We start from the raw sequence: 144,179 nt of genomic DNA, 5'->3' as shown, positions 1-144,179 counted from the left end.
TCTCAAATAAATAAATAAAGTCTTTTTTTTTTAAGTTACCTGCATAACAGAGTAACCTTTGTTTTCCAAACATCTTCTCTGCCTTCCAGTAAATGGCCTTGCTCCGTCCCTCAGATCTCTATTCCTTTCCTTAGCTCAGGATGTTATATAAGCCTCAATTACCTGGCTGCCTTTGGGTCTCATATTTTTATGGGGCTCCCCTAAGTATGAACTTTGTTTGTTTTTTTCCTGTTAATCTGTCTTATATCAATTTAATTATTAGACCGGCCAAAGAACCTAGAAGGGAAGCAGGGCTCATAAAGTGCTTCTTGCTGGGGGATCTTAAAACAAAAAATAGCAACACGTTTGCTCCTTTGCCCTTTTGTAAGTGAGAAAATTGTAGTACACATAAGGTAGAGTTGTTCTCAAGGTCTCAAAAGCCTTAACAAAGCTCAAATGTGGCCTCTCTAGTCCTTGATGTGTAATCTCTAAAACCTTTACTTCTATGTATCCAAAGTAAATTCCGAAGGGCTATTAGTAAACTGGTCCCTTAGTTGACTAGTTAAGTGAAATTTTTATTTCTAGAGTCATTTACCAAAGGGTGATGCTAATCATTAGAAGTAAGACTAAGGATGACATGCAAAGTCTCAGTGTAGCAACTGGATACAATTTAAATTGAAATACCAGCCTATTTTAGCAATGGAACAAGGATGAGAAACAGCACTCCTTTAATCACAACATTGTCATCATTCTTTACAGCTGGGACTGTTCTCGTCTCTACTCTAAACCACACCCAGAACGTAGTCAACCTAAAATGTTTGCTTCTCTCCTTCCCATCTTGCACGTTAATATGGGCCAGCTGCCTTTGACAAACACAGCTTTCGAATAACCACGAGAGGGCTACAGGTTTGTAAAATAAGCAAATAAATAAGGCTCCAAGTAGTAGATAACTCACAAACATTTGATATTTGACTTTGGAACTCTGAGGCATATACATTAAGAAATGCTTATATCCCCACAGGCTTACTCTGTTTCTGAATCAGTACCTACTCTGTAGAGCCCAGGTGTCAGCTTTTCAGGGTCCCCCTGAGAAACAAAGAGGAGACCAAACAAGAAGAAACCAAACCCTTAAGGACTGACAGTATAGACCAGGATCTGGAATTACACAGAATCTTTATACGTGTCTGGAACCCCTAGACTGGTGATATAAATCATCATCCTGTATCAGATGCGTGGAAACTCAGCCGGCCATTAAAGCTCAATCTGGACCTCAAAGGGCAAAGGTCCATCTTTCAATAAGGATTTCAGGGAATATTTAGAAACAAGCCATAGTTCCGAACTTGGAAATACACCGATGCTCAGAGTTAGAATGGAGGTCATCAGCCATACAGGCAAATTCACACATGCTGGCCATCAGCGTTTCTAGTTAGTACATTCTATTGCACTCACTACAACTAAATTAGTTGTAGGGCAATTCCAAATGACTGTGAACATGTGTGTTTTTCTATACATTTGACTGAGTATGTTGTACCTAGCTCAACAGCACACAGTACTTAAAATCAGATTACAGATTTCACCTCTGGGAGAAGTAAGTGAACACTTTTATCAATATAATACAATGACCAATCACAGAAGATCCACAATATACATACAACACCCTGGACAACAATGAGTCCACTCTCTGGAATCAAGAAACTGTACACCAAGGGTGCCTGGCTGCCTCAGTGAGTGGAGCATGCAACTCTCGATCTCAGGGTCATGGGTTCAAGCCCCACTTTGGGCATAGAGCTTACTTAAAAAAGAAAAAGAAACTGTACACCAGAAACTCAAATGGCCTTCAACTGGTAAAAAGGAAAAACTATCTGTGGTATGTCCATGCCATGAAATACTGCTCAGCAGTAGAAAGGAACAAATTATATGGGAACAAACTACATCTAACAACATAGATGAAGATCAAATTCATTAGACTAAATGAAAGAAATTAGACGCAAAGAAAAAGCTATATACTGTATGATTTCATTTACATGACATTCTGACAAAGGCAAAACTATAGGGATAGAGTGCTTTTCAGGGTTTAAGGTTACAGGGGAGTTGACTATTAGTTACAAAGGATAGCACAAAGGCATTGGGGAGGGAGTGATGGAACTGTTTTGTTTCCTGCTGGTGGTGGTTACATGACTCCTTGCACTTGCAAAACTCATAGAATACTATACCCCCAAAAGTGAATTTTCCTGTATGGATATTAAAAATTAGATAACAAGCGTAAAAGCTTCAGTATTTCTTAGGTCAGAGAGAACTCAAACTCTTGCTGATCACTTCAAGAACTTTGCTTCAATGTCACCTCTTCAATAAAGCCTTCCCATACTTCTCTATGTTCTCTTAACGTTCTAATTCTCTCTTCTTCCCCCCCATCCCAACTTTCTTCTTTAAGGAAATAAACATTATTCATATAGCTCAAGCCCATATGTTAAAGGATCCCTCTCTCCCCAGGGATAACCTCCATCTGAGACGTTTGTATAGTTCTACTACATAATTATGTACCAACAACTTTTATATTTGGAAAGGTTTACAAAATCTCTTCACATTAATAGTTATTAATACTAATATTACTATTATTTTGCAATTCGCTTTTTTCATCCACCACTGCTTTGAAGATGATCTATTCATTTTTAACTGCTGCAGAGTATTTCACTGTAGGAATATGCCCATATACTCATTCACTGTATTCTTGACAGATATTTAAGCCATTTCCATGCTCCAGGTTACATATTTATCTGTTCTGTCTCCTCTTTCTGCAAGACAATGAGCAACTCCAGGGCAAAAACCATCCTAAATCCCTGTTCCTCTCCCTAATTTCCATCACACCAGAGAATCAAGGCACATACAATGTGTGTAATAAGCACTCCATAAAAATGTGTTGAATGAATAAATGATGACAAAATATTTCAAATCTTGCGCTCTCTACTCACTTTTCCATAGTGTAAGATTTGAGGGGCAACTGATTCAATTCTCACTATCAAGTCCTTTAAATATTCCTATGTCCAAACAGACATCTATGAAACAAATCACAATTTTCCTACTTTCTCACTAGAGGATCTCAAAGCACTATACAAACCGCGATTTTCTCCACTGACATTTGTCCCCTCAATGTGCCTCAAGGTCAGTTCGGAGCAGTATTCAAAGCTTGAATACCCTTTACCGGTAGCTGGAAAAGGCCGGAAACCAGAGTCTGGATATAAGTAACAATAACAATCTACTATTCCCAGGTCTTTTTTTCCTCCAGGATTTGGTTTTTCTTTCATGGGTCCGCGTTTGTGCTCTAAGTCTGCTCACCTGTGTAGTTTAAGCCTCCGACATTAAACTGCGCGCCTTTAGCAGGTCTTAAGCCACCCAGTGCCCTTTCCCCCCACGACTCCACTCTCTCTCATACTACTAAGTAGATCTAATGCTGTTTGATCTCATCTCCAATTCTTTGCCGTTTAAGAAGCTGTGTAGCCTTGACGTACAAGACAAATACACGCTGTAGCTCTGGGCTTTCAAAATCATCTATCATCATCTTGCCTTTGGACGTGACCAGTACATTATGTGTTTCAGAGAAATTAATCTGGTGTTTAGGAGGAGAAAGGCATTTCAAAATCATTCGGCGTGCAGAACCTTCCTGCAGACCTGCTGAGGCATTTTCGACGCCTTTCGCCCCTGCTCAGCAAGCCTCAAACTTGACCTTCGAGAGGATTTCAAGGATAGTACCTTCCTCCCTTTCCCTCTCCTGTTCCAAGAGCGCGCGCAGGCCTCCTTCTGAGAAACAGCTGCCCCGGACCAGAGCTCGGAGGACTGCACGTCTAGGCGCGCGGACGCGGCGGGGAAACCGCAGGAGGCGCAGGCGCAAGGCGGGGGTCGGTGGGTGGGGGTTTGAGGCGGGGGAAGAAGGGGCGGGGGGTGCAGGACAAGCGGGAGGGAGGAGGAAGATCATCTGCATATGCATGAGGCACCCAGCACTGCCCTCTTCCCCGGCAGCTGCTCGGGCGGGAGAGGAGGAGGGAGGGGACGTGGAGCGGAGGAAAGAGATACCAGCGAGGCGGCAAGAGCAACCGCTAAGGCGAACGCAGGTTTGGAGAACGGAAGAGGTGATTTGCATGGCGCCTGGTGATTGGATGATGGCCGGAGGCTGGGCCTGAGAGGCGGCTGCTGAATGGTTTAACGGAGGAAATTACAGGATTCATTTGGCTAAAGAAAGCCCAAGAGGGCCCGGTCTGCGTAATATGAAGCTTGGCCGCGAGGGGGCGCGATGTCCCATCTTTGTTCCTGTTATAAGGCTCCTTTTCTCTCTTCCCCACCCCCTCCGTCCCTGCCCCCACCCCCCACACACAGACACACGCAGAAAGTGCAGAGAAACCCTGTGATCCAGTCAACTGGCTCTGCCCCGTCTATTAAGAAAGATGAACACTCCTTTCTCTTCCATCTCCTTCATGGGAGACCACTTTTCATTTCAGATTATCACATCAATAAATATTCTTCCAGGAATAAAAAAGGCACTTTGCCAAAAGATAAGAGAATATATATGAAATGTGTGGATTATAGAGAAAGACAATACATGTAGGCAGGGGAATAGGCACACATATGTAAATACGCACATAATCACCCTGAGAACACAAAATACGGTGGGGGTGGGGGCACAGCCAGACAGGACACCCGGAGAGAACACGCATCACTCACAAGGTGCTCACGGGCTGTACACGCTCGCCCACACGCTGAGGCACACACCCACTGACCAGCACACCACCACCACCACCACTACACACACACATACATACATGCACACCCCTCAAAAAAGGCATCCAAGTAAATTCACACGCAGTGGAAAGACTGCCGAGAAAATATGGGAGAAGAATTTAAATGGTTCATTCCCCCCTCCAAAAAATACTCAAGCAGAATGATTCTATTTGCATAATACTAATATACGCAGGACGGCGACAGGAGCGAAAAAAATGGCTCCATTTGAGGCACACACCAGATAATGCGTGTATACACACACACAGACACGCACACGCACGCGCTACTGTGGGCGGGACACACCCACAGCCTGTGTCCTCCGCCCACGGGCACAAGCAGAGGACAGATGCCATCAGCTGCCATCAGTACAGTTTTCCAGAAAACACTAACGTGAGAAAAACGTAAAGAAACCCACCCTGCTAAGCCACAGAAGAACCGTTAGTGAACCCAGGTTTTCTAAACACACACACACACACACACACACACACACACACACACATGCTTGTCAGACAGGAGAGTTAGGTTCAGAGAAATAATGGATGCACAATAGATAACTGAGAGCTAGAGTATGTCATCAGCTTAAACAATACTTTGAAATTACTTCAGCCTGAAGATGGCTTTCTGGGATGCTCCTGAAAAATCATACCTAAGAAAAATAAAACATTTTCATTTATTCTCCTTTTTATTCTCCCCCCCCCCTTTCCTTCGTATTTTTTAAGACAGGGAAGAGGGAGAATTCCCCTTCCCCAGAGAAGGGTAGCCCTGTTTTTGTTTTGCAAGCTCAAGAGATTTCCAGTTGATTTCCCTGGGAGGAAGGTGCTAGGGAGAGGTCTTTCCCGCAGCCTCCCAGCCAGACGGCACCACAAAAGGCATTATTACACATTCCAAATAACAAGGGCTGTCTATATATTTACAAATCTGTTCAAATATTTAACCTCTTAACTTGCTAAATATCCCCCTCTCCTCCCTTTCTTTCCCTCTTGCGCTCTCCCCTCTCTCCCCTTCTGCCCTCTCTCCTCCTTTTCCTTTCTCCTTCTAAAAGGGGCGGGAGCGAGAAGTGCCCTTCTGGGGTCCAAAATGTGACCAGGGGCGCTGGGCTTTACCTGACCCTATTTGAATGCCAATTTCGTTTCAGGCAATTGCTTCTTTGCCAGCCAAAAATTGGTTTTGAATCACCAGGGCTACCTTTTTTAAAGAAGCTTTGATGTTGCCTCTGTTTTTAAACTGCCCCCGAAAGGCATCTTCCTAAATGGGAGGGATTTTCCTGACACTTTGGAGTTGCAGGTGCCCCTAATCCACGATGTTTTCCTCAGAGTTGCACCTTTGGCCCGTCAAGGGACGAACAAGAGGGGCAGCTGCATAAGTGAGGACCTTCTAAAGACAGCCAGGGAGTTTCGGCAGCGTTTTGGCAACCCAACCAAGGCCAGAGGTGAGGCACATGCCTATTGCAGTAACCAATTTGTAATGCCACCGTTGAAAATTTCTTACTGCACAAATCTTTCTTCATTGGGCTAATAAACTCATTCTGAGGGCCAATGTAAAATGTGAAGATATTTAGCAGTGGGCCTTTAAGGCAGCAAAAGCGCTACATTCATCCAAAATTGAGGTGTACTCACTTTGATGCCTAAAGGGAAAAGAAAAGTTGTGGATGGGTTTTGCGGGAAAGGAGCAGGTGAACCTCTAAGGGCATTGAGGCTGCCCACTCCCTAACTCTCCGGGCAGGTGACCTGGGTGGGCTTCACTCCGAAGGACCCACAAGCACCCTTCCCCTGGGGTGTTCCAGCCTCTCCCAGGACTTTGCTGTGACACAACTTAAGGTGCCCTGAAGGAGCTTCCCGCACCATTCTGGGGTTTTCTTTTTCGGAAAGAATTGCAAGGCAAATCCGCAGCCTCTAAAGTTGACACAGAAAAGGACACTTCCTCTCGTCACGTTTCCTCTGGCCTCAAATAATAACTTTAGTTATGTATTTATTTGTTGCGGGGTAATGCAAACAGTGAAACTGCAGTTCGGCCAGATAATGAGATGTGTGTCTCCAAGTCATATTTGTTCAGTTGACCATAATATTTCAACTCCCACCATCTTCAGATGTTTGTTCTTCTCTGAGGCGGACTGCCCACCAGTGGCCAGAGAGCGCTTTAGAAAATCCAGCCCTCACCTCGGACCCTAGCCTTCCACACACTCAATTTGGGGATACACTCTCAGCGTCCAGGAACTCCTCTCCTCCGGGCATGTGGCCGGCGCTGACTCTCCCGAGGTGCTGGAACGCGCCTGTCCGCGTGATAATGGCCTTTGTCCGCAGCTGTTGGGGCTGGCGTGCCGCGCCAGGAGCGCTAAGAGCCACCCAAACCTTGGGCAAGGGCGGTGGGGGGCCGGGGCAGTAGGGAAGAGGGAGTAGCTAACATATATGTTTAAAGAGGTTTCCTAAGAACTTTTATAGATGTCAAATAAGAGAAGGAAGGAAGACTGAGTTTTTAAAAAAAAGTATATTTACTCTTTCTGCCACACCAGACCTGGAGGAAAACGTTGGCACTGGATTGTTATGCGATGTATTCTGTAAAATGCCATTTATTTGCATGACTGTGTGACGGTCAGGACATTTCTCTTCTATTGCACAAACCCCTTAGGAAAACTGCGGGCAGTTTAAGAGTTTTCTAGTTCTTCCTGATCGGAAAAGATATTCATCCAGAGACATTATCTAAATTTGCGAAAGAATGAAGGCTGCTTGTCATGCGTCCTTCGTCTCGAGTAATATGTGCCACCCAATTAGAAGCAATTTAAGCAATCAAGGCCGGTATGAGAGAAGGGGGTGTTAAAAATAGGTTTTCTATAGCCTCAGAACTCTAATTCGGAAGAAAATCTAAAATTACATATGTATCGTTTCTTTATATAAAATAAATATATAATCCAAGTGTCTCCTGTTTGCTCTTCTTTTTTCCTCCATGGTCCCTCCCCCATCGCCTGCCTTCCTTTTGGGAATTTGTAACAGAAGTGAAATGTAAAGCTCCGATAAAGCAAAGAGATTAGGGTCCCTAAAAAGTCTCTGAGACCAACGCGAGGATTTGGGTGGGGCTTGGCCCAGCTTTTCCCGGGCTTCTCGTCATGTATCAAGCGCCCTTGGCAGTGGTCGCTATCTGAGTTCCGTCCGTGGTGGGCGGAAAATCTCAAAAGTAATGCCCAGATATGGAGGGACCCCATTCCTGGAATCGAGTTGTATGACCTCCCCGGGTTCCCGGGAAGGGGGGGCGGTCAAGGATGGCAGCCTAAGGCGGTAGACTCTGGTCACTTGAGTTAAATCAGGATAGCTGCTAACACATACATTCACCTTGGAGCTTAGGGGAACAGAAAAAAGGGCAAAGAGGCTGTGTTTGGGGGAAAGAGGTAAATAAAAACAGGTGCATGTTTCCAAACAGAACGGGAAAAGTAGAAATCAAAAAAATGTAAAGCAAAACAGAACAAAACAAAACGACCCCAAGCAATGTCCCCAGGCAGAAGCAAGAATGCAAAACTCGGGGGCCCCACTTCTCACCCATTTCCGGAGTTCCCACTAGACAAGCGCCAGCGCCGGGAGGCCTGGACCAGAGGCCGAGGGCCAGAGTGGCTGACTCCCGCGCTTCTCCCCCCACCCAACCGAGCCTGCCCTTCCATCAGTGCAATTTGAGAAACAACTGTATCCTCCCCAGCTCTCCTCAGAGAGCTAAAGAAAGCCGGTCCGGAAATGGACCCAAGTTGGCAGAACTTTCAGGAAGCGAAAGGCCAGTGCCTCTGCTTCCTGCAGGCGCTAGGTCCTGAGCCTTTGGTTCCTTTGGCCAGGAGGGCTGCAGTTCTCTGAAAGTGACTTGTGCTCAAAGCCAACTTGAACCCTGAAAGCCCTTGGCAGGACAGGGAGCGTGGGGAGGAGTCTGCACTGAACCCAGCTCTGGGCTCAGAGTGGCAGGGTGCACATCCAGGGAGGCAGGAAGTTGCCTCTGCACTCCGTGAACAGACACCAGCTGTCTCCAGGGGGCTGACAGCCTCCGGAGTGGGAATTAATCACCTGGCAGTAACCCACTTCAGAACCCAGTCTTCTGGAAGGAGCTTAAGGTCAAAACAATATTCCTTCCCCAAAGCCTCTAAGGGTGGAGGATGAGTATCGAGGTGGGGACGGTGCTCTCAGATGTGCCACTGTTGTTTAGAGACAATAGCAGTTAAAGAGGAGGCAGCAATGCCTCAACAGGACAAGCTGAGCATCAACATCTGGGTTTCTCAGAATGTGAGCCCCAGGCCAACTGGCACAAGGAAGGCAGATGCCAGGGCGCCTCTCCAGCCTCCCACGATTCTTCACAGAAGGTTCTCAGACACAGCTATGATAGGATTGCAATGTTAAAATCCTTCCTAATAGCACCTAATTTATTTCCTATTTGTTCTGCTTGTTTGTATCTGATTCATGCACTGAAACCATTTGATTTTTAACAAATTGATCAATTTAACAATTCAAAAAGTATTTATTTTCAAGTAATCTTCCCTGGAAAACAGTGTTGAAATTTCATGAATTTAAAGCTTCATGAAAGTTTTCATGAAAACTTCATGAAAATTAATTGCACCCAAAATTTTTTGAAAAAATACTGTATTTTTACACAACTGAGTTAGAAAGAGGTGACATGTTAAAAATGAGTAAATAATAAAAATATTTATCCCAATGAGGTTTTGATTTAATAAATACAGATGTAAGCATTTTTTAATTTAATTCCTCCTTTTGTTACATAATGCCCTAATATTTTGGGGTAGAGATCAGAATAGATATTATTATTATTTTAAGATTTTACTTATTTATTTGAAAGAGCACAAGTGGGCTGAGGGACAGACGGAGAAGCAGACTCCTGCTGACCAGAGAGCCTGACGCAGGGCTCAGGCTCGATCCCCAGACTCCAAGATCATGACCTGAGCCAAAGGCAGATGCTTAACCGACTGAGCCACCCAGGAACCCCCAGAAGAGATATTATTGACAAACAACAGTACCCTCTTAAAAGTTAAATTTGTCCTTTAAATCTACTCTTTTCATTTAGCAGTTTGAAAGTTTAACACACATGTATATTTTTAGAACATAATATAACCTATTCTCTGTTATAAACTAGTGGGTGAATATAACTCTTTTCTCCTTACTAGATCTCAGCTTTGTTAATTTTGGAGATTGAACTAAATAATCTACAGTTCAAAAATTATAGTTGTTTTTTTTTTTAAGATTTTATTTATTTGAGAGAGAGAGAGAGAAAAACAGAGAGAGAGAGAAGCATGAGCAATAGGGAGGTAGAAGAGGAGGGAGAAGCAGACTCTCCGCTGAGCAGGGAGCCTGATGCCGTGCTCAATCCCAGGACCCTGATATCAGGACCCCAGCCAAAGGCAGATGCTTAACCGGCTGAGCCACCCAGACACACCCCCAAAATTATAGTCTATATAATATTTATTTCAATGTATTTTACAGTTACATAAAGACATTATTAATAAACATTTTTCTGGCTATTTTATACAGTAAGTCTGTATTTTAACTGTCTATGTAATACTCTGTTTTAACCGTCTGGGAGGACTGTCTAACCTGATCCATTGCCCCATAACAGTCCAAGGGAATACAGGATGGATTATAAAGGATTGTGCATCTTGATGCATATATCCACTTTTCTGTAAATGAGGTCATATCTCACTAGATTCCTAAAGAGTCATGATTCAGAAAAGCTTAAGAACCACTGATCTATACTGGAAGCATCTGTAGGCAAAAACACAACAAACCCAGCAATCATTTCATTTGCATTCCCTTGCATGGATGAAAGGGTTAGTTCTTAAAGTAATTTAAGGGCACCAAATGCTATGTGAACTTGTACAATAGCACTCCATCTAGTTGTAGAAAATGAAGATCTCAGGAATGGTGTTATCTATAAGAATTTCATGACCCTAAATAGAGCTTAAATTTTTCCTCCGGCTATTATTGAAGTTAGTGAATTAATACCTTTGATAATTTTAGAACCTTCTCTGGAAGACAGCTAGTTCATTTCAGTGATTATGAATCAAGAACTATGTGGAGGGGTGCCTGGCTGGCTCAGCTGGAGGAGCATGGGACTCTTGATCTTGGGGTCCTGAGTTCAAGCCCCTCATTGGGGGTAGAAATTACTAAAAAATAAATAAATTTTTAAAAAGAGAGAAATATGTAGAGACTATACTAATAGTGTCCTTGAAGTTGTCTTTTTCTCCAGTAATAATCTTTTCTCAGTTCTCTTCCTCTTCTCCCTCCAGTCCCTCTTCTTTTCCCAATACCCAGTCCCCACCTAGGCCCATTCTTCCAGGCTGACCCAAACTTATTTAGTCTGAGCAACATTTTCAGAAATCAGCAGCAGCAGATTACAATGAACAATTTTTTTTTCAATTTGGCCCAAGTCTATGAAATTAATTTCCATTTCGACAATCACAAGACTTTGCTTGGAAATATCAGTGACTGCACAAGCCATAGACAGATCAAGTGTAGGTGCTCAATCATCTGAATGGGGTTGGGTTATGTTTTCAATTGGAACAAGGTATTAAGTGATTAAACTGTGCCAGCAGACATAACACTTTTATCAAGCCCTTTTCTTTCCAAGCAGCACGAGGATAGTCAATCCCTGGTTCTGAAATTCTCTAAGGAAAACTTGGAATGCTTTAAAGAAATCATGTTTGCAATTAAAGCACTGGCATTTTTTTTTTCCATCACAGAATAAAGGCTGAATACCATTTTGGAAACTTTACCTTTCTTTTTATTTCAATAAGCTGCTTAAGATCCTCTTGCATTCATTGACGGGATTTTTGGCCCCATTCTGCTGCACTAGTCCACAACCATTTAATTATTAAATGTTAACAGATTACAAGTGATTTAACAAAGGCACATTTAGAATTCCAGATACCATTATCTTGATTCCTACCACAGCTAGCATTCATACAATACAGAAGATCAAATACCAATTTGGGCACCATATTTTGCCTGCCTTTTTGTAGACAGAGTTAGAACACTAGTATGTCTTTATTTTATTCCTATCAGCATACCTGGCACATGGATGGGAGAAGGAGTTAATTAATAAATGAATGAATGAATATGCAGGGTACTCAGTGTCTATAGACTATTTGAATCATGGGAGAAGTGGCAGCTTTTTAGTAATTCCTAGGATATTTCCTATAAGTGCTCTTAAATGAAAAATACAAAATGAACACAATAAAATACTAAATACATATAATAAATCTGAAATAAAATTAAGCAGTCCATTATCATAAAATTATTTTTAAAAGTCTTCCAACTGATGGAAATGGGAGAAGTTAAAATGAAACTTCCTTGGGAAGGCCAAGAGATTATTGTGTCAGGCATCGTTCTTAGGGTTGTGTGGATTATCTCATTCAATCTCCCAGGAAAATCCTCTGAGACATGGACTATTTTGACCATTTTACAGGTGAGGAAATCAAGGCAAGAGATTTGACTCACTACTCCACATCGTATGATGCTGATGACTGCTATACGGTGAAGCCAAGTTTCAAATGGAGGCAGTCTGGTTCTAGATAGAGCTCTTAGCCATTTAGGTGGTACCTTCACACAAAAGTGTTAAACTGATGGTCACATAATTTGTTGAAAGACATATAAGAACATGGGAATTAAAGAAATATTCAGGGGCGCCTGGGTGGCTCAATTGGTTGGGCGGCTGCCTTGGGCTCAGGTCATGATCCTGGAGTCCTGGGATCGAGCCCCGCATCGGGCTCCCTGCTCCGCGGGAAGCCTGTTTCTCCCTTTCCCACTCCCCCTGCTTGTGTTCCCTCTCTCGCTGTCTCTCTCTCTCTCTGTCAATTAAATGAATAAATAAAATCTAAAAAAAAAAAAGAAATATTCAGAAAAATTGCAGGTGCTTCAAAGAATCCAAAGATTATACTCATTTCTAATGGCAAATAAATAAATAGGCAGCACAGCATGAACTGTAGGGTCAGGGGAGCTGGGTTCATATCTCTAAGTCCTCATTTTTTGGCTGTGAGACCCTGGGCCAGTTACCTAACCTCTCTGAGCATCAGTTCTTCAACTATAAATTGGCAATAAAAATACCAACCTCATGGAATTGTAATGATTAAATATAATGGATACAAAGAACTTTCTATAAAATAAGTATATAGTAAATATCAGTTATTATGTGTGACATAGATTATAAGATTGAATTGTATCCTAATTTCAGCATTGACTCTATTTTGAAAATTGAAATGCCAATTTTCAGTTGAGTTAGGCTCCTCTAGCTACTTCCACAACATCCCCACTGTTTTTCCCAATTTGATATCGTCAGAGAATGTTTCCGTCACAATTAACATGAAACCAATGTTATGCTCTTTGTGTTTCAGAGATAAACTTGCAAACAATCTCCCTGCCCCCACCAAAAGTACTGTCTTTGAAGTATTAAGAATATATAATCTGGAGGGATGCCTGGATGGCTTAGTCGGTTAAGTGTCTGCCTTAGGCTTGGGTTGTGATTCTGGGGTCCTAGGATCGAGTCCCACATCAGGCTCCTTGCTCAACAGGAAGCCTGCTTCTCCCTCTGCCTGCTGCTCCCCCTGCTTGTGCTCTCTCTCCCTCTGACAAATAAATAAAATATTTAAAAAAAATATATCTAACTTCAGGAGAAGGCCTGAAATATGAGGAAGATGTGTGCAGGGGCATAAGGGAGCTTGAAATGAGGAGACAGACTTTTTAATCTGGTCATTAATTTTCCTGTAAGAAGAGCTCTCTCTGCTAATAACATATTTTTAAATTATATGTATTTAATTATATACTTATTTTTACAAATTTTTATCAAGGTAAAAGATAATATATGGTTAAAAATAGTAACATAGATTGACTTATGATGAAAAGGAAGTGTCCTGCCCTTTCTATACTTTCATTATAGCCCTTCATAAAGAATCATTTTAAATGTTTTCCATTGTTTCTGATTTTCTTTTTTTCTGGTGATTACTACCATCTTGCTAAATATTATGTTTATACACCTATTTGTTTATTAATTTTGGACAATGTCATAAACTTCCTGCCATGGTTTCGAAATGCAGATATAGGTTACCTGTATGTACCACTTCCCATATATTTTCCCAATATAGTTTCCTCACCACTTTTTACTTTCTACATTGTTTGTCTTTTTAATTTTAAATAATATATTTCACATGTGTGTCTTGATGCAACAACCTCAGGTAATATCCTTTGATTTCGCACTTTAGCTCTCCTCCCATCTCTCACCACCCAAAGAGTATTTTTTGTATTTTCTGTTTATCTTAGCAAATTTGATGACATTACATTCTGCTTTTTAAATTCACAAAATTGTTTATGTACCTTTTTATAAGTTAAATATAAAGTTGAAAATCAATAAAGTTTTACAATGTGACAATGTAAATATTATTATTTATTGCACAACTGTAGTATTTTCTCTTGTACAGCCTTTTTGTTTTTCCTGGAGTTTCCTATTGCCTTTCTTTTCCCTGAATTCTCTTTGTTGCCTCCATAAATTTTGATAGAATCAAACCTCTGAAGTTTATTTATCTAAAACCTCCCCCCATGAGCTCTCCTTTTCTGCTCCAATTTTGACAAATAGCTCTCCAAGCTATCTCTACAACTGATAGGCTGAGACATCCCTTCATTATTTTCCTGGGTGATAGCCAATATTTTCTGCATTGTATCTATTGTCATTTTTTTTTAAGATTTATTTATTTGAGAGAGAGAGAGAGAGAGCACACACACGTGTGCATGGGGTGGGGAGGGGCAGAGGGAGAGAGAGAATCTCAAGCAGACTCCCCAGTGAGCAAGGAGCCTGATGTAGGGCTCCATCTCACAACCCTGAGATCATGACCTGAGCCAAAATCAAGAGTCTGATGCTTAACCGACTGAGCCACACAGACACCTGTCATGTCATATTTTATTTATTTAATTAATTAGTTTATTTATTTATTTTGTGAAGAATTCTAGGTTTAAAATATTTTCCTTCAGAAAATTTAAGACACTGATCTACTATCTTTTGCTATGGTTGATATGAAGACCAATTGAATCTGACTCTTTCTGTTGTAAAAGTTCAGGCACCCCTGCCTCCAGGAAACTTTTAGTCTTCTCTTTATCCTTAGTGTTCTGTACATTTAAATAATGGATTGAATATGGGTCTGCATTTATTCACTGTTCTGAGCATTGAATGGATACCTTCAAGCTGAGTACTCATGGTCTTCAACTCTATTTCCTCTCTTTAGTTGTCTTTTTTCTGTTTCTAAAATTCCTATTAGCTTTTAAGACTAATTTTTTCTCTCTTGCATGTCCTTTATATTTTCCATTTACCTTTCTACTTTTCTTTTGAAATTTAATTTTATTCTTCAGTCATTCAATTGTATTTTAGTCTGATAATCACATTTTTTTAAATTTTATTTTGTTAGTTACCATACAATACATCATTAGTTTTTGATGTAGTGATCCATGATTCATTGTTTTCGTATAACATCCAGTGCTCCATGCAGTACATGCCCTCCTTAATACCCATCACTGGGCTAACTCATCCCCCCACTCTCCTCCCCTCTAAAACCCTGTTTGTTTCTCAGAATCCTGATAATCACATTTTTAAATGCAAGGAGCACTTACCCCATCTATAATCTTTTTTTTTTTCACCCCATTCTTATTTTATTGATGTTTATGCGTTCTTTTATGGGTTTTTTTTTCTGTTTTTGTTGTTCCTGAACAATCCATTTCCTTCAAGGTACTGTCATCTCTGTGTCTGTTTCTCTCTTTTTATGACTTTTTCTGGGCCTCTCTCATTCATAATGGTGGCTCTTCTCAAATGATTAGAGATGCTTGGTATCTGCTTATAAATAGGAAATAGTAAAATGGCTGACTGGTTGCTCTCTGAACATGGGTAGCGTCTTATTTACAGGCAGTTCGATTAATAAAATGTAACTTGGAAGCTGGCCATTTTATTGAAGAACACATACTTGTCATAACTCACAGGTCTTTGTTCTGTAGTATCACTGGCAGCACAAGTTCCCTGGATCCACTTTGACAATTTCTCTATAGAGAAGGACTTTCATTATATTGCAAAATGATACAATTGCCTATGCTCTACATATTGGAGTGGGGGCATTGATGATTTCACATATAATCAATTAAATGTCTGTTTTTAGTCACACATCTCACCTTCATCCTCCCTCACACCTACTTCCGAGTTCTGGGCCTTTCAGGGTTCCACAGGGCAGTCTGGACCCCTCTTTGCCTGTAGTCACCTCTGCATATTCTAGGTAGTGGCTGCTTCCTCCCTGGTTCATTAGTTACCATTCTTCCATCTATTTTTCAACTTCTAGAACTTTTACAAAATCTCTCTTTCGTAGATTCTTCTTATGTTCTTTTATACATTTAAACGTGGCTTTCTATAATTTATTAATGTTTTAGGAGGGTCAGACTGCCATGTTGAATCAGAAGCTTATGTTTAAAAAATTTAAAAACCTTTTTATATTGTTCACACTTTACTTATTTCAGACATCTGATCTATTGCTTTTTATTGGGCAGTTTGTAATCAATCATGAACCTGAGTTTAATTTACAGTATAAATTAGATAGTTCTAAGGCACAGCCTTGGATAATTTGAATGACCAAACATAACTCTTTTCTTTTGCAAACTCTGCTTCAAAATGTGAAATGGATATAAAATACTTATTTCCAGGGAGTCCTATGTTAGCGTTAAGAGCCTAGAAAAAACAGTGCTCACTTCAGCAGCACATATACTAAAACTGGAACAATACAGAGATTAGCATGGAGATACTCTTAACTATAGAGAACTGAGGGTTGGTGGAGTGAGGTGGGTGGTGAATGGGTTAAATGGGTGATGGGTAGGGGCGCCTGGGTGGCTCAGTTGTTAAGCATCTGCCTTTGGCTCAGGTCATGATCCCAGGGTCCTGGGACTGAGCCCCGCATCAGGTTCCCTGCTCAGCGGGAAGCCTGCTTCTCCCTCTCCCACTTCCCCTGCTTGTGTTCCCTCTCTCGCTGTCTCTCTGTCAAATAAATAAATAAAATCTTTTTGGGTATTAAGGAAGGTACTTGTTTTGAGCACTGGGTGTTACATGTAAGTGATGAATCACTAAATTCTACTCCTGAAACCAGTATTACACTATATGTTAACTAAGTAGAATTTAAACAAAAATCTGGAACAAACAAAAAAGAGCCTAGAAAAAACAATCTTGGATTTTTTGATATTTATACCACATATCTTTTCAAAAGCTACTTGAACTAGAAAATCCTATTTGTAGCAAAAGCATACACACCAACAGTTGGCATTCCATTAGTAGTTCTATGTTTGCTTACCAAGAAACACAGAATGTTAGATCCTTCCTTAAAAGTACCTTCAGTACCAGGGTGCCTGGGTGGCTCAGTTAGTTAAGGGTCTGCCTTTGGCTCAGGTCATGATCCTAGGGTCCTGGGATGGAGCCCCATGTCCGGCTCCCTGCTCAGTGGGGAGCTTGCTTCTCCCTTGCCCTCTCTCCCCACTTGTGCTCTCTCTCTCTCTCAAATAAAATCTTTAAAAAAAACCTTTCAGGGCGCCTGGGTGGCTCAGTCGTTAAGCGTCTGCCTTCGGCTCAGGTCATGATCCCAGGGTCCTGGGATCGAGCCCCGCATCGGGCTCCCTGATCCATGGGAAGGCTGCTTCTCCCTCTCCCACTCCCCCTGCTCTTTCGCTGTGTCTCTCTCTGTCAAATAAATAAATAAAATCTTTTAAAAAAATAAAATAAATAAAATTAAAAAATTAAAAAAACCTTTCAGTACCATCACAATGGTCACAACATTGTATTTAATCCTGCAAATGATACACATTACTTGACCCTCATTCATCTATTCATCTTATAGATCAGCTCCAAAGTGGCTGTGGTCATGTCTTTCACCACTGTATCTCCAGGGCCTAGCATAGCTCTTGCACAATGTGGTCAATTGACAAACACGTGTTGAGTAAATGCTGAATGAACTATGTGTCCAAACAAGGTTCTGAAACTGACAATCAGGTTTGGGAAATTAGATGTAGTAAGATATATTAGGAATAAGAGTCTGCAGTGTGTGATAAATGTCACAGGGGTCACCTGTGCAAGTGCGATAATAGACATTTAAAAGAGGGAAAGATTGCTTTAAGCCAGGATGATTACAATATATAGCAGAGAATGAGGGATAGGATTTTGATAGGTAGAAATGAGAAGGGCCTTTACATGGCATAAAGAGTTTAAGTCAAAATAATATCCAGCTTATAAAGTGTTAGCACTCATTCAATGTATTTAACTTAAAAACAAAAGCCTCACTTACAGAATTCAAAAATAACAGTTTCATAAGCACTGAGGGCAAATCAGGTTTTCTTTCTTAGATCAATTCTATAAAGTTATTGAATGGACATTTAGACATTATCATCTTGGTATACAAACCACATTCTTACAGCAAGGTTAAAGACCATATCTGCTTGGCTTTGGAGCTGAATTAAAATATAATACTAATTCACTATGCAAATAGCCTTACTTAGAGTTGATTGTCTGCTTAGGAAATAAAGACAAATATCTTTCATTCCTGATTATGTTACTAAGTTTTAGCAATTTCCACTTGCAGTTCTTAGATTTTCTTGATGAAAACAGAATGTCTGGATATTTTAACGTTCTGTTTACAAATATCCAGGTGCTCACACTTTAATCAAATAAACCACAAGGTAGATTAGGCAGAACTAAATGAATCTGGCTAATATTCCCCAACTGAGCACAAACAGGGAGAGACTGTGACACTCGGGGTGAGCTGATGCACAGACTTAGCAGAGTTTTATCTGGGCCACCTTTTGAAGGAGAGTTGGGAGTCACCATCAATTCCAATTTTCCTAATAAAGCAGTATCTCAAAAGAGACAAGGATAGGGTGGGTACCTGGGTGGCTCAGTCGGTTAAGTGTCTGACTTCGACTCAGGTCATGATCTCAGGGTCCTGAGACTGAGCCCTATATCAGGCTCCCTGCTCAGTAGGGGGTCTGCTTCTCCCTCTTCCTTGGCCCCTCCTCCTGCCCACCCCCAAATAAATAAATAAAATCTTAAAAAAAAAAAAGACAAGGATACACATGACTATTTGGAGAAAAAATGTAATTGAGTAAAGAAAAGGAGGAAATAATGATAACAAATGATAAAATGGTAATAAGAGTCAAGCACTCTAAGTTCTTTACATGTATTAGTTCACTTAAAGAGAAAACACAGAAGTAGGAAGCTAGGGAGATAATTTATTTTCCTAGAAAGTCTGATCTTAAAATGACATACAGTATTTCCACTGTTATCCTTGAGGAAGTATGATGAATGGGACTCTACCTTACCATACTGTGGCTCTGAAGTCTTGGATCTTGTCAGAAATCAGTTTTGCTTCATATTTTAGGTGATAAAAAAGGCACTCACATGGGTATTCACTGGAAACTCCACCAAGATAGCCAGATAGGGAGAAATGCTTAGTGCCTTTCAATTTGGGGGTGCTGGGCACTCAAATTAATTATATTAATAAATCTCAATGCAAATTCTAGATTTCTTAAGTCTAAAAACTGGAGTTTCATTTTGTTTTTAAAATTTATTTATAAGCTATATCCTAACATGTTAAGTCCTCTTCTAAAAGGACGCATCATAATTTTAAATAGAATGAATGATCAAAAGCACAGTAGTAAAAGCACACTGGTGAGATAGGAGTCTTGGAAACGTGGATTCTAATCTCATCTCTGGCAAGAATCACCTGGGTAACAAAATAGACCATGGTTTTCTGGACATCTAATGTTGCCAGAAACTTACAAACTAGAAACCTGCTGAATGCCACCACCACCTACACCCCACCGATGCCAAACTGATTATGTCTTTGAACTGACTTTTTTGCATTTAGCTTTGTTCTGATCTAAGATTATATTCTCCTCAGTGAACTGGCTGAGCTCTACAACTCTAATTCTAAAGAAATGAAATGTGCCATTCACAGCCATCACATGGAGGAGCCATGTACTATTCAGGACATCCCAGGGGTGTAAATCAATTTTAAAAGGCAGAATTATACACGTGCTTTAGTGGAACCCCATATTACAAGTCAATATCTAAACTACGTGGTCATTTTAAATTTCAAAGATTATGCCTTATTTTTCCTATTTTACATGAGCAGGGCTTACTGGTGCTCTAAAACATGCAAATCAAAGTCCAGCAAAATAATGCAAGCTAATGGCAAAGCAGAAAGAAATCTTTAAAACCTGCTTTTACAAAGTTTTGACCTCTCTTACAAGCACCAACTTTCTAAACATCAGTCTCTGTCTCAAAGGGACTAAAAGGTCACTTCCTCATTTTGCAGTGTCTAAGCCACCTTGCCCACACTTATGACACTTATTTTGCACTCCCCACATGCCTATGCCCATCCAGACACTAAATTAAGTGACCAGTAGTGGTTTTTTAGACCAACAGTTTTTTTTAAATTCTGGCAAAGCCAAGTAACAACGGAAGGCTGCTTTGGAGTTAGCAGCATTGCCAAAATTACACCCATGTGTAAGCACCACTTTTGTGGTGCGCAGGTCTCCAAAACAGCAGCTCTGCTTCTGCTAGCAATGGACTGTCTCTAGGCAGGAACATTCAGAGCCCCTACGTGTAAAGGAGCAACACCTCGAAAGATTATGAAAGCATTTGCAGGCTGTGCATAGTACTAAAAGCTCCGCTGAATCGTTCCACTGCTGCTCTAGTCAGTAACAAATTGAAGCACTTTATAAAATTTGTAGCTCTTCAATAATTTTGAATCACCTTAAAGTGCTCATGCTCCAAACCATAAAGTCTTTCTTAACCACTGCAAATGTATAAAAGGTACATCATCAAAATGACAGTAATCAACTCCTTCAATTTTAGGTGTGAAATTGTTCTGTGTTTTTTCTTCTTGTTTTTGTTTTCACCAAGTGCCAAAAAAAAAAAAGGTCATAAGGACACAATGTGCAAAATATTCATTTTTCAATAGCACCAAGTAATCAAACTCCTAAAAATTTCTGAGATGAAGAAATATTTGATTTTAGATAAGATACCCTATGGTAGGGGGGTGTGTGTGTGTGAGAGAGAGAGAGAGAGAGAGAGCTGTCCAGGATCCTAATGAACTGAAAGAGGTCATTCATAGGCACAAAAATTGCTGATGCAATTTGGGAATGCCCTTGAAATAAGATGTACCAGGTTGCCAGGGAAAGTAAGCGAAGGGAAGGCAAAGGAAGTGAATTAAGGCACTTTACAGTGTCTAAGTTTCTTTTTGAGTTAAAATAAATTTCTTGTGGCTTAAACCACTAACTGAACAGCACTAAAATATTGTCATGTCGACACAATTTTCTAATTTGCTTTTTTCTTTAAATTACTGAATTGATCCCATTCGGATTAGGTCCTTTCAGGTAATGAGTTATCAAGCCTCGTCCAGACTTGTTTACAACCAAACCAAATAAAACCAAACCATTAGTTTCTAAATGAAGGTGTTAGATAACGTAATAATGTCTTTCATTTCCTAGGATAGCTGGAAATTAGAAACATTCTATGACCAGTTTTAGTACAACTCAAATTTAGCTCACTTGAAGGCATTCATAAAAATTAATACATGCTTACAAATTTGACGCTGGGTGACACACATCTCTCGCAGCTCTACCCACCCTAGTTGGTAGAACTAGTCACATGGCCCCGCCTAACTGCAAAAGAGCTGGGAAGTATGAGGGAACATTCACATATTTGTTAAGCAGTAAACATCTCTGTCATGGGTTCTACCCAAAAGAGCAGTGCACCCCACTAAGTTTTTAAATCATACCATGTACTCGCACAAAGCTTATTCTCAAGTCTAAGGTATAATTTTTTTCAAACATAACATAGATTGAACCTTATTTCCTCTTCCTATATTTGAATAGTTGGTGAAACTAGGGGCAGATTTCTTCTCCTCCAACAATAACTCAAATTCCTTTTTTTTCCCTCTTTAAGATTTGAGAGAGAGAGAGAGTGCGCACGCACCCGCGCACACACACAGAAGCGGGAAAAGGGGCAGAGGGAGAGAGAGAGAATTCCAAGCAGACTCCGCACTTAGCACAGAGTCCAACGCAGGGCTCGAGCTCATGACCCTGAGATCATGACCTGAGCTGAAATCAAGAGTCAGACACTTAACCGACTGAGCCACCCAGGCGCCCCAAGAACTCAAATTCTTAAGGGACGAACACAAACAAGCTCTTAAGTCCCAGTGTGCAATGGACTGAACCAAATTCATCTGTTGAAATCCCAACCCCCAATGTGATAGTTATTAGGGTGAGGCCTTTAACAGGAGATTAGGTCATGGGATGGAGCCCACCTGAACGGATCTGTGCCCTTTTAAAAGAGACCCCAGAGATTTCTCTATCCCTTTCCATCACAGGAGGACGAAGTGAAAAGATAGCTGTCTACAACCTGGAAGAGGGCCCTCATCCGAACCCAACCATGCCAACACTCTGATCTGAACTTTTAGCCTACAGAACCATGAGAAATCAATTTCTATTGTTTATATGTAAGCCACCTAGTCTATAGTATTCTGTTATAGCAGCTTAAAAGGACTAAGACACAGTGGGAAAGAAACATCTCTAGCTGGAGACTGTGCTATCTTCTCAATGCAAGTAGGCTACTTACTATACACACCAACAGTGAAGAAGGGGGATGAACTTGTTCCAGTAGCCTGTTGGCCCAGAGAAAATGTGGCCCTTCCTGATCTAATCAGGGAAAGAGAAACAGTCTTCAGCACATCAGCAGGACGGACACCCAAGAGAGACAGTCCTCAGTTCCTATTTTTATGAGCCTAGCCTTGACTGTTACCTAGAAGCTGACTTGACTAAACCCAATCTACTATTTCTATGAAAATATACAGCTCAAAAGCTAACAACACACATTTCATATATGGCATTGGGAACTTAATTTAAGGGACATTTCAATGATTGAAGAAAATTTTCTTACAAAGCGGCATCTGGTTTTGGGCCTAGGTGCCCAAAATAGGATCAAGAGGGGACATTTACCAAGCCAAAAATCACGCATTTTTTTTTTTTTTTAAAATCAAAAGAGAAAGCATTGATTTTACAAGGCTAACCCACTTGATGGAGAATAGACTGAGGTAGTTAAACTGTTCTCTGTGTGTTTCCATGTGAACTGGTGTGAACCTAAGAATGTATTAAGGGAACAGTTATTATACAATTGCAAAGAGCTCCAGGGGTTTTCAACTAGGGGAAGGCTGCCTTCCTACAAGGCAGCTGGAAATGTGTAAAAGTGCTTTGTTTTTGCTTTTTAGTTACCCCATTTTTAAGTGGGGGGCCTCAGGTGGCAATAGTGAATGTAGAGTCAGGGAACAAAATATCTTGCAGTGTATGCAACAATCCTACAATAAAGCATTTCTTGCTAAAAATACTAAGTGAGAAATACTGAGCTAAACAAATACAAATACAAAAAACTTAAGATAAAGGTAGAAAAGCACTGACTCTTTATATTCCTCTTTCGATGAGGCAAGAGCTCTCCCTATCATATACCCAGAGAAATGCAGATTAGTCTGAAAAAGGAGATAAAATACATCAAGAAGTTGGAGGAACTTGACACAAAGGTAACATCTCAAGTTAGTTTTTATTCAGATATTTAAAAAGTACTTGACCCCTTCTTCCTCTTTAACAATGCAGTACTTAAAGGCTTCAGGTGGGCATCCATGGGGGGTGGTGGGGAGATGGCACTGCGATGGTTGTCAACATATAGAGATGGAATATGAAAAAAAACATCATTGTAAATGAATGTCCGCATATTTGCACAAGCATGTGTGTGTGTACGTGCAATCAGACTTATCTATTCCATAGTTCTGTCCACTGAGAAAGTGTGGGAACAAGGATGATCCAAAAGCAATCAACACACATGAATGCTCAATTCATGGTGTCTAATTATCATTCTCCACTAAAAGAAAACTGGGTTTCTTAGAGAAATGATTGATTCCAGAGTAAGAAAAGTGCAAGAGGAGTCTGGAATACTTTGCGGTGCCAGAAAATAAGTAAGATCTCAGAGAACAATGGAGACATGTCCAAAGGTCATAGAAGCCAGCTTGAAGGAACTTCCACCAGCATTATCTGGGACAATATGAGCACCACAATAAATAACAATAGTAACAGGTTATGACCCATTTAATAAACATGAGTCTATATGATTTAAGTTAATTAACTGTACATTTGGTGAGGACCAAGATATTTACATTTTTTCAAAGTACCTCTCCACAAAATACTTATTACAAAGAGATTAAAAAAAAAAAAATCTTCAGAGTGGCATAAAGTGAACAATAATTGTGTGCCAGCTGATAGGATACAATGAGAAAAGCAAGATGTCACTTATGTGATAATCCTCCCAAAGTTGAATAACCTGAATTTACTCATAAAAATCAGAAAAAGCCAAACTGAGGGTCATCCTAGAAAATAACCCGCCTAAAATCTTCAAAACGGTTAAGGCCATGAAAACCAAGAAAAGATTTAAAAGCTTTTTCAGACTGAAGAGCCTGACAACTAAATTGAGTGAAATTCTATACTGGATTACATAAAGGATATTATCAACAAAATTGGCAAATCCTGACTGTGGTTTAAAATTTAGATAGAAGTTATGTATCAATATCAAATTTCTGATTTTGATTGTTATACTCTGATTATATAGAAGGTCTTTCGCAAGAAAACACTATAGGATTAGAGAGTGAAAGGGCATTTTGTGAGCAACTTACTATCAAATAGTTCAGCAAATTAAAAACAAAAAAAGTCCTTTGTAATGTATTTGAAACAGATGTAAATTTAAGATAGTTTTAGGGTGTCTGGGTGGTTCAATCGGTTAAACATCTGACTCTTGATCTTGGCTCAAGTTTTGAGTTCAAGATCTGTGTGGAGCCTACTTACAAATTAAGATAGTTTTAAAATAACTAAAGTAATAATAATCATTTTTTTTAAGGGCTTGTTATAAATCAGGCTGTCTGCTAAACCCTAGAGAGATAGTAGTGGGGCGGGGAACCCTCAGTTCTTGCCACCCAGTCCTTATATATAGTCTGGCAGCAAAAACAAGAGTTGAACAAGTAATTAAAGTGCAAGAAAGGAAGCTGTTCAACTGTAGATTGAAGAAAGCCCACCCCCTCCCTGCCAAGAAGGTGATCTTTATGCTAAGGATGTAATGATGCATAGGTTTAGTTGGATGATGGGTGAATGAGTACGAGTTTGTGTGCTGTGGGGCGAGGGGATTTTAGACTTCGGCAATAGGGTATCAGTGGTATGATAAAGCTGTGTAAAAACTAGACATGCCAAGAAATTGATTATTTATGGTATCCACCATCAATATGATAGGCCTGTAAAGTGCAGATACCAATAGTTTAAGCTCCTCAATAAATTATTAAAATGAACCAAGGTAGGGCGCCTGGGTGGCTCAGTCGTTAAGCGTCTGCCTTCAGCTCAGGTCATGATCCCAGGGTCCTGGGATCGAGTCCCACATCGGGCTCCCTGCTCGGCAAGAAGCCTGCTTCTCCCTCTCCCATTCCCCCTGCTTGTGCTCCTGCTCCCGCTATCTCTCTATCAAATAAATAAATAAAATCTTTAAAAAAAAATAAAATGAACCAAGGTATCATTCCTGTTAAAATTTGTAAAGGGACTGAATTTTGAAAGAAAAAGTATGCTATAACACCTTGAATTTAAGTAGCTACTTCCTAAAAGAAATTCAACATATTCTCATTTACTAGTCAATTTTTTTTTTTTTTAAGATTTTATTTATTTGAGAGAGAGAGACACAGCGAGAGAGGGAACACAAGCAGGGGAAGTGGGAGAGGAAGAAGCAGGCTTCCCGCGGAGCAGGGAGCCCAATGCGGGGGCTCGATCCCAGGACCCTGCGATCATGACCTGAGCCGAAGGCAGACACTTAACGACTGAGCCACCCAGGCGCCGCTACTAGTCAATTTTTAAAACATTATTAAAAAGAAGTGGTTTACCATTACTGTTTTATACTTGGGGAAACTGAGGCAAATGACTTGCACAAAACGCACATAAATCTTAAGGTGGTAGTGCCAGGACTACATCATTCATTTTTAAACGCCCATCCCAATGCTTTTTAAATTTACTTGCATTGAAAAAAAATCAAGCATGTTCTTGTGGCATGAAAAAGAGGAAAATATTTTACATTCTTTTCATTATATAAACAGAAATATACTTACAAAGACTAGTACTGAGTACAAATACAGAATTATTTTATTTCATCAGTGTCAATTTGATCATTTTTCCCACTATTACCTATTTCTCTTCCGTCCCAGCCTTTACTTTTTGGTGACTATTCTAGAGACTTCAGACCTTTCCCTTAGCAATTCATTCTCAAACATAAATGAGCTACTTCTTTTTTTTTTTCTTTTTTTTTTTTTATTTATTTGACAGAGAGAGACACAGCAAGAGAGGGAACACAAGCAGGGGGAGTGGGGGAGAGAGAAGCAGGCTTCCCGCAGAGCAAGGAGCCCGATGCGGGGCTCGATCCCAGGACCCTGAGATCATGACCTGAGCCGAAGGCAGACGCTTAACGACTGAGCCACCCAGGCGCCCTGAGCTCCTACTTCAATGATTCTTAACCTTCTTAGTCACAAATCTCTTGAGAATTTGATGAATATTACGAACCACTTTCTCTTCCAAATGTTCACACACAGAAATATTTTAATGAAATCTTGAGTTTGCTAAGCTATTTTAACGTTTACTTCCCTTTTTCATGGTCATTTGTGTACCCCCTGATGATGAACCCCTCATCTTCTATGTCTCAGTCACTGATTTATTTTCATGACAACCCTGAATACCCTGGAAGGTACTGTGACCCTCATAATACTGCAGAGGAAAGTAGGCCCTATCAAGTAGTATAAATACGCTGGGATTTGAATCCATGTGTCTTCCTTCCCTAGATCCTTCCACTTACATATTCTTACCTATAGAATAGCCCTCAAAAGTCACCCAACTAAATCTAGAGTCCTATGTTTAGCCTTCATCTGTCCAATCAGCTTTCTCCACATGCCAAATCTTTTGACCATTTTCCCACTCGAGGAAAAATCAAGCCTACCAAAGCTGCCAAACCTCTCAGGAGGTTTATAAAATTATTTTAATAGCATCCTCTTGCTAAGTGGTCTCTGAAGGCAGCTTCCTAAAAACCAGCCCAGCTTTTAGGGCCACTGCAAACTATTTTTAAAAGTTCCCCCAGTGAGGAATGGTTCCTTTGTCCAAAGCTTCTGTTTGTAACTCCCAGGATAATGATAAACAGCAATGTGGCTCGTCTTGGCTTTCTAAATTCTCAGCCTCCTTCTTCTGGCTGGTTTACCTCTTTGGTGACAATGTATCCTCATCTCTAGAACCAATTCTGTGCCTTTCATCCTCTCGCAGTATTAAAGGAACTATACGGTAGCCAGAGTTTTGGAACTGATTACACGTAACAAACTCAGGCAGGTGAAAACACTACCTCAACTAAGCAGTTCCTTTTTAAAGATTTGTAGTCTAAATTTGAAATAAACTTTTACCTTCTTGTACTTATACACATCAGCAGGCAGATGGACAAATTATTGTTGTCATTTCTTTGATTGATTGATTGGTTATTGGAGCAGAAGGGAGAAATGAATTGAAGTCTCATTAGATGAATTAAAAATGGGCAGATTCAGGTTTTGTGGGTTCTGAAGCATAAATAATTTGAGGGAATTCTCTTTAAGAAAAATATGTAATTATGTATACAGAATTAGGTTAAAAAGTGAATAGCTACTTACAATGAAAAAAATCACATCACAATTATTAAAACACTGAAAATAACAACTATGTCACAAAATCCAGAAAAACAACTATTTTTATTAAATGACGTATCTCTGGCCCAGCATCTCATGACATGATGCTGGATGAGTGAGTCAGCACAGTGGGAGTTAGAAGCCATGCTTTACTTGGATGGCCAACAATAACTACTCATGGAAGTGACAGAAAACCACATAAATATACCCCACTAAACTTGAATGACAAAGATCTGTAACTCAACTTCCCTTTAGCTGGATGCCCCATACACTTCAACACCATCCAACATCAGGAGCAGCGCAACCAGGGGTTAGTGTGAGTTTGAGTCAGCCATCTTAAACTGTGCATTTTGCAGAAAATATTAAAATTGAAGAGATCCAGGAAAATAGCTGCTACAACTTTCTTCATTTTGCCTACTAGCCAATAATTATCTTCATTTGAGATTATCACATGGTCTTTGCCTTGGCACTGAATGTGCAAAAAGATATTCTGCTGTAGAACCACCTCTCCCCTCTCTGCAGCACACAACTCATCCCTTCTTCCACTGTCCCTAATCTAAACTCCCACCTCTAGGCTGTTCTAGCTTTGTCTCTGTCTCTGGATATGTGTATGCTTCATACATTTAGTGTTTTCTGCTTTGTGTTCCATTAGCAGCTACAAAGATAAAAGAGATTAAGGCAAGGGATTCGAGATAAACCGTATCTTTCTTTTCCCTTGGTAGACTATTTTTCCCCTCTCATCTTACAAATAAGGAATCCTACTAAAATCAAGTTTATAATTCAGATTTGCAGACCTCTCTAAAAACAGTGGTTTAAATAATGGTTCATAATGTTGCCCCCATATCTGTGATTGGTGAATATATCTTTCTTTCAATATTATTCCAATTACTAAGTTTGAAATTTCTACCTTGATTACTCTTAACATTAAGAGTATTGGTAACTCTTAACATCTTGATTTTCTTAACATTCAGCTGATTGAACCACACAAACTCCCAACTTCCAAGACAGCTTTTGTCCTTCATAAAGTTTTCCCTAAAAATCAAATACACATTAATCTTTAATAAAGTACTTATCATACTGTATGGCAATCATGTCTCTCAACTAGATCAGGAGCCACTTCAAGGCAAAGATGATCTTGTTCACATGTATACGCACAGCACACATTATAGTGGCCAACAGTAACCACCAAATGTTTGCTGGGCAAACTAATGCATATTTGAATGGAGGATACACATCACTTAAACATACATTTAATGTACAAAGGTACAGCTATCAACAAGAGCACTTGAAACTTCACCTTGCTTTTTAAATGTACTACCATACAATGTAATAGCAGTTGTAGAAGCTGATGAAGGTTTAAATTATTTCCAGATAAAAGGTCAATGGAATTTACAACTTTTATAAATCTAGGAACAAAAAACCCCAGCTCACTCCACCCTAAAACATAAAAACCCATGATTAACCTTTTTGGGTTCCATTATGGACAGATTCCCACCACTTTCTGAATGCACTGCCCTGGGGTGCCAAATGAAGGTGCCTCCATTTTCCACCTCACTGGTAAGAAAGAATTGATGAAAGAATTCTTCTCTTGAACTTCGGAAGATCCTGGAATTTCCTTTCACCACTGGATGGATGTGAGATGAGACTGTGGGAACTCCCACTTTATTTGGCTCTTCTGCTTTTATTTCCTTTGCTGAAGGGTGCCGGAAAGGATCAGATACCTATCTGTCTAGATACCTATCTAGACTCTTAAACCAGATAAAAGTACACGTAAGAGAAATACCATAAAGCAATAGTATTTTAGTGCTACGAAGCAGGAATATAAATTTTCTGAAAGTTTTCAGGAAATGAACTGATAAAGGCCGTGGCTCTCAGGTTTTTTTTTTAAATTCCAAGGACTAATAATCGACTTTTATTATGATTGTATAGTAGTAGACCAAATCTACTTATTAGTGTCATTTCAAAGCAAAAGATATTTTAACATCACAAACTCTAGAAACAATCTTAGAATAAAGAACCTTAAAATTATATCATGAAGGGCGCCTGGGTGGCTCAGTTGGTTGGGCGACTGCCTTCGGCTCAGGTCATGATCCTGGAGTCCCGGGATCGAGTCCCGCATCGGGCTCCCTGCTCGGCAGGGAGTCTGCTTCTCCCTCTGACTCTCCCCCCTCTCATGTGCTCTCTCTCTCTCATTCTCTCTCTCTCAAATAAATAAATAAAATCTTAAAAAAAAAAAAAAAAATTATATCATGAAGAATATAATACATTGTCCTATTCTCCTTATCTTGCTACACAAGAATAAACACTCCATTGCATTCAGAAACCTAACTATGAGCTCCATTCTTACTCAGCATTCCTGCAGTCTAAGATTTGTATAACTTTAATAAACTGTAAACTTCATGTATTTTTTAAAATAAACTGCAAAGATAGTACAGAGAGCTCTATATGCTCCATACCCAGTTGTTCCTTTTATTAATATCCTATATTATTATGGCACATTTATCATAACTAATGAACCAATACTGATACATTATTATCTAAAGTCCATTCTTTGCTCAGATTTCCTTAGTTTTTACCTAATGCCCTTTTTTCTCTCCCAGGATCCGATCTAGGATACAACATTTACATCTACTTATTATATCTCCTCAGTCTCCTCCTCTTGGCTCTAACAGTTTCTCAGAATTTCCTTCTTTTTGATATTCTTGAAAGTTCTAAGAACCATTGGTCAGGTATTTTATAAAATGTCCTTCAATTGGGACCTCTTTCTGATGTTTTTCTCATGATTATACATACTGGTGTTATTGGTTCTGGGGAGGAGCCAGTGGAAAAGTGCCATTCTCATTACATCATATTAAAGGTACATCATATCATTAACATAATTTACTGACGTTAACCTTGATCACTTTGTTAGGATGAGGTTTATCAGGTTTCTTCACTGTAAAATTAGCTTTCCCCCCTCCTTTCCATCCGTACTGTACCCTTTGTAATGAAGTCACTATGCGTGTATTACTATGATTACTATGTTGAGTCTTCCATTGAACATATACACTGATGTGTTTATTTATTCTACTATTGATGGACACCTGGGCTGTTTCCAGTCTAGGGCTATTATGAATAAAGCTGCTATGAATATTCTTAAGTCTTTCTGTGAATATATTTTTATTTCTCTTGGGTGAACATTTAAGGGTAGAATTGTTGGGTTGTCAGGCAGGTGTATTCTTAGTTTTATAAAAAAAAACCTAGTAGAACTTTTAACAAAGTGACTGTATAATTTCCAGTGTGCCTGTAGCACAAAGTATGGGAGTTCCAGTTGCTTCATATCCTTGTCACCATTTAGTGGTGTCAGAAGCTTTTTTGTTTTTTGTTTTTTTAAGTAGGCTCCACGTCCAGTGTGGAGCCCAACGCGGGGCTTGAGCTCATGACCCTGAGATCAAGAACTGAGCTGAGATCAAGAGTTGGACGCTTAGCCAACTGAGCCACCCAGAGTTTTTAATTTTAGCCATTCCAGTAGGTATACAGCAGTATCTCATTGTGGTTTAAATTTGCATTCCCCTGATGACAAACGATATTGAGTGATACATATTTTAAAATACTATGTGGAGCAGCTTGCGCGGCGGGAGGAGCGGCAGCGGCCAGGCAGCCCAGCTTCGCAAAGGCTCTCAGCGCCCTGGGGCCCGTAGGCACACGGCATGCGCCCGCCCCGCCACCACGATGCCCAGGAGGAAGGTCAGCTCCGCCGAGGGGGTGGCGAAGGAGGAGCCCGAGGAGGTCGGCGAGGTTGTCAGCTAAACCTGCTCCTGCAAAAGTGGAAACGAAGCCAAAAAAGGCAGCAGGAAAGGATAAATCTTCAGACAAAAAAGTGCCAACAAAGGGGAAAAGGGGAACAAAGGGAAAACAGGCTTTAGTGGCTAACCAAGAAACGAAAGAAGACTTACCCGCAGAAAACGGAGAAACTAAAAATGAGGAGAGTCCAGCCTCTGATGAAGCAGGAGAGAAAGAAGCCAAGTCTGATTAATACCATAAACCATGTCTTATCAGTGGTCCCTGTCGCCCTTCTTGTACAATACAGAGAAATATTTTTATCAACTATTTTGTAAATGCAAGTTTTTTAGTAGCTCTAGAAACATTAAGAAGGGGGGAATCCCACCTCATCCCATTTTTTAAGTGTAAATGCTTTTTTTTTTAAGAGGTGAAATCATTTGCTGGTTGTTTATTTTTTGGTACAACCAGGAAACAGTGGGATATTGAATGTGGGAGGCTTTGCTTGTCTTGGGTGTCAGCTCAACATTCCATAGATGGGGTAGTTTTTATATCCTATAATACCAAGCATACTAAATGGCAATTTAGAGTCAGTCGTGCATTTACTATGTCTTGAATATTTTAAATTACTTCTATTCCCATGTTGTTTTTGGTAGAATTGTTTCCTAAAGAAAACCACTCCTAGATCTTGGCTCTCCCGGTCAGAATTCTTGTGCACTCTGTAACATCTTGGTCGTGGTAGTCCAGTTTTCCTAATAACTCTGTGAATGTGCTGTGCAAGATTGAGAATTTGAATATGTAGTGTATATGATATTAAATTGTGAATTAATGGGACTTAACAATGTAACAGTGTATCAGCATTTGAAGATCTTGGTACTTGATATGCTGTTAAGGAAAATTTGCCTCCAAATTTTAAGCTGGAAGGTCACTGGAGTAACTTTTAGAAAAGAATCACAACTACATGGTTTTTTTAGATTTTCGGTATGTGTGTTAAGAATTGTGTACAAATTGAAATGTCTGTACTGATCCTCAAAACAACCAATAAAAACTCAATTAAGAAAGAAAGAAAAAAATAATAAAAATACTATGTGAATGGAAGGCTGTCTCTGAACAGACTCTTCGTGGGGAACAGAAAGTCTCTAATAAAAAATTAAAACCCAGAATTTGGGGCCTGCTACTTCCAGCCACAGTGAAATTAATAGGGATCAGATGCACTCTATCTTACAGAACTATTCAAAGGGCAGCACAGGACCATAATCCCTGAAAGAAAAAAATTATGAGTGAACTCTGCTCCAGCTTACTGACTGAAGCACTCAAGCCACAGCACAGGGAAGAAGAACCAAACCCAAACCCACTGATCTCCCTGAGTTGAGAATCTAGTGAGGAAAAGGCAACTAAAAATCAGGGAAGAGTATCAGAAAGGAGAGTTGCAGAGGGGGAACTCTAGAGATTGGCAGAGAGTTCTTTCATGTTTTCAGCTGAGTTCTGATGAATGGATGCATTTGAGGAAATTACCCAATGTTGGGGGAAAGAACCACCAGAAAGGAACAGGCAGACAATCCTTGGGACTCAAATGGGTGGGGATAGTTCCTGTTCCCAGGAGTCAAAGTGGGTATTGGTAGAGTATTCAGAAGGGTGTTTCCCCAGTAGTGGGTAAAAATTAGCACCAACTTAAAGGCTGCTCTTGTCTTAACAGCAAGCCTCAAAAGAAAACTGTCTCCTAGGTGTCCTAGGAACTTAGCTACATTCCAGAACAAAGCCCAGGAATATTTAAAGAAATACAAAAATATCCAATACCCAACAAGGCAAAATTCAGTGTTTGCCATCCAAAGATTTTCAGGAAGGCAAACAATTAGAAAATATGAACCAAAATAAGAAAACTCTATCAACAGACACAAGTTCCAAAGTGAGACAGAAGATAAAATTAATTGGGGCACCTGGGTGGCTCACTCTGTTAAGCATCCGACTCTTAATCTCAGCTCAGGTCTTGATCTCAGGGTCATGAGTTCAAGCCCTGTACCGGGATCCACGCTGGGCGTGGGAACCTACGTGAAAAAAAATTACTAGACCAACACATTGAATCAATTATTATAAACTTATATTCTTTATGTTCAAGACAGTAAAGTGTAAACCTGTTAAGAAGAGACATGTAGGAAATATAAAAGACCCAAATTGAACTTCCAGAGATTAAAAAAAGGTCCGAGGTTAAAAATACACTGGATCAGTATAGATTAGAAACTACAAAAAAAAATTAGATTAGAAACTACAAAAAAAAGTTAGTGAACTTCAAGACATAGCCATAAAAGCTATACAAAATAAACACAGAGAGGAAAAATCACCTAAACAAAACCAAACTGTGTTAATGAGTTGTGAAAAGAATTAAAAAAAAAAAAAAGACAAACATGTTTATTGCTTTACAATCAGCAACAAATATAGCTTAATAATTATAAACATGGTACTTCTAAGTGGTACTCAAATGAAGTGACAAGACCAGAAAGTGCTCTTCCACTTAAAATGTGAAAACTAAACTCCACTCCTTCTGCCAAGAATTTAACACTCTCAAGTAAAATCAATACTTAAGAGGCAAAGGAAACTATTCTCAAATTTATTACATATGTCTGATCACATAATTGAAAAACTCTTTTATGCATGATCTAGATAGTGCTAGTACTTAACATTTTATTGAACAGTCCTAACTTTTAAGAACTTAGCACTCTTTTCTTTCAACATATTCTTCTGCAAAAGAGCTGTCTAAAAAATTATAAAATCCAACAATGCATTGCAACTGCATTTCTACTTTTCTCAAGATGGAAAAATTAGTCTTTAACTTGACCTGAGATAAAAACCTAGTGATCTAAGAACCTCAACAAATTCAGTATAGGAAATTTAAGAAAATTATAAGAAGGACCATCATATTAAAACTGCTAGAGGTTGAGTACTTTATCATCTGCTTTGTGGTCAACTGTTAAGTGTCTATTTAAATTTCTTGCCCACTTCTTTATTTTTTTTTTTTTTTGGTAGTTGTTTATATATCCTGAACACCAAATATTTTATCTCAACCTATGACATGTCTATTTTCTCAACAGGTTTTTTGATGAGAAATTTTTAATCTCTATGAAATCTATTTTATCATTAAAACAAATTTTATGATTATTGCTTACATACTAAGAAACTTTTGCCCACCCCTAAAATTACCAAACTGTTATGATTTTCTCTAAAAACTATATGGTTTTAGCTTTTACAAAGAGGTGTATGGTATCTCTCGAATTAAATTTTGTGTGTAGTTTGAGGTACTACATACTACAAATGGAAGGACTGAGGTTCATTTTCTAAAATGTGGATATCTCATTGTTCTAGTGCCAAGAGTTGAAATGACTCTGCTTTCTCCATTACTGTAAAATTTCACTACTAAATTAAAAAAGCTTTTAATGATTAAAGTTTGTTAAATAAAATTTTGGTTTATTCCTATAATTCAGTTTTTTTCTCTGATGTTGATATTCAGTTTCAACAGACTGTTCAGTTGCCAGACTATTAACTTTAGACATAAGCCACTTAACCAAAACTGGTACGTGGACTAGAAATTTAAACATGTGGAAAAAAGTTACATTTCATGCTCTGAGGAAATATTAAAAATAGAAAAAGTAAATATACACATAAACACACAATCACAGTAATTCCTGTAACTTATCATTGCTCCTTATTTAAAGTAATTCTACTAACATAGTTTCATTTGTTTTAGTCTTTTGGAATTTTCTACTCATAAATATAAACTGTTTCACTAGAATTACAGAAAGAAAAATGCATTCCAAATAAAATAGATGTTAAAGCAAATTTTCATACAGCACTATTTAAAAAAATACATTCTTTCATTTTTAATACTTCAGCAGTGGGTACACTTGATTTACTCAAACTGTGTTAGAATATTTAAAATTTTGATAAGATGCTATTAATCAAATTTGTCCTCAGCCATGTTACCCTCTGCATAATTACCTTTGTGTAACAGATTATCTGACAGATTAAAGAACTGGTGGGTAAAATCTGTCTGCCAAATGGACACATCATATTGCTCTAGGGTCCTGCAATTCATTTGAAATCCTTTGAGTCTTTAAAAGTTCTACTGAAATAAAATGTAAACATGTTTGAATTAAGTTAAAAAGCACTTGACAGAAAAACTATAACCAGCGGACTCAGGAGATTATGTTTCTTACATGCTTTACTGTTCATTAGCAAACAAGCAGCATTTAAATTCAATGCCTATAATCCTTTATGTACAATACACCAATCTGAAAAGGGGAATATATAATACTGTCCATCTTTTCAAAAATTTCATTAGTGAGCTCACAAATAGCAAAGTCCAAACAATCTGGGTGTTTTGTCAACCAATGAACTACTAAGAAAACTGCTAATAAGAAAAAAGAAAAACAAACACTATGATAGGTCTTACTTCCTGCAAGTCATTACTCAGAAATTACTTTTTCAGTGAGCCTTTTTCTCTCCATGCTCTCCTTAAAATTTTAACTTTATCCCTACCCTGCAACTTCATATTCTTTCTCCCTTCCCTGATTCCTCCTCACCCTCCCCACTCATTAGATCTTATCACTATCTAACATATCCTACATGTGACTCATTCATTTTGCTTCATTCCCGCACAGAACTCTAAGCTCCTTGAGGGAAGGGATTTTGATGTTTTGTTCACTGCTGTATGTAGAGCAGTTTCTGGAATATTGTAGGTACTCAATAAAGATTTACTGAATAATTAAAGGAGTACAAAGCAAAATATTCCTGGAGAAAACACTCTTTGTGAGTGTTTTCAAGGAACGGTAAGTGAATGCCCTCTAACGTGATCTGTGACCATTCCTAAAGCCAAAAATTGCTATTCATTTTTCTCATGCTAACAAAAAGAGAAATCGATACCAGCTGTAGAAATATATAGCTATACATTTAATGTAAATTCCTTATTTTATTTTATTTTATGATAAAACTGAGGTCAATAGTGATAATTCAGTTCTATTTCATTCGTATAGGTTGAACGCCTAGTTAAGTGCAAAAAAATAGCTACCTGAAGGCAGTAATGGGATGTTTCCTGATTGTTAAATTAACATTCTTTCCACAAAATGACGCTGCTTCTTCATTTAAGACAATGAATAGTCTTTTGCCAAGTGGAAGAAAGGAGGGGAGTAACCACATATAGGGAGTTATAAGGGGGAAAAAAAGCAAAGAACAACAACGAACTAGAAAAATACACATTCTCTGAATCATTGAAGGTAAGCCCATCCAACATAATAGTTTGTAGCTAAATAAAGGAGTTCAATTTTAACAGAAGACAAACGTATGGACAGGCTGTATTTGGTTTTTCTTTTTTCTTAGGAAGAAAAAAAAGTAAAATGTTTACCATTTTATTTTTTTTTTTTTTTTTTAAGATTTTATTTATTTATTTGACAGAGAGAGACACAGCGAGAGAGGGAACACAAGCAGGGGGAGTGGGAGAGGGAGAAGCAGGCTTCCCGCTGAGCAGGGAGACCAATGCGGGGCTCAATTCCAAGACTCTGGGATCATGACCTGAGCTGAAGGCAGATGCTTAACGACTGAGCCACCCAGGCGCCCCAAAATGTTTACCATTTTAAAGGAGAGAAAGGTTGACATTAGCTTTGTGATCATCCTTAGCGTCCATGTCAGAGTTTTCATGGCATATAACCAGCTCAGTTATGAACCCAGGGTACAGACATAATGAGACAAGTAGGAGTTAAAAGATATTGTAGAAATATCTGAGATACTGGGTTCATGGTCTAGGATCATAAATGTGTTCAAATCTGATTCTTTAAGTCACCTAAAGGTCTGTGAAAATGCAGGATGATCCACATTCAAAAATCACTTAGTTTTGTTTTGGTGAATAGAGCCATATACCATGATAGACCATTTTCAATTATGAGATGGCTCAGAAAGTGTGTTTGAATTCAGAGAATGTTGAGACCCTATGCTTTTCAGTACTGAGAATTTAATCTTTCATTTGAAAGAATAAAATTTATCCAGTGAAGTTCCAAGTATAGATTTCATAATGAATTCTACTTATTGCTTCCTGGACCTATCAATTCCATTAATGGATGAATATCTGTTCTGAATCATAACTCAAGAAGAAATGTCACTATTTTACCAATGATATTTATATCAGAAACAATAAGACAATGAGCCCATTCTGCTTGGATGCGTTGGTCATTTATGCATAGCAATTGAAATTCTGGGGAAAATGCCAAAGATAATCAAAATGCATACGGATATTAAGATAAAATTATATGCTTTTCATTTCAGACATATCAATGGGGGTAGAAGGGAGAATACAGCTCTGATTTTTATAGTGCAATGGGCAGGGGGTGGGCGGGGAGGAATCAACAAATTGTCAAATGCAATTCCACAAATCATAAGGAAGCAAGATTATAAGGATTCCTAGTTAATTTAATAGAAATATAAAATAACTGACCTATGAAGCATTTCTATTGACTAGAGCCCAATATTAAAAAATATAAGAATTCTACTGGCCTAATTAAGAATATTAAAATATTATTAGGAATCATTTTGGATATATGTGTGTATACACACACACACACACATATATATATACACATATTTATAAATTATGTTGTACACCTAAAACAAATACTTCAATTATATCTCTATTAAAAAAATGTTATTTGGTTTACATAAAGTATAAACCCTTTACACTCAGGAACAGAATTTGTGTACAGAGACAAGATGCTTAAATAAACCAGTAGTTATAACCATCACTCTCTTCAAATTTGTTTAGAAAGGCTAAAAGAACCTAAATCAAACCCATTACTTAAGTTAATGTGCAGTTTGCACAAGTTCACAGTATACTTAGGGAGAATTCAAGTCTAAAAAGAGTGAATCAAGAGTATTTTAGAAATGCATGTTACTTCATCCAATAATAAATTCTAAGCCTTCTCTCCACCCCACCCCACCCACCAGATTACTCCACAGTACAATCTTTGAAACTCAAAATAATAAATTATAGTTTTTAAAATGTTGCTCTTTAATAAAAATGGTTTTAAGTATCAGGTGAGGTTCTTTTCAAGTCCAACATGTGAGAACGTTCACATACAAAATAAATGTCATACTTTCCTATAATCTTGTTAAAAGATACTTATTTTAGTGGATGCTGCTATCTCAAGATGTATTTGGAATGTTTCTTTTGGAAATACACATGAACTATCATTAGGCTATATTAACAATTCATATCAGCCGAAGAGTTTTATCCAACTTAAGCACTTATTACTCATATTTAAACATGTCAGCTAATTCCAAAATATTTAATCTATACCAAAAGACAGGAACTTGTCTGTATTGCGATTATTCAAATGAATGTGAACCACAAGCCTCAAAAGTAAGTCCAAAAGACCTTCAAAATTGCTTTCAATAGTGACAATAGCACTGAAACAATAGCACTAATATACAGCCTCTCAAGAACATTCTATGGAAGAACGTTTATCTATAAATTCTACTACTTGTTTAGAAAAGAAAACAAACCTTATTTATCTCTTATATTCATTCACCTTAAAAACTGAAAACTCTTAATTTTGGGTTTTACATAAACAAAGCATCAAAAAAATTTTTACTTTTTTTCATTTCCTATGAATTTATCGTTCAAATTACCTCAATTTCATTCTGTAAAAGAAAATATTAACATTTCTTATTCTAAACACTAATACTTAAAACAAATCCTATTTAACATGTGTTTAAATTATTCCTGTAGATTTGGTTAGTGGGAAAGGTTCTGATGTTTGAAAATGACAGAAAAAGAATTTTAATTTGGGAGAAATCACCCAAGTATTTTTAAAATTTTAACAGTCTCACACATAGGCAATGCAAATAAATTGCTTGATCTGATGAACTTTCAAAATGTATTTTAATCTCATTCCAAAAAGAAAGAAAATTTCTAGATACAAACACATCTCAATCACATTTAATATACATTCAGCAACTTAAAATATTATAAGGATCCAGTATTTTCACCTTTTATAATCTCAATATATTATATATTTAATATATAATATATATACAATACATACAGGTAGTCAGCAGGATTAAAGTAATTTTTTTAAAGTCTGATCAATATTGATAAATATCTTTAGACTATTAAAAGAACTGTATTTAGGATCACAGAATAAAATAAAATATGGGAGTTCCAAGCCTATTAGCAAGATTGCAAATGTTCATATAGCCAATCATTTTAAAAGATCCCTCAAGTTGGATAGAATACATTTTAAAACAATACTCTTGCTACTCTCAAGCAGCAGTACTTGTAGATATTAAGCATGTACATCTCCATTAAATTTAAAATTACTATGCAGCTTTCTTTACTGTAATATACAGTAGCTATTTCTTCCTTTCTGTTGGATTTTGCTATTGTTGTTTGAAGAGTGACTAATATATTACCAACAGAAGTGACTCTAGCTCCTTTCCCTCCCCGAAAGCATGGCTCAGTCTGAAGATTGTTCTACAGGCAGCCACTAGGAATATTGACAGTACCTTTATACCATTAAGAGCAATCAATCAATAACTGGAGTCATCTGAGAAGTTTCAAAGACTGCTAGAGGTTTCTGTAAACCAAGGTAATCAAAAGTATTACCCCTGTAGATAGCCCTCTCACATCAGTTAAAACAAGGAGTTAAAATTCCAATGCCACAGTATAGCAGTTAATAATCTACTCTGTAATTTTAAATATTATACCATTGATTCACCCTGAGAACACAGAGGAAGCATTTAAAACAAGATATTCTGATATGTTTCTTTCCTTTGTATTTGCTTTCTTCTGGTTTCCAACAGCCCTTCAAGGGCACAAATATTTCAATTCAAAGTGTGACTTGGATATCCTTTTTTGTTAACTGAGATTCATGCCACAGTCAGATACTGGTGATAGAAAAGCCCAAAAAGGCTTGTAGAAAAGAGACAAGCAGCAATCCACCAGGTCAGAAAAGACAGAAGTCCTCGAAAAAGGAGAGGAGTGAAAATATTTTTTAAGCTGCTCAGTGCCACTGTTATTTGTGTAACAGTTACCTTCATCTTCCCATCAGATGGTAATTCAGAGTAAACAGAGTTGGAGGGTAGACTATTATCCACTGGTAAGGTAGAGATAGATTCTGGATAAATCCCCCAGGAATGATTACCTAGAAAATTCAAGACAAAAGTAAAGCTTGAAGACTAACTAATTCCAAGACCTCTAATTAAAAAAAAAAAAAAAATCTTTAACTTATACTTGAAATTAAGAAAAAGAAGTTTAGTGGCATACAGATTATTTCACGTTGAAAATAAAGTAAAATAACCTTTTGATTAGACTACAACCTGGTCTTACCAGTAAAAGTACACTTAAAAGTCTAATTTACTTTTAATTAACTGCACTAAAATCTGGTAAAATAATAAAAATTTTTTTCCTTGTATAAAACATTAATCAACTACCTCTACTGGAGTGACAGGGACAAACTCAGTAACTTCTTAGAAATCTTTTCTACCTCTAGAATATCAGAATAAATTTCTTTCTCAGAAACTATCTATGATTTCAATGTGAGAGACTATTAATAGCTTCCAGAAAGTTTTTCATCGTATATTTTCCTATGTTGGATAGGATATGAGTCACATAATTTATAATTGAGCTACTTCTTTATGTTCCATAGATTCCTAAAGGCCATTTACATCTATCATCAGCTCTATAGTATCTACGAAGCCCACCCAAATAATACTTTTAGTTCCTTTGGGCTTCTTAAACCCCCACACTGGCTGACCGCCTGATCTAAGCAAAGGGAAATAATCAATACAATAATGGATAGTTCTCGAATAATACCACACAGGAACTTGATAGTTTAGTGAACAGACTTATAGGAGAACTTTGTTCTTCCGCTGAGAAATCTTTATCCTATCAATATCTAAAGCAGAACTCACTAAAGGATCCTGGATTCATGTAAGTATACAACTACCTTATAAAAACTGAAATGTTAGGCACTAACAAAATCTTCCATCATCTCCTTACAACACAAAGTAACTAAGTGCTCATTCAAGTTTCTCAGTAAATCTGGGAATTAATCTTTAGCAAACAATTCTTGTAAGTAAAGCACATTATAAAACTATACGAATCTGAAGATGATGAATCAACTTTTAAAAGTTTCCCGTGTCAAAATTTTAAAGAAAACAATTTTAAGAAGCATATTTCTTTGTAGGTAACAAAAAGCATTATTAATTATAGGCAGAAAGTAAAACAACACATTTCCCAGTTGCCAGGGCAAGCCTACCTAGTGTTTTCAAAAGCAGAGTTGTGTGAAGCAGCATTACCAGAGGTGCCACATACTGCAGGGCAATGACACAAAGGTAATAAAAGACTCGAGCCACCTGCAACCAACAACATTCTTAAGTGTCTAATACGGCTGACATATTATGAGTGAATTAAACTTTCATATAATTGTCAAAATGAATTGCTTAAGAGATAAGTAATCCCATCATGGGAAGGAAGCTAAACGCTATTAAGTTTGCACTTCATTATAAATGCCCCCAAACTGACTTCAGAAAGGCTCAGTTTAAAGATAAGTTTTTTTTGTTTGTTTTTTAAAGATTTTATTTATTTATTTGACAGAGAGAGACACAACGAGAGAGAGAACACAAGCAAGGGCAGTGGGAGAGGGAGAAGCAGGCTTCCCGCGGAGCAGGGAGCCCGATGCGGGGCTCGGTCCCAGGACCCTGGGATCATGACCTGAGCCGAAGGCAGACGCTTAATGACTGAGCCACCCAGGCACCCCTGAAGATAAGTTTTAAATGTGGAAATATTAAACTCCTTGAAAATAGTTCTTAAGTGGTTAATATAAATTGGAGAAAATAATCCCTTAAATTTAAATGGTATATTCACTTACATTTCAAATATAAAACAAAATGCTAGGATCTCTAGACAGACACCAAAAACATCAAGCTAAATAAAAATAACAGACTGAGTCATAAAACCCTCATAAATAAAAACATCAAGTCCCCATTCTATATAAACACATACCACTAAAATTTGAGGTAAAATTATCATAGAGAGAACGAAAATATGTTAAAAAAAAAAAAAAAAAAAAAAAAAAACCAACTGTCTGAATCTTGATGAATACCCTGACTATGAAAGAAAGTGAAAAACAGAGCACTCAACACCAAATTTCTATAAAAAAAACCATGATCCGGTTATACAGATCCAGTTAACTATAATGGTGGATGGATTCCTAGCCCTTTCCTTCTCTGGAATTCCCATTAAGTTAAATATTTACATTTCATCTTTAAATACTTGGAATAATGTTACACGGAATTAATTTAGCCACTAGAACTAGTATTTCCTACCCCATAAGTCTTAAAGGCTAGACAGTAACATATTGTAATGTCTTCCAAATCAAATGGGGGTCCCATTTAGCAATAGTAGATATACCACAGCATTGCAACCCAAACTGTATGATACTTCAAGTACTAAGGCAGGAAGAGGACTTGAGACTCTTTCTTCCCTTAGCACCAAAATCAGATTGAGGTCTCTTCAGTATCTGTCAATTTAAGATTATGCCATATATTTAATGGCAAGAGTACTGTGGGATAAAATTACTATTAAGGTAAATTAAATGCTTTGTTTTCTTACAATACAGTGCTTGCTAGTCTTCGTTGTGACTACAGTACGAAACTTACCATTTTCTGTAGCTCAACTGTACTTATTCGCCCTGCTTCTTTCTTCATCTGATCCACACATTTCTGGGCTAAGTTTAAGTAAGCTTGCAGGTGACTGCGCATCATGGCCAACCGCAAAGCACACAGCAGGATTATTAACCAGAGTCGCAGAGTATCGAATGTAGCTTCTGTCATTCTACAGATCAAGAAGTTGACATGGTGCTCTCAAAGACCAAAATTAGCATGCTAGTTATGTGTGTCAGTGTTCACCACATAAAATATAGGATATCTACACTTAATTACAGTTGGAGATATAAAACAAAAGTATCCCACTTATACTACAGGCTTACCTATATATAATAATTTGACTTGTATAACAGACCTAGACAGATAAACATATCATGAAAGTATAGTAGTAACAGATATGTATCTACAAGAAAACTGCAGGAAGTACCTGGGATCCTCTTCGCTATCTACCCTCCTCCATGGAAAAAAAACTGGTTGTGAAATGAAGAGAAAAGATGGGTGCTCTTAAACTGGAGAATAAGAGAAAGAAGGAAACTACAGAAGACTGCCTGGGGAACTATCAAGTCAACAACCCATGCCTAGAGTTTTGTCTGATTATATAGATATTTGAACAGGATCTCTCACTCTGCTGACTTCCTGATTGGGATCATAGGAAAACCAGAAATTCTGATATATTATGGAGAAATCAGATGTCTCAGATTCCTCTCCAACAAGTCATTTAACCTATGTGCTCGAGCTGGCTCAGTTGTGAGCAATTCCTCAAGACTAAGATGAGGATTCCAGGTAGAAGGTATACTCTTATGATGTTTTTTTCAGTTGACTGGAGAGGGCTCCTTAAAGGACTTTAGAAAGAAGAGGTAATTTCTGATGTCCGGTGATTACCGTAACATAATAAAATTAAAAAAAAAAAAAAAAGACCATGGTTTCTCCTTTGATAAAAGGTAACACTGTGAGTAATTTGAAAGTAACACCTATACCATGTTCCTTGTCTATTCTAAACTCTAGCACATATCAGGCGCTTAATATAGGATGGCTATAATGTGTGAAATTACTTTTAAAAACATTGTGAATCTGTCAAGTTAAAATTACCATTAAGACTTACTTGTGTGGGGGGAAAAAACATTACAACCTCAATGACTACTTCCCTAGTTCAATAAGATTAACTCAAAAAAAAAAAGTCATGGTCATCACTGATTACATACTCTAAGACAAATGTGTACCAGGATCTAAAAGAAATACATAATATAAAATGTATACTGTGGAGTCAATGACTTGTCAAGGTTTTCTACTTTAATTTTGATGAGGCAGAGCAGTGAAAGAAACATTGATTAAGCATTTACTTCCAGCTGGTTGCATTACATGCATTCTTTCATTTAATTCCAGTGATAACTTTGTGAGGTAGATACTATTATCTTCATTTTCCAGATGGGGAAACAGAGGCTCAGTGAAGTTAAATAATCTCCTTCAAGTGACAGTTTCAGTGAAGATCAGAACTGGGGTTTGAACCAGCTTTGTCTGAATCTTTCTATTACTCTAACATAGTTCCACAAGGCTAATGAGTTAATATATCATAAGTACAGTTATCAGTACCTTTTAATAAATTGTTTCTGTGTTTCCTTACCATCTTCTTCTGTTAAAAGGGGAAATATGACCTAATATTAGATAACAATGTTAAGGCATTATTTTTAATGTGATAGGTATGATGATAATATTATGTTGGAAAATGTCATTTCTTAGAGGTACATACTCATGTACTTAAGGGTAAAAATGTTAGATCTCTACTTCAGTTGAAAAACTACTTCATTAAAAAAACAAAACAAAAAAGGGTGAAGCAAATATGGAAAATATTAACAACTCTTATAGGGGCTAAATATGAGTTTCATTTATACTACTTATTTTATCCTCTGTAATTTTCACAGTTAAGGAAAAAAGAACTGAAGAAACTATCTTAAAAATAGGCCCAAAAAACAAAAATGTCAGATAACAACTGGACATTAAGTGAGAAGGCAGAAAAACTTACAAGTACACAAGATAACTGTTAATGTGGATTAATAATCATTCACATTCGTTAATGAAGATCATAAAAAAGTTACATGATGATTTGTAGCTTCAGTTTTAGAACACATCTTTTAGCATTTCTATTAATGTTTTAAAAATACAGTATCCTAATATTATCATTAAAAAACTTAAAATACAGTATATACCATTTCGGAAAACAGTTTTGATTCTATAAGGAAACAAAATTAGCCCTCAAATACCCATACTTACAAAGGGACACTTTCTTTACCCAATGGTGGGTTCATAATGTAGTCTTTGGTGATTGGTTTTACCCAGAGCAGAACCATAAATAAAGGAGCCAAGAAGTTGATATGAAGTAATGTTCTGAAAGTATGTAAGAAATAAATATAAAAAGCCAGGAACAAAATACACTAATAAACTACAGAAACTTGGAACTTACAAAATGAAGGTAGAAACTTATTTTCAGTATTCTGTATTAAGGTACCACTGTCATCATTATTTTCTATTTATCATTATCACTTGACACTGATTTGAGCCCCTGCAAAACTACCTCATTATCTGAATTTCTCAAATGAGAACATTTAGATTCAGGAAAGTTAAATGACTTGCTCATGGCAATATTACAGGTTAAAGGCAGATGTAGCACTAAAATCTAAATCTGTTTGGTTCTATCCTAGTGTTCTTTAACTATCCCCTACTATATCCCTGATTTAATACACAGGTACTTAAATGACTAACTTTATACAGTCAATGAATCCAATGGATTTTCAGTATAGAGGCATCATCTTTTGACACTTTTTCAATGCAAGCCAAAACAAAGTGCCTCCTTATTATTTACAAGTAAGAGTCAGTGATTAGCAAGGTCCATAATACTAGAAGGCATAATATAACACTGTTAGAATCATAAATGGTTCACATATTTTTATTTCTTCACGCAGTATTATGAATTTCCCTATCCTATACATACCAAGAAAATTTACATCACTCCACAAAGGCAATATACCTAATACACCAAAAGGTTTTAGGTCTGAGTTATAATTTCATTGTTAATTATTGTCCCAAGTTTGTATCCTACAAAGACAGATGACTGTAAAGACTGTTCTTATTTCAGAAAAAAGACAAATTCTTCTATTTTATTACCATGTCCTGTTTTCAGGATCAACCACAGTGAAGGGCTAAACTGGAGGGTTTTAAATACACACACATGCATACACACACATTTCAAAATCTTCACTACAGTGAAAATGACAGTGATCTATGTGAGGAAAACAGGGCTGCGTCAGAACACTTGACAGGGTAAGGTGGAACTTTGGTTCTAAGCTCTGGCATTAAAACAAGTACTAGTGCCTGGCCATGGGGCTGAGGAGAATGCTGCTCTTTGTGCCAGTCATGCTATTCTCACACCAGAACAAGGTTGCCCACACTCCTGTATCATGGCAAGAGTGCTACAATACATCCAGGGGCTGCAATGAACTGAAAATAAAGCTCCAAACCCCAAAGGGGAAAAAATCTTAAAAAGAAGCTACATTTTACTGAAAAGGAAACTAAGATGTGCTCCCTCCCAATCCTAAACCACCACTAAATGCTTTAAATGTTTTTATAAAGTGATCCTTTCATCCCCCAGCCTGGGTAAACCACCGGTGTGGGGGAAGAAAGCAGCAGTATTAGGTATGCAGTGTTGCTAGGGAACACTCTAGTATCAAGGAGCAGCCCACAGCGGTTTCAGTAGCTGGTGAAGGGCTCCCCTCCACCCACCCTTTCAGCTTATTTAAATCCTAACACTGGGTTTAGTGGACTCTGAAGTGTGTGTGTAGAGAGGAGGGGGAGAACGAGGTTTTGTTTTAAAAGAAGCCATTAGAAAGATGGATGGATGTTGGGAGAAAGGCAGGATGTAGCCAAGAGCATGCTGAGTAAAAGGAGGGGAAAAAAGAGGGATGAAGAAGTGGGTACTGGGAGGTGAGAATAGGTAAACGCGTGCGCACATGGGCATGTACACATACATGCGCGCGCACACACACACACATAAAATATGCAGAAAAATGGAGGTTAAGGAAAAAACAAAAAAGATTCAAAATTAAAATAAAGGAAAATGACATAGGTAAGAGATAAGAATGTGAAAAGACTACAGAATCAGCATCATTAAATACAGGGTTTTAAGAGCAGAAATGTTAAGAAAAATGATCAGAGAAACTCAAAGATTATATATACATATATCAATGGAATATTCTCAACTTGGGCTTCTACTGTAAAACATAAAGAAAGATGGAAATTTGGGTCTGGATATGAATTGAAAGATATAAACCTGTCATTCTGCCAAGGTGTCTAACATCAACAAAAAACATCTATAACAACCATAAAGAATATAGTAAATGGGCTTTGAACTATATGTAGAGATTCAAATATGATTTCTCCATTTGAGAACTAAAATAGAAACTGGCAGTTAAAAGTAATCTATGATATTTAATACTGTACAGTATCAGCACTCCCCAAATAAAATAACGTATTATTTTAACAAGAGTCTCATAAACCGATCAGTAATTTAGGAAAAACATACATTTCTTATGTATACAGAGTTAACTTTCAAAACACTTTTAAATAAAAAATTAAATTATTTAATTAAAATTATTTACATAAAATTTAAATATTTTAATGAAAATGTTCTAATTTAAGAGAATTACCATAGATCCTTAGTTCAGCTGTAGATGATACTACAGTATTATAAACACTGACTTCTGAGTTAAAAAGAATTAACATAAATACTGATATTTCCTTTTTTTAACAAGTAAAAAAGAAATTTAGTAATTGATGTATGTTTTTAATCACAGGACTCAAACTTTAGAAGTGAATAAAAGAAACCTGCTTATAGAAGAAGAAGTAGTGTGACATCAAATGGTTATTTATTAATTTTCAATACAATAATTTATTATTTCATTACAATAATATACCTTCATTAAGATGGAAAACATATATTTATCTGCATGTGCTTATGTACATTTTCCGCTTACTGTGTAATTTTTTCTGTTGCCAAATTCAGGGCATCCAGATGCATTTGAGCCAGTCGTAATCCAGGAAATGTCAAAAAAGCCCCAATGAGTGAACAGAAAATAGCCAGGAAAAATTTGAAAGTAAGTTTTGAAACAGGACCCCTAAATAAAATTTAAAAAAAAAAAAAAAAGGTAGTAAGTTCTTTAACTTTCTAGGAATTTCCTTTCCTCTAATCAATTACTTTACAAACCACAATAATAGTAGTAACAAAAACTAAGTAAACTTTTACAAAAAGACTGCTCTTACTCAATTATCTATAATGGATTTTGGTGCACTGTAAACTAAATCAGGCATCTCTAGCCACACTGGTAACAACCCAACTGCATATTCAACATAGAATTTGATATACGACTCAGATATAAAGTTATTTAATCTCTCGTGGCAGAGGAATTAAATCAAATAAGAGCAAATCCAAATCAGAATTCCATCAAACATACTAACTTTATACATATGTAAAAATTATGAGTGAGGATATTTCTAAAAGTCCTACTTAAAGAACTCTTTTCAAGGATTAAAAACACAAAGCCACTTACAGTAAATGCTTTTTTACAAAAAAATGAAAAAATTTAAACTTAAGTGATACTTAGTATTTTTAAAAACTTACTGAGATTCTAAACCTTGCTTTTCAAGAAACTGCATCGCACTATCTGAAAAATTTGTAAACCCTGCAGGGAAAAAAAAATTATTCTTAATACAGAATCTTTCTTTGGAAATAAAATGTTAGGAAACAGAACATCTTAAATCTTGAAGTGACTAGCTTAGGCTCTTTCATGTGCTAATTAGTATGCCATAATGCAATAAAATTTGGTTATTAGCAGGAACAGTCTTTGAAAACATCCCTTTGATATCTGTACATTCCATAAGTGTGCATAAAATTTGCATCAAAATTTGCATCTTTATCTATGTGAGTAAACTTCAGCATTGCAGAAACTTAAACTTAACTAAGGAAAAAATGAGGGGGCAGCATTTTTAGAAGCAGCTAACAAAAAGTTTAGCTAAAACAAAAAAAAAAGGAAGATTAAGAATAATAAAGGTTAATTATTTAGAACATTACAGAATATACATCTCAAACCTAATTTTAAAAACATATCAAATATAAAACATAATTAAATAATGAAGTAAAAAATATTAACACTTGATAAAGCAAAACTGATTTTTAAACTTATATAAAATGATTACCTGTTTCAAGTCCAAATTCCAGATAGTTTTCTGTTACAATCAAGACTGCCATTGCTTTCACAAAGAAAAAAAATCCAAAGGTAACACAGACTGATCTTTCACCACCATCTTCTACTTTAAAATAGTGTGTAGTTAATGAAAATAGAACTTTGCTGCAGAAGAAAAAGTTCAGGAAAAACCACAAGTAACTGTGGGAGTTAAATAGAACCATCTTTATAGGACTTAAACTCCAATAAAATCTGACTACAACGTTTATTTTGAGTCTACAACATGCTTATCTACAAGGTGCCCTTTGGAAGGAAGTGAAAAACTAACGAAAATCTGATTAGTCTTCCAGGAAATAGGACATAAAAACAAAGCAAATTTTAGCGAAGTTTATAACATTTTTAAATTAATGAAAAGTGCACATATACATGTTAAGCTGTAACTAGGGAAAGAATGTATTTCTATTTTATCTGATTCAAATTTTACTAGGAGGTTGTTATAATAATTTTATGAAACAGGTTCTCAGTGACATGAAAAGCCAAGGTAGAGGTTATTTTAGGGAACTACCTTTTCTTTGGCATGTTCTTCAAATAAATTATATTTAGAATTAAACACACACACGTCACAGAAATCATCTGTAAATCATCCAATAATTCAAAATTTGAGAATCACTAATAGCTACTGGTAAGCTGGTATCATTTCACAGATTACCATTAAACAAAAAAACCTAGAGAAAATAAGTTCCAGCTGAGTACTCAAAAACAACCAAAGGTTCAACATGCTCAATTATTTAAAAAAATAAAATACTTTTATGTAAAAATATTAGATTATTTTATTTGAACTCCCCCACTCCTCCAAACAAGTGATCAAATAAATATCAAACCAGTGGATGATGCAAAGCTAGAACTCAGATTTCCATTATATCAAATTGTCTTGAAAGCATAAACCTGCCAAACAAAATAAGGTGCTTGGCAAAAAAAAAATCTAGAAAAGCAACTTTCACATCAACTATATGTCAAGCATGGAAAATAATAACAGCTGTCACTTAGTACTTGCAAGTGCTAGGCACTACCAATTAACTCATTTCATCCTCACATTAGCTAACTATCATCATTACTTTACAGATTTTAAAAAACTGTGGCACAGAAAAGAAACTTGCCCAAGAGCACATAGCTTAATTAGAGGAAGTAAGGATTTAAATCTAGGCAGTCTGGATCCAGAATGTTCACTTAACTTATTATACTGCCTCTTCTAAACTGTATACAGCACCTAAGTTATGTGGTAGTTTAGCAGTAACACAAGAAACCTAAAAATAGAGTCGCCATGAAAGATGTGAATAGTTCAAACATTCTCATGATCAGAAGACTCCTTCTTGAACAGTTGGGAAAGGGTAAGAACTCTCTCATCCTTTCTGCTTAAAAAGCTGTCCTTTTTTGCCCTACTTAAAAATGGTTAATAAACTTATTACCCATTCTTTTATTTTTTTGGATACTACCTAGAATATTGGATATAAATGCTTCCCAGCTGCTCTTAGTTAAGGTCCCCTAGCCTAAAGTAAGACAACTTAAAGGTAATAAAGACAGATGACTTTTTGGCCTTTTTTCAAATGGAACTTGAAATAAATCTCTACTGGAATGTAAAGTCCATTATATCAAGGATTCTTGTCTCTTGTTCAGTGCCAAGAAAAATGCCTGGCACATAGTAGGTACTCAAACAATCAGTGAATGAATTCTGCCATAGAAATGTTTTTACATGGCAGTTTAGGTAAGCTGAAATAGTATTAATTCTATGCTTCAAGGGTAAATAGATCTTTGAAGAATGATATAAAAAACAACACTGTTTGCCTGGGACAATATATTCAAAGTAAAAAAAAAAAAAAAACCTCAATGTAGAAAAAGTTTTAGTCTACAGATCTGTCTTTATTATTGGTAATAACAAAAATATAAATTATTTACCACCCATGGTTATAAATGTAAAGGACTGCCTGGGTTTTATAAAGGCTATGGTTTTGTTTTCTTAAGGCTTATTTAGCGGATAGTTTCCCCTTTAAAATGTAAAAAAAAAAAAAAAAGTACAGGAATAGCTCATCTTTACCCACTTATTCCAGAGCAACCAGGCCCCCAGAACAGTATGTGATGGAAAGTATTTTATTAACACCCTTTACTCAGCTCATTTTTCAGTGAGTATCATCCCCTTCCTGCCTTTCACTGTTCTCATCTCTTCTCATCTCATGTTATTTCCACTCCAGCTAATCTCCTTTTCATATAAATCTCTTCTTTTTCTTAAATACCATGATGCAAGATAAATACTTTCTCTAATCTGTTTTCCTAATTACTTATTAGTAATAGTGCTATTTTCTTTGGAGAACTATGGTCTTGTATGCTATGTTACCGACAAAATGAACTTTCATGGGCTAATATTGCCAGGGGAAATGCCATTTATAGCATTATTTCTCTAAAAAAGTATTACTTTACTTCTAAGCATTTTAGAACAATCTACAAATTAGTTTGGAGATACTACCTACAAATCGCTGTACTAGAAACTGATTTCAACTTTTTTTTTTTTTTTTTTTTTTTTATTTATTTATTTGAGAGAGCGAGAATGAGAGAGAGAGAGAGAGCATATGAGAGGGAGGAGGGTCAGAGGGAGAAGCAGACTCCCCGCTGAGCAGGAAGCCCGATGCGGGACTCGATCCCGGGACTCCAGGACCATGACCTGAGCCGAAGGCAGTCGCTTAACCAACTGAGCCACCCAGGCGCCCTGATTTCAACTTTTTAATGTATTTCTTCATAGACTGTAATATTTTTATGCTAGTCTATAAATAAAATACCCAATTTGCTTCTAAGATAAGACAAAACCAGATAATGAAAAGCTAGATGATAACCCCTGAACTTTTTTAATAAAAGACTTCTGCATGTTTTCATATTTACTATAGTGAATACCTGCTTTAGAATATATATAACCAGAATACACATATAGAACTTCAGCATACAACTTCTGAAGTCATTTACCAGGTATTTTAAATGTCTTCTTATATCCACCATAACTCAGGTTAAATATATTACTGGTTAAGTATTTGAACAAATTACTTCTTTAATGTAAAAAAATAAGACTAATAAACAAGCAAACACCATTAGTTTGCAATTATTACCTCCAGCAAATATACAGCACTCTATCACAAAGTTATCTTGCTCAATTTAAGTCTGTAGTACTCTGGTTATAGAACAATAGAGAAATCTGAAACTCTACTGAAGTAAAAAAGCTAACCCACACAATAATAGATGTCAGTTTCTATGATACTGAGCACTAAGGGGGAAAGGGGAAGCTAAATTATTTTTATAAATCCTCAAGTCTTATAAATCTGCAAAACTGACAATCTCTGCAATTTACAGTAAGAATTTCAAGAGTGATATTTACACTGCAGTTCTTATTTCGCAGTGTGGTATTTTGTGATATTCCATGTGTTATCCCTTCACAATTCTAAAATCAGACAACATTATTGTACAAGTTTTCCCTAAACATGTTTGTCAATCTTTTTCCTACCTTGGCTAACAGCTACTAAATATTTATAAGCAATAAGAGTGTATCGCATCATTGCAGAAGTTGGCATGATTTTGTAATATTCAGCTTAAGTAAGACTGTCAAATTGATAGGATGTCAATTTCAATTAAAATGATTAATGAGGGTTTAACAAAGCACTTTTAGGTTCCACATCATTTTAAGATGTAATATGAATTATTTTTAACTTTTCTACAACTTAATCATTACATACGTTCTACCTCTATATTTTTCTCCATTTCTCTAAGAATATCTTCATTTTAGAGTTTTTGCATTTATGTTCTCACATCAAAGACAAACACTAGTGGTCTACAGTTGCTTAAAGTATAAAGACTTTCTAAGGGAAAAAAAAAATAGTAAGACTATATACCCAACACAGGGCCCTGACAGAAATCAAGAGTCTCCAGCGAGGGGAAATAAAGGCAGGATCTGCCCCACCATCAACGCAGACCTGTTCCATTAACCTGGGTGAAAATATATTGTTTGTAATGAAAGATGCTTCTGAGAGGAGCTATGTGTGCATACAGAAAAAAGCTACAAAGCATTAACCTAAACCACCTTGCATAATCAAAGCTTGTCGGACAGTTTTCTAATTAACAAAAGTAACAAACACATTGTAGCTTAAATTTACATTATGATTTAGTTTTTAGTAGTTCAATTACTGAAAACTATAAAATTAAGACTTCTCTGCTTAAAACTTCCTAACTTCTCAGAGAAGTACTACACATGTAAGATCCTATTATACAATTATTTTTAAAATAATGCAATTATAAAAGCATAACCTCATTATATCTATGATTAAGTGATATTAATCACTTTATTAAGAGCCGAACCCAGGTTAAAGTGTGATTATGAAAGCAAATAACAACAACCAAAAAATCTGACTTTTTCAATAAATAGGACTACTGAAGCTTTTCCCCATGCAAATCATTGTTTTTTTTATAATGAAGTAGAGAATCTCTCTCTGAGTACCAAGTTTTCTAAGCAAGCAAGTTAGGAACAATTTTACAAGTCTTTTAAACTTCATCTTAACTTTCAGCATTCAAGGAGTGATACACAAAAACAGTTTAAGAGTGATGATGAAATTCTAGAATACAGATGCTCCAATTTTTCCCTCTAAGATATTCTGAATCCTGTGTTCCTTACTCATTTAACTCTTCTCCAAAACTTGAAAATAAAAGAAACAACATTGGTGGTTCATTTTACTAGTATCAAACACTATAGGTCCATCTCTTTCTTGGCATTATAACGAAGAGTTTACACACTGGGAAAAAATAAGGAAAATGGAGTAAGATTAAAAAACAAATACAACCTTCCCCTCCCTGCCAAATCACAACGTAACTGCTTTTGAGATCTAGCTATGATCTCTCTCACTGCCTGAGGGCCCTAAGCCCAGGCTGGAAAAACACTGCTTCATTTTTACTGAAAACGGATACGAGAATCTAGAGACAATTTCCAACTCCTTCACTTACAATGAAAAGCAAAACAACATCTTAGCCAAAAGTGATATCAAACGACCAAAATGAAATTTCTCAAATATTACACCCACCGCAATTCTTTGTTACCACAGAATAATTAAATTACAAAATATGTCAACACTAAAGGAAAGAAAATAACAAAATTAGATGTAATCTAATCCAGGCAGGAAGCATAATCTTCCTTATATCACTACTACCTTAATATATTAACCACCAATACCTAAAATGTTATAACCTCTACATCCTCAATTCATATTGAATACTGGATGAATCTTAAAACCAAGTATCTATTGAATCCCATATTAGAACAAAACCTTCCCATAACCCACAGTGTAAAATACACATACAATATTCTGAAATGTAACATTATGATCTGGCTACACCCATATCTTCAAGCTTTCATTCATCAGTCCCCAAGCCTCTACTTAAATCAGAATGGTGTGTTAACATTTCCTAAAGGTAACAGCTATACTGTCTTAGAGATCACAACCTGATATCTGAACTACCTTATTCCCCTCCCTCTACCTACTCAAAGACTCAAGCTCCACATCCTTTATAAAGCTTACCATTAACTCTCCGGCCCAGACATTCTCTCCCTCTTCTGAACTCACAGCAATCACTACTCTAATTCACCTGGTATGTATATCATATGCTATCTTTTTAATTTCTTTTTTTGAAGTAGGCGCCATACCCACCGTGGAGCCCAACGCAGGGCTTGAACTCATGACCCTGAGCTCAAGATCTGAGCTAAGAGTTGGATGCTTAAGCGACTGAGCCAGCCAGGCGTGCCTATCATATGCTATCTTGAACTATAGTGTAACATAGATGGAAAGAAAGCATTCTCTAGATCTAGGCTGCCTGCCTGAATCTTGGTTCTACTCTTACTAGGTGATCCTCCATGTAAAAGTTAATTAACCTGTCTCCAATTTCTTCCTTTGTAAAAAGCAACTAATACATCTACCACCTCAGAGGGCTGTTTTGAACATTAAAGATTTCTTTGTAGTTTTTAGCAATAACGATGTTTTCTACATAATGGAATAAAATAATGGACTTCCAATATCAAAAATTAGTATGAGAATGTCTACAAGGACAAAGAGATTATACAATGTTAAAAAAAATTAAGTCAATTTTCTTTCATATACAATTCCCAGTTATACTTAAATCTTCTAACCTTTTCCATGAAAATCTAATCTAGGAGGTACAATATTCTACAAAACACAGCAGTGTCATGTTAGGCTGAAAACAGAGATATAAGCTGACCTCTCTAAGTAGAAATTGGATGCCCAACTCTCCACTTCCTGTGCAGCCAGGTTACAAAGTTCACTGTGACTCCAGCAGAAGATGAAGATTTAGGCTCTGAAGAAACTGATTCTGAAGTACAGAATTTAGATTAAGGCAACTGTATTGAAATCAGAACAAATGAAAGCCTACATACTCAAAGGTGTTCTCACCTTCAAAACCTGTGCAGCAGGCTCACACCCTCAGGCAAGGAGATTAGACTCTCTTCTAGAGAAACCAACAGGCCCCAAAGAAAAGTCCAATAGATAATGACATTATGGTCTACCCAGAACAAAACTAGCTTCAGCATTACCGAGTTTTAATCTCCAGGAAGGCTAACCAAGCCCTATGTTCATACAGTTTCCAACTCACTTGTAGCGTCTGATGCTTAAACATGAAAGAAAAGCCAGGAATCTACAGACATTAAAGCAGGGATCAGAAAACTTTGTTAAGGTACAGATAGTAAATATTTTAGGCTTTGTGGACCATCAACAGTCTGTAGCATATTCTTCTGTCGGCTCTTTAATCTTTTTAAACTACCCTTTAAAAATGCTAAAAACCATTCTCAGCTCAAGAGCTATACAAAAACAGGATGCAACTCAGATGCAGCAGGCCAGTTTATCAATCTCTGTATTAGAGCACAGCATCTTATGTAAAAGAGAAAAAAATAGCATTGGGGAAAAAGTAACTTGGAGAAACGAAAGATGATACAGGCAGGATAAACATTTTTTACATATATTCTTATACATAGATATCTACATATACCTATATTTCATAAAGCTATTTCATTAGGCTAAACAAAAATCAATAGAACAGGCAAAATAATTTTTTTAAGATTTTATTTATTTGAGAGAGAGAGAGAGTGAGCGAGAGAGAGAGCGAGCACGAGCCAGGGGAAGGGCAGAGAAGCAACTCCCCACTGAGCAGGGAGCTGGACGTGAGACTCGATCCGAGGACTCCGGGATCATGACCTGAGCCGAAGGCAGATGCTTAACTGACTGAGCCACCCAGGCACCCTAGGCAAAAGAGATTTTTAAAAAATAGGTTTGAAAGATAAAGTTGAGGCAAAGTTCCATCAAGCATAAAGGGTGACAAAATGAGAGGATCAATCTAGGAGGTACAGTATCTGACTAACAAAAGTAGGGGACAGAAAGAGAACAGGGGGTGGGGAGATTACAAAAGAGAAGAAGTTATCAAAGACAACATAAAAGATATTTCCAAATTCAAAGTTTCCAAAGTAAAATAGCCTACCAGAAGCCCAGCACAAAGAATGAAAAAAAGATTTCCAACAGGGTACGGGATCATGAATCTTCAGAAACCAGACAAAGAAAGAGAATATTGTAAAAACTTCCTGAGAAGAAAAATAAAACAAATTATATGCAAAAGATTACATATCATGACACTGTACTTCTAACAGTAAAGTCTGTTGAGAACAATGAAGCAACATCTTCAGAATTATGAAGAAAAATATTGATGACCTGGAATTCTGTATCCAGGTTAATGAGAGTACAGAATTAAGACACTTTCCAGACTGTAGTCTAAAACTGGTGACCATGAATGTACACTTCAGCAGAAAGCTCCACCAAAACATTTGAACAAACCAAGAAAGAGAAAAACACTGAATTCTGGAAATGGTAAATTAAACTTGGGAGAAAGGCAAAGAGAATTCCAAGATGACAACAAAAATAAGTCCCAGAATGATGGCTGTCTAGCAGGCCTGAGGGCAATCCCTCCAGCTAAAAGCTAGAGAAGGGAAGTCTCCAGGAAGGGTAAAAAGGTGGGGGAACTAATACAAGTTATAAGCAACCTTGTGGGAAACAATACGGAGAAGCTAGTGGAATTAATAATAAATACAAAGAAAAAAGAAGTAAATTTTTAAAAAGTAATGAAAAAAATTACAAAAGAAGCTATAATACCTTATAATGCTTACATATGAGTAGTATTTACATACGTGTAATAATCACTGAATATTGACACTTTTCAGTAAAAACGTAAAGTAATTAAGAACCTAAAGGAGAGGAAGCAGAGGTTGGCATAATTTAAGAAAGGAAAATCCTCACCTATCAGAACTGTCGAATTAACAGAAGTATAAGCATTATATTTAGAAACACAAAGATTTTTACAAGCCAAAATAACCAGCTAAAACATGAACAGAAGTGGCAAAGGGGATCAGGAAGCAGACTTGGTTTTCAAGACAACATGTTAAGTACTTTTGTCTATATAACCTATGTGTATATATTGTTTGACAAAAGTTGACATTTTAAGAAATTCAATCTAGGTTTTAATAAAGTCTTGATCTACAACATATCCCCAACTCCAGAAAAAAGGTACATTATGTCCTGGAGTTTAACAGAACCTAAACAACTATGAATTCACAGCATAAAACACATATGTATGTTTTACTACCTTTTCGATCTCATGCACTGAAATTATTTCAACGTCCTATTAAAATATAGTGAAGTGTTAATGGTAATTAATACTAACCAACTGTTAGAAATGCTTCAATGCTATGAAACACTATCATCATAAAACTGTATGATTTCAATACAATTTAAACATCCACTGGCAAAAACCTGATGTATACACAACCCAGAAGAGAACAGAACAAATATTTAACTTATTTTAGAAGTAAAGAAGTAAACAAGCAGCTTTTCCAAGAGTTCTATTCTCCCTCCAAAAGAAAAATATCTGAGTATTTTCCAGCAATAACACATGTGCCTAAAACTTTATTCCTGGACAAAAGAATTAGCAAAGAGTTGCTGAACGAACTGAAGTCTATCATGGGATTTTATTTTGTAGAATCTTCACCATGTTTCAACTCAAAACTCAACTGCTTGTTTTACCAAACTTTTGAAGCAATGTGTATTTTATTCAATTAATATATAATAAGCCCAAACTTATTAAATCGTATAAAGTAGTAAACTAAAGAAAAACTTCCTAAGAAGACAGACTTTCGTTAGCATTTGACATATCAGAATATAAACTTGGCTTATTTTTTAAGAGACAGGAGAAATAACTACACTGTGGTACCCTCTTTAGAGTTCCTGACAACCATGGTAACTTTTATTTTGAGATCACTTGCACAGACTGTCTATACTAGCTAAGATAGTAAAGTTTTTTGTTGAGCTACTTACCAAATTTCTCTAATACCTATATATAACAAAATATTTTGAATTAAGGAAAAAAAGTTCCTTTTAAGCTCTAATCCCATGATATGCTTATTAGCCATAAGTTATTCATATAGAAAAATACATAATAGACTATACCTGAAATACTATAGGAATGGCTTTCAAAATGAATTTCTCTTAGTTCCTTTAAATCTGTTCTTTCTTCATAAATTGTCCACAATTTCCAAGTAAGTATGATATACTTACTTTTATCCTTTCATATATAATACAACCTGATAATGTAAATAACATTATTATACCAAAAAAATTAGGCTTCTATATTTACAGACATGCATAGCAAAAAACACTAGGTAAAGATAGACATTTCCTGATTTATAATTTAATGGAAATAATGGTCAAGTGCTTTATGAGTAAACTCTTCCACTACCTTTATCTTGCTATTATCTTCATAGATCATTCTGTATATTAGACTTTCATAAAGAATATTAGTAAATATTCAAAATTGCATATGCAAAACTACTGATGCAAATAGTCATTTTCTTTTAATAATTTTTTTTCTTTTTAACCCCTCAGTCCCAGCTGAATGAACCACATACTTTAAAAGCTAACTTATTTTACTTTATAAAATCTCAACCTTTGAAATAAAAAGAATGTTAGGGATGGGATAAACTTTTTTCTGCCACATGGCTGACATTTTTAAAGTGCTAATTTAGTGTCAACATTTTTTGCAACTGGAATTAAGCAACTATACATGCAAATACCAAACTTTCAATAGGTAAGAAAAATCAAGGACAAGTGGAAAGATTTAATCAGTAGGAAATATTTTAAATATATTTATCTTCAAGCTGGAGAAAGAGCTTTTAAATGATGAATAGGCTTAATTTTTAGATCTAAAATGGCAAATTTCTCTCAGATCTAGGTTAACAACTTAAAGAACATCTACTTACCAAGACACTGTTTCAATTTAGTTTGTACTTACATTGTTTTAATTCTCATATTAAGAAATTCTCATATTCTCATATTAAGAAAATGTCTTCTATACCCTAACATCTTGAAATTATTCAAAGATTTATCAATAGAAATAGAAAGAGATCACATTATGAGAATAAGTATTTTGTTGCCAATACACAAATCTAATGGACATTATCCTAAGAATAAACACGAAGGTTTTCACAGAAGTTTCTCAAAATTCTTTCAAAAAATTTATATTATCTTTTTAAAATATAACATGTTTCCACTCAACTAAGTCATTTTCATGTAAACTGAAAGTTTTCTACTCCATCAGATTATAGTCTTGTTTTTGTGACCACTAACAAGTTTTTTTCTATTCAAATGGCTAACCCTCCTACATCTATTTTTATATAAGAAAAAGCAACCAAAATACTGAAAACACATTGTACTTTGCATTGTCACTGCAAAGAAGCCTAAAAATTATACCAAGAATCTGCTACAGTACATACACTGAAAACAAGTACATTAATCCTTATGACCTATCAAGTAAAATCCTTTTAAAAAGAATTGATCCTGTCTTCCAACTTAAAAAATAAAACAACCAACTTGGATAATTTAAACTAAAATATTTTTTCATATTTTCTTAGAGAAGAAGATTCAATTACTTTAAAGAGAAAAGAAACAGAACCTAAATTTCTCTCAGAATTAAGCAAAAAAACTATTACACATGTTTAAAATTTGTCCCACAAGAGCTTACAGCCAGCCTCAACCTAGCCAGATTGTGAAAGGAAATAATAGTCATGGATTTTTGAGAGCATATAAAACATAGGTTTCATTTAACAATATGAGCAAGCAAACAAAAAACTATTAACTAATCATCTGGATTAAAACAAAGCAAAACAATGAAGATTATCCTTAAATTTTTAGGTGTAGAAGGAAAATTATCACTTCTTAGCTAAAAGGGAAAAAAAAGTCTCAATTATAGATTAATAAACCAGAAATACTGGTTTTATGTCCCAAAATAAGTTCTCTTTGTAACTCTAGGTTTCCGACCTGAAAGGCAAATAAAGTGGCAACACTGGTATCACAGAAGATCTCCAAAAGTTGTAAAAGAAACAATCTTTGACAACACCATGCTATGTACAAATTTTTAACCAAGTAATCTGGCTTAGGTTCAATAGCTTTTACTCTGTTCCTTTCTCCCCAGGAGACTTGATAGCTTATGCAGTTCACTTCAGGGTTTAGTGTTTCATTTTTCTTATTGATATAAAGCAGAACATTTTATAAAAACGAATACAGTAATTTAGAATCCTTTAAGGAATTTAGAAAAGGTGACCAAGTTGTGCTGGTTTGCTATAGTTGTCTATTTCCTACAGCAAACAAATGCAGCATTTAATTTGCACACCTTAATTTACAAAACTACATACAGAACTCAATATTTAACACAGAAAACCTTAGAATTTATTTCCATTTAAACCATTCCCAACTTTTGGCATTGTATGAAATCTGCATGTCTGGCAACCAAGGCAAATTAAAATTTTAAAACATAGCCTTAAAACATAATAGGGTTTTGTACCTTAAACTATCCACATTGTAATATACAAGCAGTGTGGAAATGTGACTAATGATCCAGTCCTTTAACCAAATATAATAGGACTACTGAGAAGCTTTATCATTCTTTGTAGAACAGCTTTCTTCTCACTCAAATTCACGTAATTGACTCAATATTACTCTGTGATACAGCTTATTCATAAGAAAAGGTTCTTTGGGAAAAAAAATCCATAGATTGTAGAGTATTTTAATTTTTAGAAGTTTTACTTTCACCAAAGGATAACTGAATCTTTTGTAAGCATCATTTTTACCTTTTGCTTTTCCTTTATTCATAAATGAAAATGATATACTTCATATTATAAAATCAGTAGACATTTCTCCAGTGACTCTAAGACTTCATGCCATCATGCAGAAAAGACAATTAATACAACTGTTCCATCCTCACTCTAAGGCTTTCTTTACCCTTTATCTTCCCCATACCATGTAACTCAGCATAAATGGACATGGAACACACACACTTGATCAAAGAGGTGGTTAGAATTACAAATAGGCAAGGGAGTAAAGCTGAGAATGAGGATGGGTTTAGGAGTGAGGCCAAAAGGTGTGATAGCTGAGATCCATGTACAACTCTGTTGAAACAGAAAGCAGAGCTGATGACAAGAGACAGCCCAGTTTTAGGTACCAGGGTTGAAGATTTCAGCATCACACATTTAAAAAAAACTCATTCCTGGGCTTTTAGAACTTCCAAGATTCTGTATAAGTTATAACTGTGGTCCTACATGAGTATGTCAAATAAAACTGATGGGGAGAAAAAAACAAAATGACCATGTAATGAAACAGTTTTCTTCTTCATTTTTAAGTGAGCCAGTTGTTTAAGTTATACATGTCTAAATTTGGGACCACTTTAACAAAGGACATTTTATCAGTAACAACTGCAGAGAATTTCTGAATCAACTGATGTATGTGTGACTCTGGAATTAAGTGGAGCTATTGTCCTATGTAATCAATGGAGACATGTGTTTGACTAATAAGTAGGCTACATACAATAAGGAAATAAAGAGAAGCTAGACAGAGGTCACTGCAGTTATACACTGTTCATACGGTGTGAAAGGCAAACCAGATGTTATAACTAAGATAAAAGACAGGCTATAAACAGACTCCTCCCTGATGTTAAATCTGGATAGCTGGCAGTGAATTCTGGTTTCCTGCATACCGCTGAAGGCAGTAGGTCATTTTCTCACATGCTACAAGTCTGAAGGAAAATCACATACCTAAACATACACACAATTCTCCTTTCCTCCTTCTTCCCTATCCCCTTTGTGGAGGGTTAAAGTTGGCAGAAAATAGCTTGGATTCTGAAGCCCTTCAGCACTTTCTGTCTTCTCTAGGATGGCGCGAGACAGCCAGCTACCAGATTCCCGCAGAGATGCTATTGTCTGGAGCATTTCACGAGTGCACTACTTAAAACTAAGCAGAGCCAGTTCAGTGCTGAAGACTGTGTGGGACCTTTGCTCTTGCATTATTAGGCATTACTGAATGAAATGAAAGATGAAATTTATTCACATAATAATCTGAGTAGCTCTTAAGAGGTACATTTTTCTAATTTCTCTGGTAAATAGGTATTAAGGGTTGAGGAACATTAAATAAAACTGGGTATCAAGTATGCATTTCCACATAAATACCACAAATACCATTTTAATATCCTACCACCAACCATGATGAAAATGAGGAATATTCCTAAATAAGCAGTATTTCAGTGAATATGAGAACTCAAAGTATGAAAAAAATAACACGGCATGTAGTCAGCTAGTGCTAATTATCAAGTTAAGATACGTTTAGTGTGTTTATGTAACTCGACGCTTACGGCTGGGTCTTTATTCTGACTGCATAGTATTTTTACATATTTAACACTATAGAATTAAAAAGTAATATTCTAATTGCTTATCAACTTAATCTTTTTTTTTTTTAAAGATTTTATTTATTTATTTGACAGAGAGAGAGAGAGAGGAGAGAGAGCAGGAACACAAGCAGGGGGAGTTGGAGAGGGAGAAGCAGGCTTCCTGCCGAGCAGGGAGCCCAATGCAGGGCTCGATCCCAGGACCCTGGGATTGTGACCTGAGCCGAAGGCAGACGCTTAACGACTGAGCCACGCAGGCGCCCCAACTTAATCCCCTCTTGAAATGAGCACAGCACAAGATATCTGGGGATGTTTCTCAACTGACACATATGATCAGTATTTCTATCCAGCAGAATATACACCTGGTGAAGATGTCAACTCTTAAAGACTTTGTTCTGGCCCCTCTGGTCTACATTATACCTAAATCAATCCAAAAGAGTCAACAAGGAGCATAGTGATGTTGAATGTCAAATCATATCATATATTTCAAACAGTATCCATTTATAGTTTTAAAAGACAGTTCAGCAGTCTCTAGTTGAATATAAAAGACGTAGGATATGCATTTATTCTGCTTACTCCCAAAATCTGACTAAATAAACCATATAGCAAAGAAACTAAAAGCCATCAAAAACAAAGAAGAGGAAGAAATGAGTTTCTAGAAAAGCAATGTCAACAAAAGTTTGGAAGACTTACAGATGGACAAGAAATAACTGATTTAGGCTTCTGCTTTCTCTGTTACACTGGGTCAACAAAGGGAGAAACCCAGTAAAAAGAAAGCCAACTCATTCATAAGCTCTGGAAAAGTCAGGAAATGGAGATAGCGAGGACCTTTGAAGGAAGGATTGCAGGATGAATGAAAACAGGATGACAGGTTGAATGACTATATTAGCAGTAATCAGACTTGTCAGATCTTGTCTTGCCTAATCATACAGATTAGGTGATGGGCCTTCCCCAACTCTGGTGGAACCCAGAAGAAATACTATCTGAAGATATTAAATCAGCAAAGACTGGGCTTGGGAGTACCATGCAAAACTTAGGTGACAATGAAGACCTGAAAACAAGAAGCACAGGGGGGCCACAGACATGCATTTAAATTAATGCCTATACATTAAATGATGGATATCTGAGCCTTCTTCCCCAGTCAGTACCCATAACACTGGCTGTCAGACTTACACCTCAAAGATGAGAGAATGGACAATGCTTGGAGAAAATGACAGATCCAACAACCTGCAGATACTGTATCAAGAGGTCCCCCCAGGACAATGTAAGGTCCCCACTCAGTCATCCGCAAAAAAGGCCACCAATCAACAAGTTCCAGCCACTTGTACAAAGCTTCTAATTTTTAAATGCCTCCTTCTTGAATATAATCAAAGATCATGTGACATTTAAGAACAATCTCTAACATGACAATGACTAAAAAGGTGGGGGGGAGGCGGATACTCAGAAAATAAACAACACAAGGCATAAATTAAAACTTAAAAGATACTAATATCCTTAGAACTAAAAAGATATTACACAACCATGACACAAGAATGTTATGGAAATAGAACATCCAAAGTCTTAAAAATTTTCTAAAAAGTTGATATAAAAAAATTCAACAAAAGGGTTAAGAGAAAATTAAGAGAAAAATCAAGAAAATAAAATAAAATAAAATAAATGGAAAAAGGGAGATAATTTTAAAGAACCATTCAAAGGAAGAACAAGTCATTATGAAGAGTCCCTGAAAAGACGACAGAAAACAGACTTTTATCATAGAGTCAATATAAAACTTCTGGATAAAAAAAAAGCAGATGGAGTACATCCACTGACTTCTGGTCTCTCCCTAAGCCCCACCAAAATGGCAGTATAAAGGAATTTTTTTTAAGTACATAAATACAATGAATGAGAAGAAAAAAAAGCAGTAAAATTCCTCTAAAAAATGACATTACTATATTTAGAAGACAAGGTGAATGGGAAATGATTAGTGATAGATGACAAGCCAGGCAGATGTGCCAAGTCCTCATTTACAGAGTGAAATGGCAACAGTTAACAGTTAAAGTCTAAAACTAAAATCAAGCAGGAGCTTTGTACCCACATGGAAATATGCATGTAAACATCAAACAAAAAGGAGCTATCTCTGGAGAGGTAGAAATGGAGGAGGAAATGTTTAATTTTAATAAAAGTAAGGGGAAAAACAGCCTAGTAAAAAAGGATGAGTCCCCAGATTTAAAAAGCTAAACCTAGAGGGCGCCTGGGTGGCTCAGTTGGTTAAGCGACTGCCTTCGGCTCAGGTCATGATCCTGGAGTCCCTGGATCGAGTCCCGCATCGGGCTCCCTGCTCGGCAGGGAGCCTGCTTCTCCCTCTGACCCTCCCCCCTCTCATGTGCTCTCTCTCTCTCATTCTCTCTGTCTCAAATAAATAAATAAAATCTTTAAAAAAAAAAAAAGCTAAACCTAGAAATTTAACCCAATTAATGATGAAAACTTCAGAATACCAAAAGAGAAAAAGCATCGAGAGGGTGTATGTGAGGGGAAAGGGACGCATATGCCAAGAGCAAGAAGGCATCTAGTTTCTCAAGAACCTTCAAAACTCCCAGGAAAAACTATTTCTTTCTTAGAATTTGTCCTGAGCCAAACCATCAACTGAGTATGAGGAAAAAATCATTTCAGGCATGCAAGATTTCAAAAATAAAAACTGTAGCACCCCTTTCCAGGATACTGTAGAATGCACTCTGCCAAAGGACAGTAAACCAAATAACAGCAGATGATGTGATCCAGAAAGAAGCACAGAGAATTCTTAGGAAGACAGTGAAGAAAATCCCAGGTTAACAGCTATGCAGTAAGTTTACAGAATTGAGAGCTCCAGGAGGATATTTCCAAGGGAAAACAAAATAGAAATGATGTATTTGAACTACTGAGGTTTAGAATTCTGTAAAAAAGTTTAGCGTCTATATACAAGAATAAAAAATTGTTCAAGGAAGTTGGTAAAACATATAATGCTTAGCTATAAATAATATTTTCATAGGTATCACTAAAACTGATTTGGTAAAACAGTTGTTTCCTTACTATTTTGGGAGAAGTGAAAGGAAGGAAAAGGAACGGGGAGAAAGGTGCAATAATCTAAAATTAAAGAAACACCATTATCACATAATATTTAAACATATGGAAGAAAATCTCAGAATACCTAAAAGAGGGTAAGGTGGCGCCTCTGTGACATGAAATTCACGTAAGAGAGCAAAGGCAAGGGCGCCTGGGTGGCTCAGTTGGTTAAGCGACTGCCTTCGGCTCAGGTCATGATCCTGGAGTCCCGGGATCGAGTCCCGCATCGGGCTCCCTGCTCAGCAGGGAGTCTGCTTCTCCCTCTGACCCTCCCCCCTCTCATGTGCTCTCTCTCTCTCTTTCAAATAAATAAATAAAATCTTTAAAAAAAAAAAGAGAGAGCAAAGGCAAGGAACTGGCATCTTTTCTTGTATTTCACTTTTTAAACTATTTACCTCCACCTGGAAAGTTTTTTCTATTAAATAAAACAGATTTCAACAAAGAAAAATTCTCTAATTATCTAAATTTTTTTTCAAATCAGAGATGAGATCTAATTGTATTAGCTACAAACGGAACACAACCTTATAAATTAGTATTAATGACGTTTGAAGGATACATTGCAAAAGATAAAACAAGCAGGCACCAGACTAAGCTGATATTCATTTCCTGTGTAGGCTTCATAAAATTGTAGTAGACTTCAGTTACTAGATACACAACTGTAGCAGCCACTGTGAAATCCACCAGCCACTGGTATTCTGGAAAATAATGCAATGCTGAAAAATAAAGGTCAAAAAAAAAAAAGTTTACTTAAACTTTCATAAATAAATAGCTCAGGAGGATTTATCTATAGTTAACTTTAACCATGCTAAGCTTTATTCATTTGTTGATACGCAATGTAAGGTTTGATGAATCTAAAAATGCAGGAAACAGATTGAGAATGTTGACACTCAAAATTAAATTTTAATACGTCATAAATTAAGTAATTTTTTAGAACCTGGAATGTTACCAAGTATTATTTAAAGTGTTGTTAAAAATATATGATTGCAAAATGAGTTGGTATTTTCTCAGCTGATTTAGCTGTTTTTTACAGAAATTAAATTTTTTTTTTTTTTAAGAAAGCAGGAGTAGGGGGAGGAACAAAGGGAGAGGGAGATAATCTCCAGTAGACTCTGCACCGAGTGCAGAGCCTGATGCGGGGCTCAATCCTACCACCCTGAGATCATGACCTGAGCTGAAGCCAAGAGTTGGACGCTTAACCAACTGAGCCAGCCAGGTACCCCTCAAGATTTTTTTTTTAAATATATTTTAATTTTTAAAAAAGATTTTATTTATTTATTTGAGAGAGAATGAGCAGGGGGGAGGGGCAGAGGGAGAGGAAGAAGCAGACTCCCCACTGAGCAGGGAGCAGACAGGAGGTCGATCCCAGGACCCTGGGATCATGACCTGAGCCGAAGCCAGACACTTAACTGACTGATCCACACAGATGCCCCTCAAGACTTTTTTTTTTTAAGGTTCTAAAGAACGATACTTTAACTTGAGGATATAACTTGGTATACAAAGATAAGTTTACTTTTATTTTTCATTTCTGTGAAGTAAGAGAGTTAAGCTTTGCTACGGTTATTAACTGCATGCACTAACAGAGGATTAATAATTTTGTGAGTTAATGCAGACTAAAATAGCATATAAGTATACTTTCTATTCTTGCTTGTGTTCCTTCAAGAAAAGCTGATGAAATGCCTGTCAATTTTCCATAAAACCATACCCCTTCCAACAAAGGGTTTACATTAAAATGAGCATTCTCTGATAGTAAATATGATTCTATCTCTCTTTTCATCTCAGATATTCTGGTTTACTACTGCCTGAGTACAGTCCAAAGTATCAGCATCATTTTGTAGAAGACCTCCTAAAAATGTGGGAATAAGTCACATACATAAACATCAATTCCTATGTTCCCACTGGTACATAATAAAATGATCTACATTGCTATGGAAAAATTTTAGTTGTAAAATGTAATATCTGAGGATATTTTAAAATCATGCATTCATAGAAAAAGTATTTTGAAAATACCACTCAAAGTAAGACTTATTTAAAATATTAAAACAAACCAAATAAACTTACATATCTATAAGACAGCAAAAATTCCAAATCCTTTCATGACTGGGTAAATTTTTAATTTGCTTCAAGTTATTTTAACTGTGTTAGGTTTTTTTTTTCTTTTTTCCTGATAAATATAATAGCTTATAAATATCAGTCTGAAAGATTTACCCTCAAGTAGTCGAAGGATTCTTACTCTCTAGTCACCTCACTTCTCCTCTAAAAATCACCCTTTTCAATGACTTTCCAGAAGGTGACAGAGAAATGGGTAGTACAGACAATATCCATTTGGGTAGACAAATATCCATTTATCTAAAGGCTTTCAATTTTTATTAATAACTGAAGCTCCAATTCTCCATGCTGCCCACAGTCAGAGGCTTCCTGCAGGGAATCCACTCACAGCAAACAGCCAAGTGACATTTCAAATATTTTTATGTGCTTTAAGAGGTTCTTGTAATAGATAGCTAATACAAATTAAGACAGACTTTCAAGATACTTATTGGGATACCAATAATAGATATACATTCAACCTAAGTACAAATTATACATAATCTTGGCTACATATTTAACCCAAGTATTATATTCTTTTTGTATTCAATAATATAATTACCTATGTGTCTTTTATTAGGCTATTGGAAACAAAAGAAAACTTACAGCTCATCAAGCCTAATGGTTTGCCTTAAGCTCATGAGTGTATGTTAAATTCAGGGAGAAAACCCTCTTCTTTTACCTAAACACACGCACACAGCATGCATTCAGAAATGATTACATAAACATAAATAAAACAACTCCCCATTATTCTGCTCTTGAAATTATGTGGCCAATTGTTAAACTAGTACCATTTGCAATTAGTTTCAAAACTGTACTAATGAAACAAAATATTGAATAAGCTATGTGATAAGGCCTTAATTTTAATCTTTTTAAGTTCATTAAAATAGCCTAGTTCTAACTGGCTTTACCACATTTGGTGAATAAGCCACACCAAGTTATTTAACTATATGAGTTCAATGAGTTTAAGGCAAAAAAAGATCAATAACAGTTACATACCTCATAGAACTGGAAGAAGGTTAATAAAAGTAAAGCACTTACAATAATGCCTGATAAATACTCAAATTTAAGCTACTATTAAAGTTAGTAAGCTGGTAATTATTCATTTAACGTTATTAGTAAAAATGACAAAAATCTGTACTAGAAATCAGGGAGACTATGTATATATTCTTATATTTACATGTCTGTGAACATTTTATACAAGTAATCACACATAAAAGACTAATAAAACCAATGTGACAACCAGTCAAAAAGTCAAAGTGCTTTTAAATGTTTTAGATTTTGCACGAAAAATAGTTAAAAAGAAAAAAAGAGGATAACATAACCAGTCATAACAGTCTTAATGATACTGATTTATACTGTTCCTCGTTGACATTTTTGGGTTCTAGGCCACCCTTTATATATATATATAAAATACACACACGTAAAAATCTTTGTAAATATAGAATCAACTTTCAAATATCTTGAAGCCATTTTGTATCACTACATAATTCTATATGAGATGCTACGTGAATCTACTAAGATTTTCCACGGGTAGTTATGATTTAACCCAAGAAGGGCCAAATTACATATGATATTTATACATTACCAAAATTACTTTAATTTTTTAAAAAGATTTTATTCATTTATTTGACAGAGAGAGAGAGAAAGAGAGAGAGCACAAGGAGGGGGAGCAGCAGAGGGAGAGGGAGGAGCAGGCTCCCCGAGGAACAGGGAGCCCAATGCGGGACCCGATCCCAGGACCCTGGGATCATGACCTGAGCCGAAGGCAGACGCTTAACTGACTGAGCCAGCCACCCAGGCATCCCCAAAATTATTTTTTTTTTAATATGTTATTTTTATTCCTCACTTTTCATGTAAACCATTAGTTTTCAAACCTGGTCCAAAGTCAGAACCACTAAGAGCATTTTAAAAAATACAAATTCCCAGAACCCATTCTAGATTTACTGGATCTCCAGGGGTACATATGAAGAATCTTTCTTTCTAAAAGAGCTGCTCAAGGGATTCTGATGGGCAGTCAGGTTTGAAAACCAGTGTTTAATATAATATCACTTTAGATGCCATTCTCTTATAGGATTCAAATAATTTCACGTACTTTAAATATAAAATCATTACAGTTATTATACAATTATAATCATTGATATACAGGGGGGAAAACCCACGTAACTTATCAGAAATATCCCATGGGTAAAAGTAAATCTTAAATAAGTTTTCTGATTCCTAATCCAGTTCATTGCTCTAAAGCCACTTCCCTGTCTACTAAGCATGAGCATAAAGTTCAATCACTGTTAAGTACAGGTAATTAAAAACAAATACACAAAAGCATTTCTGCAAGCCACATCATAAAAGGAGCAGAATGGCACTTCTGGCAAGAAGTCTAGAATTCGAAATAATGAAAAGTGACTGTGATCTCGACATGAAACAGAAAGTGTGTAACAAACATGTAAGTCAGCCTTTCTGAAAAATGGGAAAAATAATTCTTAGTACAGGTTAGGTGAACAGAAAAAGAAATTCAATTCAAATGAAGTCATTTTGAGCTTCTAAGTTCTGAAAAAGGTTTCATATTCCATAAAATGGACTTAATGATTAAAAACCAAACAAAAAATTTAGCCACAATAGGTAAAATGAAAGTACTTTCACTAGCATAGTATAAAACTAAGATTTACAGAACACTTTACAAGCATTTCCCTTACCTAAAGTATCCACTTCTGTAACTGACTTTGTTTCTAGATGGAGGTCAATATCCTTTGGAATGGTCAACGGCTTACTTTCAATGTGACCATTATATTTCCTATAAAAATCAGACAAGTGACACAAAAAGCAAGTTACCTATACTGTTATCCAAGTGCTTGTATCAACTAATCACAAATGGGGTTTTAAATTTCACAAAGGAAGGAGAATTTCTAATATTTCATCAAAAAAGAGGTAAAACAGTCAAAAGTTACAAAAGTAGTTTTTAAAGGGAAGACTACAAAATGTGGATATAAATTATTATGTGAATATGCAGATTACCAGGGGAAGATTTACCTAAATTAGTGGCAAAATCTTCATTACTAGCTTAACATTTCACCCTATTTCTCCTACTCTCTCTCCTGTAGATTTTAAGACAACTAACATCTTTTCATTTAGGTACAATAGTAAAAGCAAATAAAAAATTAAAGAAATACCATTATCACATAATATTTAAACATATGGAAGAAAACCTCAGAATACCTAAGAGAGGATAAAGTGGCTCCTCTGTGACATGAAATTCATATAAAAAAGCAAAGGCAAGGAACTGGCATCCTTTCTTGTATTTCACTTTGAAACAATTTAACTATTTCTTTAGGTACAAGAATAAAAGCAAATTAAACCAAAATGCATCTCTCTCTGAAATTATACATGTCCACACATATGTATAAAGAGACCTGTAGCTATAAACAAGTCAGAGTTGAAGAAATATATTAAGATTTATGTGCATAAGAAATTCAGTTATGTGAAAGGCTAATTTGGAGCTGCTTTTACTGAATCACAAATGGGGGAAATAGAAGAATTCTTTAGGTGCACATTTATCATTCCCAAATTTAATTTTTAAAGACACTCACACATATATAGAAAGTAATAAATTAAGTTTCAACAGCATTAATTACAATACCAAGAAACAATTTCCATTTATTCTGGAAAAACTTCAGGAAAAATACCAATTCATGTCAATAAATCAAATATTAATTATTGCTACCAGGAATAAGACAGTGCCATTTTGGCATCATTTTGTACATGTAAAGCCTTTTCAAAATAAAACAGAGAAGGAGGGCTTACACTCAATATTCCAATGATCTTTAAGGTGTATTTGCAATGATAAGTGTAAAAGAGAATGGTTAGCGAGATCAGAAAAGTCTTTTTAAAATTTCCAATTTCATGCCAAATAATCATTATGTTTAAAAAAAACTTTAGCACCTACAAATGCATTAGCTCAGGTTAATATCTTTTTTTTTTTTTTTAAAGATTTTATTTATTTATTTGAGAGAGAGAGTGAGAGAGAGAAAGAGCACAAGAGGGGGAGCGGGAGAGGGAGAGGGAGAAGCAGACTCCCTGCTGAGCAGGTAGCCCGATGCGGGACTCGATCCCGGGACTCCAGGATCATGACCTGAGCCGAAGGCAGTCGCTTAACCAACTGAGCCACCCAGGCGCCCCAGGTTAATATCATTTTTATGATACACATGAGAAATCTGGTGACAATTTGTTGTCACTGACATTTTGTAATATATTAGAATCATAGTTTCAGGTCCTAAGAAGTCCTCCCCAGCTGAGGACACTAAGGCCCATACAGAGAGGCTAATTATCATGTACTTTACTTGAGAATTCAATTTAAATAGAGATATAAAATTTTAAAGCTGGAAAGATCCTTCAAAATTACTATGTTTGGTTCTTCCATTTCATAGATAAGGCTGCTGTGGTCCATTCAGTGAGGTTTATTAGCAGGCAGTTTTCTTCATAAACTTTAAATGCGAATATAATATATAGCAACTGAATGGGACCTACGAAGTTATACTGGCTACCCTTTTTATTTGAAAAATGAAGAAAAGAGGTCAAAAGCAGGTAAATTTGCCCAATTTCATAATACTGAATAACAGTAAATTCTGGAAAAGAACTCAAATCAACAGATAAATGAGTTATAGGGTAAAATGATGGGCTCTGGTTTTCTCCCCAGACAACCCCCAGCAAGTTTTAATATGATGGCTATATTGTTTTCATAATTTAAACACAAAGAATAAAATTAACCATTCTTAAATAAAATAATCATTTCTGTGCTCATATATTATATTACTAAATACAGGATTTTCTTAAAGGGCAATTCAAAATTATTTTAGATCATGGGTTTTAATCTCCAATTTACCAAACGCGCATAGCATTATCAGTAAATGTTCCTTTAACGAACGTACAAAATATATTTACATAAATTGTCTCAAATACTTAACACTTTATAAGCTCAACAATGTAACTTACCTATCTTTTCTGCTTTTGCCTTTTTGCTGCTTCCCTGCAAGAATTCTTAATTCTTCTTCTGTAGGATGTTGATACCATCTCAAACTAAGAAAAAAGAATCCTTTTAAATAAAGGAATTAAAATCACCAGAATTATTCATTTATTGTACAAATATTTATTTAGTTTCCTATTCGTGAAGAGACTGAAGGGAAATATCAGGTGAAAAACTCTAATCTGAATTAAGATACTACTGCTTATGCCTTAAAAGGGTTTCGATTCAAATCCAGCACTTACCAAGCACTTACTAGATGCCAGACCCTGCAATGCTGTTTATAGGTGTATTTCTTATAACTGACAATTATTAATACATATTAAGGCTATATAGGCCTACTATTAAAAGTAAATGGACTGAATTCTGCAGGCAAGCTGGCAGGAAGCACGTTAGAATTCTCCACCCATCCTTCATTTACACAGAAGAAATTGACAGTTGTCTTAAAGAGTCCTTTGAATGTCCCTAAAACTACAAGTAGTCTTTGCTTTGCTTTCCTATCCTCCCCTCCTTTAATTTAGTTGGAGAATTCTAAAACTTTATATATATAAAAATAAGAGTAAATCGTATTTACAAAACCCTTTAAGTTAGGGCTCCAATAACTGGGTGTATTCACCTCCACCACACCATCAAAAGACCCAAACAAATCACTTATTCCCTCCCAAGCACCCACCTGCTCATTCTCAATTCCCTGTCTCACCTGAATTTCCTATCTACCAACTACCTAAACTTGATATTCAAGTTTAATCTTCAATGCACCCTCTCCACATATCATTAATTCTGTTCTTTAACTGGAGTCCTTGTCTTCCCTGGACACTCTGCTAAATGCATTCTGATCCCAACTTTAGTTATCTTTCCATAGTGCAAATCTTATCAAGGTAAATGCCTGTTTAAATCCTTTCCAAGAGTCTTCACAAGGTAAAGCAGTGAGGAGGCAGCTAGGCAAAGACTTTCATCAAGGCCCTGTTTTTATAAAGGAGAAACATACACCTAGTATTGCTAAATCTTCCAATTTTTCAATTACAAAAAAAATCTAAATTTTTAAAGTAAAATATCTCAATTAAAAAAATGTTAGCAACTGATTTGCTGTTTTTAAAACCACTGAAGAACTGGCAATTTGCATAATGACTGGGTATCTGATGATGTTATAAAATTACTGTTAAAAACTTTTAGCTGTAAAAACAGGATTATAGTTATTTTTATAAAAGCTCACATACTTTAAAGATATACACAGAAGTATCTATGAATGAAGTAATATTTGCTACAAAATATGTTGGGGGGAGGAGAGATGAAGGGGAACACAGATGAAACATGTTGACCACCAGGTGTTAATTGTGATACATACATAGGAGATCATTATATTCATTATATATTCACTGTATTATTCTGACTACTCTTTGTATATGTTTGAAATTTTCCATTAAAGTTATAACACACACTATAAGGCCCAAATGTGCATAGGATTTGTGACCTGTTTCCACAGACTTTCATGATCTGAATATTATCTACTTTACCAGACTCACCTTCAACAACTACCTTTTTGAACATGACATTCTAACTAAATGACATTTGATTCCACAAATTGTTCATCCCTTGATGTTTCTGCATATATTCTTCTCTCTGCTTATAAACATCTATGCCCCTATCTGGCAAACATCTAATTTACCTTTTATTATTTATAAGGCAAGTTGCCCTGTGGTGTAAAAAAGGAATGTATCTGGTCATTGTCCCCAGTTCTTGGCAAAGAGTTTTAAAAGCCTTTTGAATTTCCTGAGTGATAGGGGGTTTCTTTGTTATGTTAACAAGGGGACTCCTGGTGGACCTCCAGATAGCTTCAGAATGGTAGATGGTCACCAGAAATATCAACCATGTGATTAGAGTTGGGATTTTTAGCCACCTGATCTGCAGGAAGGAGATGGGGGCTAGAGATTAAGTTCAATCGTTTGTCCAGTTATTTAAAATCATACCTATGTAATGAAACTCCATAATATCTCTCAACAATGGAGCTCAGAGGAGCATCCTGGCTGGCCAAAACACTAATGTGCTTGGAGGGTGACATGCCCTGACTCCACAGAGAGGTCATGGAAACTGCACTTCCTCCCAAACCTATTCCTCTACCATCTTTATAATAAAACTGTAATCATAAGTATAGCACTTTCCTGAGTTCTAGTTGTTCTAGCAAATTACTGAACATGAGGGGTGTCACAGAAATGCCCCAATTTGTAGCCAGTAGCCAGTTTTCAAAAGTATGGGTGGCCTGGGGATTCCAAGAACTTGCAGCTGGCATCTGGAAGCCTAGGCATTCTTACAGAGAACTTTGTCTTTAACCCACGGAGTCTATGTTAACTCCAGGCAGTGTCAAAATTAAATTGCAGTTGGTATCAGACTAGTTGGATTAAAATGAAATACTCCCCTAACTGAAAGGTTCTTGGGAGTGAAGATTTTATGGCTTGTTTTTGTATACTTCAAAACTAGTACAGTTACTGGCATATAGTAAGTGCTCAAAAAGGATCACTGAACCAAAATGAATTCAGTTCTCCTCATAGTTGAAAGGTTTTAAAATAAAATATATATCCCAACCAAAAAGTCTCTAAACTGTAATTAAACATGGGTGAAGAGGCACTTCCTGAAATTTCGATTTAAGTCCAGAATTTTAACTTACAGTCGATTCTTGTTATTCGCGGTAGTTATGTTCTATAAAGTCGCCGCGAACACTGAACATTGCTCCTAGGGGAAATACAGGGTTAGGTTCCTGCGAGCCTCTGGTCACAACATTTTCATCAACCAATCAATACAAAACCTTGTTTTATGTGTGTTTATGTATACAGACACCTGATTTAACATATACTGTTGATTCATTAAACATTTAATTCACAGCCAACAGCACTATAACCCAGGCCTAAACAAAGCTTACTTAATAACTGTAATCTTAAGTATAGTATTTTCCTGAGTTCTGTATTTCTAGCAAATTTTCTCCGTTGTAAGGCATATCATGGCCTTCTTGTGCTTAGGAACACTAGACATCCCTTCAGCACTATGCTTGGAGGCCATTTTAAACAGTAAAATCAACAAAAAGCTAAAATGTGAACAACATGATGCTAAATAGACCATGAAAAGCACACTCGTTTACAATATGAAAGGTGAAACGAGGCCTCAGCTGGGAACATGGGCATTGGGCCACTAAAATTTTTTGCCACTCTGGATATGTCTTTGGATGACCTTGAAAGCACCCCAAGTATGAATTTGGGGGTTACAAATGAACTTCAGCAAGTACATAAATCACAAATACAGAGTGCATGAATGATGAGGATTGAGTGCATAACATTTAGAAGAACACTTAAGCAATAACTCACTTATAAAGACTAAAACTAGTCGTTTTGCTCTGAGAAATTACTAATTATTGCTAATAAGTGAAAGAATGCTTAATATAGGAAAATTTAAGTTACTTTTAGAACACTATAATGACAAAATATTTTAAGATTCTTACATTTTCTAGGTTTTTCTTTTTAAATATACTCGAACTTGTTTAATCTCATTTTTGTGAACCCATTTTTCTAAAATGGATTGCACTTATAATTATACTTTTTATTGGGCAACTCAGGTCATCTACATCAGTAATAATTATTGGTCAAAGCTGGAACCTAAGGACGGTGGATGCTCTTAGGGCCACTTCTAGTCTGTTACTCGTGCACCATCCATCCATCCATTCATTCATCACACACTTATGATGGAGTTCCCTAGGGCCAAGTACTCTGCTAGGCAATCGAGATATAATCACATACAATAAAGCCAAAGTCCCTGCTTTCTTGATGCTTATATTCTAGTTGGGGCTGAATTTAACCAATTAAAAAATGACAAATTACAAATTGGATACTACACAAAAAGAACCAAACAAATGGTGAAAATGAGGGAGACAAGCCTTAGGCTGTAGGTGAGGAAAACCCATCTGAGAGGACATTAACCTACCATACCCATGGAGGGGAAGAGCATTCCAGGCAGGGAAGAGCATGTCCAAAAGCACAAAGGCGTGAAAGAACACAGAACACTGCAGTAACCAAAAGGCCAAAGAGGCAGTTGCACCATATGCAAAGAGAAACTTTTGAGGGAGGCTGAAGAGATAAAAAGTTAACAGATCACGCAAAGTCTCCTGGGTCACAGTATGGAGTTTAGATTTTATGCTCAAAACAGGAGAGAGAAATAACTTGATTTGCCTTTTAAGATCTCTTTTCCTGCTTTGTGAATTAGAAGCAGGCAAGAAAAGGAGATATATTTTGGACGTTGAGTCAACAGGTCTTGCTGATGGATTAAATGAAGGAAGTAGAAAAAAAAAGAATGAAGGGTATGTACCCTTCTGATTTGAGGAAGATAGTAGTACATTTTCTGAGATGGAGTAGAACAGGAAGAATCAAGAATTTAAACATGCTGAGTTTTTAAGTACCTATGAAATATCAAGTGAAAACATCAAGAGGACAACTGTATATTAGAATCTAGAGCTCAGAGATAACCTGGGGTCATTACATAATTGTGGTATTTATGGAATCAATAAGATCACCTAAGGAGAAAATAAAACATGGTAGAAGGCTAAATAGTTAATAAGGAAGTGAAAAGTAGGGGCACCTGGGTGGCTCAATGGATTAAGCGGCTGCCTTCGGCTCAGGTCATGATCCCAGGGTCCTGAGAGTGAGCCCTGTGTCGGGTTCCCGGCTCAGTGGAGAGCCTGCTTCTCCCTCTCCCTCTGCCCACCCCCCACTTGTGCCCTCTCTATCCTCAAATAAATAAAATCTTAAAAAAAAAAAGGAAGTGAAAAGTAGAGTTCATGAAGACAATTCATGTGACAAATGTTACTACAACAGAGAACAGGGAAATAGGCCAAAACTAAGAAATGGACATGGGAGGGGCTTTGTTTTTTAAGGCAGAAGGGAGGCAGGGCTGTGACTCTATTTATTGTTGCTGTTACTTTTCATAAGAGATCTTTAAAAATAAAAAGTATCTGTATGTGTGTGTGTGCTAACAGGAATAATCCAAAGGAAGTGAAGCAATTAATGACAAGGAAGAAAGGAAGAATTAGGTGAAAGAGAGAAAGAGATACAGAGCACAAATGCAGGAACCGAGCCCTGACAGGACACCTCCTCCTCAGGCCAAAATTAGAATTTATAAACATTTTTTTAAAAAAATAGAGATGGGTTGCACATGTAACTAGGGTTGTGGGTTTGGTGGTGAGAAAATGATTGCGGGGCTCTGGTTTCAAGAGCTGAGGCTGAGGCAGGCATGCCCAGTATTTGAGGAGAAAGGATTTGAGTTGAAAGCTGCCTGAGAAGTGGAGCAGACAAAGACTGCCAGGCAGCATGGAGCAGCTGAGGTCTGAAAGTTCAAAGTAAAACTTCGAAGGACAGTTGCACAGTTTTCCTTAACAGACAGTGCTTCATACATAGTTGGATTCCATACCATGTGGTTCCCATGTACTAGATACTTTAAGCTGTGGTCTCAGTTTTTAGCTTTTTCTTTTGCTACTAGTTGGTATGTCTATCTTAGCAAAATAACTTGCAATCTGCTTGTAACTGCTGAACCATGCCTTTCTAATATGGGCTTGGAAGACATGTAAAAGCTAATTAGCTTCAGATTCTATGCAGCAGTTAATAAGAATGGTTACAAAAATACAATTAGAGAAAAATGTTTTGTGTTAATGTTATAAAATTGCACATACAATATCATCACAACCATGACAGGAACATATGATAAGAAAAGATTAAAAGGAAATACAACAAAATGTACACAGTGATTATCTTTAGCTGATGAGAAAACAGTCCATTACCTCTTATTTTTCCTTCTTATCAATTTATTATCTTTTTCTGTATCACAGGCATATATTATGTTTGAAATAGGGGAAAAAAACCTTTAAAATAAAAAGTATTAATAGGATCTCACTAAAAAACTGAACTTCTTACATTTAAGTTAAATGCATTAATCTCAGCGTATTTTATAACATTTACGTTGGCTGTTCAGTGGCTTTTCTCACCTATGTTCAAATTGTCAGCAGTGTCTCAGATAATAAAGCCAACCTGGTATTCCACTTCACTAAATCACTGAAATAATTTTTTACTAATTGTCTTATATAAACCTCTTACATAAAATACCATCAGACTATAACTTTTCTTACTAAAGTTCAATAGCACTGAAAAAATAGGTATCAGAAAATATAGAATGTATTGACCTAAATTCTTCAAAAAAAAAAAATTAAACAGCAATGTCATTTAAAGCAAACCACCTTAAAATTTTCCAAAAGTATAAATTTCAGAAATTTAAAATGGAAATCTAAACATGAACAAATAGAGAAAAGTTTAGTACTGAAAAAAAGGTTTTAATACATAAATAATTACACAAAACTCTTATTTCAAAATACAGGTCACTATAGATACTTTCTTTTTTTTATTATTTTATTTTTATTTTTTACTTTTTTATTATATTCAGTTAGCCAGCATTAGTTTTTGATGTAGTGTTCAACGAACTATACTTTCAGTTTTCATTCTAAATCTCAATAATTTTAACAAGTGAAAAAAAAATGAGAGAAAACTAATACCACTTAAAACCTAGAAAACCTTTCAGCACAAGTAGCTAAGATATCATTACACATATACATTCTCTTGTTATTTACTGGAAATTTTAATAGAACAGCATGGCATTCTGGAACTGAAAGTTAAGAGGCAAGGAGAGCAAGGACTGAGGCATTCCGTAAGGGTGGTAGCTGACAGTTTAAACCTTTCCCTTGGGTCTTAGGTCCCACCTACTGTGCATTTGAATAGTAGGTTTCTCTCACCAAAGGGAACTTGCAGATACTTGGATCAGGCAACATGCAAAAGAGAACAGGCAAAAAGAATTACAGCAATTGAATATGAAGGTGTTGTTACACGCTCTTTACCCAATATAGGATGAGAGAAAATCAAAATAAATCCAACCAGAACATGTTTTCAATGAGGAACATATGGTAAGAAGAAGCAGACCAAAGTTGAGAGCCTCGGGAAATAAAGGGGCAGAGAAGAGTGCAGAAAGTTTAAGCTAAACAATCAAGGAAATGTAAAGCAGGTCAGCAAGGAAGCTAGTATGAAAAAAAAAAGCAAAATCTTATGTCCTCATGCAAAACCCACTATTCAAATGTACAAAGAATGTAACCTATCACTTACCTCTCCATGAAAAGAGGGGTCAAGCAAACTTCAAAACAAAAAGGAACTTTAATTACAATAGTAAGTAGAGAATAATTTGGCTACTATAAAGTGGTATGCTGGACATGATACAGAACACCTCTGTATGATCTGAGCAACTGTTAGAAGTGTATGTTAGGGAAGGGGCGCCTGGGTGGCTCAGTCGTTAAGCATCTGCCTTCGGCTCAGGTCATGATCCCAGGGTCCTGGGATGGAGCCCCACATCGGGCTCCCTGCTCCGCAGGAAGCCTGCTTCTCCCTCTCCCACTCCCCCTGCTTGTGTTCCCTCTCACTGTGTCTCTCTCTGTCAAATAAATAAAATCTTAAAAAAAATAAAAAATTTAAAAAAAGAAGTGTATATTAGGGAAAGCAGTTCATACTAAAGGTACAAAGAAACCAACTTCCCATGGTTTTTCCTCCCTTTGGGGAGAGAGGGAGGAATTGAGCAGTGAGAGCACTAGACTCTTCACAGTTGAGTTTTTCAAGGTTAGTAATACATGCTCACAGGTTACAGGAAGAAGAGATTTTGTTACCTAAGTTCTTGTTAAAGCAGAATCCCTCGACAAAACCTGATAGTCACATAAAAAGGCATGTAAAAAAAGGAGAATAACATTTTTGAGAAGAAAAATATTTTTCTATTAAAGAAAACTGGAAGAATGGAGTACAAAATATTTATAATTTAGTAATGTGGAATAAATTTAATTTCAATAGTGAGGTGAGAAGTATAATTTGAACAGATGATATTTCTTAAACTCTACTTCACACTTAGCACATTTATGGTAATCAAAATCAATGCTGAGGTGCCTTTTCATTCAGAATAAAAGGTGGCTATATAGTCGCAGAAAAGCCAGAAGAATACAATAAGCAAAGACAAACATACACTAACTATATATAACCAGAACGATAGCTTATACAAGGCTAAGTACCACTAGGAATAAAAGGTAGAAAAAAAAAAATCTTAAATAAATTATTCTGTTAACTGCCAAAAGAAGTCACAGTAATTGTCACCACCACCAAATTCCAAACTCTGTTCAAGTATGCCAGTTCCAGGACAACATCTGGAGTTGATGAGCAGCCATACATTAAATAAATACTATACTGTGAACTGAACTTCAGGATAAGAAGCCTAGATCTGTTTCATTTTTCAGTACGTGAATATGAGTAAAGTTAAAACTTGTTTTCTCATCTATAAACATATCACCTACAGCAGAGAAGGACCAGACACTCACCAATCTTGTTTTTACTTCCTAGGTACAATGAAAACTACATTCCCAGATTCCCCTGCACTTTGGCCTGAAGAGTCACAGGGCCCCAGCCTATGGAATGTGGGCAGAACTGATAGGTCTATTTCTAAGCTTGGCCCCTTGATTCACCTGAAAGATCCATAGCCTACTCCCTTTAGCTGCCAAGTGACACAGCATCTATAACACAAGATTCCAAGGCAGCAGGAGGAATACAAGAGCCAACAAGTCCAAAGAAGCGTAGACTCCCTAAGTCACCACTTCAAGGGCAGCTGAATCCTTAAAATATCATTTTGTGAAGAATCTACCTGGAGAGCTACCCAACCCCTTCCTGACTCTCCCATCTGACCCTGATTCCCACCTGGGGAACTGGAATGAGAAACTAAGCTCAGACACTGAGATTTCTGAGGCCTTAACATACCACAAACCCATATCCTCTGCTACCTAGTTCAGTGTATGGATCCAAACAGGATAACAGAAATAAAAATTTTTATCAGTATTAAGTTTTATAATAGTGTAAAAGCAGTATTAATGGAATTAAACCAGGGTAACGAAAAAAAACTAGAGCTATACAACACTAACAGCAATATATATTATTTAACAAGAGCTAGGAAACTAATTTATATTAAAAATCAACAGGCTGCTAATATAAAAGCAAAACTGTTGATTCCTTCAAGGTATGACTTCTTCAAGTAAATGGCAGGAGGCTTACTCATTAAGTAAACATAAAAAAAATCCGACGGCACTTTAAACCTTCCATTCCAAAAAGACAGAAATTGATGAGAGATATGGACATAAATTTATATGACACAAAAAGACAAGCCATAACTGTTAAGAAAAATATGAATATTTATTTACAATATGAAGATATGATACTGGTGGGACAAATATTAGGACGATAGATACAGAACCTAAAAACATGTCTCTTCTGTCATACTCATGATTAATCTATCATGGAATCTACACATCTATTCACTTGAATAGTTCTAATCAATAGTTCCATTCAATATAGTCACTCCCAAGCCATGAGCCTCACCCCTTAAATTCCTTTAAACATTTTATAGATGATAAAGAATGCCCTCAGATCTTTCTCTTTCTTAAACTCAATAGCATCATAAGATTTAAAATGCAAACAGTCATTTCTGATCAAAATTTTTACATGAGCAATTTTGAAGGCATTTTACATTTTATCAATATTAAAACAGTATAATTTCGCATCATAAAAGGATGATATAACAATAATTATGCCAAAAGGATAAAATCAATGATCTGATTCAACAGTTAGGCAACAACATTTAGCAATTTGACTTCATGACCTAACAATTTCAGGATTAATATTAAAGAAAGATAGATGATCTTAAAAACAAAACAATACAGGAAAAGAAATGAATTATAGCAGAAAAGTTAACTATTACTAGAAAATTCTGATTGCTATCCTTGGAACCTGATTTGGAATTAGAAACAGCATTAATTAACACTAAAGTTAACCTGTTTACAAAAGCAAATCAGGGTCACAAGAAATTAACTTCGTGTTTATTTTTACCTCCCCCTCAAATTAGTAGTATTTATGAAAGTCTTGTCAAAAAAGCAGAGATTTTAATTATAATACATAATTCTAATATTAACAAAGAGAAAAGAATTAGGTTTTCGATCTCTGAAGTTTAGCTTTTACTGGTGAATGTAAGTTTTATAGAAACAAACGGAAAGCAGATTATGTAAGAACATGGAAATTGCTTATACCCTTACTCTTCCAGAGTAAGAGATCTGGAAGTCTCACTGGAGACTCATCATAGTCTATAAACACAGAATTCTCAGTAGAAAACAAGTTACCTTAACATATTTTTTATCTAATTTATTACTTCAGATTCCATTTATTTAGAATGAATGATAATTTCCCTACCTGATGTTTATCCTTTCATGATCTATGGAAAGGGGCTTGATAAGCAAAAAAGTAAACAAGACTACATAGGGCATAAGACTACACAGTTAAAAACTAGTTGCAGATGACTAATTTTTTTCTCTTATAAATACTCTTGATAGAGGTTTTCAACTTCACTAAAACTTTAGTCATTATTTACTTTGCTAATAAAATATGTTTTTAGGGGTGCCTGGGTGGCTCAGCCGTTAAGCGTCTGCCTTCGGCTCAGGTCATGATCCCAGGGTCCTGCGATCGAGCCCTGCATCAGGCTCCCTGCTCCACGGGAAGCCTGCTTCTACCTCTCCCACTCCCCCTGCTTGTGTTCCCTCTCTTGCCATCTCTCTGTGTCAAATAAATAAAATCTTTAAAAACAAAACAAAACATGTTTTTAAACAGCTGTTCTCTCATATTCCATACATGTATGTGTGTGCGTGTGTGTCTGTGTATCAGTGGTCAAAAATATTTTTAAGCAATCCAAATATTTTTCTATATTTAAACAATATGAAAAAAGTATGAAGCATAAAGAATATTAAACTAGAAAATAAATTCTAATGGAAATTTAGCTTTGTGGATAGAAGGGCCTTGAACTAATAATAAAGGCTTATTATTCATCTTGCAGTGTATAAAATCATTAGGAGGATAAGAGCTATCCATTGTTTTCTAAGTCCAAAAGGTCTAAACAAAAGAAAATGGACCTACAAATCAGTAAACAGAATTTGGTTATTTACTGGAGATGAATAATTAGAATAAAACTATAGACATGGTATCAAATCTACAACTTACCTTTCATAATTGCACAGGATTTTGCCAAGTATTTCTATATGCAATTTTCCTGCATTTGTGTCATATCCCCTAAATTCAACTTCTTTACTTTCGATTTTATTATTTTACTGTAAAAATATCAGCAAGGAAACTTAGCTCCTTTGTGGAAGGATTAGGAATAGTAGTAAGCTTATAGTGTAGTAGACAAATTAAAACCATAGAAAGTAACTTTGCCCCCTCCTTGTCAAGTTAAAGTTTAAAATTCTTTGCAGTAAAACAAAGAACCCCTAATTCTCATAATAAACTCTCAACTGAGTCACCAATAATAGAACATATACTCTCATTTTTTCCAGCAACGGTGAAAATATTTAAACACTTCAATTTATAGTCTCATACCCTTGTTGACCAACCTTTTAAGAAGGTAACTACAGAAAAGTTATTTGGTATTTTCATTGGCCATGGACAAAAGGGGACAGGAAGGAGGGAGTAGTGAATTCTTGACCATGATCCAATTACCTTTATACTAAAAAAATAAACTACTAATATCTCAAGTAAGAAAAATAAGGAAGCTAGATTTTTCTCATAACTTTCTTTTTGTCATGTTTTTAAAAAATAGGAATTCATACTTAAACTTCTGGGAAATCAATCAGCCTGAGATTTGAAAGTGCCAGACACAATCAGCCTATCTTTGCCTTACCTGCCATTACAGAGTAGCCATCGAGCAAGAGAATAGTGAGGTATAATCTTCTGCATGACACTGGCCATCACCATGGTAACGACCAGCTGTATACCTATCACACCCTGTATAAAACAAACAAACAAGTTTAACAATGAATGAATTTAGATTTGAGGACACTGGTGGAAAACTTTCTATGCATTCTGAAAATTATACCTGAAAAAAAATGAGTTTACTATTAAAATACATATTATTCTGGCATTTAAGCATTTCAAGACCACATGTTTAAACTTAAAACATTTGATCTCACAATCCTCTACAAATTACCCGAGGGTAACATCCATTTTAATAAAAGTTAAATGAGTTAGCATGCACATTTAAAATCAATTCCCAAGAAACGTTCTCCATTATTTAAGGGTATCAAAATGAAGTGAAAAGTAGTGATCTTTTTCATCTTTCTCCAAACTTACTCTATTCAACACATTTAAAACATTAGTTTGGCAAGCTTTAAAACTATGCCCTACCTTTTACTTCTAAGTTGGTACTGATAATTAAATGATTAAATGAATGATTAAAGAACATTAACTATATTAAGTGTGATGACAGAACTGGCCTGAAAGTCATTAGGAAAAAAAAAAATTGGGGTGCCTGGGTGGCTCAGTCGTTAAGCGTCTGCCTTCGGCTCAGGTCATGATCCCGGGGTCCTGGGATGGAGCCCCGCATCGGGCTCCCTGCTCCGTGGGAAGCCTGCTTCTCCCTCTACCAGTCCCTCTGCTGTGTTCCCTCTCTCGCTGTGTCTCTCTCTGTCAAATAAATAAAATCTTTAAAAAAAAAAAAAAAAATTAACTCATGATGTCATCACCAACTTCCAGTGGGTAGGCCTTCAACAATGTCCAAAAACCTCCTTAGTTTACTCTCATTATTCCCTCCCTGTTCTCTATGATAAGTAATTCAAAACCTTCTCCCATCTCCTCACACCTCCAACCTCCCTCAAACTTCTAACTCTCCACTCAGTAGAGGACATCTTGTACTTCACAAAGAAAATATACAGCATCAGGGTGCCTGGGTGGCTCAATCAGCTAAGCGTCTGACTCTTGATTTCAGCTCAAGTCATGATCTCAGGGTTGTGAGATCGAGCCCCACGTGGGGCTCCCTGCTCAGCAGCGAGTCTGCCTGAGATTCTCTCTCCCCCTCTGGCCCTCCCCCCACTCTCAAATAAATCTTAAAAAAAAAAAAAAAGAAAAGAAAAGAAACACCATCAAATGAGAACTCTCACTTGCTACCAACAAGCTCACAATCATTTGTATCTGCACCCATCTTTTCCTGCACCCTCTAGAAATAACGGAACATCTTCTACACAAATCCCTGCATCTGTGCTTCAGAGTCCATCCTCTCTTGATTTTCAGGAACCTCAACCACTGAATAGTTTACTTACTATATTTTCTTTAATCTCTTCTGTATCTGAATCCTTCCTACCAGCTTTGTAGCATTTTTAAGTCTCTCTCATCTTTCTGAAATAAAACAGTAATTTTCCCTCATTCCATAGCCCTCCTCCTTCATATTCATAGCTACTTGTCAAAAGACTTGTTTTCACTATTTCTATGTTCTTATGCCCCCACACAGTTCCCATTTGACTTGTGCTTCAGCCCATTCCACTGAAACATCTACCATCAAGATCACTTCATCTTGCCAAATAACCTTTCCTTATCTTAAATCACAGCAATATCCCACAAGGTCTACCACATGCCTTGCTTTACTCACACCATGACGATCAATTCTTCATACTCCTCTTTGCTAGCTCTTCCCTCTATCCAAGCAGTCCAAAAATAAAGTTGAATTCCTACCTCAAACCTAATATACAAAAAAAGTACATAAAAAAATATAAAAGTGTTTAAAAAGTAGTAGTATAGAGTACAGGTTTAAGAGCATGGATTCCAGACCCACACTGTCTGGGAAAGAATCAGCCATCTACTAGTTGCATGACTTTTCACAGGTTATTTAAACATTTTGTACCTCTATTACCTCTCCTATAAAATAAAGCTACTAATTCAACCTACCTAACTTGGTTAGGAATTATGCCTGATACACAGTAAGTTCAATATGTATTAGTACTATTTGTTGTTATTGTCATTGTTATTACTACTATTGTAAGATAACTTTTTTAAGTTTTTACTTTAAGATAAGTTTTTAAATTTCAAGACAGAGAAGAAGTTTCAAAAAAGACGTCTCCTAAGTGATAAAAGACCAAAAAATAAGTAGAAAAAAATCAAATTTCATTGATTATAACAAACTGTTGAACTGACTGTTCATCACTGTAACAAATGTACTACTCTGGAGTGAACTGGTGATGGGGGGGGGAGGAGGAGGCGGTGGGGGGGAGGCGCGGGTTGAGCATGTACAAGGAAAGGGTATACAGGAACTTTCTTGTGCTTTCCATTAATTTTGTTGTGAACCTAAAACGGCTCTAAAAAATAAACTTCATTAATTAAAAAAAAATCAAATTTCTGTAATAGAGAATATAAATAATGTCAAATGACAAGCTGGGAAAAGGCATTTGTAACTCACATCATAAAGGGATAATTTCCTTATATTATAAATAGCAAGAGTTCTTATAAATCAACAACAGTAGTCTCCCCCTCCCCCTCCCACCCACCCCCCATTCTGCAGGAGATATGTTCCAAGACCCCCTGTGAATATCTAAAACCTTGGATAGTATCAAATCCTATATACACAATGTTTTTTATTTCCTTTGAGCTTTTTCTTTTTTAAAAAAATTTAAACTCAATTAATTAACATATAATGTATTATTGGTTTCAGAGGTAGAGGTCAGTGATTCACCAGTCTTATGTGATTTAACACCCAGTGCTCATCACATCACATGCCCTCCTTAAAGTCCATCACCCAGTTTCCCCATCCCCCCACCTCCCTCCCCTCCAGCAACCCTCAGTTTGTTTCCTATGGTTAAGAGTCTGTTATGGTTTGTCTCCCTCTCTGATTTCATCTTGTTTTATTTTTCCCTCTCTTCCCCTATGATCCTCAGTTTTGTTTCTTAAATTCCACAATGAGTGAGATCATATGATAACTGTCTTTCTCTGATTGACTTATTTCGCTTAGCATAATACCCTCTAGTTCCATCCAGTTGCAAATGGTAAGATTTCATTTTTTTGATGGTTGAGTAGTATTCCACTGTATATACTATGGGCTCTTTCCATAGTTTGGCTATTGTGGACATTGCTGCTATAAACATTGGGGTGCAGGTGCCTCTTCAGATCACTACATTTGTATCTTTGGGGTAAACACCTCGTAGTGCAAATGCTGGGTTGTAGGGTAGCTCTATTTTTTAACTTTTTCAGGAACCTCTTTACTGTTTTCCAGAGTGGCTACACTAGCTTGCATTCCCACCAACAGTGTAAGAGGATTCCCCTTTCTCCACATCCTCGCCAACATCTGTTGTTTCCTGACTTGTAAATTTTAGCTATTATGACTGGTGTGAGGTGGTATCTCATTGTGGTTTTGATTTGAATTTCCCTGATTCTGAGTGATTAAGCATTTTCTCATACACAATGTTTTTTTTTCTATACATACATACCTACAACAAAGTTTAATTTATAAATTAGGCTCAGTAAGAGACTAACAATTGTTAATAACAAAATAGAAGAATTAAAACAACATACCGTAATAAAAGTTAAATCAATGTGTTCTCTCTCTCAGAAGTTATCTTACTATACTATCCTCATCCTTCTTGTGATGATGTGAAATGATAAAATGCCTATGTGATTAGATGAAGTGAGATGAATGTCATAGGCACCGTGACATAGTATTAGGTTACTACTGACCTTCTGATGGTATGTCAGAAGGAGAATCATCTGCTTCCAGACCACGGTTGACCACAGGTAACTGAAACCATGGAAGTGAAACCACAGATAGTGGGGAGGGAGGAGGGTAACTACTGTACTGAAAGACCAAATGCCTAATTTAAAAATGAGTAAAAAATATGAACAGACAGTTCTCCAAAAAAAGAAAGTAAAATATGGCTCTTAAACAGGACTGCTTTTAAAATGCTTTTGAAACCTGTCTCAACCCTGGTTTTACTGTGGATATTTTACTGCCTTATATTCTACCAGTTGGGTTAAAGTTCAGACCACTTTTGTATTCACCTAACATCAAAGGTTACATTTTTACCTTTCTACTTTCACATTTCCTATCACTTGAATTTACTATCCTATTTTCTGTGTAGTTTGTGATAGAAGTTCTGCAATCTCCATACAATGAATACCATTACAAAGAACTCTTTCAGGCAGAACAAGACCAAGAAATATATTAACAAGTATGTCAGAAGGTTGGCTTATTTGAGATTATAGACTTAAAAGCAGAAGATAAGTTTTTAGTCAGGGAAAGTTTTGTGGACAAAGTGAATCTCAATTTGGTCTTTAAAGCAGTAAGTGATAGTATCACAGAATCTTCAAGTCATCTAGTACAATCTCTCACAAACATATACACCAATTTATTAGAGTGTAAGCTCCTTAATACCAGAAATCATATCTTAGTCATATCTAATAAATGTTACAGGTATTAAATGGCATTTCAGAAAGACCGATACAGAAAATATATATGATGGAATGTGATGAACTGGGGAAGAGAGATATTTTGCTCAACTCTCTCCTCTTACTCCAAATCACTGAGCATATCACTGGTAGACACAGTATTGAAGATATAAATCACGTGAAAGTAAAAAACAAAAATCAGCAAACTGGATTAAAATTAGGACTATCAACTAGGTTTCTGCAATGACCCAGAAGAGAAATAATGACGCTTTAAATTGCAGTGGTATTGGGCGCCTGGGGTGGCTCAGTCGGTTAAGCATCTGCCTTCAGCTCAGGTCATGATCCCAAGGTCCTGGGATTGAGCCCCAGCAGGGAGCCTGCTTCTCCCTCTCCCTCTTCCTGCCACTCCCCCTGCTTGTGCTCGCCTCTCTCTCTCTCTCGTCAAGTAACAAAATCTTTTTTAAAAAATAATAAAATAAATTACAGTGGTATCTTTGGTACTCAGAAGAGAAAAGCATTCAGAGGCTTATCAAATATGGAGGCAAAGGAGGAATTAATGACAACAACCCCAAAAAAGGCAAACACCAATCTCAACGTAGTAGTTAATGTTTGACTAAAAAACTGTTCAAAGCAAAAATGTAACCTCATACCATTCCTTTATTATGCCACTTCCACCTTTTTAAACAAAGTTAGAAACATTTTCTCAAAGCCTCATCTATATACTGTGCTAAACACATTATTATATGTCTTCTTCCGACTTTCTAAGAGAAGGCAATAAATCTTTTCTAGAATGTATCTAATCTTTTAGAGAGGTAAAATTATGTGGAAACTATTTCACCAAAGTTATCCCTTTTCGTATATACTGACCATAGATTTTCAAAATGACAATCATTTTACAGAATTATATATTATCAATTTAATAGACTACGAATACTAAATTTAGACCAACTTTTGAGACATTACTATGAAATTAGCAATTACAGTGTACATTCCAGGGATTAACATATTAAAATATAAAAAGTATTCATTAACTAAGAGACACAACAATTTGAAATTTAAAAACCATTCTAACAACCTGTCTTCACTGCCCAACTTAGAACCTACGAATGCCTAAGTTTATACAAAAGCAGAAAATTTGAATTGTCTAACTTTAAAATTTCCTGAATATTTCCCTTTTTTTTTTAATTTTTAAGGATTTTATTTATTTATTTGACAGAGAGAGAGAGGCAGTGCACGCACAAGCAGGGGGAGTGGCAGCAGAGGGAGAGGGAGAAACAGGCTCCCCACGGAGCAGGGAGCCTGGTATGGGGCTTGATCCCAGGACCCTGGGATCATGACCTGAGCCAAAGACAGCCACTTAACCGACTGAGTCACCCAGGTGCCCCAAATATTTCTCATTTTTAATTAAAGAGAATGATTAAATAAATTTGACCATAAACAACCATATATTTCACAACAGGAAACTGTTAAACTGTGCAGAGATGTAGCGAGGCTACGAAGTCCATCATGGCTGAAGACTCAAACATAACCATATGGATCATTGACTCAAGCAGCCTTAATGCTTTTATTAATGTATCAAAACAATAACTTGACCAAAGAGATGGTTTCTGTCTAGATTCATTGCCCCTAGGCCCTGATTCTCTTGATAACTATAACTGAGAAAAGTCATTTATGAAATAGCTCATAAGCACCCAAGAAGGGTGAAACACTAGGGCAACTTAGGTTTCAACCTTTCCATATCTATTAACCTGAGGCCATGAAGAGCAAGATAAAGTTATTTGCCTTTAAGTCTCTAGAAGAATAATCATTTCAGTTTTTGTCAGTAATCATTTCTGGGTAGGTTAAAAAAGTTCTTACCAAGGAAGATTAAACAATCCTCCAAGAAATAAAATATATCAGATATCAACATTTTATCTTACTTGTCAATATTGAAAATAAAACTACCAAAACTTAAATATAAGTGCTACAATTTTAAAATTCAAACTTGGAATACCTTGTCAGACTCAGTGGAGTTGACATTTTGTTTTGTTTCATTAAACTAGCTCTCCTGACAGACTGAAACAAAGTACACACTGTTTACCATTAGGAGGCATATTTGCATATATACTTGGGACTCTAGACCAGCCCAAATGATTTCAAGTATAATCTCCCTGAATAAGTTAGAAGGGTGAAAAAGGAAAGAGGATAGTACCTGTACAGGCTGCTTTTAGACAACAGGCTTGAGCAATGGAAAAGGGTCCAGAGAGACCACCAAGCTGAATGAGAACAGGCTCATTAAGCACCCACCTCAAAACAACTGCAAGCCCTAACTGACCAATTACAACCAAGCACAGTTCCTAAGATTCCCAAAAAAGGGGAAAATTCCGTATGTCCTCATACTTCCTTACTTTGCCCTAAAAATGCTGCCCCTCACAACAGCCTAGTCGCAGACAGTCTCCGCTCTGCTGTCTCGCCCACTGGTGAATTCTTTTACGGTCTGTGCTGCCGGCCCCCATCCAATCTGGACACCGGACCATCCGATCAGAGCGCCCCCATTACCTAATGACCTTCCTATTTTTTGTCTCTTGACTGTTTACGTTTTAGGGATAGCTAAACGTGTTGAGATAGACTTCTTAACGACGCTCAAATAATTTAAAGGTCTAAGTTTTATTTCAACCTAGATTTACATAAAACTTAGAATTCACACTTTGAGCACTTAAACCATCTCTGAACAATTTACAACAAAGATCAAAGTTATAGATTTATCCAAAACTCAGACCCTTAATTTCCAACCTAATGTTTTTTCCACTAAATCAATTCAGTGCATTCGATTAACATTTGATGAGCAACAAAGTACACGTGCTAATCATTGGATCACTCAAACGCAATATGGAGAAATAACACAGTCCCTGCCACCAATGAGCAGCCAGGGAACTAGGAGAGTAAATGGGACCATTATGATATAAAGTGATGAGAGGATAGGCAGAAGATTCTGAGAACACAGCAAAATGAGAGAGAGAGAGAGAGAGAGAGAAAATTATTAAGAGGAAAAAGCTGTGAAAGGACATTTTGGAAAAAGGTAAAGCCTAAGTCAAGACCCAATGAACCCAGTCTGGTGAGCCATCAAAACGAAAGGGGTTTAGAATATAATCTGAAGGCTACAGGAAACCCATGAAAAGTAGTATCAAATCAGTATTTAAGAAAAATCGCTCTGAATAGCATGTAAAGAATGGATGAGGGCTAACCCAGCAGCATCAAGACAGTTAAGCTCAGGCATGACAGGAAGAGCTATGCTAAACGTAGTAGCAGTACATAGTGTCTTTTACTTTGGTGCTAAGAACTACATATCATGTGACAAATGAGTTAGGGTCTCACTCAAACAATGCTAAAATCATGTAAGCCCAACTCATGTCACTATAGAAATTATTTATATCTATATATAGTAAAAGCAAACAAAAATTTAAGTTACAAGTACAGGCTGTCTGCCTAACATACATCCAATATCTTGCTGGCTGTTATCAGGAACTTGGCAAAGTAATTTTGTGTTTCACTGACTATTATATCCCAAATACTTAGCGCAGCGACATTTAGAATAGTTCAAGGCACATAATAGGGCATTTGGTATTTGTTGAACGACTAAATGAAAGGCATCACTACAAAAGAATCAGTCTTAACAGAACTTAAAATCCAAGATTATCATACTAGGTAACAACAAATATATTAAGGCAACATTGCAGCATAAAATTGCATAGTACTATGAACAAAACTTATAAAAATTGAAAAAACTGAATATGAAAGTTTCAAGTAGATGAAACCTAACATGAAAACTGAAATCAGAGGTGAAGAATAAAAGGGAATTCCAGGCTAAATGACAAATAGGAACATAGAGTAACCATGGGATAGCGAAAATCCTAGCTCAACCAAAAACTTTGGTATCATATGGCAAAGAACTGTGAGAAATAAGATGAAAACAAAATTTTACATTGTTGAGTCTTTATAACCAAGAGGACAAATTTAGCTGAGGTGTTTAAAAAGATCACCTTGGAACACTTTTAAGCAGAGGTATGAGGATGAAATACTGCAAGTAACATATATGAAAAATGAGATATAGCAATATATTAATCAATGAAAGAGAAAACCTAAGACTAAGGTAGAAGCAGTTGAAACTGGGGGAAAAAAAGATAAAAGTATGTAAGAAGGAAACCAATTAGATTAACTTTGAGTGTGACTGAACATGAAAGAAAACGGTAGAATAAAAATGAGGAATATCTCAAAGATTATTTCAGGATGTTTTAGTCAGAGTGACTGGTAGAATCCTACAGCCACTGGGCAGGAAAACTGTAGACTGAAGGAAACTCAAGAAGTGGACTAACAAGCCTTAGGTAGGTCTCCCAAGGACAGCAACTTGGCTACATCCTCAGCTTTTCAGAACACAAAAAATACATGCTTTGCTGGTACAATCAATCTATATGAAACTGACAATAATCAAGTTGTAACAATTTTATCAACTAATTTACAATGAAACAAACTATCAAGTGGATCAGATGGTCAAGTTCATTAAGTGTTCCACTGGATTACTGTCTTAATGATCCTTTGGAGGTCAAATTTTAAGTAGGCTGCTTGGTGAGTCGTAAATAAATAAAAAAATAAAAATAAATTATTTTTTAAGATTTTATTTATTTACTTTGAGAGTGAGCCCATAATAGCTAGCAGAGGAAGGGGCATAGGGGGAGGCACAGCAGGGAGGGAGAGAGAGAATCCCAAGCAGACTGCGCTGAGCACAAAGCCCCAGGATCAATCCCATGACCCCGAGATCATGACCTGAGCGGAAATCAAAAGTCGAAATCAGAAGAGACACTCAACCAACTGAGCCACCCAGGCTCCTCAAGGAAGGTAATGATTTAGATCAAAGGGTAGCACTGAGGGATAGCTCCTTCAGGCAGTGCTAAAGTTAAAAAAAAAAAAGGGAAGAAGAAGAAATATACAGAATAGCTAGAGTGTGAAATACTCTCAACCCTAAATAGTTCTAGATAAATACATTCAATTCTGGCTATTGAAACTTCTAGATTTTCAACCGATAAAACTGCATTCCAATTGACACACTCTTTCCTTAGATAAAAACCTATCTAAAAATTATTCTATCTTTTGATATGTAAATACCACTGCTTTAGCTACAATCTAATCTGCCTTAGGTTTTAGACAAATCTAAGTTCAAGGTGAGGAAACAACTCGTACCTTTCATCATGTAATTTTATCAAACTCTTTAAGTGTTAACCACCCCTAACTGCCACCTACAAATTATATGTGATAAGTGGTATGGTAGAGGTAAATGCGGTGTTATGGGAGCCCTCCAAGAAAGGCAGTGATTAAATCTAAACGGGAGAACTGGGAAAGACTGGTTCACAGAGGTGACATCTGAACTAGTCTTACAAGGTTAAAGAAGTATCCCACTCTCACAGAAGAGTAAAAAAAAGTTCAGACAGATATACCCACCTGTACAAAGAGAGTAAATGGCATGATCCAAAATAATGAGCAATTCCACATGCTGTAGACTTTGATATGGATTGCACACAATGGACTTTTCTGCAGGTACTTAGAAATAAGTCCAAGATCTTAAGACTGGAATGAAACAAATCAAATATATTTTGGGAAGGTAACTGCCACTATGGTGGAAAATTAAAGTGAAAAGTTAAAAGTAACTGGAAGCAAAGAGGTAAATTAGAAGTCCTTTGAAATAGTCCAACCAACACCATAAGAGCCTAAACTAAAACAGCTTCAAAAACAAGAGCAAAACCAGGGGTGCCTGGCTGGCTCAGTCAGTGGAGTGTGCAACTCCTACACACACGTTGTTGTGAGTTTAAGCCCCACATTATGCATTGAGCTTACTTAAAAAAAAAAAAAAAACCAAAACCAAAAAATTGTTTTAGAGAAAAAAGGGAATTAGGCGTACCATTAGTAATTATCTCTGCAAAGACAGTATCATCCACTGATAAGGATAAAACTTAAGTGATTATGTAGAGATAAAATGAAAATAATGAACACAATTATTCTTTGGAGAAAATAAGCAATAAGAGGAAAAGCTGATGGATACTAGAATGACGGACATACAAAAATATATTAAAAAATATATCTTCATAATGGGGAAAATATACATGCTTAAGGCAAAAGGGAAGGAACCAATGTTGGGGGGGTGCTGAATATTCTAGAAAGAAGTTTGTGGGAATTTAATCACTTAAGAATCAGAAATAGATGAGACTAAAGGTGTAAGCTGAAAAAAACTTTGAGACCTTGTCCTACTGAAGAGAAGCACAAATAGGTATAGAGATGTATTAAATTTAAAAACCGAGTGGACCAAGTTTGAGAGACCTTGAAGAATAACCACATCAAGGTCAGGATCTTGGCAATGTGACTAAGAAGACGTCTAGAAACTCAGGAAGAAAGGTCTGATAAACTTATACATGTGGATGACTGACAGACCCAAGCTGGTTTTTTAAAAAATGATTACTTCCAGGAGGGTCTTTAATAGGATTGAGGGCTGTCTAGATTTAATTGAGATGGGAAATCCTTCCATATAATGCCAAAGCAGGTAACAGCAGCATAAAACAATCATGAACAGGCAAGGAAAATCTTGCCCATACACCATTTCTAGAATCTTAGGGTTCATTATGTGGTCTACCCTGGCCTTTATCTGGTTTTATAATATAGCTCCAGCCCTTACAGACAGTAAACAGGTCTGAAAATAAGAAAAGGAAAACTTTGCTAAATAAATAAAATGAAAATAACAAAAGGTTTTGAGAGAACACAAGCTAAAGATCACGTATTGATTTAATATAAATTTATTAACTGAATTATATGAATCAGATATTTGACTGTTTTGACCTACAAAAAACAGCAATTTCATATACTTCGAAATAACACTACCAAAAGAAGTATATAAATGAGAAGGTAAAATAAGAAAACTGTAAAACACAATTATCAACAGCTCTGATTTGAATTCAAGCACATAGGTTTTCAAATTTAATTGCTTACAGAATTTGTTTGGTGTGCCAGCGTCACGTTTCACAGCACAAAATGTTTTTAATTCTTTAAAGTAAAAAATATGAGCAGAAATTTTTGCCATTTGCCAACTCAGAATAAGAAATTTAATGTACTTTAAGGTCAAAAATCAAAAGCCCTCAATAAAATGCCTTGGTACATCCTAAATATCTTAATTAGACAAACATTGTAGGAGAATGCATCAATTTGACCTAACTATATTCAAAAACAACTGCTCCAGATTTCCTGCTTAAGATGATGATATAAAACCATTCCTTGGAATTTGAATAAATATAGAAATAAACTTAAGACATTTTCTTTGATATAAATTGATAAGGCAAAGTGGAAGACCAACAACAAACAGGACAAGAATACTTTTTCACAAGAATAGAGGGCATTTTAATGAAATATAACTCATTAACTATTTCAACTATTAGTGCTGAAATTAACAGTTGTTTATTTTAAAAGATAATTTTCAAGTTACAGTAGGTTGAGTGAATTATGCAATATCTCATATAAAGCAATACCAGGCAGTAATTAAAATACTGATGAAGAATGAACTATTTTTAAAGACGTTAACAAGCCACTTCACCTCCTTCTACATGTGCATGTTTCATTATAGTACTGATAAGTAACAAATAAAAGGTTCAATGGAAGAAGGCATCCCTAAATCTGGTATTTTTCCTTAATTGTATTTTTTGACATTACAGAAAATATCCCTACAGATCTATATCCAAAGCTCTTAGTCAAAACTAATAAATTTATATTTGACATTTATAAATCATCTACTTCAGACCAATTCCTACCTACTCTTCAACATTCACTTCACTTATAAAATCTTCCTTGTTAAAAAACATATGCACAACTCCAAAGCTGCCTTTATCATGCTCAACCGTGACCAACAATTTGAGAAAATTGTATTCATCTCATTTCTACAGCCCTAAACCCACTCCCCAGAGAGTGCCTAACATGGCAGGCTTTCAAGATATGTTGAATATTACCTTTTGGATGAAATAGAAGGATAAAGTATAAATTTGCCCACTGTCCTTCACTGTAAAGTTCCTAATATGTGCTAAGCACTGAACTTTAACATAAAGAAAAGTATTCACTTTAAGATCAACAGACAACATACTATACCTCAGAGAAAGATATTTATCTATTTCTTCAAGATAATCCTCTCAATTTAACACAATAGGTACATGTTAGAAATTCTTTTAAACAAACAAATTAAGTACACTAATAAAGATTCATCAAACAAATTTAAAATAAAAATTTCAGCTTAACTCTAAATTTTAAGCCATATACAAAAGCCAAGAAAATTTAATGTGCACTCCTAATGGTAACTATTAGAAAGATGCACTTACTGTAAATATTTTAATGTACTGAATAATTAAACATACTAGAATCAAAGTAGTTCTCTGTCATTAATAGCAGTTAGACAAGCCCTCTCTGGGACTCATTCCTTATTTACAAAATGACAAGAGATGGCAAATGATCTCCAAAATCTTCAAAGATTTTATTGTTGATGACTGCAATATTTTAATTAAATACACAATGGATTGTTGGCATTCACGTATTTACCATTTCTAAACCACTTTCAAAGCCTGTGAGGTGTAGTTACTGCTGATAGGACTATCTTCTTCATAAGGATTAAATGAGCTAACATTTATAGAAGAAGTGAAAGTAAATCAGAGCTCCAAGTTGATGTGAAAGAGTAAACCTAGTCCACTGCCCAGCATTCTCCCCTCAATAGTGGTGTGCAGGAATTTCTCTCAGAGATCTGTGAATACCAATAGTCGTACAGTTTTAATTTGTTTTGTTTTTTAAGTTTATCTCAGATACTTAGCCAATTCTCTCTTATTAAATGATTCATTTTATGATCTGCCATTTTCTTTTATCAAGAGAACTATGAAGACCTTAAATACTTCTGCTACAATTGAGAAGCTCTCTATCAAAACCAAGAATAAGCACTCAATAAATATTAGTTAAAATCAAGTTAGAAAATAGTGTGAGTCTTAAAGAACTAACGTTTCAGTTATAGTTATGATTTAACATTATAATGAATGTTACCCAAGTTCTCATCTGTCCCTCCTGATTAGAAAACACATTTAGTTTGCAACTAATTCTAATTCTAGTTAGCATTTGACCTACCCAACCAACTAAGCTGTCTAGTAATAAATGATACAGTGAGGCTTCTTTGTCCTAATGTTAATTAGTCTAACAGGGGAAGGGAGGGGAGAGACAGTAAGCATGAATTTAAACATAATTTAACTATTAATAAAAGCAGAACTTTTCAGGAAAAAAGTCATGGCTTCTCTTTTGAGAAAGACTGTATTCAGAAACAAATGATTCTAGTCATAAACACTCATACTTGAATACATAAGAAATGCTTTTAGTCAATCATTTATACTGATCATAAAAATGACCAAAATCTTCTGAAATGATAAAAATATTTAATAAACATTCAACTTAGTGGAATTCTGATGGAGCAGAATCCTCCAATGTGACTTTTTCTCTTTAGGAAAAAAAGGCAGGAAAGTGTGGCATTGCTTTTCTAAGTAGATCATTGTATTTGGGCAAACAGTGGCAATCAAAAGTTAAAAGATAACAAAAATCAGCTAAGCCCTACGTAAAGGGCAGACATAGATAACTACATAAAAAAATAAGCAATCAGATTAGTATTTCAAAAGCCTTCTACTACTTATCACAGAGATAAAAAGTATTACGTTTATTTTAAAAAGTAAAGCAGCCATAGCCTTGATAGGCTTATAATGCCTTGTGACATCAACTGATGGCAGTCTATAATCATATATTTATAATACAGGGCACAACTTATTGAAGTTCCTTCTTCATAAGTAATTTCTGGTGGAGAAAAGTCTCCCTTTTCTCTCCAATGTCGCTTAGTATTTTCCATCTGACCTTTTCTTCACAATCCAAACCTCTCTACTTCAAAGAATTTATTGCAAAGACTCATCAATATCATCTAGAGCTTCTACTTCTTTCCCTAAAAGATCTTTATGATAAATAGTTTATGGTCAGCAGGAAGTAACATAGGAACGTACTTTTAAAACTCTCCTAGCAGTAAAAACCTTTATCATGTGTGCGAACATATGGAAGGGAAAGCAAGGTAGCCTACAATACAAATATGTTCTTTTTTGCAACTCAGAGAAAATACTAAGTTCTAGTTGCAAACAGGTAGTCCAAGTGAAAAGAAAAGGAGCAAGCCAATCCTTAGAGCCCTCAGAAAAAGAAATGGGCTAACTGTGAGACAGGCCTGCAAGAAGTGTGACATACTAAATACTTAAAACGATATGAAATTTCAATTCATCACCAGTTCTCTAATTACTCCTCACCTGATCAGTGTTACTAGAAGTTCATCCCCAAGTGCAATGGAAACTAATAGTGCATGAGAGGGAGTGCCTTAACTGGATGCAGTTAAGGTGGAGGGAATATGAAGGACTGAATCCTTATGACTGCAGCAGTGTCAGATATGTTTGGCACCTGAGTCAGGCTAAATAGTCAGTGCTATGCAGGTCAGTAACAATTTCTCTAATACTATATAGGATGTACTATTAGTTATTAACTAGGTTGGGAAAGATTTTCTAGAAATAAAAGAACACAATATTTCTATAGGAAAATGTTTTAGAAATTAATCCTCTCATAAGTTAAAACCTATCAAATATAAACAATAAGACTGGCACAAGAGTACAATGGCCAAACCACCCGGGTTAAAGTCAAATTCCACCACCACTAGCTGTATGATTTTGGAAGAGTTACTCCAATCTTGCTATGCCTCCATTTCTAAACCTGTAGAATAGAGGTTTAAAAAAAAAAGTAGGTAAAAAGTGGAGGTTAAAAAAAAAATCCAAGATTAAATACTTCATGAAGATTTAAATAAGTTAATTTAAGTAGAGTAGGTAAATACTAACACCTAAATAAATGTCACTATTACTGTTATTGAGGAAAAGTAAAATTCAATTTCTTGTCCACCTAACAAACTTCTACTTACCCTTAAAAGACTTAATCCTTTAATCCTTTGTGAAACTCTTCTTTAACTCCAAATTGAATATACCCTCCTTTGTCCCTTAATGTACATTCAACTAAATGTATATCAACAATATTCAGTTTCACATATTCAGAATCACAGAACCTTGAGTAACACCACAGAGGTCATCTAGTTCTAGTTCAAGCACACTTTCCATGCCATGTATTTATTGTACTTTCTCCAGTCATTTTTAAAAATACGTATGTATGGGAGCGCCTGGGTGGCTCAGTCAGTTAAGTGCCTGCCTTTGGCTCGGGTTGCAATTCCAGGGTCCTGAGATCAAGCCCCGCATCATACTCCCTGCTCGGTGCAGAGTTCGCTTCTCCCTCTCCCTCTAACTCTCACCCCTGCTTGTGCTCTCATGCACTCTCTCGCTCTGTCAAATGCATAAAGTAAAAAATCTTAAAAAAAATACATGTGCATGAGCAGATTGGTTTTTCATACTACCTAAAGATTTTTTAAAAATAAAACTTTATAATCAGACATTAAGATCCTGAGTCTCAATATCAAAGTATCAAAAGCTGAAATGATTTCAGGTTTTTCTAAATCTTTTGTTTATGGGCAAAACACAAAAGATATTTTAATCTACTTTAACAATGGAATTACTAAGTCTGTTTTATTTAACTGAAAGACATGAATGTAAAATCAGGATATTTTGAGTGAATGAGTTGTATTCTCTCGAGAACTATAGTTAAAAGACTAAAAATAGGTGCCATAGGGGCACCTGGGTGGCTCAGATGGTTAAGCATCCGACTCTTGATTTTGGCTCAGGTCATGATCTCAGGGTCCTAAGATCCCCGGGGCGACCTCCACACTCAGCATGGAGTCTGCTTGAGATTCGCTCTCTTCCTCTGCCCCTCCCGCCCCTACTCTCTCTTGCTCTCTCTCTAAAATAATCTTTAAAATAAATAAATAAATAAATAAATAAATAAAAATAGATGGCATAAATCAATCTATTAAGTATCACCTACTACTATAGAGGTTTTTGTTTTTAAAAAAGAAACATACTTTCCTGTTCACTATTCGCAAAAATTATTAATATTTAACTTTATTGAAAGAATTACAGAGCTACAGACAATATAAGCTTTGTGCCCAATATTACAGTATTTTTTTAGGGTACAGTTCATAAATATGTACTCATAGATACCAGGCATATATGCTAAATATATAGTCATATTTGTTCCAATGTCACCTTTTTTTTTTTTATTTGACACAGACAGAGAGAGAGAGCTAGAGAGGGAACACAAGCAGGTGGATTAGGAGAGGGAGAAGCAGGTTCCTGGCCAAGCAGGGAGCCAGATGCGGCTCATGACCTGAGCCAAAGGCAGGTGCTTAACGACTGAGCCACCCAGGCGCCCCTCAATGTCACCTCTTCATTGAGGCTTTCCCTGAATGCCCTATCTAAAATAACCACCCTAATCATCTTCTATCCCTTACCCTACTTTATCTTTCTTTGTTGCATTTATCATGACCTACATATATTATGTCTCATTTGATTATCATCAGAATCTCCCAGTAAAACATAAGCTCCACAAGGGCAGGACTGTCTGTGTAATAAACAGTTATATCCCTGTTGCCAAGAATACAGACATACAGATAGTGCTTAATAAATAATGAATGATTGATTAATACTTTTGAGATAAGAGCATGATTTTTAAATGTTTGGTGAAACAAAAAGTATTATCATTCCAATTAAAACCAAGAGAATGTTCATTTTACCAGAACTTCAAAGATTTTTTTTTTCCTAACTCAAGGGCAGGTGGTACATAAAGAGCAGAAAGACAATTTACAGACAAGTTTATTTCTTCAAAGTTTCTTTGCAGTAAGTTGTGTTCATGCTTGACTTAGTAACATGGGCAAAACCACAGCACAATATTAAGAAAATAAAAAATACTCTTAGAAATGAACCCTTTCAAATATCTTCTGATTTTCTAAAATCAACTAAACTTGTTTTATGCTTTTACTCCAGAGCAAACTAAATTATTAAAAAGTAGACCATAGTCCACAGTATAAGCTAGTCTTTAAGAATTAATCTTGATCTACCAAATGCTAACCAAGAGAACAGTCTCTACTTTTCTTTTTTTTTAAGAGAGGAAGTGAGAAGAGGGTGGGGAGAGGGAGAGGGAGATTCTTAGATCTTAAGATTGATGTGGGGCTAGATCTCACAACCATGAGATCATGACCTGAGCCAAAATCAAGAGTCGGATGCTTAACCAACAGAGCCACCCAGGCACCCTGAACAGTCTCTACTATTATTTGGGCTAAGCCTCTTTAGGAAAGAAGCAGTAAAGAAGAGAAGTCACAGAAAAAGTCAGAGAACTGAGAAGAAACACACATCTCTGCCCCTGTATGGCTAATGGATAAAACCTGAGAATTTATCCCTCAAGCTACATGTTCATTCACCAAGAAAAACCACATTCTGGGTCATAAAACACACCTTAACAAATTTAAAAGAACAGAAACCATACAATGTCTGCCCTCAGATCACAATGGAATTAAACTGGAAATCAGTAACAGAAAGATAACTGGAAAATCACAAAACATGTCAAGACTAAACAATACATTTTTAAATAACACAAGGGTCAAAAAGGAAAAAAAATCAAGACAAATTCAAAATATTTTTAATTAAATGAAAACACAACTAATCAAAATTTATGGGATGCAGCAAAAGCAGTGCTTAAACGAAAATTTATAGCATTGAATGCAAATATTAGAAAAGAAGATCTAAAATCAAACACTTAAAGTTCCACCTTAGGAAACCAAAAAAAGAGCAGATTAAATCCAAATTAAGCAGAAGCAAAAGAAATATTACAGCAGAAATCAATAAAACTGGAAAGAAATCAATACAGAAAATCAATGAAACCGAAAACTGGTTCTCTGAGAAATTCAATAAAATCTATAAGCCCCTATCCAGGCTAACTGAGGAAAAAAAGAGAGCACACAAATTACTAATATCAGAAATGAAAGAGGGGACATCACTACAGACCCCGTGGACATTAAAAGAATAAAGAAGCACTATGAATGACTCTATGCCCACAGATTTGATTTTATTTTACTTTTTAAAGATTTTATTTATTTGAGAGAGAAAGAGCATGCGTGTAAGCATGAGGCAGGGGGAAGAGGCAGAGGGAGAGAGAGAAGCAGAATCCCTGCTGAACAGAGAGCCCAACCACTCCAGAATGGAGAGTGAAGCCGTGGGACACCTTGATTTTACTTCTGTTTTATTTATTTTAAAGATTTTGTTTATTTATTAATTTCTTTGAGAGAAAGAAAGAGTGCCTTTGGCTCAGGTCATGATCTCGGGGTCCTGGGATTGAATCCCACATCAGGCTCCTTGCTCAGCAAGGAGCCTGCTTCTCCCTCTCCCTCTGCCTAATGCTCCCCCTGCTTGTGCTTTCTGTCAAATAAATAAAATCTTAAAAAAAAAAAAAAAGAAAAATCAAAAGGATAGAGAAAAAGTGGAAATCAGACTAAATTTTATTTAATCAGAAACATGTACCTATTCTGAAAAATGTCCTGAAGTCATAGAATCAGAAATGTGAGAGTCAGAAGGTGTTTTAATCTCCACCAAGCCCCACTTCTCTTATCTAAGAGGAAACTGGAACCCTTACCAAGTTGAGTGAGTCTGTCAAATTCATATAACAAATAATGGGCAGAATCTGGGTCTTCTGAGTTCAAGTACTACATGCCTTGCATATCATTAGGCCCAAGCAGGGCAAAGGTTTTTTGTTTTTTTTTTAAGATTTTATTTATTTATTTGACAGAGAGAGACACAGCCAGAGAGGAAACACAAGCTGAGGGAGTGGGAGAGGGAGAAGCAGGCTTTCTGCTGAGCAGGGAGCCCAATGCGGGGCTCCATCCCAGGACCCTGGGATCTTGACCTGAGCCATAGGCAAGCACTTGACTAAGCCACCCAGGCACCCCAGTCCAAAGGTTCTTAATTTAACCAAGCTGTATTCAAAATAAATTCAACCCCTCACTTCATTTAATGGCTAAACCCTTTCTTTTTTTTGAGGTATTCCAAGCACTGACCAAACTTGCATATACAGACATCAATTTCATGACTGGGAACACTAAAGTGGAGTTAACACAGAAATGTAAGCAATACCAGAATGGAGTCAACTACCTGGCTGGTAGTTGCTGACATTCTCCAGGTGACATTCTCTTAAGTGACATTTTGAGAAACAGCATTAGTTTTCCTTAACCTAAAATAAAATTACAATTTTGAGATAGCAGGAGATGGGTTCTTCTAGTATTACAGAATACTGGGAATAAATTCACACTGGGCTTGTGACTATTTTAAGGATTTTTATTATACCTTTCTTCAACTTTTCAGACCAAGAAGTCAAAAACAGAGCTTAAATTTAAGAAGTGGAGATCTGAGTTTTAGTCCAGACTATGCCAAACTACTGTTACCTTAGATAAACCAGTGCTTATTTCTAGACCTCAGATTCTTCCTTATGTAAAATAGGGAGGGTTGGGGGGTGGAGGTGGTTAGGCTAATTATTGTCTTTCGCTCCTTCTCATTCGTCTATTCCCTGTCTTTGTCTAATTTCACTGATCCAAAGGGAAAAAGAAAAAACCTCTTTATGAATACAAAGTGTTATTATTCACTGAGGTTAAACACACACACACACTGCCCAAGAGTCATAGGTTACGTTAGCTGGTAGAGTGCACCAGAAACCACATTATTTTGAAGTTCTTTTCTTTCACATTAAGTTTCTAAAAGTCATTCAAAAGTCCAACATCAAACACAATAGCTGAACAATGTCAACATTTGGTCCTGAAAAAGCATGGTACACTGAGGCTAAATTCCAAGACAGACTGCCCTCTGGATGAGAATTTGAAATCTTTTATATCATCAAATAATTGACAATGTTGAACTTTACCAGACCCCTGTGATCTTGGAAAACAGCAAAGGTTAAGAAATAGCCCCCATGCCCTTCTGTGTTCTGGAAAGGGCTTACTGCAATGAATCACGGGTCCCCATAGGACTTAGATAAGACTCTAAGATGCCCCACTTGTTTACCTATGACAAGGTCAAAGCCTACAAATTCCCTTTGCTTCATAAATGACTGGATGAATGGCATGTCCCCACAGATCAACTGGAACAAAATATTTGTTACTCAAATTCTGGGTAAGATCCTCTTTCCCCAGGTTCCCGAATTTTGGCCCACCCTTGTCTGAAGCAGCATAAACTTCTCTGGCCTGAGGGTAAAACAATCTGATCTACTGCTCAGTGGTACTTCCCTTTCATCTCACTTCCCCACACTTGGTTCTCTCTAGGATTGCTTTATTCCTCCCTAATAAAAAGAAAAACATTTTGCTTAACTTTTTTTTTTTTTTTTTTTTTTTTTTTGACAGAGAGACACAGCGAGAGAGGGAACACAAGCAGGGGGAGTGGGAGAGGGAGTGGGAGAAGCAGGCTTCCCGCTGAGCAGGGAGCCCGACGCGGGGCTCGATCCCAGGACCCTGGGATCATGACCTGAGCCGAAGGCAGACGCTTAACGACTGAGCCACCCAGGCGCCCCACATTTTGCTTAACTTTTTAGACTCTTGCTTATCTTACGGTTAGGGCATTCTTCTTATTTCCCCAAGCCCTTGCAATATTCCTTTCCAATAAAATCTCTCCTTACTAAGTCTGAATTTTTCATTTGACACCCTTCCCAATTTCAAATGGGCTGAGTTTTGGGGCGCCTGGGTGGCTCAGTTGGTTAAGCGGCTGCCTTCGGCTCAGGTCATGATCCCAGGGTCCTGGGATCGAGACCCACGTCAGGTTCCCTGCTCAGTGGAGAGTCTGCTTCTCCCTCTCCCCCTGCCTGCTGCTCTGTCTACTTGTGCTCTCTATCTCTGTCAAATAAATAAATACTTAAAAAACAAACAAATGGGCTGAGTTTGAAAAATAAGCTGACTTTGCCCTTTCTCTTGGTGACAGGCGCTGATCCTCTACAAAGGGATCCGTTGTGTCCACCTGGAAAAGCTGACGGGATTTCTAAGATCTTAAGTTCTTGGCTACTACCAAGCAGCTGAGAAAAAGGGAGGGACGGAGATGATCAACCCGGAAAGGTCAACTCTGGGACCACCTGGCGCCACACGCCGTACACAGTGAATGGGCCACGAACATTCCGGCTACCTACTCCATACTCCTGGACAGATTTCGCGGTTGGGCAGGGCAGACGCCGCTTCCTCAGGGGCCCAGGAGCTCCGGGACAGGTGAGGAGTCCTGCCCCCGTGGTTCATCCCATTGCTCTCGCCCGCTTCATCCTCAGCTAGGCACCCGACTGGCTACCTTCACAGGACTAACCTGCTGGCCCCTAATTTCCCACTGTTGTTACTCCAGCCTTCACAGGAAGACTCACCATGGCGCCAAGGACAGGTCGTGGGCCGAACGCCCTGGAGTCCCCGGGACCGTCCTGGACCTTCCCTCCCCAACCTGCAGCCAGGAGCCTCTTAAACAACGCGAGGGAGAGTTTTCCGGCTCTGACGGAAGTTCTGCCCGCGCGGGACAGGAAGTCCCTCCCCTCTCTTGAACGCCGGCGACCCCACGCCACGCAGAGGTGAGGATACGCAGGACGTCCTCTAATGCCACTTCCGTGGGTGCTAGGTTAGAAGCTGGGGGCGGTGCTGACCTTGAGAGCGCGCGAGGGAGGCGCAGGCGCAGCACAGGTAGGTGGGGGGGCGGCGCGAGGTTGCAGCGCCTGTGAGGATCCGGAGGTAGGTTGTGTAGTTCGGGCCGGAGGGCGTCCTCTCACTGGGAGGTGATGGAAGCGCAAGTTGATGAACGGGGTGGGAGCCGACCCCAGAGGATTAAGTGAGGGAGAAAAACCACAGGCCGTGCTCGTGCAGGGACAACAGTAGTTGCTTCAGCTGAGCCACGCCTTTTTTTTTTTTTTACTTTTTCCTTTTCCAGGCTGACCGTCCTTGGAGACTTGCCGGATCTCCACAGACCTGTCTGTCCCTCTGTCGTCTTTTTTACCTGCTTTAGTGCATACTAAAGCTCTCCCTTCCTCAAGGCGGTGGAATTTGATCCTGAGACGTTTCTTCACTATTCATATATATACCAGTGGAAACCAGAAGAACATCTACCAAGATCAGAAAAACGAAGAGGAGAATTCTGCCTGTTGGAAAATATTCCAATATGGACGGTTTCCTTTTATTTAAAAAAAAAAAAAAAAATATATATATATATATATATATATATATATATATATATATATATCATCAGCTGGAAAAAAGTGAAACTCCCATGTACCTCTTAAATTTGTGTTGTTTTTGGTTTTTTTCCCCCAAAATTTGTACCCTTCAACTCTGTGCCTTTTTATTTGGTCACAGTACTGGAGGCAGGATTGAAATGGATATACAGAACACCTTTAACCCAGAAATTAGTCTCACAATTTGGGGATCCTTGCTTAAGACGTGACTGTATCTACAATTTCATTTATAGGATCTCTTTTTGCCACTGTCTAGTTTTGTCATAAAGCTGGAATTGGGGAGCTAAACTAGGAAGCTTCACAAGAGGTTAAGTTTGGGCAGGCAGGGGTGGCTATGGATGTTGTTTTACCCTCCTTCTCAAAGTATTTGGAGAGCATGATATCCAATCTATAAATGGTCGGAAGACCCTTGGAGTCACTCCTTAGCTATCCAGAAGCAGCATGCACAGGGCAATTGCTTTATATTAAAAAGGGGGCTAGAGACTGAATGTTTGAGTTGTTTTTAACTTTAAATTTTCTTTTGGGGGGAGATGAGTAATGTGGCAGACAAGATAGAGGAATTACAAGTACTAACATTGGAAACAGCTGGAGGTGGGTGGGGCTGGGAAATAGTTTGTGAAACAGACCTGCTGAGAATCAATCCAGAACTTCCCTGAGGGTTCTACCTCTGCTGTATAGGGACAACATTGTAAATAGACAAGACCCAGGGCATCTGCAGATGCTAAGTGTGGTAGAGAAGGACTGGAGTTGTTCTGCTTGTGTATCTGTGGGAAGCAGCTGCTATCCTTGAGGAAGAAAAGGTGGAGAAGGAAACTGGCTATCAGTCTGTCAGTGACAACACATTCTATGAAGTCTTACTCTTTCATTTCTGACACTTTGGTTCTTACATCCGTCCTAAACCTGGCAGCCTCATTGAGGTTCACAAAGCATCTCCTCCTATGTGACAGTAAGACTGGAATTATTATCAGGATGGAACCCATTCCTGCCAGAGTAAAACCACGAAAGGAAATCACAGTATTCTGCTTATCATTTTTAATAGATCATGGAGTTCTATGTTCCTTATTTGGTACTTGACAAGTTGATAAATAACCCTTGGTTAATATCCTTTAATATTCCAATTTCCATTACAATGTGAAAAATCTGTTACAAGTAACGTTTTTTTAAAGACTAAAACACATACAATGTATGTTTGAAGGCAGCATCTCCCTTTTTTATCCCACAGAATTGTAATATTTTGTATTGTTTCCATGTGTTGAAGTTGAGAGATTTGCCTATTTCCATTCCTTAAAGTAGATGAGAGTCTTTGACAGAGATTCAAAGAAAGGGGAAAATTATGAAAGGGAATAAAATATGTGCATAATGGAGATTAGGAAGAAATTCAGTAGTTTTGCAAGGGAATTAGGAGTCCAATCTTTGATAAAAGTCTTGGTTGCTTATTAGGGCTTTGTTTTGAGTTGCAATGTTCTGAGTGAGAACTGTTCTCAAATACTTTAGAACACCAGCAAAAGGTTATGTCTTCTTTCAACACCCACACTGACCTGGAACATTTTCAACCATTAACACTGTTAATTAATTAATCACTGTTTCAAAGGCCAGCTCCATATTCTTTGCAAAATGTTTTCCTGATTAACTCCCCTTCTGAGAAATTTCAATTACTTTTTCTTTTCTTTAATAAATATGATTATTATGTGCTTATATGGTGCCTTTGTAATTTCTCCCCAATATATATTGTTTTCCTAATTAGACACAAATGCCTGGAAAGCTGGGACCTTCTTTTTGTTTTGACCACCTCCTTCTCCTTAAGAAATACCATTTAAATGAATGTTGTGGACAAAATCACTTCGGTTACATTGCTCTTAAAATGCTTTATGGACAAAAATGTTAGTTGTAGCAATACTTATAATGGTAAAAAATTAGAAACAGTCGTTAGCAATTAGAGATTGGTCAAATTCTATCATGTATACTTAATTGGAATATTATTTAGCTACTTTTTAAAAGTAATTAGTCTTTCTAATGGAAAAAGTTTATTTTCCAAGTTAAAAGAGCAGTCTACAAAATTGTGACCAGCATGATTGCTTTGATGTGAAAAAAAAATCCTAAACATAGAACAAAGAGTAAAAAAGGAAGTAACCAAATATTATCAATCACCATTCCTAGAATTACCTTCTAAACCTTTCTGTAAGGGTGTAATTTTAAAAAATTTATTTCCTTTTATTTAAGAATGGATGAAAGGAGCTTCTTTTCTTTCTTTCCCAAAATTATGCTTTGTAACTTCTCTATAATTCTCATCTTCCTAATTTGGGAAAAACAAAACAGACATGCTCTTCAGAAGTATATTGCAACCCTTTAATAATTCAGTAACCTTCCTCTGAAACTTTCCATTATTTACATGTTACCATAGTTAAAGCTAGGACCATACCACATACCTAATTAATTAGAATAACTACTGCAAATTTTACACAAATTACACAATGCACATTTTCAAGGATCACTAACATACATAAATGGGATCCTGGTATCATTTGATACCTTTTGCTACTAGAAAAGTCTTTAAACAACCACCACCAAGAGCAATAAACAAACAAAATCATAAGAAAATACCTGTTTAAAACCTAAATTAACTTTTTTCATTCATTAAATATTAAGTATGTACTGTGTCCCAGTCACTGTTCTAGACTTGAAGAAACAACGGTAAATAAAGCAGACATAGTCCTTACTATGAGGGAATTTACTTTTTAGTGGTAATAGACCATAAATAAAAATATAAGATAGTAATAGTCTTAGGAAATTAAAATAGATGACTGTTTTAGATTAGGTGACTAAGGAAAGCTCCTAAGAAAGTGCCATTTAAGCTCCTATTTGACAGGAAAATCCAGCTTTGCAAAAATTGGGGAAATCATGCTTGCAGAGGGGACAATAACACAAAACCTTAAGGCGTGAACTAATTTGGAATATTTCAGGAACCAAAGAAGCTTACCTGTTGGAGCATGGTGACTAAGAAAAGAGTAAGTTTAGAGGGGTATGAAAGAGCTAAGTTATATTGGCATTGAAAGCCAGGAAGGGATTTGGATTTTATTCTGAGTGTGATGAGAAAGGCATTTTAACCTGAGGAGTGGGATGAAATAATATATATATTTTTAAATCTACTCTGATAATATTTTTTTAATTGAAGTATTTAATCTACTTACATGTAACACAGTTACTAATATGGTTGGATTTGAATCTATTAAGATATTATTTGCTCTTTATTTGTCCTATCTCTCCTATGTTGCTTTTGTCCTTTTTTGCATTCTTTTAGATTAATTTTTACTTTATTTCTCCCACCCCATCAGCTTGAGAGTTAAATATTCTTTTAGTAGTTTGTATTGTACCTCTTCCTGGATGATACAACAACCTAAGAACACATCAACTTCATTTACCACCCCACTTCATGTTATATACATAATGTATACTTAATCTCTTACTTAATGTCTTAAATTCCTCAAGACATCATTTTTATACAATTACTGTGCATTTATCTTTATTCAACCATTTACCTTTGTCTCTTGTGCTTTATGACTCCTTGAGTTTCTGAGCTTCTGTCATGCTTTAGTATTTCCTTTTGTAAATGTCTGCTGGTGATAAATTCAGTTTTTGTATCCTGAAACTATTTATTTCACCCTCATTTTCAAAGAACATGTTTACTGAATGAGCAGCTATTTTATCATTTTGAAGATACATTCATTGCTTCTGGCTTCCATAATTTTTTTGAGAAATAATTTCAGTTTTATTTTTGTCCCTATAAAAGTAATCTTTTTGGCTCTGGCTGCTTTTAAGATGCTTGTCTTAAATTTGAAGCAGTTTTATTATGATCTAACTAAATGCTTTGGGTTTTCTTGGTTTTATTTTTGAGGTTTGTAATGCTTGTTGAATCTGGGTATGATGTTCTTATTCTGTTTTGGAAAATTCCCAGCTCTTAGATACTGCTTCTCCTCCATTCTTCCCCTTTCTCTCCTTCTGATACTCCACTTAAATGTATGTTAGATCATTTTACATTATCCCTTAGGTATCCGTTCATTTGTCTCTCATGGTTCATTCTGGATAATTCTTACCTTTCTTTGACTTTACTGTTTCCTTTTGAATAGTCTCTAATCTCCTGTTAAATCTATCTGTTGAATCATTTATTTCAGTTATTTTTTGGTTGTTGTGAATTTGGGCATTTCTGTTTGTTTTTTTGTTTGTTTTTTTTTTTTAAGATTTTATTTATTTATTTGACAGAGAGAGACACAGCAAGAGAGGGAACACAAGCAGCGGGAGCAGGAGAGGGAGAACCAGGCTTCCCGCTGAGCAGGGAGCCGGATGCGGGGCTCAATCCCAGGACCCTGGGACCATGACCTGAGCTGAAGGCAGACGTTTAACGACTGAGCCACCCAGGCGCCCCTGTTTGTTTCTATTTTAATGGCTTCCAGTTGTCTAACAGTTATCTATTTCAGTCTGATCTTTTATTTTCTCAAACACATTAATCATTTTAAAACCTGTGTCTAGTAACTATGGGGTCTGCTATTATGTGAAGCTCCTTTGTTTCTTGTTGTGGTTGTTTATCGTATTGTCTCATTTAGTTATATGTCTCATATATATTTTTTCAGTTTAATTATTTATTTAAGTACTCGACACTCAACGTGGGGCTCAAACTCACGACCCCAAGAACAGGAATCACATGCTCTTCTGATTGAGCCAGCCAGGTGCCTCTGTTAGTTGTATTTTTTATTTTGTATTACTTATGTTACTTTTATTTATTTATGTTTATTTTTATTTATAACATTTTGTTATGTTGTTATTTTTGATTGAATGCCAGAACTAGTATGGGAAGAAATTATACTTTGAGATCTAAAATGATATTTTCGGCAGAAAGGATTTATGTTTCTTGGCAGGGGTTTTGGGCACTAGTAAGCTAAAATCACTTTAATCGAGTCAGTGATTGAGATGATTGGACTCTGAGCAGGTCTACTTCTAATTCATACTTTTTCCCAGGGTATAGAACTTTGGGATCTCAACTTGAAGCCTGTAGAGTTTACCAGAGCAGGCCCTGAACTCCCAATTTTCATCTTTTTAACTCCATGATTTAGTCAGAAGCTCTATTCAAGCTTCTTGGGCATCTTCTCAGGAATCAGCAGATACCTCAGAGGAAAAGCTATCATGAATGCTGGATTCAACAACTCTTTTTTTCTTCTGGATTTTCCACTGCCTCATTAGCTCTCTAATGTTGTCAGATGTTTGTTTTATATTATGTCCAGCTTTTCTAGTTGTTTACAGAAGAAGGACTATTCTAAATTACCAAGTCCATCATTACAAAAAGTAGATAAATATTTTAAGTCCATATGAACCATTTATGAAATTTAATCATAAAAAATCTTTTAAATTTTAAAAGAATTGGTATTATTAGATCACATTTTCTAATCACAGTATAATTATTTTTACAGAAATCTAGGAAACCTCATATATTTGGAAAATAAACTCATTCCTATATAAGCTGGATCAAATTCAAATAGGATTCTCAATGAAAAATAGAAAATGCACATTCAGAACTGATCAATGACAGAAATACTACATATTAACACCTATAGAATGTAGCTAAAACAGTACTTACAAGGAAATTGAAAAATTTAAATACTAAATTAAGGAAGACTAAAAATTATAGATCTAATAATCTGTCCTAAACCTGAGGGATTAGGAAAAGAGTAATGGAAATAAAATTAATGAATAAAACAAAAAGCAAATATTCAATACAGAGAGGCAACGAAGTCAGAAGTTTTACCTTTTAATATTAATATTGACAAATCTTTGACAAGATTACCCAAGAAAGAAAGCAAACACAAAGAATATTAGAAATGAAAATGGGGACATTATTACAAATGCTGTAGAGATTGAGGAGATATCATAATGGGAAAATATAATTGAACTAGATGGTTCCCAGAAAAATGTAACTTTTCAAAAATTATTCAAGAAGAAATAGAAAATATGGTCTGATTACTACATAAGAAATTGAATCAGTAGAAATTTTTCAAAAAAGAAAACATATTGCCCAGAAAAAGACTTGGAAAAATTAACATAGACATGGATAAAACCTTCTGCCAAATTAGAAGAAAACCTACAACAAACATATTTAACAATGAAATTTTTGGAACAGTCCCTTAGAATCAGGAACAAGTACCATATTGGAGATCCCAGCCAACATTGTATGACAGTAAAAGCAAATAAAAAGATAAAAAGATTGAAAATGAAGAAACAATTTACATATAAATTTTAAAATAAGACTTTATAATGATTCTGGATATAATATTAATATCCAAAAGTGAATTGCATTTCTCTCCAGCAGAAATGAACTGTTAGAAAATGATTTTTTTTAAAGATACCATTCACCATATCATTTTGAAAATATGAATTACATAGGAGTAAATTTATGATTTTAAATTTTTTTCCTTCAAGGGAAAAAAAATCACAAAATATTATTAAAAGACATCAAAGAATGTCTAATAAGAAAAATATACCATGTTCAAGTATTTAGAGACTAGAGTTAAGATGGCAAATCTCCCCTACAATGAAAGCAATTGCATTAAAAATCCCAGCTGAGTTTTTCTAGAAACTTGATAAGCTAATTCTGAAGTTTCTATGAAAGCACAAAGGATCAAGAATTTCAAGATACTCCAGGAGCAGATTTAAGATGGAGAGAGTTAACTTGTCAGATAGCAAGAATTATAAAATTATACTAGTTAGGTGTTCATAATAGCCAAAAGGTAAAACAACACAAATGTCTATCAGCTTACCAAAAGAGAAACAAAATGTGGTATATCCATACAGTGGAATATTATTTGGCTATAGAAAAGAAATGAAGTACTGATACCTGCTATAACATGGATGAAGCTTGTAAATAATATGCTAAGTGAAAGAAGCCAATCACAAAAGACCACATTATATGATTGCATTCATATGACATTTCTGTAATAGGCAATCTATAGACACAGTACATTAGTAATTGATTAGGGATAGTGAGGTTTAAGGAAATGGGAGCACAAGGTAGTAATAGCTAAAGGAAATGGGGTTTCTTTTTGAGGTGATGAAAATGTTCTAAAATTAACTATGGTGATTGTTGCACATATCTGTATATATCCTAAAAAGCATCCCATCTTAATACTTTAAATGGGTGAACTATATGCTATGTGAATTATATCTCAATAAATCTGTTAAAACTACAGTAATTAGGATAATATGACACTGTCTTAGGGATGGAAAAAATTACTTATACTGGAATACAACTCTAGAAAGAGATGTACTCTTATAAGGAACCTTGATTTGAGACAGAGATGGCATTGCAGGCCAGCAGGAAAAGCAAGAGCAATTCAATAAATGGTGCCGGATATCTATATGGAAGAAAATGAAATTGGAACTCCTTATTTAACATCATGCAGAAAAATCAGTTCAAGGTGAATTAAAATTTAAATGTGAAAGGAAAACCTATTAAACCTTCAGAAGATAAGATAGCAAGATTATCTTTATGATCTTATGGTAGGGAAATGCAAACTCAATAAAGAAAAAAGAATTATATTCAAATGCATTAAAAACCTCTGTTTAAAAGACACTATAAGCTCATGGAGTAGCAGTTGATTTCAGTTAAGCACAGGAAATGTAGAAGATGAGCCTGGAACATTTTGTTTTGCAAGATAGCAAGTAAGCTATCCTAGAATCATGTCAAATGGATTTAGGAGATAACTGAAAAGCATCCCACTGGCCAAAGATGGGACAATTTTACTGTCAATAAGGACATAGAGGTTTACAGAAATTCTGATATCCCCCTGAGCACAGGTTGGAACATATCAAAGCAGTGGATTGGAACACATCAAGTTATCAAATGTCTTTAAATCCATGATTTCATAATGATAGAAAAACTAACAAAAACATCTACTTGTTTGACACTGGGGGACACTCTGAAATCAATCCATTATTTCAAAAACCAATAAAAAAAGTATGTATTATAAAATTAATCAAGCATTTGTCCTGCCTTTTTGATGTGCCAGTTACCACAGGTAACCACATAATAAATGAGGTTAAGTGTCTCTATATACATGTATTAATGACGATAGAAGGATGGAATTAGAGAGTTGCCATTTTGAGATTCCTAATGAATAAATAGATTTATTCATTGTACATCAACAGCTACTAACATGATGAAAAAGGAAGCTTTATATGCCTCTTAATGGAAAAACACATCACCACCTACTAAAAAAATCTTGACAAAAAAAATTGAACCTAGTACTGGGAAATAGAGAACATGTTAAACACCATGACTATACAATCAGGAAAATCCAATCTATGGAAAATCATGGGACAAATTAACTTTGTATGCAGGAAAGAGAGAGGATAGAGAAAATGACAGATTAAGAGACTTATTTAAAAGACATATAGGGGTGCTTGGGTGGCACAGTTGGTTGAGCCACCGACTCTTGATTTCAGCTCAAGTTGTGGTCTCAGAGGTGTGAGATCAAAACCCACATCAGGCTCCGCGCTCAGTGAGGAGTCTGCTTGAGACTCTCTCTCTCTCCCTCTGCCCCCTCGCACTTTGTCCTCACACATGCGCTCTCTTTCTCTCTCAAATAAATAAATGAATCTTTTTTAAAAAATAAATAAATAAAAGACATATAAAGTGGTGCCTGACTGGCTCAGTCAGGAAAGCACATGACTCTTAAATCCCAGGGTCATGAGTCAAGCCCCATGTTGGGCATGGAGCATACTTAAAAGTTAAACAAAATAAAAAGACATATAAAGTGGGGCGTTTGGCTGGCTCAGCTGGTAGAGCATATGATTTTTTATCTCAGGGTCATGAGTTTAAGCCCCACGTTGGGCACAGAGCTTACTTAAAATAAATAATTTAAAAATAAAATAAAATAAGACATATAAAGCAATATGTGAACTTCCATTAGTTATCTACTGCTGTACAACAAATTACCCCAAGACTTAATAGCTTAAAACTGAAAATACTTATGTCTTATAGTTTCTAAGGGTCAGGAATTCAGGAATGGCTTAGCTAGGTGTTCTGGCCCAGAGTTTCTCATGAGTTTGCAGTCAAGCTGTTGGCTGAGCTGCAGTGTTCTGAAGGCTTGACTGGTGATGGAAGATCCACTCCCAAGATGGCTCACTCACAGGGCTGCCTAAGGGTCCTCACAACATGGCACCTGGCTTTTCCCAGAGCAAGTGATCCAAGAAAGAGACAGAAGAAGTCAAAGCCACTCAAAATGATGTACCATTACTTCTCCCATATTCTATTAATCCCACAGACGATCCCTGATGCAGTGTGGAAGGGAACTACCACAATCTGGGCTCCAAAGATTCATTCTTCCAATATTCAAAATACACTCATCTTGTCCCCAAATCCCTTAAAACTCTCATTCCATTACAGCACTAGCTCAAATCCTAGAAATATAAATCAAGTTCAGGAGTGGATGAGGCTTTTCAGGTATACTTCCTTAAGCACAGCTCCTTAAATAGAGTTCCTCTTGATCTGAAGACCTGTAAACTAAAGACACAAAATATCTGTCTCCACACATGTAATGTAAAATGGATAGGATAACTATCTCCTATACTATAGACACGTGTATTCAAAGGGAGGAAAATGAGCACACAGGTTGACAGAAATAACAAAATCCACCTGAGAACAGGTTGGCAGTTCCTTGATAAGGATTCAAGGCCTGAGAGTAATTTTCTATGACTCTTCACTCTGCCTTCATGGTCTCTTGGACCCACTCACTGAGTTATCCTTCTTTGTCCATGTTTACAGCACTATGGTTGTCTGCTTGCTTTCTGCCTATAGAAAGTTGGATGTCCAAAAACCTCATTTCATTTGGTATTCTGTTCCTTTCAGTACAGGCTGGAAAACAGCCTGGCAATATAATTCTCTTTTAAAAGTCTCTTTTAAGGATGCCTGGGTGGCTCAGTCAGTTAAGCGTATGCTTTCAGCTCAGGTCATGATCCCAGGGTCCTGGGATCGAGACCCACATTGGACTCCCTGCTCAGTGAGGAGCCTGCTTCTCCCTCTGCCTGTAGCTCCCCCTGTTTGTGCTCTCTCTGTCTCTCTCTCTCTCTGATAATAAGTAAAATCTTAAAAAAAAAATAAAAAGTCTCTTTTAAAAAAGTATATTCTGGGGCACCTGGGTGGCTCAGTGGGTTGGGCGGCTGCCTTCGGCTCAGGTCATGATCCCCGGGTCCTGGGATCAAGCCCCGCATCGGGCTCCCTGCTCAGTGGGAAGCCTGCTTCTCCCTCTCCCACTGCCCCTGCTTGTGTTCCCTCTCTCGCTGTCTCTCTCTCTCTGTCAAATAAATAATAAAATAAAATAAATAAAAAAAGAATTTTTTATTTATTCATTTGAGACAGAGACATACAGAGAGACAGAGTGCAGGAGCAGTGGGGAGAGGCAGAGGAAGAGGGAGAAGCAGACTCCCTGCTGAGCAGGGAGCTGACATGGGGCTCAATCTCAGGACCTGGAGATCATGACCTGAGCAGAAGGCAGACGCTTAACCATCTGAGCCACCCAGGAGTCCCTGATTCAAACAGACTTAAAGAAATTTTGTGATAATTAGAAATTTGAATGCTTACTGAATATTTGATGATATTTTGGAATTATAAATCATTTATTATGTTCTAATAGTAATTTTTAAAGGCCCTTTATCTTTTAAAGATACATATTGAAATATTTAGAGATATAATGATATAATGTGTGGGATATACTTTAAAATAATAAGAAATAGGGAAAGTGGGTGGTTGTATAAATGAAGCAAGATTGGTTATGAATTGATAATAGTTGAAGCTGGATAATAGGTAAATGGGAGCTCATTATTCTATTCTGCATACTTTCATATATGTTTTAATATTTTCTGTAAAAAAAGCCAAAAAAAAAAAAAAAGACACCATAAGGAAAGTAGAAGACAAGCCATAAACTGGGAGAAAATCATTACAACCCTTATTACTAACAAAAGGATTAGAATTCACATTGTGTAAAAAACTACTACAATTTAATTAAAAAAAAAAAAGATAATGCTCTATACCACACCACACTACTCCAAACAGACAATTCATAGAGGAAGAAACCTGAAGAAATTCTCAAACACAAGGAAATGCAATTTCACACCTACCACATAAGCAAAAATTTAAAAGTCTGACAATATCCCAGAACACATACTTTGCTATTTAGAGTATAAATTGATATAATCAATTTGGAAAACCATTTGGCATTATATAGTAACCTTGAAGAGGTATATCCTCTATGGTCCAGGAGCAGTGTTCCAGGATATATAAGAAAGAAAATTCTTGGGGCGCCTGGGTGGCTCAGTCATTGAGCATCTGCCTTCAGCTCAGGTCATGATCCCAGGGTCCTGGGATTGAGCCCCGCATCGGGCTCCCTGCTCAGCAGGAAGCCTGCTTCTCCCTCTCCCACTCCCCCTGCTTGCGTTCTCTCTCTCGCTGTGTCTCTCTCTGTCAAATAAATAAATAAAATATTTTTTAAAAAAAGAAAGAAAATTCTTAACAGTATTATTTATAACAATAAAAACTAGAAACAGTCCAACTGTCCATCAACAGTAGAATGATTAAATACACTGTGTATACTCATACAGTAGAATACAACAGTGGAAAAATGAGTTACAAATCCGTGGACATGGATGAATCTCTAACAATGTTGAGCAAAAAAGAAATTCACAGAAGAATATTACATTAGGATTCTACTTCTATAAATTAAAGAAGCAATAAAAGTAAATGATATGTTGTTTAAGAGTACAAACATAAGACATAAATCTATAAATTAAAGTGAATGAATGATAACCACAAAATCAAAATAGTGATTTTTCTCTAGCTGTAGAAGGAAGGGAATGGAATAAGGAAAGGCACACAAGAACATAAAAGTAGTGTGATTTTACATTTTGGTTTAGCCAAAACAGTCCTGGTTTACCTATTTTCCTGGTGTTATAATTAATAGCACTTTCACTCTCAAATGTGCTCTGGTTTAGGAAATAAATTATACGTTCATCCTATCTAAAGCAACTTTTTTCCTTTTAATCTGGGTAGAAGGCATATTGATGTTCATTGTATCATTCTTCCTTATATCACACATATATTTCACAAATATTCATTTGAAACTAGCCAATATTTACTAATATAATTTTAAATTTTAGAGAGTGACTACATAGTGAAAAAAAATCTGTATACAGGATAAATGTAAATAGGATTTGAATGAAACCTTATCATCTGGGTGGATATAAAATAAATAACATACTGTGTGCCTGGCATCATGTTTAGGTCTTTATAGATATTACTTCATTTTCACAGCAAGACTTTTAGGTAAGTATTATCTCCATCTTACACATGAAGAATCTCAGGCACAAAGAGTATATATAGCTTAGCCAAAGTCATACTGTAAGTGACAGAGCAGAATTTGAACCCAAGCACTGTGAGACCAAACTCCATGCTCTTAACCACAATACCAGAGTCCATAAAAGATATTCTTAATCTTTTTTGTGTCATGGATCCCTTTGGCAGTCTGGTGAAGTCTATAAAGCCCTTTTTAGAATTGTGTTTTTAAATGCATAATATATGCATAGAATCATTAATGGAACAAATTATATTAAAATACAATAATCAAGATATTCAACAAAAAGTGTGCTATATATGTGCTTCTTCATTAATGCACCAAATAACAAAATCTAGCAGAGGATCTAATAATGTCTAAAATTTAAAAGTAGTAAACACCAAAAAAAAAAAAAAAAAAAAAAAAACCAAAACACCAAACTACGATAGTAATGTGATGGGAAAATATCTGTGATTTTTATTGGTGAAAATGTCACCAGTACTTCTAATAACACTGTCATTGATTGTATATGTTACAATTGAAAGAAATGCTAACTTTCTCTTAGAGGGTAGCAACAATTAAGGTATAATATTTTCCCATTGAAATTCATAGCCCTCTGTGTTAAAACTAGTTCATAGACTTTCTGACATATATTTCACTTCAGAAAGGTCATTTTCCCCTACCCCACCTTGCAGTTTCTGGTTTGGGATTATATTAAAAATGAGATGCACAAAAAGTCAGTTCATTAAAAATAATATATATATTTCTCCATGTGGTGAACTTGAGTGGGGGATGAGAAACAAGAATGTGTTAGAATAACCAGGTATATATGGGAAGCTTGGAAGTGCTTTAGAATGTTTTATTGGAGAGGTTTAAAACTGGTTCCAAATATATACTGCCACATGTAATTATTTATAAAAGAATTCATTATTGATACCACAGTGCCCTATAATATACTATTTGTCAATAGGTGTAGCAATGCACCAATCAAAAAAGAAAATTCAAATACTGGACACCTTTTAAAAGTTTCATTGAGCTAAAAGCAAAACATTTGACAAGTTTTTGATTTGTCTTTCTCATGATTTGATGTCCCAGCAGAGCAACTGGAGAACCTAATTCTGACCAACAAGGAGGAATTGCCTGGCTAATTGGAAGTGACAGAAACCTTGGGAGAAAGCAACCACATACCAAGGATAATTATAAGAAGGTAACATGGCCCAAAAGAATAGTGTCAAGGAAACTGAAACCCCCAAATGAGGTGAGACTTGCAAAAAAATGCTAAGAAAGGACAAAGAACGGGCTTTTTAAAATTCTATTCAGAGCCAGAAGATGATCAAGGAAGGGAAAAGCCTACTTTGCAGCTTCTGGTGTAAGGTTAGAGCTGACAGAGAAAGCAGAACTCCCTAAATATTATTTTGCTTCATTCTCTACAAAGGAAACATGAGAAGAAGGTTGATGTAGTAGAAAGAATTATGTGTGTTTGTGGGGTCAGGGAAATCCGAGTTTAATTCTGTTTCAACACTGTGTAGTTATATAACCCTACATCTCCTTTTCCCCTTTTCCCCCCATTTTCTGTAAAACGGAGACAACCATATCTTTTTCATAGCATTGTTCTGAGTAACAGAAGTAACACATTCAAAACGTTAAGCTAGGCTCACAGTAGTGACAATAAATAGCAATTTATTAATATTCAAAAGAGTAGTATAAATATGAGCAGGAAGCAATACTCTTCCCAAATTGGGGAAGAAATTCTAAAAAAGTACCTAACAGCTCCAATTTATATTATGTCATCTGATATGAACAGGGCTTATTGCAGGCTTTGGAGCAGAATGCTAGTAGGGGAGCACAAATGAGGCCTGAGAACAACTATCCCCATCATTGAGGAATTATGGGAAACAATAGGTGCTAGAACACGAAACATGGACAAATGTCTGCCTTCAAGGTAAGAAGTGGAAATTTAAAACCTGGAATTATTTGCTTTTTGACTCAGTGATATTCCTTCCACTGGTGTAGTATTCATTTGCCCAGGGAAGGGAGAATTCCAAAAGAAAGCCACTAAAACAAAGAAATAGACTGAATTTCCCAAAGAAGTGCTTAAAGTGAAGACACAAGTCTTGAAAACTAAGGTGATGATGAAAGAAGAGTCCTCTTGGATTTCTTCAAAGCTTCAAGAGGTATAGCTTGAAAGAAGAAGGAAAAAATTGTATCCTTAGGCAAGATGTAGTGAGCTGAATGGTGGCACCTGAAAAAGATGTCCATGTCCCACATCTGTGGAAACTGTGAATGTCACCTTTTTTTGGGAAAAGGGTCTTTTGCAGATGTAATTAAGTTAAAAGTCTTGAGATGAGGATATCAATTGCCCTGGATTATCTCAGGCTGTAAATTCAATGACAAGTATCTTTATGTGACAGAGAAGATACAGAGAAGAGGAGGCAGTGTGACCACAGAGCTTAAGATTGGACTAATGTGGCCACAAGTGAAGGAATGGTGACAGCTAGTAGAAGCTGGAAGAGGCAAAAAATTAGGTTTTATCCTAGATCTTTCAGAAGAAGTGCAGCCCTGCTAACATCTTGATTTCAGACTTCTGGCCTCAGAACTGTAAAATAATAAATTTTTGTTGTGTTAAGCCACCAATCTATGGTAATTTGTTATGGCAGCCCTATAAAGTTAGTGCACAGAGTTTTAAAAGAATCCAGTAACATCTTTAAGTAGCTTAGGTTTTCTTGGGTTGGAAGGAATGCACAGGGGGTGGGGGTGGTGGTTGTGAAATGGATGGTGTAGGGTGGAGAAAGTCTGAGGGACTCACTCCATGGAGGGAATATGTGAACCAGACTGGCGTTAGCAAAATACAGATCATACAGTCTCTGCTTGGACAGAGATTGTCAGGGTTTGAAAGAGACTTGACAGGGTTACCCTATGCATTGCCAAAACCAGGAAGCCAAGGCCAGTTTCCCCAAAGAGTATTTTATGTCATCAGAGAGAGCTTCTGTTTGATTGACAAATGTTTTCCATCCCCCCCCCCCCCCGATCTGTAGCAGTACTGGTAGCTGTCTCTGCCAATACTTTACTCAATCCTGTCCAAACTACTCTTGGAAAAAGTACTTTTTCAATATTACCTGGCATCACAAACCTTCAGAAATAGAAACAATTATGGACAACTAAAGGGGTTCCAATGATAAAGAATGGAGTCATAATTAAAATTCATAAAATTTGGGGAGTCTGTAACCATAAATGCAGAGTCCAACCAACTAATAGGGATTTTTAAGTTTATTCACTCATTTAGATGTCACAAATTTATGGAACATCTACTCTGTATAAATGTCTATGTTAGGCTTTAGAAAGATGATTAAAGTATTGCCCTTGGATTGCAGCAGTTTAAAATCTGGTGAGTGAAACAGACTTATAAAGAAATAAACTATATCACAACATAAGTGCTCATTGTAAAGCCTCATATTTAATAAAAATTTTTTAAAAATTAACTACATACAACTGCTTGGGATGGACTGACCCTAGCATGTGTAAAACACCTTCAGGAGTTTAATAAACTGAAAAAAAAATTTTTTTCAAGAATATGACAGTGTGCTGATATTCTTATTCTAGCTCATAAATTTTCAAAAAATTAACAAGGGCTTAAGCACCCAAAGGAGGAAATACAAATAGCCAATAAAGATATAAAAACAAATTTTAAAAATGCATTCTCAACTACAAGCAAATCGAGACAACAAATTTCAAGAAAATAAATAATAGTATTCTATGTTTGCAAAGATGTGGTGAAATGGACACTTACCTACCACTGGAGTAAATATAAAATGGTAAGTTTTTGGAAAGTTATTGTATACAAGTCATACTATGCAATGCAGCTATTTTTTTCTAGGAAACTGCTTTAAGAAATAACCTAAAACATATACATAAAAGGATACATAAGGAAGTCCATAACAGATTATGTATATTAGCAAAAAAATTTAAGATGAATGATTTAAAAGATATGTACAGCCTATTTGATGGGATGTCATAATCATAATCAGTATTATGTGTCTTAAAAAGAGAATTTCTGCTATATTTTATATTATATTATACTATATTAAACCAGAAGGCTAAGGATCATGACTTTTCACTGTAAACTCTCTTGAACGTTTTGAATTTTGTGCCATGTGCATGTAACACATCCAAAAAAAAATGCAATTTTAAAAATAAATTATTTGGCTTAAATTTTTTTAATAATCACACTAAGTGAAAGGTAAGGAAATTTCATTACTCCCTGCAGTGAATATGTATAATTGGAAAATGTATACACTCTGTGTTACTAGAAATATTTTGTTCAGTATTTTGCACTGTAAGAAATCTGGAACCAGTTTACATACAAGCAAGAAGAATGATAAAGGACCTCATGTAAGACATGGCTAGAGGAAAATGTAAATGTTTAGCCTAGAGAGCGTGATGGCTGTCTTCAAGTATCTGAAGTATGCAGAAAAGGGACCACACTTCCTCAGGAAAGTCTCAGAGGATGAAACTAGACCCAGTGGCAGGAGCAATAATAAGCCATTTTAGTTCAATGTCAAAATATTTACAGACTTGTTCACTTGTTTATAGACCATTTCAGCCCAATGTCAAGAAACTTTGTAACAGAACTGGCCAAAAAAAAAAAAAAAAAAGAGAGAGAGAGAGAGTGAGTTCACAGTCAGTTGAAGGATTCAAGCATAAATTGTCACTTACTTGATTGGACATTATAGAAGAGATTCAAGCATCAGAAGTGTGGTTTTTGTATGATTCCTGCTGTGTGAGAAATCATTTAACCTCTCTGATACACCATTCTCTGTAAAATGGGGAAGTTCAACTGAAATGCCTTCAGTGCCTTTTGAGTTTTAAATTGTTTGAGTCTCCATTGGTGTAATTACATTTTGTCTGTCTTTTCCAGATTTACATAATATCGGCCTTTTATCACTTGAAATACATCACACCACACTTGTGAGAATTAATTGAATATTTGTAAAAATGCAAAACACCATGTAAGACATCATTACAGTCCAATATCATTGGCCATTGGGAAAATGCAAATTAACACCAAAATGAGATACCACCACACACCTGTTAGAATGGCCAGCTAAAATTAAAAATATTTATGATACCAAGTATTGACAAGATGTGGAGCAACTGTATCTCTTTGCTGGTGGAAATGTAAAATAATACAGTTACTCTAGAAAACAGTTTGGCAGTTTCTCACAAGTTGAACATACATTTACCATAAGACCCAGTAATCTAACTACTGGGTATTTATTCTAGAGAAATGAAATTGTAAGTTTGCACAAAAATCTATGTATAGATTTTCATATCAACTCTATGTGACAGCCCAAAACTGGAAACCACTCAGATGTCCTCTGATGGGTAAATGAGTACACTGTGGTACATCTATATCATGGAATACTATTCAGCAATAAAAAGGAACAAACTATCAACACACACAAAACAACTTACATGTATCTCAAGGCCATTATACTGACTGAAAAAAAGCCAATATCAAAAGAATATATATGATATAATTCCATTTCTACAACATCCTCAAAATGGCAAAATTATAGTGATGTAGAACACATCAGTGGTGCCAGGGGTTAGAGTTGGAGGGAAGGTGTGACTATAAAGGGATAGCAGGAGGGAGTTACTTCGGGGGAATGGGATAGTTTTGTATCCTAATTGTGGTGATCACTACATTAATCTAGTACATGTGATAAATTTTATAGAACTAGACAAACACACAGATATCTATGTTTATCTTCAAGTTTCTGGAAAGCAAGGAAATTTGTATCTACATTCACTTTTTGTTTTCATTGACTTTTTAATGTTTAGCTGTCTTGTAATCAATACTGTGAAATGTTTCTCATATGAAACATTTTTCGTGTTGAAGAATGCCATAGCAAAAAGGGTGTGAGGTGTACTTACTTGATAGTAATTTTACTCCTTTTCTTTAAAGGAGTAAATGGTCAATGCGAAAGTAAATTCAGGTAAAGCCCATTTTTATTTATATTTTATTCTTGTTTTTAAATTTTACAATCACATTTTCAAAGAAGCCTCTGGAAAAGATTTTTACATAAATTTTCACAGCTCACTCAATTGTGATATACTTTTTTACTATTTATCTTATGACTAAAGAGACTATCCATACCTTGCCAGGGTCTATTTTAGCTGCTGATTCTTTTTATACTTAACTAAATTTATTTCCATTCAAATTTCCTGATAAACACAGGAGCTTAAAATTAATTCCTGTGCTAGGATAAAATCTATACATAGAGTCTGTCTCAAGAGTGAAATTTTCTTATAAGATGACCCTTATGGATACTAAAATATTAGCCTCTCTTAGATAGTATCTAAGACTGTCCTTGTGACTGACACTACCAATGGTCACCAATATTTTCCATTCTCTTCCCTTTTCTGGATATGTAAAATGTTATATTTCTTAGTTCTATTGATAGACAATGGCCAGAGCTGCTGTGTCACTTCCAGTGCATGATTCACCATGCTGTCTATCCTGGCACAAAGAATGAAGCATCAAAATGAGATGGAGATATCAGAAGAAGAAAGTGATCTTGAACGTTGAGCTACTACACGAGGGGCTGCCATGGAGAAATTCCTAGACTCTTAGCAGATTAGCCTGAGTAAGAACTTTTATGTGATAAGCCCCTGAGATTTTGTTATAGTTTATTACTACAGTATTACCTAGCCTGTCCTGCCAAATAAATTCTGCATAGTAACCTTGCCTGTGTTAAAAGGTTTCAAAAAACAAAACAAACAAAAAGTTTTCATGGCCTTTTGTGCTTTCTATATATCAGATAAATAATTATATGTAAGTTGCCAGCTTTTCTAATAAGAATATATTTAATATGATAAACATTTCAATTGATAACTTATGCTGCTAGCCTCTACCACCAATTTTAGATCTCAAATGTCTAATCTAAATAATACTTTTAAGTACATATATATGTGTATATATATGTGTGTGTGTGTATATATATATATATATATATATATATTGAACATACACCTTGTGTTAATCATTACCAACCAATAAAAAAGGGATACATTTGGTTTTTTGTTTTGAAGATTTTATTTGTAAGTGATCTCTACACCCAATGTGGGGCTCAAACCTAAAACCCTGAGATCAAGAGTCACACATTCTACTAACTGAGCCAGCCAGGCACCCCCCAGGATATGTCTGTTAATGCAGATGTTTAATTCACTAAGTAACAATTGATACTTCTAGTCATGTTTCCTGGGTAGCAGAACCTGAGATAGAGATTTGCATGCAGGAAAATTTGCATGAGGTAGAGGGCCTGGGCCTTTTTATACTCATCAATGGCCATTCATTGGATAAAGACTGCCCCCAGGGAGTAGGTATGACCTTGGGTAAGGCAATTCATGGACAGAGCTGACATCTTGAGCCAACAGCACTCCCAGCAGTTGGATAAACAAGTCCTTTAGTCCTGAAGAGGAATCTCGTATCAGTGGAATCTGCCTCAGTATCCAGTACACCTGTTAATCATAGAGGCATGTATCTATCTGAAATTTTTAGATGATCACTACCACCATCATCATCATCATCATCATTATCACATTTACCGACAACTTTACTATGTGCCAGGCACTTGTCCTAAGTGTTTGAAATTATTAACTCATGTAATTCTCAAAGTAACTCTATAATATACTTTCAAATGATTCATCTTCAAAAATAAAAGTCAATATAAGTGCTTTCTACAACATCCCATAGTGCCAGAAATGATTTGCTAATGATCATTTAGTAATTTCCACTGTAAGTTACTTTATCTAGTATAAGCAGCCCCATTCAGTAACTCATTGGCCATATAGTTACTTTTTTCATGGGTTGCACTCTCTAAATTATAGAATGTATTATGATGTCTAATTTACTTTAAAATAATTGAACATAGACAATGTGATATTATTTGTGAATGTATATGTGTGTTAACTTAGGCTACATCATAAGTGCTGTTGTTTGCCATCATTGGGAACTCACACTCCCAGGTATGGTCAGCTAATATTTAGTCCAAAAGGCCACAATCCAGAGGAAGCTATGACACACATTTTAGTCATACTTATCTTGAACACCAGAATTTTACTAATTAACATAATGAATATTAGCAGTGGGTTTTCATTGATGAAATTGAAGTTGGTCTAGGTATGTGAATTGGCTAATATATTTTAGACATTCCACTTTTTCAGAATAGGCAATCAAAATCTAACAAGCACCATAATCTGTATCCTTAGGAAAGGCACCAAGATTTGATCCCTGAAACATCCTGTATCCAGCTCTTGATTCAATGGATTCTGGCCACTTGAAAGGATTCTAAGTATTGCTGCATCTACCTTAAGTGAACCTTTCATGTATGTTGTAGTCATATGTGGTAGCCAGTCTTCAAATTGGCCCTCATTGACCTTAATACGAATAATCCTTACTATTCAACCTTTTGTGTAGTTCCCTCCCACACTGAATAGAGGTAACCTCTGTAACCAATAAGATATTCTGTAAATGAAGATACATGACTTCCAAAGCTAAGTCTTCTTCTTTTTTTGGCTCTGGAAATGCTTTATTAAATTTCCAAAGAGAAAAACATAGTAACTCATGTAAAAGATCTTAACCACTGCTTTGAAAAAACACATTTTAACCCATAATTTAAGGTTTTTCAATATGATTGGTTCAAGATTATTTTCTAGCAAGATAATCAAAATATTCCAATCAGAAAAAACACTTTAAAGGTATTTTTTTCAGTTTAATTTAAATAGATTTACAAGCATAAATCTTATCCATAATTAAGAGAATTGCCTACTTTACTCAGTAGGCTATAAGTGTATCATATGTAAAACAGAATGTAGGTTACAATTGGGAGTATATACCTAAATGACATCATAAGGTTTTTTTTTTTAGAGTTTCTTTTCTTTTTCTTTTTTAAAAATTTAAATTCAATTAATTAACATATAATGTAGTATTAGTTTTACAAGTAGAGTTCATTCATCAGTCTTATATAATACCTAGTGCTCATTACATCACCTGCCCTCCTTAATGTCCATCACCCAGTTACCCCATCCCCTCAGCCCCCTTGTTCCAAAGCTAAGTCTTAAAAGACATTGCAATTCTGGGGCGCCTGGCTGGCTCAGTCATTAAACGTCTGCCTTCGGCTCAGGTCACGATCCCAGGGTCCTGGTATCAAGCTCCGCATCAGGCTCCCTGCTTCGCGGGAAGCCTGCTTCTCCCTCTCCCACTCCCCCTGCTTGTGTTCCCTCTCTCAGTATGTCTCTCTCTGTCAAATAAATAAAATCTTTAAAAAAAAAAAAAGACATTGCAATTCTGCCTTGTCCTCTTGGATTATCTATTTCGGAGGAAGACAACCACCATGTTGTGAAGCCGTTCAAGAAACCTAATGGAGATGCATATGGGGAAGTCCGCAGGTCTCCTGCCAATAGCCCACACTAACTTGCCAGGCATGTGAGTCAGCCATCTTACAAGTAGGTCTTCCAGGCCCAGTCAAGCCTTCAGGTGATAACAGCACCAGCCAACTTTTTGACTCATGAGAAACCCTGAACCAAAACAACCCAGCCAAATTGACTTAGCCTTGATCTATAGAAACTATGAGATAATAAATATTTATTGTTGTGTTAAGTCACTAAATTTGCGGGTCCTTTATTATGGAGCAACAGATAACTGCAACACGACAGTACATAAAAGGATGGAGAGCTGAAACTTAACTGAGCTTACAGAAGAGACTGTATGAACTGTTGTATAAAAGCCTCCTTACTAATAACTGTTTATTTTCAAAATGTTTATTTATATGCCAGAATTTGGTCTGAGACTTGCTTTTTTTTTTTTTTTTAAGATTTTATTTATTTATTTGACAGAGAGAGAGTTAGTGAAAGCAGGAACACAAGCAGGGGGAGAGGGAGAGGGAGAAACAGGCTTCCCGCAGAGCAGGGAGCCTGATGCGGGGCTCGATCCCAGGACCCTGGGATCATGACCTGAGCCGAAGGCAGACACTTAATGACTGAGCCACCCAGGCACCCCCTGAGACTTGCTTTTAACTTAGTATCAAGGTGTGTCGAAGTACCGCACACACTTATCTCAAAAATTGGTGGGTACTTTTTTCTGTGAAAAAGAACAAAATAGGGGCACCTGGCTGGCTCAGTCAGTGGAGCATGTGGCTCTTGATCTCAGGATTGCGAGTTCGGGTTCCATATTGGTCATGGAGCCTACTTAAAAAAAAGAGAGAGAGAGAGAGAACAGAATAGTTGTGTGTGACCAAATTGGCTTAGATCATTTTGCTAGAGAGTCCTATTGATTTTTCTGCCTACCATAGCCAACCCTAACATGATTCTATCCACTTTTCTTTATCACCACCATCAATCCAGTCCAGGCTACCTTCATCTCTCACCTGGGCCACTACAATAATCTTCCTACTCATTTATTCATATCCATTATCCACTGGTCCTCTTCTACTCCACTGTCAATATTAAAGTCAGAATGATCCTTTTAAAACACAAATCTATTCATGTAATTCTACCACCATCCCTGCCCCGGTTTAACATCTTTCAATGCCAGGTCTGGACTTACCAATCTTTCAAGTCTTGTCTTGCCCTCTTCTCCCTCTTACCCACTGTGATCCCATCTCATTGGTTTTTCTTCAATTACTAGAACTCTTCTTGTTCCTCCTCACCATAGAGGATTTGTATGTGGTCTTCCCTCTGCCTTGAAATCTCTTCCTTTTCTTTTTTGTCTAATTTAAGTCTACCCATCCTTCATATCTAGTGCATATATCGGTTCTGCAGCAAAACTTTTCCCAATCTCCCTAACCCTTATAGCATCATACACATCTCCTTTGTACACCAGTCACCTTGCAATTTTACATTTGTTTGTATAATTGTTTGATTAATGTTTGTGTTTATTTCTAGACCTTATGTTCTATAAGAACAGGTACCATATCCGCTTAAACTCATTCATGTATGCCCTGGAGCCTACCACAGTGCTGAGAATATAATACAAATTTGATAAGTATTTGATTAAAGACTGAATAACTGATTAGCTAATTGAATGAATTCGGATAGTTATGAATGTTGCTTCAGAGCCAGACCACCTAGATTCAAATCTGACAGTTCCTAACTAGGCTTATGTTAGAAACAATTTTGCCTTAGATTTATCCTCTGTAAATTGGGAATAATAATTACTTTATAGTGTTTTGCAAGGATTAAATGAGTTAGTATACATTAAGGGCTTAAAGCCATTCCTTTCATGGTAAGTACTACATATGGTAGCTGCAATTATTATTATCATTAATATATTTAATCATTTTGTCCTGCTAGTCCCTTAGGCCACAGCCACTAGTTCCTTGGATAACTTCATTCTTTTTGTATAGATACCCAATTTCAAATGTCTATGTAAAAACAAGAAGCTATGTCAAAGACACAAATCAAAGGCAGAGTTTATAAATTTTTTTGCATTATCAAGTTTTAAATAAGGTGTGAGGAGACTAATGTTAACTCCCATATCACAGGTGTTTATTTATTAATTTACTATTTATTAAAAAAATGTATATTTACTATTTATAAAAAAAGACCAAGAAAGAAGAGTTTGAATTAAATGAGAACCTCAAAGAGTTCTATACCCTTTACTAGGGCACAGTTAACACACTTAAAAGAAATGAGCCCACAATGTTTTTCTGAGTTTTTGCATTGTTTACTTACTTCAAATAATGACAAGTTATTAACAGTATATATATATATATATATGGATATGTTTGTGTGTGTGTGTGTGTAATACATAACACACACATACCACTGATCACTCTGGATTATGGACCTCCCATACTCTGAGGCACTGACTTTAAAATGTTAAAGCTGCAGGTCTGTAACTTTTAAACACCATATGTTTATAAACTATTGAAATGATATCTCTTTTTGACAGTGGAAGCATTTTGCATGCTCAGTACAAAGGCAGCAATGGTTGGACCTTGGTTAGCTGCTGATGCTTTGTACAGAAGTTGTGAATGCTGGTCTTTTATTATATTCAGGGCCCTATCTACAAACAGGTCCATTGTAAGCTGCCATAAACCAAAGGGTCGATTTAGATAAGTGTTGCCAATGATGCATTCTGTTCTTTGTTTACTACCAACCATGAAAAAGAACACTTTGCACTTTCCGAAAAACTGAGATCACCTAGTCCTTACAGCTTAGGTTGTTTTAGTCTGGTAAGGAAAAAAAAAAAAAAAACCAAAACTTTTTTCAACTTCAACTCATTGACAGTTCCTCCTGGCTTTTTGAGGAAATGCCTCTGAAAGAAAATAGATTAAATTTACATGGGACTAACAGCAGATCAGATACTATACTTTATAGTCTGTTGAAAACAGATCTAGCCTTCCTGGAAAAGAGGTCATTTATAGTTATAAGGAGCAGAAGAAAGGTTAGAGGGAAGATTACTAGCCTGAAAAAAAACAACCTCCATCCCTTTACCAATTTGTTAGACCTTAAAATTCCACCATTAGAAATGTATTTGTTTGGTGCGCCTCGGTGGCTCAGTCGTTAAGCGTCTGCCTTTGGCTCAGGTCGTGGTCCTGGGGCCCTGGGATTGCTCCATGAGAGGCCTGCTTCTCCCTCTCCCACTCCCCCTGCTTGTGTTCCCTCTCTCGCTGTATCTCTCTGTCAAATAAATAAAATCTTTAAAAAAAAAAAGAAATGTATTTGTTCGTATTTTAAAAGATAATTCCTTGAAGCAGTTACCTGTGGAAAAAAGTGAATTCTCTATCAATTCCTTTTCCTGAAAGTGAATTTTGAAAGTACTAGGATCAAGAGGAAACTAGCTCCTGAAAGCTCTGATTTGACTGTAGGAGTGCTGTGGAGAGAAAAGGCTGGAAGAGCACAGACTACATTTGAAGAGAGACTAGAGGGAAGTCTCTGGCCACAGAAAACAGTGATTTAAATGTGTGAAGACCGGGTGCCTGGGTGGCTCAGTTGGTTAAGCGACTGCCTTCGGCTCAGGTCATGATCCTGGAGTCCCTGGATCGAGTCCCGCATTGGGCTCCCTGCTCGGCAGGGAGTCTGCTTCTCCCTCTGACCCTCCCCCCTCTCATGTACTCGCTCTCTCTCATTCTCTCTCTCTCAAATAAATAAATAAAATATTAAAAATAAATAAATAAATGTGTGAAGACTATAAGGAGAAAGAGAAAAAGAAGTGGGCTTTTTTGTTTTCATTTGCTTCTCTGGGCAACTACAATAGAAAAAAAAAATATGAGGGGCACCTGAGTAACTCAGTCGGTTAAGTGTCTGCCTTTGGCTCAGGTCATGATCCCAGGGTCCTGGGATGGAGCCCTGCATCAGGCTCCTTGCACAGCGGGAAGCCTGCTTCTCCCTCTCCCTCTGCAGCTCACCCCTGCTTGTGCGCTCGCTCTCTCTCTCTCTCTCTGACAAATAAATAAGTTTTTAAAAAAAGAAAAAAATATGTTACTAGATAATGAGATAGAATGAAAGTAATGCTCAGATAAAATAGGAGGGTTATTCCACTGTCATGCCAAGAGTATGAGAGCAACCTCACTTCCATAATATCCTGGTCATTTTTTTCTGACCATAATCATGCTAAATTTATTACCTCCTTATAGGGTGATTAGTATACACAGAGCGCCTTGAGGGTAATACAAAATTTTAAGTTTTCTGTCTTTAAGGAGCTATTCCACATGCCCTCTCTCCTAATAACATCAATTTACCTGTTAAGCTGACTATGATAGATTGAGAATCCCTCTATGAATAAGTGAGGAAACACAGGTCCCTTTGTCTTATAAAAAGGAACCAAGGAGCATGCAGAAAGTAAAGGCAGGATGAGTGAATAAGAAAGGAGGGTGTACAGATTTATACGCTTAACTATTCTTATGTGCCGGATATTTGCTAATTGAACTATAAAGGAAAAGCTATCACCTTGTGATGAGCAAAGGAATTTTGTGGCATAATAATTTGCTAGCGGGTGTAGGGGAGATAGAAATGGTAGGAGCAGAGGGGTTGTACCCCGATTTACAACTCACCAGCAATGTACAAGAGTCATAGTATCTGATTTTGAAAACTTTCATGTATAGTGGTATCTGATTATGGTTTTAATTTGTATTTCCCTAAAAAATAATGATATTGCAACATTTTTCACCTGCTTATTGACCATTTAGATAGCTACATTTTTAAAAAGATGTTATTTATTTATTTGAGAGAGAGTGCGCCAAGCAGTGGGGAGAGGCAGAGGGAGAGAGAGAAGCTGAGCAGGGAGCCCGACAATGTGTGTGGGGGTAGGGGCTTGGGGCTCAATCCCAAGACCCTGGGATCATGACCTGAGCCGAAGGCAGACGCTTAACTGACTGAGCCACCCAAGTGCCCCTGGATATCTTCATTTTTGAAGTGATTGTTCAAGTCTTGCATATTTTTCAAAACATTGAGTTGTCTTTCTTTTGCTGATTTTGGATATAAGTCCTTTGTCAGTAGTTGTTTTACATTTTTCTTCAACTCTGTGGATTGTTCTCTCATTTTATTAAAGGTGTCTTTTGATAAACAAAGGGTCTTCATTTTAATGAAGTCTATTTTATCAGTCTCTTCCTCTATGGTTAGTGCTTTTTCTATTTAAGAAAACATTGCCTACCTTAAGGTCATGAAGCTATTCTCCTATATTTTCTTTTAGAAGTTTCTTTGTTTTACCCTTCACATTAGATTTTTATCCATTTTGAGTTAATTTTATATATAATGTGAGGAAGGGGTCAGGGTTCATATTTTTCATATAGGTCACCAATTGATCCAGAATCATTTATTCAAAAGATCATCCTTTCCACCACTGACTTGCACCTTTGTCATAAATCACATTTTTGCATAATTGCAAAGCACATAATTGCATATGGGTGATGACCTCCCCCAAATATTCTATTGAACCTGTTAATTATTTGAGTGAACAATACGATTGTTTGATTGGTGAACAATTTTTTAACTGGTAAAAAAAATTTTTTTAAATCCAAATAAATGAAGAAACTAAGTTTAAAAGGGCCCAAAAAAGCATATGGTGAAAAGTAGAAGTAAATGTACCTTCTACCCTGCTCACCAGTACCGCATTTCTTTCTCCACAAGCAGTCATCATGTCAGTGCCCAGATATACCAAACATATCTACTTAATTCCTAGAGTCCTGAAAAAAGAAATCCCTTTATCCCAAAGTCTACCCCCTGATTCTAATGTAATGACTTCTCTATGTGATTCTGATAGTAAGTTTCTAAGTGGGGGACACCTGGGTGGCTCAGTCAGTTAAGCATCTGCCTTTGGCTCAGGTCATGATCCCAGGGTCCTGGGATCAAGTCCCGCATCGGGCTCCTTGCTCAGTGGGGAGCCTGCTTCTTCCTCTGCTTGCTGCTCCCCCTGCTTGTGCTCTCTCTCTCTGAGAAATAAATAAATTTAAAATCTTTAAAAAAAAAAGTTTCTAGGTGGTTCTGATATTATATTCCAACATAATTTTAAAGTCCATTTTCCTTCACTCTTTTAAAAAGCATATAGCTGGAGTTTTGAAAGCCCCATTAGACAAGGGCTTTATTTTATTAGCAGGATTTAACTTATTTATATTTATTGTGATTATTTTTTTTTTTTTAAGATTTTATTTATTTACTTGACAGAGAGAGAGCACAAGTAGGCACAGTGGTAGACAGAAGAAGAGGGAGAAGCAGGCTCCCCACTGAGCAGAGAGTCCAACATGGGGCTCCATCCCAGGATGCTGGGATCATGACCTGAGCCAAAGGCAGACGCTTAACTGACTGAGCCACCCAGGCACCCCTGTGATTATATTTCTTCCTGCCATTTTATTTTATATTATTTACTACCTTTTTTTTCTTTCTTATCTTCTGTGGAATTAATCAAGCTTGCATTCTCGTTTTATTTTTATTTATTTATTTTTTTAAATTTTATTATGTTATGTTAATCACCATACATTACATCATTAGTTTTTGATATAGTGTTCCATGATTCATTGTGCATTCTCATTTTAGCAGTTTAGAAATTATATATCTTCTTTTATTCTACTCCTAGATATTTAAATTTTAACCCCCATTATATATATATGTATACATATATATATATATATATATGTATACATATATATATATATTTTTTTTTTTTTTTTCCCTCCTAAAGTCTAGAATTAAGGAGCATCTGTATCCTGCCCTTGATCAATTTCACATCTTTCTCCTTCAGTTTGTCCTACAACTTAAACAGGGCAGATCCAGTTTTTGTACAGCCTGTAGCTTATAAAATTTTGAGATTCCTCTTTAAAACAATTTGAAGTTCTAAAATTAAAAGTTGGATAAGAAAGTGAATAGGATGAGAAAAGAAATCAGAACAAATTATAAAATTTTAAGTTTTACAAATTTATAAATCTTCAACTTTTTTTTAGGTAATCTCTATACCCATTGTGAGGCTCAAATTCATGACCCCAAGATCAACATGCTCTATGAACTAAGCCAGCAAGGCACCCCACAAATTTTTTTAAAGATTTTATTTATTTATTTTGAGAGAGAGAGAGAGAGAGTGGGATGCCCAAGTGGGGGAGGGGCAGAGGCAGAGGGAGAGAGAAACTCAAGCAAACTCTATGCTGAGCATGGAGCCTGAGGCTGGGCTCGATCTCACGACCCTGACTGAGATCATGACCTGAGCCGCAATCAAGAGTTGGACACTTAACAGACTGAGCCACCCAGGAACCCCTCATATTTATAAATCTTAAATAAAGATAGTTCTATGAACATAACAGAATTCAGAAAAGTCATATAATAGTTTTATTAATTGCCTAGAATTTCTAGAGTACTTTTTCCCCTATATTTTCTTTCTTTATAATTTTGCATTTCTGATTATTGGAAGACTAATCCAATAATAAGACAAATTATCTTCTAGCTATGTATATATCAAGCTTATTCCCCTACCACCACCTCCACCCCCATCTATATAACCTGTAGTGCTGGGTAGATGGGACATACTCACATCATGATACAACTCTAGGCTCTACAGTTTTCCTGGAGTCAGGACAGTGAGAAGGAAAATTCCTAAGACCCTTCCTACATGGGGGCGTGCTAGTAAGAAAAGTTAACTTCACAAATTGACCATGAACTACCCAAATACATTCCCCTAAATACAAATTAAATAATTTCCTCAACTCAACTGTCCCCTTGCCAAATTCCCGAAGTATCCAGGACTATCCACTGCCACCTGTCTTGAGAAGTATAGCAGAGAATACAGAGAGAAAATAAAGTGGTCAATGATTATTTTAACAAATAAAATATTTTAAAATTTCCAACTCTTTTATATTTTAAAGAAGTTTCTTAAAAAGATAGGCATATATACTTATGTATGCAGCAGGTATCATCATAACAACTGAGAAGAAATTTAAAAACTGGTTGCTTCTGGGGAAAGGGAAGATGGCAGGTGAAGGAAAAGGAGATTTTCCCTTTCACTGTCTACATTCTTGTAACTTTGTTTTTCTTTTCTTTATTTAGAGAGAGAGAGCACGTGAGCGGGGGGAGGGGCAGAGGGAGAGGGAGAGAGAGAATCTTAAGCAGACTCCATGCCCAGCACAGAGCCCGACACAGGGCTGGATCTCATCACCCTGAGATCATGACCTGAGTTGAAATCAAGCATCAGACGCTTAACCGACTGAGCTACCCAGACGCTGCTTGTTTTTCTTTTCTATGTACATTTATTATTCATTCAACTTATGAAACAAAAAATAATAAGTCTGTCTTTTAAAATCCAGAAGGAAAACACAAACTATTAAACCATGTAGTGAACTCTCCTTATACCTGTTGCTGATACTGCTATGGTCTGAATGTTTGTCTCCCCCACAAATTCGTATATTGAAATCCTAGCTGCCCCCCCCCCCCCCCCCCCCCCGCGGCAAATTAGGAGCTAGGTCTTTGGGGAGGTGCCTAGGTCATGAGGGTGGAGTCCTCATGAATGAAATTGGTGTTCTTATAAAAGATGCCACGGGATTCCTTGCCCCTTCTACCTTGTGAGGGCACAGTGAGAAGGCATTGGCTCTGAATCAGGAAGAGAATCTTCACCAGAATGCAACCAACCTGGTGTCTCGATGTTGGACTCCCTAGCCCCTAGAACTGTAAGAAACTTCTGTTATTTATAGGACACTTAGTCTGTGGTACTTTGTTATAGCAGCCCAAATGAACTAAGATATTTTTTTTTTACTGTTATAGGCTCAAACGTTTAATGTTTTCTCTGTTTAAAATTATATTGCAGTGCTTTTAAAATAGCTACCATTTATTTTATTTGGGAAGTGCTCCCTCCTGCTACCTTTTCTAAGAGTTTATATATGACCGGTGTTATTTCTTCTTTAAACGTTTGATAGGATTCACCAATGAAATTATCTAAGCCTAGAGCTTTCTTTGTGGGAGGGTTTTTCATAAAAAAAATTCAATTGCTTAATTGAAGAGCTATTCAGAGTTCCTTCTTCATTTTTTTTGTTATTAGAATAAGTTATATTTTAAAGAATTTGCCTATGTCATCTAAATTGTTATATTTGTTGGCAAAAAGATATTCATATATTTCCTTACTATCCATTTACTGTCTTTAAAATCTGTAGTGACACACCTTTTATTCTTGACACTGATAACTTGTGTTTTCTCTTTATCTTCTCTTGATCAGTCTAGCTAGATGTTTATCACTTTTGTTAATCCTTTCAAAGAGCTTTTTGGGTTTTGGTTTGCTGCTTTTCTGGAGTTTTTAACCAATTTATATTTAATGTAACTATTATTCTGGTGGTGTTTAATTTTATGATCTTCTTGCTTTCTGTTTGTCCCAACAGCTTTTTTTGTTCCTCTGTATCTACTTATTCACAAATTTTAGGCTAATTGAATATTAGTTCTTTAAGGCAGTAAGACAGCAGGTTTCTATCTAGTTTTTAGTCACATGGCCAAAAAACCCCACAGAAACAGGAAATTCACTTAGTGTCATTAACTCTATCAATTAATGTTTCCACTCCCTTCCAACTTTTTACTGCTTTTGGTCATATTCCCATCCCTTCAGATAATTGTTTTTTATATTTTCTCCATATGTATTATTGTTATCCCCAGTTTGCTTAATAGGAGATATTCTCCCTTTGCCACGGGTAGAACCTAATTTTTAAAGCTCTTATCAACTCTGTTACAATGCCCTTCACTTATACAGTGTCTGATGAATCTAGGGGTTGAAATAATTCACTAGTAGATCTGTATTTCTTTAATGGATCACTGTTAGCCCTGAAATCTAACTATTGGAGGAATCATAAAAAGAAGTTTGCTCAATGATTTCTATGTGTGTGTGTGAAGTATTTAAAATGTTGGTAAGAAAATGAATAAACAATATCTTAAGTGTTTACCTTTGAATGGTTGGATTATAAGGTGATTTTTTTCTCCTTCAGGATCTTTAGAATTGTCCAAATTTCTATAACTGACTTACTCTATAATTGGAATGAAGGATATTAATTCTTTTTGAATAAGGGAATAAGAGGACACTAATATCTGCTGATCACCTACCATGAGCTGGGTAGTGAACTAGGCACTCTTCCATTTTACACTTCTTTGATATTTTTTTAAACCATAAGAAAATATCTTTAAAACTAACTGTTAAGGTGTGCAGTTTAGAGGATTATTTATTTCCCATCCTAATGATGTCCTGTGGTGTCTTTTTCATTAGGAGTCTTTCTGTGTCCTCCTTAGGTTAAGATTAGTAGATGAGTTCTAGAAACTCATCAATATCTGGGATGTAGTAATAGTTGAGAAAAACCAATGCTCCTTCATTATAACCAGGCATAAATTTGACCTCTTGTAACCTTGGAAAGAGACAATTTCCCCTTTGTTTTCCTGATATTCTTGAGGTACCTTAACTGTGTAGGATTTTGTCTTTCCTTCTAAGGAGCAATAACATTTTTCATCCAGCCTCATTTAATTTACCAGTTTTAATTATTAATTCTCACTCTTTCAGAATGATTAAGTAAAAAGAGAATATTCTGTAGTAGAGCGAGACTGAGCAAAGTATAGTCTACAACAAGCACGGGATTGGAGGCCAAGCAAACTCTTCAGCCCTCATTTCCTAAGGACCAAAAGCAGCTTCTGTGTTCTTGCCCTAGGGCTTACCCTCAGTGCTTTCTAGGTAAAACTGCCTTGGCTTCCCTCTCCTAATCAGGGAAAAGGTGGTTGGATTGAGTCATGTCTCACCTGAAGTATTTTGGCCCCTTATCTGAACCAGTCATTACGGGCGCCTGGGTGGCTCAGTTGGTTAAGCGACTGCCTTCAGCTCAGGTCATGATCCTGGAGTCCTGGGATCGAGTCCCGCATCGGGCTCCCTGCTCAGCAGGGAGTCTGCTTCTCCCTCTGACCCTCCTCCCTCTCATGCTCTCTGTCTCTCATTCTCTCTCTCTCAAATAAATAAATAAAATCTTTAAAAAATAAAAAATAAAAAAATTAAAAAAAAAAAAAAATGAACCAGTCATTACATCTTGAGGCCTTTGTAACTAGGACTGCTGTAATGATCTGACAAAAGACCTATTCCTTCAACATTACCAGTCATTAACTCTCCCAGACAAGATGTGACGTGCCACGGCCCTCAGACAGTTCATGCAGCAGGAGTCCCTTCTTGACAAATGTAATCCCTTTTCACCTTTGTTCATGACAATTTTATTTCTTTCACAGTGTCAAACTACCAATTTTTCCAAGTCAGCACTCCCTAGTTGGACCAGGGATCTTTTTTCACTTAAAAGGGAGGTACTACTATCTTTTCACTTTTGATTGTATCTTACTTTATTTTTTTTTTTATTTTTTATTTTTTTAGATTTTATTATTTATTTGACAGGGAGAGAGACAGTGAGAGAGGGAACACAAGCAGGGGGAGTGGGGGAGGGAGAAGCAGGCCTCCCACGAAGCAGGGAGCCCGATGCAGGGCTCGATCCCAGGACCCTGGGATCATGACCTGAGCCGAAGGCAGATGCTCAACGACTGAGCCACCCAGGCGCCCCGATTGTATCTTACTTTAATTGGTCTTTCTTAGAATAGTAATTTTGAGCATATATATATATATATATATATAGTAGCAAAGCTTGACTCTAACACCTATAAATGTTTTCTTGCTGCAGATTTTACAGTTTGAGGTAAAAAAAGGCCTGTTTTAATCATAGGCACTACTTTATGTTCAGTATGTACAATAAAGACTTATTCCACAGATGTGATGTCACAATGAATCTGGTGTTAGGGATATTTGCCTGAAAGCAAAAGCAAAGCAGGACACTTGGTATCTAGTCTTCAATTCTTAACTTTACTTAAGTAACTTTGCCTACCCAGGAAATTCTAAAATAAATTATCTTGTAAAAATGGGATCATTGGTTCAAAATACCTCTATCCTTTTCCCTCCAGTGGTTAAACTTACACAAAACTATAAAACTGATACCACAATTGAGAAGAAGCATTTCTCTCTGAAGACTGTAATTTCCCCTGGAGAGTCTCATTAGCTAGAAGCAGATATAAGTATCTGAAACACAATGCAAAATTCTGAACATAAGTAAAATGGGACATGGTTCTTTATCAATTGACTTAAAAGGAAACTAGGCAAACGATACAGGGCTACACAGGAAAACTATGCTGATAGACCAAGAAAAATAGACAACAAAGAACATAATGGCCTCCTAGCAGCAGTCTGAGGTGACAGCCTAAAGAATGGTCAAAGAAAGGCATTCCAAGTTCAGGAACTGGCTGAATGGCATCAGGGAAAGTGGACTATGCCAGATCTGGAATAGGGTATGGAATCTTGCATTGGGCTCAGATTTCCTCCAGAGAAGCCTTCTCTGTGGTATAGAATAGCAAAGTTCAATGAGACAGTATTTATCAAGTGTTAGTTTAAGATGAAAAAGAAAGAGAAGAAAAACAAAGAAATATAGACAAGAGTAGTAACTTCAATATCTGATTTAAGAAAGAACTCTTGTGCCGTCTTGAAGAGAGACAGTCACACTGAATCAAACACAGTAAGATCATCTGCACAGTAAGAGTGCTGAATGGATGAGCTATGTGCAGAACTGAAAGAGATCAAGTGCTGAGGTCTGAGTGATGGGTGGTCCCTAGACTGGTAAGGCTAGGATGAGAAAGACAATCTCCTGTGGGAGAAGAAGAAGAAGAATCATTGGGGTACCTGAGTGGTTCAGTCCATTGGGCGTCTGTCTTCAGCTCAGGTCATAATCCCAGAGTCCTGGGATTGAGTCCTTCAGCAGGTTCCCTGCTCAGTAGGGAGCCTGCTTCTCCCTCTGTCTGGTGCCCCCCTGCTTATGTACTCCCTCTCTCTCTGACAGATAAATAATAAAATCTTAAAAAAAAAAAAACAATAAGGACTGTTGGACAAAGAGGAGTAAACTCATGAATAACATTTAAAAATGATCTTTAGGTAACTTTCAGCTTTTCAGTTATAGAGCAAACCCACATTTTGAGGCTGCAATTACTCTTCTTCTTTTAGAAGTATAGTTAGATGGGCACTACTTCCCCAATATATATAATTTTTAAAAATAATGGCCTGGATTATAAACAAGAAAGCTAGTTATTACCATGTAACAATTTTATGTAATGGGGTATAACTGCTTTCTAATTGTTCCATGTTCTCTCATTTTTTAATTTCTTTATCTCTTAATTAGATTTTGAGTACCTCAAGGGCCTGATAAATACCATGCACTGCTTAAAAGCTTAAACTCTGAAGGTTGAAGGTTGATAGAGCTAGTGAGATTCCTAGCCCTTGAGAAAATGATGAACCTCTCTAGGCTTCAGTTTCTTCCTGTGTAAAATGGGAATAATAAGAATGCCTTCCTCATAGGGTTGTACTAAGGAATAACTAAAGTGAATGAAAGAACATAAATAAAATGTTTCCATTTTGTGACAAACAGCGCAGCATTTAAGTTTGCTAATGTTGAAATAAAACATGTCTACTGTCTTTTCTTCTGTCATATACCTATAGCTCTGTGCTGGAAGGCATTCTATTTGTTTGTTATCACCTTTTGTGGAAAGTCCAGGACTGACAAGTCACTAAATTTGAGGTTATGTTTGGGATAGTATGACAGAAACTAAAGATTGGAAAACTCGATAATCCCTCAGGGCAGCTGAAACTGAGGCACAATCAGGAGGAGCCCATGTGACTACTCAACTGGGAGAGGCATGCCACAGGCAACAAGATGCAATGGAAGCAGTAAACAAGCGATGGTTTCTAAGGGACAGGAACTCCAAGTGAAAGCAGCAAATTATTTATATATATATATATATATATATATTTAATTTCAACACATTCATAGAGAACATGAGCATGGTAAAGACAAGTTACTATGTTGAACAAATGAAAATATTTACATAACCTGAAATAATTGCAAATGCAAAGCTAAGGAGAATTGCACTGGATTACAATTTGTAAAGAAACTACTAGACTCAGCCACTGCACTTCCTCACTGTTCTCAGTGCTTCCAGAACCTCTGCACCTCCCTCCCTTCTGCCACTTCCTCCAATCCAATCTGTATAAACAATGTAAAAGCAATGGCAGTTTTTAAGTTTAACTGTGATTAGTAGAGCTGATTCATATAGTAAACTGAGAAGAGCCATTTAAGAAAAAAGAAAAGCATATTCTACAATTAAAGACACATATCATTCAGCTTATCTGTATATACGTATTTATATATAACATACATAAATATAGATATAATATACATAAATATAGTCACTAGGCAATCACCACAAAGTATTTAAGGTAAGTTATATACATTATCAAAATCTGTCATGTATCATATTTCTATTTAATGCATCCAAATGCCCTAATGATTACTGAATGGAAGCAAACTGGTAAGCTGCAAGTGATGTCTAGAAAATTGGTCACTGAGATTGTATTAGAAATCTTCCAGGAATAGAAGCAAA

General features: G+C 36.4%; 2 protein-coding genes and 1 pseudogene across 6 annotated transcripts in view; 1 reads left to right on the top strand and 2 right to left on the bottom strand.

Moving 5' to 3' along the window:
* LOC116632261 overlaps positions 1-3,861 on the bottom strand; it is a 598,396-nt gene extending 594,535 nt beyond the window's left edge. The window contains exon 1 of the transcript XR_004299388.1: positions 3,727-3,861. The gene's annotated coding sequence lies outside the window, so the exon portion shown is untranslated. The remainder of the gene's footprint in view (positions 1-3,726) is intronic.
* A 27,397-nt stretch (positions 3,862-31,258) lies between these two features.
* On the top strand, positions 31,259-33,600 carry LOC116632258 (annotated as a pseudogene).
* A 4,353-nt stretch (positions 33,601-37,953) lies between these two features.
* Positions 37,954-107,163, bottom strand: TMEM161B (transmembrane protein 161B). 5 transcript variants are annotated; one of them, XM_032404029.1, is made up of 12 exons: positions 107,008-107,163; positions 85,067-85,170; positions 73,225-73,308; positions 70,932-71,029; positions 66,713-66,869; positions 49,253-49,404; positions 48,678-48,738; positions 48,034-48,174; positions 45,278-45,391; positions 43,004-43,178; positions 41,602-41,698; positions 37,954-40,485 (listed from the first exon to the last, which is right to left on the bottom strand). In XM_032404029.1, exons 1-12 carry the CDS (start codon positions 107,008-107,010, stop codon positions 40,211-40,213), a joined length of 1,461 nt encoding a protein of 486 aa, XP_032259920.1. In that variant the 5' UTR covers positions 107,011-107,163; the 3' UTR covers positions 37,954-40,210. The 5 variants fall into 5 exon arrangements, with proteins under 5 accessions (XP_032259920.1, XP_032259922.1, XP_032259923.1 ...); XM_032404032.1 differs by lacking the exon at positions 85,067-85,170 and having other exon boundaries at positions 39,399-40,485; XM_032404033.1 differs by lacking the exons at positions 85,067-85,170; positions 107,008-107,163 and adding an exon at positions 75,915-75,924 and having other exon boundaries at positions 39,399-40,485.
* Between the last annotated feature and the right edge of the window lie 37,016 nt (positions 107,164-144,179).

Source organism: Phoca vitulina, unplaced genomic scaffold (genome assembly GCF_004348235.1).
Source record: "Phoca vitulina isolate PV1807 unplaced genomic scaffold, GSC_HSeal_1.0 scaffold6, whole genome shotgun sequence".
NCBI lineage: Eukaryota > Metazoa > Chordata > Mammalia > Carnivora > Phocidae > Phoca > Phoca vitulina.
This window is presented reverse-complemented; position numbering and strand designations above follow the sequence as displayed.

Excerpts from the sequence above, each read along its gene's own strand:
- TMEM161B (XM_032404029.1), bottom strand. Across the intron at positions 71,030-73,224 it reads GGCAAAAGCAGAAAAGATAG|GAAATATAATGGTCACATTG; the intron begins GTAAGTTACATT and ends TGATTTTTATAG. Across the intron at positions 45,392-48,033 it reads GCAACAGAAAAAATTACACA|AACATTACTTCATATCAACT; the intron begins GTAAGCGGAAAA and ends ACATACTTTCAG.